Raw genomic sequence first — 142,646 nt, 5'->3', positions numbered from 1 at the left:
CATTGCAGGGACAAGTTTGAAGTCACACCGGAGAGCGTAGCCTACCTGGCTGGTGAGAGACATTTACCATTTGTTTTGATTGGCACTGTAAATGTTTTCATTTTTATTTTGTCAGTGGTGTCAGATTCACGATGTCTTGTACAGTGAAAAAGAAAGTATTTATGTGACCAGATGAAGCACTATCATTGCGTTGACCAGCTTTGTTCAACAGCAATGACTGTGCAGTGGGTAGGGTTTGTGTGTAGCCAGGTCAGAAATAAATGCCCAGCTGTCTTCGCTGTGTGGCCACGAATTCCACCATGCAAGTAAGCTTGCCAAAGCCGGCGTACCATGTGCTTCCTTAGTGCCTTTCTTGTTGGTTGGACAGACGATAAGTCCTTGCAGCAAGAGGAGAGGCGGGGGTCTAACCAGCCATAGAAGTTTCTTGAACATCTTCATTCAAACTAGCGCTCTCGAGCAGCTCCAGATCCAGGCCAACGTGCAGTACCAAGTAGCCCGGGTGTCGACTCTTCTACACTGCAAAATTCTCTCCCTCCTCTTCTAAGTGTTGCTGCCTTCCCTCCTGTCTTGTTCTCTGTTGCAGCGCTGGTGTCGGTGTCGGAGGAAGTTCGCAGCCGGTGCCACTTGAAGCACCGGGTGGCCACCCGGGTGGCCTCGGAGGCCCTGGCACGCACCCCGCCCAGCCCCGTGCCGGGCTCCCTTGCAGCGGCCACCGCCCACCCGTCCTCCGCGGCCAACATTGCCTCCTCACCCTCATCAGGGGTGGCACCCAGCCCACCCACTTCCCTCATGCCCGCTGGGTGAGCACCACTCTGCGTGGGCACGTTTTTTTTTATTGCCGACAGCGAGCTTGTAAACTTTGTGGTCGCTGCTGGCCAGACAAGTACGGTTTCGGCAGAGCAAAAAAAAAAAAAGTACTTTAGAGCTCTTTGTGCTATATGGTGTGCAGATGTGTCGGGTACTTTATGAGGCCTTCCAACTCAAGCCACAGTTTTCGCATGATGTCATTTGTCAAGGTTTCAGGGCCTCTTACAGGGGATGTCAGAAAACTACTGTATTTACTGGCGTAATTCTTGAACTTCTTTTTTTTTCCAGAAAAATGGGTGTAAAGTTAGGGGGCACGATAATTATGTGGGGAAAACAATTTTTCGAGTGGTAAAAATGAGCCTGAAGAAGACTTCAATAGGTATTTTACATAACCAAGACATTTCCAAGGAGGTCTTACGTTCAAAATAAAAAGTACACGGTTGACAGCGAAGCACAAAATTTTATTTGTTGCGGCCAGCCGCCACCCAATGTCACCATCCCGCATTTGGTGGTGGGGGGCCCAGGTGGGAGCAGCCCTAGCCCAAGTGAGTGCTGCTAAAATCGCTGGCAGTTGCCTCGTCGTCACCTCTGAATTCAATTCATATCTTCGGTGGCCTCGTCTTCATCCCACGCCAAGTGGTCTTCAGTTGCATCCAGGGCATTCGATATGCCCGTCTTGAAGCTTTTGACGACGGCGTCTGCGTCGATCATTCCCCACGCTTCCGATATGCAGCTGTACAGCAGCTCTACTGACGCTCTCTTTATCTTGCCGCTGGCGTCACAGCATGCTGGCCTTTGGCCATCCACTCTGCATACAGCCTTCGAACATTATCTTTGAACGGCTTGTTCAAAGACACATCCAAAGGCTGCAGCGTGGATGTTTGGAATGACGGCTAGCTCAGCGCACAGCTCCTTTAACTGTGCCCGTCCTGTTGGTCGCCTTCAGTTCCTTGTGCGGCCGTCTCTAGCAGCGCACGCTGAACTCGTTAACGCCGCAGTGCCTACTTGCAGCGCGGTTGCCGTGCTTTGTATCGCGTATTCAATAGCTTTCAGCTTGAAAGTGGCTGTATATCCGGCGTACCGCCCCATGGCGGAGCAGTACCAAAACCAGCAAGAAAAAAAGCGATGAAAAACTTCTTGAAAAGGGGGAAAGCTAGCTCTTGACAACTGATCAGACTGACTGCTGCTCCTCCTGCGAAGGGATGGCTGCGGGCTGCGCGAACGCCGCCTAGTGGCACGCACGTGAAACCGGCTTAACGACAGGGTGAGTAGCGTCTGAGAGAGGCACCTGGCACACCTGGATACACCGCGCTCTCCGCCTAACGGAGGGGTGGTGAGCGCGTGCATCATGCGGGTTTTGCGAGCAGACGAATTTCAACGTTGTAGTTTTGAGGGTGTGAGGATTATTATGCGAGGAAACAAAAAGTCCAAGTTTTGGCAGCTCACATTAGGGGTGTGAGCATTATGCGAGTAGTGTTTCTGCAGCGCCACGTGCTGTCGGTAGGTGGGAACAACTTGCTTTCAAGGCATATTGCTTCCGAAGACCAAGGGCAGGGAGTTGCTCAGTTTGGCCCTTCCTGTCGCCAGGCTTGGTCGCAGGGGGCTTCTTCTTGCCTGGAGGGTAGTTGGTCGCCATTTTCTACACAAGTGTCATGGCTAATATGTGGTTCAGGATTATGGCATGTACTGATGGGCCTTATGTTGCACATTGCAATGCATGGCCTCCCTCTGGCTGTCCATGGTTCACATCTAGAGCTTCTTGACCAATTGCTTGTGTTGACGAATGACTGTTCCTGCTGTTGGTGCAGTATTTCGACTAAGGAGGGGGTCACCAGCTTGGCAGGGGGCAGAGCTCCGGTGTTTTGCATGAAGAGTGCAAGTTGGCATGAAAGTGTCGTAAGTGTAGCGGAATACAGGCTCCAATAGGTGAAAATTTGCCTGGCTATTCAGCGGCTGGCAAATCCCAAGCTCCCTGCACAGCTTGTGCTGACAAATGGCATATTGTCATCCGCCACTTGCAGGGAAAGCAGCTGCTTTACGACAGTGCCTCAGGCCTTGCCCATTGCTCTCCTGGGCAGTGAGATGTGTGGGTTCAAATTTATAAGATGAGGCAATGTCAGGAGGGCATAACAGGTAGTTCAACGAGGGAATGGCTGACCGAAAGGGGAGCTGACAGAAACTTCAGCCAGTGCGGACAGGTCCAATGTTTTTTCACTCCCATCCATGATCCTCAGGTGGGTGCCCTATCTAGTAAGGGCTGCTTGAAGCTCTTATCGACTCGGTGGCCGTGGTGTTCGCTTTGGGTACCGCAAAGAGGTGTAAGCCAGTGCTGCAAAGAATGGCTCGCAGGAGTGCCAGACTTGGTGGGGGGCTGAGGGTCTCCCGTGGTGGTTGCTGCAGGGGCAGCAGCAGTGCCAACCAGCTGCACCCTCCGCTGGGCAGCAGCCAGCAGCAGGGGGGCCGGCGGCAGAAGTCCTGGGACCTGCTGGACCAGAACGCCCTGGCCCAGGCACGCCTCGCCAAGTCCGCCACCGCACCCCAGCAGCAGCAGCAGCAGCAGCACCAGGTGCGGCCCCATCTCCCTTCTCTCCCTCTGCTCCAGTTTCCGGTCAGGACGACCACGGAGGGGGCAGCGGTACATGACAGCGCTTTCCTCATCAACAGATGTCATCCGATTCTCAGGACATATACACATCACTGACCTTTACCAGCCACGGTGACTCAATGACTAAGGCATTGTGCTGCTGTGCCCAAGGATGTGGGTTTGATCCTGGCCATGATGGCCGCTTTCGAGATGGAGGCAGAAAGCAAAAGGTGTCGACATTGTGGCACACCCTGTTGAAGATCTACTTCATGTGGTCGAAATTAATTTAGAGCCCTCCACTACCCAGGCCCCCATAGCCACGGTGTAGCTTCGGTGAGTGAAACCCCACAAGCATCACATCACTGACCCTAGCATTTGAAGTGGCTGAGGCCATACAAGGGAGTTGGCTGAACGCACCAGCCAGTTCCTCACCCCTCGGTAAGCAGGCTGCCTGCAGCATTTCAGCTGCAAACAGGCTTTGTAGCTCGAAGCGGTGTGGGTAATGTGCGAGCACACATGCTGGTGACAATATCTCGGTGATCTAGATCGCTAACTTGTGCGCAGCAGGCTGAGACTCTGTGACGTGGTTGTCACGATCGTGGGGAGGAGGAGCCATCACTGAATAGTCTTGTGACATATGTCGCCCCATGTTCACAACAGCGACACTCCTCTCAGCCAATACGTTATTGATAACTGCCACCTGGTAAAAATTGTGAGACGAGTATTTTCCTCATTGCACCCAATACACTGAATGCAAAATGAGCGTGCAAATCATTTTCCCCTTAAACACTCAATCATCCTTTTGGTGTTTGCAGCTATTATTAAAAATTGGCCGCGTATGTGCTCCTTTCTTCACAAATGTCGACAAAAGACGATGGTCTTTGTCGACATTTGCCGAGTAAATGCCTCCCTTCGCTTTCCCACTCACCCCTCGTGCTGTTCCTCTTGCATCGCGCTCCTCCTCCCAAAGTAAACATGCTAAATGTTTGCCCAAGTCAATTTATATTTACCGTGTTCCACTGCTCCAGGCTGGGTGCCTCGATGCCAGTGCTGCCGTACGGCGGAGATGCGTGTGAATTGAACCGCCCTACTACAACGTTTATAGAACCAAGTTTCCCTACTCCGTGTGCGTTCCCAGGGGAACGTGAAACCTATCTAAGTGAAACCTTTCGTAAATGTTGCCGCTTGAATTCTTAAAGTGCCGCACAAGCCATAGTGGCGCGGGCGACAGCAAGCAACAGTGTGAGTTTTTTTTCTTGCAGTAGATGTAGTATTTCATTTCGCAAAAATCAAGTATCTATGAATTTTTTTATAAAGGAACCTTGTAAATATCCCTTGTGTATTTTGCTGCCATATATTTGAGTAATGTCTTGTTTTTGTTCAACGATGTTGACAAGTATGAACATATAAACCGGACTTAGACGCTTAGATTTCGCTGCGAGTATATAAGACTATTGCGCGGACTTTCTTTCACTTTGGCCAGGTGGCTGAATCGAGTCACAGACAGACAGACAGACAGACCAAAATTTCTGGGTTTAAGGTAGCCCAAGAAAGATTATCATATCTTTAATAGGCTGCATTACACAGCCTGGTGTTGTCTACTGTTCCATGCCTGCTTTCTTATCTGTCTGCATGCTAGCCAGTGAACAGTGATGCAGTGAGCTGTGAAGCATTACTTAGAATCCATCTTGGTAATAAAATAACAGCGGCCAGCAGTCACTCTCCCATCATTTCAGAGAGAGAAGCTTTTCAGCTCGGATACTTGGCATGCATTGCAACCTGCTTTGGCGGTGCACTTGCCAGGCACACACGCTCTTACTTCCTGGCTCCTCCCAGCTCAACCATGCAGCATGGAATATGTTTCGTCTGCCTCCTCTTGAGAAGTCTAAATTTGAAATGACCGTTTGGCCTGCTACCTGAGGTGTCAGAGAGAGGAGCTTTGTGGGGAGCTGAAGACCATGAGGGGGTCTCGCATTACAGAGAGTTGGGGGTGAATGTTGAGTGTTGCCCTGTCCCGTTTCTTCCTCCCCTGGTGCAGGGTGGGGGCAGTGGTGGGGCCACCCCAGCGGGGGGCGGCCCCCCGTCCTCCAAGGACCCCAAGTTCTGGCGCAGCCTGGACACGGCGGCGGGCGGGGAGGGCGGGCGTCCGCTGTTCCGCACGCAGCGCAGCAGCTCCATGCCCACACCCCGCTCCCAGAAGGGCCCCCCGGGCACAGCCCCCCCGGGGGCAGGCGAGGAGGGGGAGGACGAGGGGGCCCTGGCGGGGGGACCCCGCTCGTCGCGCGTCTCCGTCTCCAACGAGGACAACGTGCTGCTCGACCCGGACGTGCTCACCGACTTCCCCACCCAGGCCCTGGTGCTCACTGTGCTGGTGGGTGCCACCCCCTTCTCCCGCTCATCGTTCGCCATCCTCATTGTCATCCTCGTCATCCACACCAGAACCTTCTTCCCTGTCATCATCACTGTCATCCTCACCATTGTTCATCTTCCTGCTCCCCTTGCTCCTCGTCTTCCTCACCATCATCCATCCTCATGCTCCTCCACCTCCTTGTCATCTTCCTTCACCATCGTCTATCCTATGCTCCCCTTTCTCCTCATCTTCCTCACCAGCATCAGTCCTTATGCTCTCCCTCCTCCTCATCTTCCCCACCGTCATCCATCCTCATGCCTCTCATCACTGTCGTCCTCACCATCCCTCTGCCTCCTGCTCTTCCCAGGGATGTGCAGACATTTCAGCAGGTGGTCAGATTGCTTCCTGTTTTTACAGGCAAGCTGAAGCTGTCAGGGTGTGTGGAAAAGCCTCCCCCCGGTCTTCTTTTTCATGGCCGCGCATCTGCTTTAAAAGCCTTTCAACTGCAAATGTGTCTATATTGGATCAAAGTAGGTGTGAATTGAAGCACAGGCCACATATTGTCACAGTTGTTATAACAGCACAGATATAATCGTTTATTTACACAGACAAACAGAAGGAAGAGGCTTACCTAACTGCTCCCAGTCTCTTTGAGTTCCTCACTCCTGTTTTTTGCCCTGTTCGAACTGTGCCTCTTCTTTGTCTTCACCTGAGCTTCTCTTGTGCGAGAGCCCACCATTGGGGTTATGCGCGATTACAATAGCACTGTTCAGCTGCTTGCCCATGGTTGTGGCAGTAAATTTCAAGTTCATGTGACGCATGAGTCGTGGCAATATCCATATATAAAGAGCCAAGGCATTGTATCCTTCTCAAACGTTTGGCACTTTCGAGAACTCCGGCTGAGACTTTTCCAGCACCTCGCCAGGAGCACTTAGCAGTCGCTGCCTGCTTTAGGGCAGGGTCGTTGCTATTACCGGTTCTGAAAAATCTCGTCAACTTAGTGAAAAGAACGGAAGCTCCAACTAAGGTACCGAGACTACTTTCTCCGGCTCACTACTTTCCTCCAACACGGGACGATGCAATCAGATGGCCTTGTTATGCTTCATAATTGAAGAGCAGTTGTCTTGCAGCTTGCTTTCGCACAGGTGCTCGGTTGTATACTCGCTGCATAGGCTCGGTGGTGGCTGACATGCCACACTGCTGGGTGTGAGGTCGCAGTTTCGCTGGCTGCCTATTGTAGGGTCAAATGTGCAAACTCACACATTAAAAAAAAAAACAGTGGTGTTTGAATTAATCAGTAGCGTTTCCACAGTGGTGCATTTTATAGTCCAGGTGTAGTCTTGGGCAACTTGGGTGTGTACTATAGGGATCACACTTAAGAAAATTACGGGAGCACGTGGTGCAAGCTACTGCGAGTGCTTCCTAACAGCGGCGCTCTGCCGCACTAACGAAGCAGCCTGCATTGCTAGCATCCGTGAACCACAGTAATGAATACCGCACCTCTGAAGAAGTTCAGTGCTTTTTTCTTTTTTCTACAGAGGTGCAGCGATTTGGTAGTGGAATTCAAGAACATGTTACCGTCTTTTCCTCAAATGCATATTGCCATTCTGCTGCCTTGATGCTCGCAAGCATGAAATGCCATCGCAAATGCCAAAATACATCGCCAATTGGGCGCCTGTCTTTTTCAGGGACCCTCGCCATGTTGAGATCATACGGCCATTCTGTTGCTGGAGCGATTGCGTGCCCGTTTTACAGCAGCTTTGAAGCAGTGAAACTTCCGGAAAACAGTGGCAGTTTGTTGATAAAATCAAAACACACAGAAAAAAATAACAGCGCCCATCCCCACTATACTGTTGTAAAATGTTGAAAATTACCAATGTTTATTGCGTATTTACGCCCACAAAGATAGAACTTTGTTCGAAGATGATACCCGCACGTACGAATCATTGCTGTGGTCGCGCATGAAATATATTCAGAAGCTCGTGGGGATGGTTAATGCTTGCGAACGTCAAGGTGGCAGAATGCCGATGGGCATCTCGGGGAAAGACCGTGATGTGGTCTTGATTTCCAGTATCAAGTCGTTGTGTGCATGCAGAAAGAAAAAGCACGAAACTTGTTCAGTGGCGCAGTATTTATTATTGCGGTTCACGGCCAGTGGCAGCGTTGGCTGCTTCTTTAGCATTGGGAGCAGGCAAGTATCAGACGACGCGCTGCTGCATGGTGACGCTATGCACATGGTGAGCTCTGAACTCTCTCTCTCTCTCTCTCTCTCTCTCTCTCTCTCTCTCTCTCTCTCTCTCTCCCCCCCCCCCCCTTTCCCCCAACACGCATGTGCGCTGTTTCTGCTCTGTGTTGTCTGGAAGCTGTGACTGTAGCTCTCGCCACATGTGTGATCGCCATAGTACCTGTGTGTCGACTCGGTAATCTAGGGATCTGCAGGGTCCTCCCGCAGTTTGCCCTTTGAAAACGTCCCTGTCGCACCTCTCAGAACCGGCCTAGTGCCTTTTGCTATCACACAGCGCCGTGTCATAGGGGAAGCGAGCTTGCTAACACAGTGTATTATTTTCCTGTTGGTCTCGCTCTGAGCAACTTTGTGACAGAGCTTGGGCACGCTAAAGCCCCTCCATACTGCTCTCCTGTTGCCTTGGTTAATAGTGCCAACCAGCTCTTCGCCTTTTTTCTCCAAGCTATGGAAGTGGATGTGCCGGCATGTTCTGTTGCCAGCGTTTCCGCCACCGACTTCGCGATCGTACTATCGAGGCCCATTGGTACATGCGTTGGATGGAGCTGCATTGTTACTTTACTTCACAAGCTGTGTATAAGCCCCTCCCATAGAGCTTTTGTCCGCCGCATGGTGAACATGATCGAGGGGCTTCGTCCATTTCCTCGTTTTATACGAGCGACTGAAGCAGAAGTGCCGCCATGACACCTTTGTCGGCAAATGCTCAGCTGCCACTGCTTGCTACCGCAACCGCGTTATTGCGGCGCGCCGATACATGCATTGTTAGTTTGCAGTGCAGAAAGTTGCCGTTGACAGCCAGAGAGTGTTCGGAAAGCATTCATAAGCGGTGCTGTAATTACTGCGTGTGACTTCTCGCCCTACGCCAAACAATGGAGGCGGAAGGGAACAGGTTTTCCAAATCCGGTGGCCACAAAACTAGGCGGCGGTGCTATTAAAAGAATGGCGCTACTTAAAAAAGCGTCTGTGGCCATGATGGAGGGGATTTAAGGCATGCTAAAGTGTAGTACAGAAAGTTTTGAAAACTTTTTCCGTAACGGTCATCAGAGTGGGAGCAGTTGGACTGCTTTCATTCCTCCTTACTTCATTCCTCTTGCACCACACTTGAATACACTTAGGGGTGGTCCCACCCTAAATCACTGCCCCCTCTTCTCTTTCAGGCAACCCTGGTGCGGTTTGCGACGGACGAGAACGAGACCCGCATTCTCTACGAGTATCTGGCTGAGGCCTCCGTGGTGTTCCCCAAGGTGTTCCCCGTCATGTGAGTACGGCAGCGGCAGCTCTGACGGTTTCTGAAGAGCCATGACGTGAATGAGAGGGAAGAGAAAAATGGGGTCAGAAACTCGCCCACCAGCCCTCGTCACATTGCAAAATTTGATGAAGTGAGTGAAGCGTGGAACGAAGTGTGAACTCAGCCGAGACACTTAAAGGTATATTCATATACAGAGATACACAGAGATAAGAGATACACATTCTGGAAGCTCGATATGCAGATAATGAAATTCATTTGACTTTAAAATTGTGGACTGTTTGGAGATAACTCTGCAAAAGCAGCAAAAAGGTATCCCGGAGTAGATGTGCCGACATACCTTTTCCAATTACCTTGAGATGGAAGGTAGACATGTGGAGAAGCTGGGATTTTTTTTTTTTTGTCGTGAGGTTTTTTTTAATGTGAATCCATGAGTATTTGAATGCTTTCGCTACTCTCCAAAACTACCCAATTTGAGCTGAATTTTTGTTGTTCACGTGTGTGTAATATCCAGCTCACCTAATTTTTTATTTTGCCATCCCGGGCACAGCCTTGTATCATCAAACACTGACTCTCCACGTTCTGTTCCTTCCTGAATGCGCGTCTAAGTACAGTCCGGCTGTGCTACGATGTTCTAGTCAGCAGCTTTCAAAAAATACCAGACACAGATTGCCAGTCTGGCTTTAGCTTTAGCCGGCTACAGCAGCGAGGCGGGGGTATGTGTCTAAGTGCAGTAGGTGGAGCCCCTCCTCCCCCTCCTGTCTCCCCAACCGCCATGCAGTCACAGCCTGCTGGACGCCAAGATCACGACGGTGCTGTCGCAGAACCACGACCACATCATCCTGAGCGCCGTGCAGTGCATCATCCAGAACATGATCGCCTGCGAGGACTCCAGCCAGCAGCAGCTGCACTACCTGCAGAGTGCGTGTTGTTCCCGTTTCTCCTCTTCTCTCTCTCCTTTCCTGCCTGTTTCCTCGTTGTTGTTGACACTAGCCTCATTCACTCCCTTTTTCTCTCTCTATGAAACAGCGTGCGGCTTCGGGGGACTCTGGAGGTTTGCAGGACCTTTCTCCAAGGTTAGTGCAAGCGCATGCGTGTGCGTGTGTCTGCAGCCCTTTAATTTGCTATCCGAAACTCAAGCGCATAGTCGTTTCTCGTGTGACCCTTGCCGAGCAGCCGGGTTTTTGCGCCAGCTGTCTAGGCTTACTTAGCTTGGGGCGTTTGAACAGAGGCTGTCCTTAGTGGAATGGATGGAGGGTTTTTGTTTTTGCCCACTCTAAAAGCCAGCGGAAAGCCACTAAAAAGAAAAGGCAGCTTGAGAAGGTTCTGAGTGCCTTGTACAGCAGTGGCCAGAGCATAGATGAAGCAGTTTGCAATGTGCCTGACGCATCATAGAGCTGGGAGGATCACAAGCTGGCATTTCACGTACACGTGCTGTGCGTGCAGGGCTTGGGACCGGGCAGCTTACGTCAGAGCCTCATTGTATTTAGCTTGTACAGTAGTACTACCTGTTCATAAACTCTTAGTGTTCAGCTCAGACTGTCATTCGCAACACACAGTGTGCATGCTTCGAGCTTCGCGATGGCTGTGCCGCCTACGGGATGAGCGCTGGGTGGCTGATAGGGGATCATGCAATGTTTTGGTTCTCTTTCGCCTCTTTTTGCCTTTGCGTGCCCTAAACATAACTTTTTATGGTCACATTTGTAAGCAAATGGTACTTTTAGGGCGCTTCAAAAAAACACCTGCGGCTTGGTCGAGGGCTCGAATGCCAACAAAGGCTATCCGGGGACGCGGCTCTGTGCGCTTCCTGACCGCTCTTACAGGCGTTGTCGATGGCAGCAGCATATTGGCACTGTCACCTCCAAACATGTCAGGCAGAAGTGAATTGTATTGTCGCCTTGTTTAGACCTGATTCTCGCACAGTGAGAGGTTGGTTTCGTCTTGCTGCACGGACAATGAATGAGGCTTCGTTTCGAATATATACGTGGTAGAAAAATCTGTCTCGACGATGTGATTATCCCGATACGTGACAACCACTTGGGCCTTTTAAGGAAGTACTATAAGCCACGCGAATATGTTAAGCATAGTATGAGGCTCTGAGGTGTGAGATATGTGCACACTCACACATTATAGCAAGAACCAAGGAAAGTTAACGAAACCACAGGATATTAAATTAAAAGTGGGGAAGAAACAGAATAACTTGTACGAGAGTGAAAAAAAAAAAAGAAAAACAGTGCAGCTTTGGAAATGTTAAAGACGTTCACCTAAACTTAAGCAAGGTAGGGCTCATCAGACCCAACTAGATACGAAATGCAGAGCTATTGTGCAGCACCTGGGGATGGGGGGGAGGGGACGTGTAGCTATTGCTGTGTCCAAATGCAGAATGAAGTCAAGGAATGAACGTTTTAGTAATCACACGCAAGCTGTGCATTCACTTTTCTTTTGCTTTTAGAATTTAACGAACGGCTGATCACTCGGCAGATGCATTTTGAACGGCAGGGTAGGCAGTTCCCAAAGGATAAATAAAAGGTGTCGTTGGAAGAATGTGGCATCTGATAAGGACCTCTGATTTTAGTTTGTGCTAATTTCTGCAGCTTCCCTGTGTCATATGGTGATGTTTTGAAGAAGTTTTTAGTCATAGACACGGCTTACTCTATAAGCCCGTCGCCGCGCTGCTTGCGGCAAATATATGTAGCTGATGATGAATGTTTGCGAGCGGGTAACACCCCAGAGCAACACGACCCAGCATTAATTCTTTGTCGTGGGCTGATTTCCGGGTATAATTTTGTATTATCACCATCATTTTGTAGAATGTTCGTGAAATTTATGCCACATTGCTTGTCCAGAATAAGGATCAATATCTGAGGTGTGATACTGGCGAGCTTAATTAACTGGCGAGCTGTCAGGTATGAGGGCTCCGCTGATTATGTAAGCGCAAAAAAACGATTTACATCACAGTGTATAGCCGTAACATGACCGTTTGAGGAAACGCTGCTTACGGAGACACTGTTAGTAAATTTCAGGGCAGTGGATCTACAATCAGCTCCATGCATATGCCAGCTTTACGACGCAGCTCTGTGGCACAAACCTGCCACTGATACAAGCTGAATGTACCACACTAAGATCGCGTCAGAAATGTTTACACTCTTGTAAATTCACCAGATTTGCAAAGAGATTCAGTGCTCCATATAAATGTGTATTACAACGCATACAAACGGTAAATCTCAGTCGTGAACATGCCGTAAAAGCAGCGGTGGCGGTGGGAAGTGGTCCAGAGTGTCGCGCAGCTGCTTTCGAAACGGGCCACTAGGGGGATTTCAGTGGCGCCCCTGCTGGCAGCGCTCGAGGCATATTGAGATGGGCAGTGAGAGGGAACAGGTGAATATACAGTCGAACCTTGCAATAACAAAATCACAGGGGAAGCCAACGAATTCGCTTTTGCGGGAATTCCGTGAGGCTGAAACATATATACGGCAGGAAAATCGCTTGCAAACCAAAAATTTATTTCCGGAAGTGGGTTATATCACTTTGCGAGCCTTACCTTGCAGCAACTTCAGAGTTGCTAGTCGTCGTGCCACGTGTGCGCCTAAGAACGACGGGATCGTGCCAAATGCGTCCAAAACATCCCGTGGGTTTGCTTCTCTGCACGTTTTCCCCCATTGGTTCTCTGCACTGAGCATGTCCGACCATGTGAGTGAAGTCCAGCTTCTTCTGTTCGCGAACTTTGTTAGAGAGTGGCATCTCGTTGTTCCAACGCTCTTCACAAAACCAAGTGAACACCACTTTGTTGATGTGCGGAAAGGCGCAGCCATCACTGCTTTGTTTTGCACACGTGTGCCATTAAATAGTGGAGTCCTTGTTTTTCAAAATAGTAGAGCGAACTGCAGGTGGTTCCAAACTCGCCGGTGCTATCCTATCTTCCTCCACTGGGCCGCTGGCTTGGGCAATGATGGCTACCTTATCCTGTAGCGATAAAAAGTTCCACTTTTGGGCTGGCGGAGGCAGGCATATTGGGAGAGCAAACATGCCTATTGCCACACACGCAATGAACGCACAGGCGCTGTTCAGAGGTAGCTGGCTAGCGTAGCCGAAGCCGTGCCATGAGTCACCAAGTGTCGTCCCCTAAGGGTGTCGCTGTGAGGCTGCCTCCACGGTGCTCCATGGCCGCCTGCTACGCGGTCTTTTTCGTAAACAAATTTGGTGGCGACCATGCAAGTGCACTGTGGCGGAAGATTACGCACTTTGGGTCAGAAAAAAAATGCATTTGAGCACTTTTTGAACACTGTTAGCCTCAAATGGGTAGATAGAATGCCAACTGGACTTGCAGCGAATTTCATACCGTAAATGTGGGATTGCTTTCCAAAAACATTTCATTGCCGCGAGATATGAAGTACATGTGCTTGTTGACGTTCGCCGGGGATCCAAAAATATTTCGTTGCTGAGTTTTTCACTCGTGGGATTTCATTATCGCGGGGTTTGGTTGTACTCACCGAGTAGCCTGTCCACAGCAAACTTGCTAATACAGTCGAACAGGGATATATCGAACTCCAAGGGGATCGCGAAAGAATTCGATATATCGGTAATTCGATATATAAAATACGCCTATCCGAAGATTATCTGACAACTCCGCCCATCACTGAAAGTTTTCTGAAGTCGTGGAAAATGGTAGTTTACCGTTTTGACCCTCAAAGCACGGAAAAGCCGAACCGCAGCATGATGACCACCGCATTTTATTTATCATTGAAAAGTCGTTGAGCTTCGCTTGTTTTTTTCTCCTGCGTCGTAAAGTTCACCAAATTGTATTCAAGATTACAAACACGCACAAATGAGAAAATCAACGCTGTACACTGTGCCACAACAGAGGCGAATAACGCTGACGTAACCTCGGCTGCAGTAGGTGGTTGGGAACGTTGTTAGGCACTGAGTGCCGTTAACTTCAGTATCCGAACCAAACACCTCCCCCATCTGCAGGTGTGCAACGAAGTCGCTTTGCGCCGGACACGCTCCGGAAAAACCGGGGCGGGTTGTGCTGCATTCGCCTTTACGTCAACGTTGATGCGTGCATCGCCCTGAAAACTACTGCGAGGAATTCCGAACGCCTTTTGTACCAACATCTTTTCAGCAGCCAGCACCCGACGAATTCTCGCCTTCGTTACTCCGAAATGAATGCCTTGGACAAAACAAACATATAACGCCGCATCGGTCCCCCTGCACGAGCCACCAAACAGCTAAATCACAGAAAAAGAGTGCCTCCGGTCAATTTCTTTTGCTCCTTTATGTCCTTTCGCCCCAACCACTATCCGCGTTCTAGCTATCATGGAGCTGGCCGTCGGGCTACCGTGAAAACAGCTGTTGAAGGCCATCGAAGTGACATAATGCCGCGGGCGCCGCCTCTGTCTCCTCAAGCCAGGCAGCTCCTGCGATGAGTCAACATTATCATCAACTCCACTCCATCAGAGGAAGCAAACTTTCAGGGGCACCTTCGGCGCGGAATTCAATATATCGAATTTGCCCGTGATCAGGAGTTCGATACACGCGCACAATAGCCCTATACTTTTGCATGGGATTTTCAAGGGAATGTTTGCACTGTTTGATATAGACAATAATTCGATATATCCGTGTTCGATATATTCATGTTCAACTGTAACACAATTTTCCGCATGGAGGAAGATAGTTGCATTATCGTTTCGTACTGCCTGCTTTGTCACTTACATGGACTTTCAATAAGGAAAAAGAACATTCAAAGAAGCCTTGCATTGCCAAGGGCAATTAAATAGCTCTGATTTCCACTCATGGCTGTGTTCCAGTCTTAAGATTTCCCAAAAAATGGAGCAAATGCCAAACAGTAGCAATAATTTTTTGTGGCAGCTTTCAAACAAGGCAGAATAATAATCACAGCTGCTTGTTTGTGCGTTTGTTATTGGCATAGTGCAGGAATATATATATATATGATGCGACACATTCATTTAGGTGGACCCGGGTGTGGGACCAAATAATGTCACAGTGAAAGCTAACGTGTATTATAAAGCTTCACAGCTGCAATGGCGAAGAAAAGGGTAGCGAACCTGACGGACGAAATGATAGCGGCCACAATTAATACCGCGGCTGCGCAGCAGAATGGCAATCGTAGTGGCCACGCAATTTCTTCTCCAGCAACAGATGCCGCTACCTTAACCTGAGCCAAGCGCTTGTAATGTTATCTGGCCACCCCGGTAAGCGAAGTTCCCCCTCCTGTCTTGTTTCTTACTCCATGGCCTTTGGCCACTGACCACGGGCTGTTGGATGCTTCCCGGGCAAGGCGCGTTCTCTCTCTCTTGTTTGTTTTTGTCTTTGTTGTTGGTGTAGCCCCGTCCAGAGACATAGGAGAGACGGTCCCATTGTCCCCACTACCCGCTGCGGTGGGTCAGGGACTGTGGTGTTGCGTTGCTGAGAACAAGGACGTGGGTTCGCTCCCAGCCATGGTGGCTGCTTTTCTGATAGAGGTGAAAAGTGTTTGTCGACCTTTCAGCGCAGGTCAAGATCCTTAGGTGGTCACAATTAATCTGGAGCCCTCCACTACAGCACACCTCACATCCCAGGTGCAGCTTTGGCATGTTAAACCCCACAATCAATCAATCAATCGCTTCCTCTCCCTTACCTTGCACGCAGAGCCAGACGAACCTGGACAACGCGGAGCTGTTTGTGAACTGCCTGGAGGCCATGGTGGAGACGTGCCTGCCCGCAGACGAGGGGGAGCTGAGCCAGTACCCGAGCACGCTGTCGGTGGCCTCGGCCGTCAACCTCTCCTCCTCCATGAGCAGCCTGACGCTGGGCTCTCCGACGGACAAGGACGGGGGCGGGGGGGCCTGCTCGGACGGGGGCGGCGGAGGCGGAGGGGGACCCGCCCAGCCGCCCGACCGCGCCCGCTCGGCCTCCCAGCTGTCCAAGCAGCGCAGCTTCAAGTGCAAGGCCGGCGGAGGCAGCGGAGGGAGCGGAGGAGGAGGGGGAGGGCCTCCCAAGAGCGGACGCACCTCCCACTGAGCGGCTGCCGATGCCGCTTCCTCGACACTCCCCTGCGCCGCTTGACGCGGCGCGCGTGCTGGATCGACAACCCCCTCTCGACTGGCGGCGGCGGCCTCTTTTGAGGACGTACCGCTGTCGGTATATAAACAGCCACGACGACGTCGCCTTGAGGCACTTCGAAGGCCTTGTCCTTCAAGCCTTCGAGACCACCGGGGTGACGGAAGCATCCCCCACCAGGAATTCCAATCATAATCACACTCGGACGAAGCAGCGTGTGACCAAAGAGGGACATTGCTATGGTGGCAACCAGTGGAACTGCTTTCGGTTCCTCTTGAGTTCATGTCACTCCTCGATGCCGCATTTCACGCTTGTGACAGAGACGGGCAACCAAGATCAACGTTCAACTGTGGCTGTGGTTGGTCGAGCTCTAGTTTCCCCACTAGCAGCCTGGGACCACGGCAGACGTGATGCGAGATCCAAGTCTGGGCCACCCGTGTTTATGCCGTTCTGTCAGGGCGGTGCCATTTTTTTCTGATACACTCACACGTCCACCCCTCGTATCGATCAGGCAGCTTCTTTGCCTTACCCACTCGGAGCCGTCTAGGGATTGGCCACGCCTGGCTTGTGACTTGACCTGCAGGAGAGAGAGGTTTTACTCGTTCATTCTATTACCACGTCTCAGCACCTGGACCATTGTATGAATGGCCTCGAAAGGGGACGTTCCATCCAAACCAGTGTCGGAGAGAGTTAGTTTGAGATGCAGCTACTCTGACGCCAACAAGCGCTTCAATCCTAAACTGCAGAGACGTGTCATACCAGCGTCTGCTAGTGTCTAGTGGATTGCAGCACACTCCTTTTTAAAGTGGACAGAACCAAAGTATTTGTAGGCGAAGAAGCATCGGTGCGCATAATTACAGGGTCTAATTGCGGGACAATCGCTCACCTTTCTCTAATGCAAAACGGTTTGCAACAGGCCTGGAGGGAAATTGCAAACCTGCTTTCCACGTTTGGGAGTTTAGAAACAGAGGAAGGACACTTGTTCATCGTTCTGACGATGAACAATGCCTTTGCAGTGAATTGTGGGGCCCCGAAAGGCAGGGTGGCAGTGGCTGCTTATCTTGTGGGGCAGTTTCAGAGCAGTGTATCACTCATGCTGCCGGAATGCTTCAAGCGCTGCTGTCTCCAAGTGTTATAAGATGGCTTTATGACGGGCGCAGCTATGATAGGCTGTTCTCGGGATGTGATGCACCCTTCCAGATGCTTGCCTCCTTCGGCCAGATTGGTGCAAGCTTAGCAACACAGTCGCTCACCACGTTTTTTGAATGCAGCGCCCTCATTGTTGTAATCGTGCCCGTTCAGCTGACTGCTGGTTCAAACCCTTTGTTCACAAGCGACATTCTTTGGTCGTCGCGGTTGCTATAACCACCCCAGTATCTATTACTACCACCTCAGTATCAATCTCTGCCTGTACCAGTAGACGAAGGACAAGTACGTCTGAAATGGACGGGTGCTAAGACAGCGGGAAACTTTGAGGAGGTTGTGGGCACTGCAGACAGGTCACGCGTCTTACCGCAAGAACACAATTTAATGTTCATTTACCTGGGCTGTCTGCACTGTTGACCATTTTACTGCGACGGGAACCAACGATGTGGAACTTGCCAGAGATGAATCCGAGGATTCATCGGCTGCCGCAGTGACTTTCAATAGTTACTCGGCTTGGCTTGGCTTGACTGTAGTTGCCTGTCAACTGAGGCGAGAGACGTGAACATACCTTCAGTATTGCTTCATAACTTGGGTACTTTTTACACTTGGAAGGCAGGCGGTACGAGCTTGAACATTTTTTGGGCCTCGACAAGATGCCTATCAATATCCACCGTTGCTGTTCCTACTCCACTTTGAGAAGATAGTGAATGGATCGAAGCTGGTGTGCTGAAGGTGCTCGGGTGATGGTGAAGCCGTTTGTGTGGTGTTTGTGCGGCACGGGTGGCCTTGGCTTGTGATGTGGTTTCTTGGAGAGTGGTTTCTGGAAAGTGGGTGTAGGTCGGGGTGTCTCGCACCCTTTGTTTGCTGTTTGGACTTGGAGGATTTCCGCGCGGCCGATTCTCATGCGGTCTGGTGATCTACGCGAGTGTTGTGCAAGCACATCTACAGACACACACAAGTGGACGCAAACACAAAACACAAAGAGTACAAATAGGAAGGTGGTGTAAAAAGATGCTGTGATGTTTCATAGGTGGCATTTTCGCTTTGTTTCTACGTCAGCCGTGACAGCTTTAGTGGCGTGGATGTTTTAGAGGAGTGAGGAAGTCACAGCCAGCAGATGGCTTTTCTACGGCTCTCTGATGGCACGTTGATGTATGTTGTCGAGGGTCTGCTTCCTCCCCTACTAAGACAAATGTGATTGTTGTGCTTGTCGCGTTGTACGGGACGAGCTTTGCCGGTTTGGCCTCTTACTCGGTCGACCCTGTGTGACCCTTTGACGCACGGCGTGTGACTTTTGGGACGACGGAGACGTTGGCGGTAATTTGCATGCCGTCTGTTCAAAGCTGTGACGCGTTACATGCTACGAGACGTTTGCATCGGGAAAGGTTCGGTGCAGTGCGGGTGACATTTGCGTGCCGTCGGTGGCGGGAAGTGAACTCGTGTGGTTCTCTGGACTGCGACACCGACGTCCGATCTGGGCGCATTGGACGAGTGCAAGTTGTGCCATGTGCTTTGTACGCCGCTCACCTCGGTGTTCATTCCTTCCCCCCGTTTACTTTCGCCCGTTGTTGCTGTTGTTGTTGCCATTGTCATCATCGTCACCGCCGCGGAGTGCATCCTCATTCGACTATGCTTGATGGATGTGTACGAGAGAGAGAGAGTTCATCAAGAGAGAGTGTTCTAATTTATTGCGCGGTACTAGCTTTTACAACTTTCTACGGAAGGGGAGGGGGGATGGAAGAAGAAAAGAGGAGGCTCGTTCCTGTTGATGTGCGTGTATGTGCATGCCTGTGTACCGTGTTTTATAGCGGGCGTTGGGGCAAACGGCTGATTTCGTCCCACCCTTTGCGAGGTGTTGTGTTGTCTGCTAGCCTATTGCTTTACGCAGCCTTGCTTGAACGTGTGTAAGAAAAGAGTTGGGAGAAGGGCACCTCTGCATCTGTCTTTTCAGTTATTCTGATAAGTTATTCTGCTTGGCTTAACTTGCGTTGCATGTGGCGTGCTTTTTGAGTTGTCCAGCGTAAACTTCTAAATCAAGAATTGCTTTATTTTGCTACGTCATGTTTAGGGAACGGTGTGGTGAGGTCGCATTATTACAGCCGTCAATGAACGGTGTTACAACTTTCCAGTTGTTTCGAATTGAAAAAAAAAAAAAAAAAAAAAATGAAGACCCTCCCACTTTGCATTGCACGAAACGTTCCATCGTTTCCGCGATTGAGCTAGACTGCTGATGTACTGCGAAAGTTCAGACTTTTTTTTTTCCCCAAGATTTGTGCTACGATGGAGGAGTCTCTTTTATGGGCGTGCGTGCCACCAGATGATACCTCCGGTTCGTGTTCCTGTGATGCCCTGTGCGTGCACATACGTGCAGTCACGAGTGTCTATTTTTTCGCAACACTCCCTTTGACTGGGTGCTGGCTATAATTGCGACCCCCCTCCCTTCCTCCCCCCTACCACCCCCTCTCCTCCCCCTCCCTGGCCTAATACCAAAGCACCTCCCCCGTTGGGCCCGTCCCTTCACCCCCCTCTGGGGAACTGTGATGTACAAGTCGGCCCCCTACGCCACTTGCCGGCGGGGTGTGCCGCCTTGGCAGCTCATGATGGCGTATTGTTGAATGATGTGTATCAGAAGTAAAGTCATATCTCTATTCACCACTGCACTCCACTGAGTGTCGTCAGTCTTCCCATCTGGACCGCCGAGCGGACTTGACGTCACGGAGTGAGGAGGAACGAGGTGAAAAGCATATTCACCCTGGGAACAGATGGAAGTGAGAGCAGCGTTAACTGCATTGTGGCAGTAGGAGACGTAATTTTAGCGCTGAACGAGATGGGCCACGAAAAGGAATACAGTGGACAAATGCCAGGTACGAACGGGACGTATACTTCTATTTTGCGTCCCATCTTTCAGCGGTAATACGTCGTCGGCATCAAGAAAGCAAGTAGGCCAACTTTGAGTCTTTGATTCGGGGCACTAGAAGTACGTCACAGTCCCAAAAGCTTTTGGGCTTTTACATACAACGCCCCATGCTTGTTCTTTCTGGGAAGCATTTGTTTTGGGCGTTTTTTTAGAACTTTCTGCTTTTACCGCGAAGAGCAATGAGACCTGCAGGGGAAAAAAAGTGACGAAGTAAATTTGACACGATGATGTGCCTTCGATAGGCAGCAGAAGGTGGGACTTGCATTTAGTGAGCTGTGAATGCCTTAAGAAAGACTCACCTGGTACATTCCTATGGGACTACTTCATGACTAATTCATGACCCATGATCCACAGGCTTTAAAACCCATGGTGCACCTGTATGAAAGGTTTTACAAATGCATGTCAATGTTAGCATCGGCCTAAATTGATGTCACTTCTGTACTGAGACCAAAATTAAACTATCTCGTCGCTAGACAGCTAGCGTGATCTAGTGACGCTAGCTGTCACTAGCTAGTGACAGCTAGGGACGTCACCTAAACCAAAGTGTGTTTCTTGTTTCAGTGAAGAAGTGATATATGTCTAAAGGAAGCAAATTGGGCTGTTACGAACATCTCTATGAATGTGTACAACCTTTTGTATTTGTGCACGATTTTTTAAGCCTGCTGGTCATGAATTAGTAAGTCCCCTGAAAATGCAATCAGGTGAGATCCCCTTAAGCTATTTGCTACTCTTCAAAAAATTGTGGGGGAGGAATCTTGGTGTGGGCACCATATGGGATGTCTGCTCTGGTGCGGAAACCACACGGTTGGTAGCAGCTGCAGCGCTGCATGTGTTTTAGCTGATTTACTTCCAAAATTGCTTTTAGAGTCGACTGGCCTCAGATACTTCAGTGTGTAGTATTGCTGTAAGGTAGGTGCTCTTTGGGTAGGAGGCTCGTTCAAGAGTTTTGCGACAATGCAGAATAACTTCAAGAAATGTGCTTTTGCAGGTAAGCAGTGCCTTTGTTGCAGAGGAAACGACACTGAGGCTCGCTTGTGCGTTCATGTATTCTTGTGGAGCATTCTTTTGTTCGCCAAGTTTTGGCCAACCTCCTGCAAGGAGGTGTGCCATTAGTGGGATGTAAGCTGGGAAAGCAACGCTGCAGCAATTTGGTCTGGTGTACCACCCTAATGTGATGGTGTAGTACAAGGGAGACGGAGGTGCATGTTGAGTGTGAATGTAGCTGTGGTTCTCCAAGAGGCAGCATCATTTGTCCACTGGCACGACTTTTCCATACTAATGGAGCTGGGGTAGGTTCCACTATGTACCCTGCTGGCTGCACGGACGTCTGATGTTGCAGGAAGCACACAAAAGTACAGGAAACATCCACTGCCGGGCAAAGAAAAAATGACTGAGCGTCTCTTTCAGCAAGTAGCTGGGAAAAAAATGTCTGCCACACTTCTGCGCCTGTCCTAGTTTTTACTTAGTGTCCTTACGCTGTCGGTGTAAGCGAAATGCTGTCATAAATCTTCAATGACTACGATGTCCAAGTCTGTCATGTGCCTACAAGTAAGCTCGGACAGCAACTTGTACGTGCCAATGATGCGCTCAAACGCGAAAGATACCCCGGGGTGGTCTATAAAATTCCTTGCCAGACATGCAGACATCCAGACATGCAGCCTATACATTGGTGAAACTGGAAACTTCAATGACTAAAGGAGCACAAAAACGACGTTGCTAACGCCGCACCAAGCTTTTTTGCCTTGGCAGAACACCACAACGTAACCAGTCATGTCATCACTTGGGACTCGGCCAGAATTATTGCCACCGAGAAAATATTATCAACCCGCCTGCTCCGAGAATCCTTCCACATCCAGTCAACCTGGCCTGCACGACACGTGGGCCCATACCTACAACATACGCACGCGCTTTGCAAAGTTCCACGCATGTGTAAATACGGCCGAGCCGCTTTTGGTTTCATATGTAAACAAGGGACCCATACGGGCCCCAAAATGTCATTTGTTTTTATCTTTTTGGCGAGTGTCAGTTTGGTACTGGCAATGTTATTCCCTTGCCAGACGAGTTTTCGTCGAACTTTGGACTAAAGGGATCATAGCATAATTCACACAGTAATATCAGATGATATTTTTTTCCATGCCCTTATTCTTTTCTTAGTTTGCACAAGTTATTGCTAACCGCCTTTCACTTTCTTTTTGCCAGTTTATTTTGCTGCATGGTCGTCGCAGTTCGCAATCACAAATTATTGTGTGACGAGTTTTCAAATGTTTTTTTTTTTAAACTATAGACTCTATTCACTGTTCCAGGGCACCATAAAAAATCCCTCGTTCAAAAAACAAAAAAAAAGAAGGAAAAGCTCCCCAAGCTTGAATCTTGCTTTGCATAGCTAGCTCATTCTATGTTAGCTTTTTTGTGCAATACACGAGCTGTGCGGAGAGTCAGGTGCTGAAGTACTCGTCCATAAAACTGGCGTAGATTTTGAAAAATTTTCTTTTCTATTTTATGCTGCACGTATAAGCAACGCCTGAACCGTTGGGTACCACAACAGTAATGCATATAGCCTACAAAGACTCCTACCACATTCATGGTGTGACATTACTGAACAAAGAAGCGGGGTGGAACAATTAATGTGCCTTTATGTTTTAGTACACAGCACTTTGGCGCCCGGCCGTTGGTTTGACGGCGGCGGCGATGTCCGCGTAAACGAGCGAACGAACGAGACACCGAAGGCAGAAAGAAAACGACGGAGGAGCGCCTGGCGAAAGTGCGAGGGAAGGGGCGGCACGCACGTACTGCTCGGGCGTCACCTCTCTCGCTGCCTCCCCTTCACACTTTCGCCATGCGTCGCCGCGGCTGAGGGGCGCCCTCCCTCACACTTTCGCTAGACGCTACTCCTCCGCTCGTGACTCATCCGAACCATGTGACATTTGTGCGGGAGGTTCAAACACGATTTGCAACAACATGCTCGGCGGCGGCGGCGGCGCACTGCGAGATAACGGCAGAGTAGCGGGCCGCCGCCGTGTGTTCGCTGATCATGTACGCGATTACTTCTTTTTTTTTCGTCGTTCACTGGCCGCCTGTTAAACGCTGTAGCTTCCCGAGCGTAAACATTTCGAATCAATCGCGCCTTACCTGCAGTACTGCGCGGATTTTATTGACAAGTAAGAAATGGTCAGGGTCGGGGAAGTAGCCGCCTCGGAGTCTCTGACCAATGGATATGCTGCGTCACAGCTGGTCGTTCGCTTTCAGCCAATCAAGGCTCGCGCGAAACGGACACTGACGTGGATATGAAATGGACAAAGCTGCGCCCCTGCGTCTGACGAACTCATTTCTCATGCAGATCGCCGGCGAACAGCCGTTTTTACGACGCCGGAGGCTGAACGACCACCCCCGGGCGTCGACCGCCACTTCTTCGGCGGCATTTCGCCAATTTCGCTGTAACAAATTCAACTGAAACCGAAACCAAATTTTTTTGCTGAACTAGAACAATTTGGTTTTTGTAATATTTTTGCCATTTAAATGAGACTCTTGATAAAGCGAGTCACCGCTTGAAGGCTTCAGCGCGAGGGTACCGCGAAAAATAATTTCGGCCTTTCGTTACAATCCGCTCAGAGCCATATGGGAAGCTGTAGCCGTGTGCGCTTTTTGCTTTATTTCCTCTTTCCCCGTTTCATGCTTCCGTCGTCGTCGTCGTATCCCCGTTGTACGGTGTGACGGTGTCGTCTTCGTGTGTGTGTACTTGTGCCGAATGGCCGCGAAAAGTGGGCCAAGTTTATGTTGATGTTCAAACTTCGCGAAGCGTGCGAGCCCGAGTCTTCGGCAACCCGCGACTCCGATGGCGCCAGCTTTGACATAGCCGCGGGTGCGCGCGTGACTTCGGCGTAGCAGCCTGCGTGAATGTTACCGCTGCGATCTCGGGGCTCGGTCGGCTCTTTGGAGGTACCAATGCACCCGACCATGGTCCCGCCCGAGATGGACGAGAGCGATCTGACCGCCGACGAGCTGCCGCCCGAAGTTTCGTCGTCTTCCCCCGTGGCGGCCGAGCGTTCGCGCCGGTTCTTCGAGTACGCGTCCGTCGCGATTCTGTTCTTCATTAACCTTATCAACTACATGGACAGGTACACCGTGGCAGGTGAGCACATGGCAGTTTTCAATATGCTTTTTTTTTGGCTTCCCGCGTGCACAAGCGAAGAGACGAAAAAGACTGGTAAGGAAACGAATTAAGGGCACGTGCATGTATCTAGTTCCGCCTTGTGGTTTCGTCCATCGTGAGCAAGTTGCACGCGCCGAAGCTAGCGTTCAGGCTGAAAAGATCATTGCCGAAAAAAAAAAAAACGGTGAGAAAAAAAAAAAACTGATATCAATGAAGTTCGTCCTCTTGTTCAGTCAGGCTCTATGCAATCAGGAACTTAATGGACGACTCGCCAAAATTCGTGTGCCCGCTGCAAACTGGATCACATTCGTCGTTCACGCTAAAGCACTCGAAAAAAAAAAAAAAAATATTCCGAGGACAATTCGTCTTCCATTTCATAGTGCGCTGAGTTTTTCCCTCGGTTTGTCTCCTCTTAATTGGTTTAGGAAAGTGGCGAGGGACGTCCGACGTGGTCGGGTAGTAAACTTGTCTTCCACGTTTATTTACTCGCGCGTGTTCTTAGCTCAATGTCCGCTTGTTATCTTGTGTCGCGTTATCACCACGTGGTGCCAACTTCGAGGGCCGTAGCTGTGCCGTGCCTGTTTTGTAGCAACCGACCGTGCGATACATGCCGCGATAATAAAACGGATAACCTTCCGGTGACTGCGGTAAAAGTTTTTTTCTCAGCGCGTAATATAGTCACGGACACTGATCCGAAATAAATAAATACATAAATAAAAAAGAGTCACTCTACCGAGGATGGTTAGAGACCAGAGAGAAGTCACGCATCTTGCGTGCCTTTGTTTCGTGTTGAACATAATGGATCGGAAACAAGCGTTCCATTTCCACCTAGCTTTGGTGTGCCAGCTGCGAGTCAATTCGATCGTCGGCAGTAAATCACGCGGACATACTTACAAGGGAAGGGCCGGAAACGGGGTTGCATTGTTCTTGCATCGTGCCAGCATCGTATCGGACTGATTGTGCGCGATCCCTCCCGTTACTGTCATGTTTCACCTACTACAAAAAGTGTGGCCAATTTCTGTAGGGCATTACTGCTTTCAGTGTGCGCAGACTAAGCTATGTTGTGCTGATTGCACCAGAGGCTGAAAGTTATGCATCTGTTTCAGAGGTGTGACCATCTCGACCGTTAGCGTGATACAAGTTTGAGTGATAGAAAAGTGATAGAAGGCTAAGAATATTTTGCTTAAGCACTACTTTCTTTCTGTTCTTGATGGTGGTGATGTTTATTGATGGGTGGACCTAGCCTTGCGTGGTATGCCGGCAATTGCTCACCCGATCAGCACCTTTTACCGCTGTGCGCGGGAATGGTGTGTTATCGTGCTTCGTTTTAACCAAGTTCCATCCATTACTTGTACACCCTAACGCAACATTTTTTCCAGAGTTTCACGTGTGGGAAAGTGAATTTTAAGTGTATGTACTAAAGGCTGAATTTTTATTTCCTCGCAGGCCTTGCTTGCCAGCTGGCCCTGCAATTTATTGGCGTCAAAATTACTCTCGTGGGCGATTTCGCACGTAAAAAGAGGCCAGCCATTAACTTTTTCGAGGCCAGCATGTGCTTTTTGTTAAGCACGTACGCGTTAAAGTTTACCTGAAACAGGCATGCCAGGATAATTCATTTGGCATTGATTCTTGCTGGTTCTTGTGTGTGTGTTACCAAAATTACAGCCACGTATCGGGAGCCTTTGGCACCACATTCAGGACTTCATGATTTTCACAAAGTAGTAATCATCGATGTGTGGTTGCTTGTAAGCCTCTCTTAGCGCATAATTAACCATTCGCAAACGTTACTCTTTTTTTTTTTTTAATCGATGGAAACCGTCAGGGTTCTCACAGGTCCTTGAAAAAACCTTGAAAAACCTTCAAATTGAAAAGTGACTTTTCAAGGGCCTTCTTTGAAAGTGTGGATATTTTTTCCTTCTCCTTGAAAACCCTCGATTTCTTTGGGTAACAAAGAGGAGGCCTGATTACGTGACCGGGTTTTCGTGGCTTATTCCAGTGTGGCCCCGGACACTCCCCATCCAAAGCATGCTTTTATAATTTAAAACCAGCTTGGGGTGCAGTAGCGCAGCTTCATACAGCTTTTACAATTTAAATTGAGCTTCGGAGCACAGGCGTGCTGCTTTATACAATGGTTCGTAGGGAATGAAATCCCTGCATTGGGTGGCGCAGAAATTAGCATAGGTCCCCCCGCAATCTTCTATGCTGCTTTCTGCATTGCCTCATCCTGTTATTCATTTTGCATTTATTCCCCTCATGCTGGCCCGCCATAGGTATGCCCCGCTACGTTTCGAATATGAATGATGCTGACACTCCTGGGTGAAATAAAAATGAGCGCAGATAAGCAAAACTCTGAATGTGAGAACAGAGTGCTTGTAGCTCCTACACTTTACTAGCACACTTCCTTTTGATGGGTGTGATGGTGGTGGGCACATCCAGTAGAGTCATCAATCCTCCCCCCTTAATGAACACAGAAATTTGGGGTATGAGAATGGCAGGGGGTATTAAGTCATGTTCCCCGCTATCTGAGACTGCGTATTAAGAGCGTAAGATGGCATGGCTTTTGTGAAGCTCCATCAGTATTACTGTGGGTGGGGTAAACTTTTCCACCTCCAAATTGCGGAGTTGTTCCAGAGAGATTTTTCTTGAGGTCATTTTTTAAGATAGTAAAGAAGCAAACGTTTAGCGTGTGAAGACACTATACTCGGTTACAACTCGAGAACGGCACCACCTCATGTAGTGTATCACTCCGCCAAAGCGCCGGACCCGTGACGTCAGTGCGCGCGCGTTTTGAAAGGGGTTTGCTATGAATGCGTGATATCGTCTGCCTTGTCTCACGCAGTTTGTTTGTCGTCACTGGAGTCGTTTATAAGCACATGAAGGAAAAAAAATCATGGGAACGGCTCACGCCATGCTCAAAATATTCCCAGTAACGCCCTACTTGCGCCGCGCGGAGAAACATCCGGCTACGGTGATAAGGCACAGCGGCAACTTCCGGTGCCATTCTTAAGTTGTCACCGAGTATAGTAAAAAATTAGTACACGTGCTCCTCCCCTGCACCCTTGAAAATGCCTTGGCAGGGCCTTGAGAAAGTCTTGAATATCCTTGAATTCTTGTCCCTGAATCCTGTACGAACCTTGACCGGCCTTCCTGTTCACAGCAGAAAGGATGCTAGATCGAAGGCAGTTCCGCATGAAGCTGTCTTTCCTGTCTCCTCTGATAAATGCCTCGGCATGCGATGCTCATCTCGAGTGAAGCAACTCGACGGTGCGGGTATTTCCTGCGTGAGCTGCTCTGCAGGAAGATTGCAAGAGGCTTGGCAAGAATTGCTGACAGCACGCTTCAAGCGGGGAATTCGCCCCGTATGAGCTGCACCTGAGTTTGCTGAAGCAACGCTGGTTGGGCGTGACTGCTTGTTAATTAAAAAGGTCCTGCGTGTTCCCCGCCTGTCAATCTCTCGCATCAGCAGTCTTGCGTGAGGTTGTGCAGCCCCACATAGTTAGGTTGATATGATCCTGAAACTGTCACAGGCATATGGCACAAGAGCAGTGCAGCCTGGTTTCCTGCTGTTCTTTTTGTAACTGAGTTAATTTAACAAAATGGGGTATGAAAATCTAACGAATACAGTAGTAGTAGTTGCGTTATATTTTAGTAAACTGCTGACGAGGAAAAGAGTTATCATGATATCCCTTTGTGTTAAGCACTGTTCTAGCAAATAGTGGGCGAAGTAGTTTCAGCTCCCTTTCTGTAACTTTGTTATCAGGAGGTTTTAGTGTCATTACAACGCGGGAAACATGCAATATGTAGATTCCATTACAAACATATTTGCTAGTTCCTGTGTATTTTTGAAGTCTTTTTAAAATAGGCTAGTAGGTTCGACTTTAAAGGGACGCACTAACGGCAAGTGGCTGTTTCATCCTGGCGCACATTTTGTGCTGTTTGTTTAATGACAAAGTTGGCCCTAATGAAGTGGGAATTTCTTGCTTTCACTTTTTTTTTTCTTTTTTTTCTTTCAGAGTAACGTGTTTAAGGGGCCATGAAATTCATGCTTAGTTCATTTGAAAGATTGTCTTGTTATAATAACACTGACATCACTTTTAATGCTATCTTTACTCAAATAAGCTATATAATTAGGAAAGAAGAGAATGGCATGCGACTACTGTTCTCGGGAGCAAGTTAAGAACGACTATAGCTCATGTACGCTATCATAGTCCGCCTAAGTGACTTACCCGGAAGTCAACGGGCGCGCGCGTTTTGAAAGGCGATTGCTATGAATGCTGGACATCATCTGCCTTTTCCCATGTAGTTTGTCGTCGCTGCAGTCGTTTATAAGCATATTGCACCCCGCGGAGCAACATTTGGCTGCGGTGATGAGGCACAGCGGCAATTTCCATTGCCGTTCTTAAGTTGTTTCCGGGTGTAGCTCATTTCCCACACTAGAACCTATGATGTATTACGGGCAGCCGTGCAATTGGCTGAGGCCGGCACAGGCCAACGAAAGTTAGGTGGGGCTTATAAGCTTGCAAAATGAGCTATTTACGCTTAAATTTAATGCATATTCTTTTTATATTAGTGGGAATAGTGGGTGCACAATGGAAGTTACAAATACACACATAAACATAGAAGCAGCAGTGCATATTTCACGCACCGTGCTTGTTACAGTTGCACAGCAGTCTGCCACCTAGGGGTTGTCTCACACGACACTGGCCAGTTGCATAAGCGACATTGTCTTACATGACCAGGTTTGCCAAGCATACCCAATGTTTCAAGAAACGATTATTATCAACCGTAACAAAAATAAGCGAGGTGCAAAACCAGTAAAAAACAAAACGAGTGTGGACAGCGGGCCTGAGAGGTATTGTGGCGCCATCTAGAGGATGGACAGTAAATGAAGTAACAAAAGAAGTTTCGTTGTCTGCTGAAGCCCTAGTCAACATACTTAACATTCATTTCAAATACCTGGCCTGGATACGCCATCGCTCACATCACGAAACACGATTTCGAGGGAGAACTGAAATTTTGGCCTAAATTGTGCAATTTCTCACTGAATAAAGCATCGTCTGCTGCTGAAAATATGCTGGGGGCACTATAAAACACCTTAACCCTCACATAAAACAGGCTTGTATTTTGTTTTCGTGGCCCTTTTGAAGGCCAAGGCAGTAGTGCTCCCTATCAGTTGTTTGAACATTTTCACGCACATTGTTTGCAAATTTAATTGCGCATGTTTTAAAGTTTTGATTGTGCCCCCCTCCCCCTCCTCCCATCCTTTTCTTATCAGCAATGTCGCACAACGTAGGAGGAGAAATGACCAAGCTTAACAATCCTCGATTTGTACGTGTGAATAATTTTTCGATTTGTGAGAGATCTGTTCCCGAGTTGTGAAGACTTATAACCACCATGCATTATAGCTTCATTGATACCAGAACAAGAGTAATAATCTTGCATTAATTTTTCCTATTGTTTCCTGCTGGTCAAAAACTTTTTATCAGGTAAACCAACAATACCGGCAAACTTTTCAGTTAATTTGACACTGAAGAAAAAGAATGATTGCCTCATTAGTTTAAGGGGCCGTGAAAACAAAATACAACCCTTTTAAATTTGAAAGAACAAGCCTTTGGTAACTCACTAAGATCCATTCCAGCCATGAAAGATGCATTCTTGTACCAAAAATGAACAGAAAGAAATATTTAAAAATTTTCGTATTTTGTGCTACATGACATGAGTTGTGATGCAATAGACGGAAACACTGAAAACGTGGTTATTAGTTTTACCAATACCAATGGTTACCAGTTTTACCATGGTTACCAGTTTTCCATGGTTACCAATAGATGGAAGCACTAAAAACATGGTTATTAACTGCACACTAGCATTCAAGTGATACGATCAAATGTAACTAGAGGCCCACTACAATCACCCAGTTATGTTTCTTGGCAGTGGATTTGGTAGGCGACCACTAATTGCGCAAGCGAAATTCTGTGACAATGTCGAGAACTCGCTGGAAAGTCCTGGGGAATTGCCACTGCTTTATCTGTCTTCCTGAATATCGAGATTATTTGTTTGAAGCTTGTGGGAATGTTGGTACCATTGTTGTCAGTGTAAAGTAGTCTCTTTCGCAAACCAAACTGGTATTTAACTCCGTGGCCTGTTTTAGTTAGGGGGACGTCCTATGCTGAAGGGTTATCTTTTGATCCAGTGGACCAATTTTGATTTAATTTTCAGGGATGATTCACATCATTGCCATTCGAATGCGTACAAAATGTTGTTGTTGTAGTGTAGTTGTGGATGAAGCTGTACGCAGAACAATATGCAAATGAGAGTGACAGCTTAGGAAAACTGTTTAAAAAATACAAAATGTGTACCTAATTTATTTTTGTGTGCAGCCTCAGGACAGCCTATAAAACATGATAAGTGCAACTAATGACAAGTTTGCACCTTTTCTTGTGGATATATAATCCCTTGAAAATTCGCTTAGTTTTCTCAGTCTATTCTTAATTTGCCAAATAAATCAGTTTTTGCTTACCCCTAGGAAGGCAGAGATTGAAACGATAAGTCCTTATTTTGTTCTTTACAAAACTTGAGTGCAGAAAGCACTGTAAAAACAAGTTTTGGCCTTGCTATATAAAAACAACTGTTCTTCTAGAGGTTTCAAGCTGGCCAAAACATGCGAACTGTGAAGAAGCGATTCAGAGACTTGAAAGCGTGTCGTTTAATTCGTGAGGTGTTAATGATTGATTAACTGAAGGCCCCTGCGCCGTATCCTGCATCTTCTTTCGCACCTCTATGCGGCTCACTGGCGATTGCTTCCTGCCCAAGCCTGGTTTTTTCTGCTCGCATGTACCGTGTTTTCCGGTCTAGTCGCACTTTTGCACAAAACAGCACTTTTTCCGAAAAAAAAAAAAGCATAAACAAGTCGCACCGGTGTGTAAGACCCACTGGTGTACAAAACGCACTTGTTAATCAGGTAAACTCAGTTCGTTAGAAAGCTCAGCGAAAGTACATGGTTGCGGCGGCTGCCGCCTCTGAACGCATCCCCCGGTCAGCAGTGCTAGACATGTGCATATACCGTCCAAAGTCTAGACAACAAACTTCTCAAAAATGGCTTATTGATACACACAGATGGCGTTTAGGCAAAACCATCGAAGCCTACTTCCTCCGACTCGCCATCAAATAATTCATTCGTTCAGACCATACAGCTGTGTCTCTTAACGTGCGCTGACATCATGCAGCACACAGGCACCTTTTCGAGCATGGATCACATGCAGCTGCCACGTACCAAATTTATTTCATTCATAAGTCGCACCGGTGGATAAGCCGCACCAACGAAAATTTCAGAAAAAAAACTGTGACTTATACACCGGAAAATACGATAGGTCAAGTGCTCTTGAGAGATCCGTGCTGTAGGTGCCTGTGGTACAGGCTTCCTTGTCTGGAGCCCATCTTCCGAGACCAGCATCTCGAGCACTCTTTCAATGTGCCTGGGACTGTCACTGCTCAAGGTGGCTGCTATCTCCACAGTTGTAAAGGAAGCAAACTGATCTTCCTTTCGTTGAAAGAGCGTTGAACGACTCAGTTTGTGTTCTCCAGCCAACGTTTTCACTCTGCAGCACTCTCAACAGAGGGCTTAAGGGTGTTGGAAGCACGAGAAACAAACTGTCTGTTCTGACAAAGGCACTACAGAAGCCGTCCGTTTTTTCGGACTTTGAAAGTTCGGACTTGCTGGTCATTTTGGACTTTCCCGAGGAACCGCCCGTTCTTCCATAGGAGTCGCACTGCTCTTTTATTCGGACTATTTTTCGTTCCCCTCCAGGTCCGAGAAATCAGTTGGCTACAGTACCAGCTCCCTGTGGAGCCTTTTCCTCGCTCTGGGGATGTGCCTTCAAAGCCATGTGTGTGGTTTTCAGCAGCATGCACAGGCCACCTTTGCAGCAGAAAGATTAGTTTTCTTCTTTTCCGCACTGCAGACAATTACAAGGCTTCGCAGAAATGTTTAGTATCAGATGAGGAACCCCGACACAGCAGGAATCTGAAAATGCGTTCTCATGTGGGGAATTGCTTTTTGCCCCGCATCCCCTTCTGAGTAAGGCTAGAGCCCTAACACTATTCAAAAACTAGGTCAACTTCCCTTTTGGCAAGCTAACATCTACGATTTGCAGTGTACCAGTGTACAATTTACAAGTTGCCAGTCTGGGTAACGTTTCATCAACACTGATGGAGATAAGGATCTGCAAAAATGTACTGAATTTTGCTGCAAAACGAGACTTCTGTGGTGGCACAAGCCCTTCTCAACTGATAGAAAGAGTTCTAAATTCACTCTTTCAACTGCCATGCACCAACTATCCCGACGATAGATACATTTTACTGCAGTAGCCCTTCTCAAGTAGTGTTGGGTTGGTGCGCAACCAGGGGTGTGTTCTCTTTTTATGTTTCCTGCAACCCTTAGCGCGCTCTATGCAGCGCATCTTTGCATGCAGCAGCCATCTTTAACCACCCTTTGCTACCTGTCATCATCTTGGTTGTTTTTCTTTTTGTTCCGTTCCCCGCCATTTTGTCAGAACGGAAAGTACCGTATTTACTCGCGTAATGATTGCACTTTTTTTTTTTTTAAATTGATGCAAATTTAGGGGTGCGTTCAATTTACGCGGGGTAAATTTTTCGCCAAAAAACATTTGAGCACAGAAAAGGCAAGCAAGTTGCGGGTAAAATTTTTACGATACGTCTCATGACCATATTAAAAATATGAAATTAAAAGCCACAAAAACTCCGCACACCACCACCAGCCTCTTTGCAAAAGGACGCAAAATGCAGTGTTTGCTGTGAGGTGACTACAAGCCGACCAATAAGTGGCTGCCACTGTCACAGTGCGGGAAATCAAAACAGACGTGGTGCGGACGCAGCAAGCTCAGCACGTTTTTTTCTTTGTCTTGTGGGTACATTATGTGCATTTAGTGAGTTACTTCCTCATCAGTTACTTCCTTGTACTTGCCGATATATCGGCAAGTCTGTGGCAATAACGTAGCCATGTCCACGTGTGGGAGGAAAAGCAAGCACAAAAAGAACAGAACTCCTGCTGGCGCAGTTTCAGGCAGCGGGCGTGTGAGCACTGCAAAGGCGGGAAATTTGAATTGCATTGGACAAACCTCCGGTCCATTCATCAAGAGAGGAGTGAGACAGGGCGGCGAAGAGCGTGATGGGTGGTAGGAGGGAGCGGGTAACGCAACCCATTGCGGCGAATCATTGCTCTGCACTTCCAACAGCTTTCGCATTGAGTGGAACGGTTTTAATTTTTTCTCTTTATGTTTCTGTTGTTTTGTTTCTTTGAAGAACCAAGATCGAGTGTTGCAACCTCCCCAACTAATGTTTTTTCGAATCATACGCTTTTGAATTGTTTTATAGTTGTGCTCACATGAGTCTACATGTTTGTGCAGTATGTGAGCCCACAGCTGGGGTTGATGTGTGCTTTGATTGAAGTCTGACACCGTTCGCTGTGAGCTTCAAGCTTGCACTGAAACTATGCAGCCGAGTACGTGCAAGGTCATGCACAGGCACTTTCCCACCATTTTTTATTGCTGTACAGAGGAAGCTCACCGACAAAAACAAAATGGGAAATGAAGTGTTGTTTTATTGCTATATGTGTTCGGGGGGTTCATTTTCCAGTGACATGCTTTCCTTATATTGTCGTTTGCGATACAGATATTATGTGCGTGTGTATTACCACTAAAAAAATGATCACCTTGTTGAAGCAAAAAAAAAAATGAGGGAAAAATGGGGACAGAAATATCAAAGGAATTTCGTTAAAGGAGTAGTGACGCGAAATTTTTGTGTTGCATTTTTTTCGCGGCTATAGCTGCCTACGATTTCACTAATCGTAGAATGGCACATTAGATTGTTGAACGCAGCATTAATAATGACTTACAGCTCCATATGTTTGTGTCAATTTTGGTGAAGCGAAACAGCGAGGCAGCCGCCATGATAGGAACGCTCATTTGACGTGCCTGTTCTTGTTGCACCACAGCCGATGCCGTTAGGAGCGTGTGTGCGCACCAGGCCGCCTTGATCGGCCGTAGTTGCACAGGACGTTAGTCCCAAAAACTGTGACGTGACGCACATGGCGGAAAAGTGCGTGCCAACAGCGCCGCGGCGGCCATAATACGTCAAGGGAGCCCTGACGTTGGTTGTTTGGGTCGAAGCGCAGGTGACGTCATGAGCTTGCTCAATAGCACGGATGAGCTTTCTTGTGCGCGCAAGGATTAGAATATTGATTTAAAATATCTTCTGCACAACGGTTACGGTTTGAACTTCCGAGGGGGTGTTTTTATGTACAAAGGAAGCTTTTTGCGTAGTTATCAGAGCTTTGAAATTTCGTGTCAGTACTCCTTTAACACGGCCCCACAAGAATTTTAGAACAGGCCCCCAGGGGGGTTGCGGACCTGCACCGGCAGCGCAAACCACGTTTGTTTGCATCATTCGTGTACCTGTTAGTTTTTGGCGTGGACAGGAATGGCAAGCAATTTCAGGGTGGTTGAGCACAGTGAATCCCCTGGTGACCGTGTGCGCGTGGTGCAGGGGTGCTGGACGATGTGATCAAGCACTACGACCTGAAGAACTCGGAGGGTGGGCTGCTGCAGACGGTGTTTGTGGTGACCTACATGGTGGCGGCGCCCGTTTTCGGCTTCCTGGGCGACCGGTACAGCCGCAAGATCATCATGGCCGCCGGCATCGTCTTCTGGAGCGCCACCACCCTGCTTGGGTCCATCCCGCCGAAGGTACGCTGCGGGCGGGCCGTCGTGTCTCCCAAGTTGCTGGCATTCCGCTACAGCATCAGCGGCTTGCACAATCTTCATAACTTGACAGAGCGGCAATCCTAGATTTTTCCAACTGGAATGCTTGCGATGGGGCTAGAGCTTGCTTTTTTCCTCTTTTGGGATTTTCCTCTTCCAGTTATGGGCCGTTTAAAAAAGGTCTTTGGGACAAATTACGGTGTTGTTTCATTTGAAAGAACTAGGTAACTCGCTCAACTGAATTCCAGCCCCCCGGACAATGTTTTTTTAATTGAGAAGAGGACAAGAAATATTGGAACAAAATCAAAGCCCCCCCTTTTTTTAAGATAAGGATGGTTGAAATGCGAAGCTGTCACTCGTACAACCTAAAGCGAGGCTGCTTTGAGCGTGTTGGAAATTGGTGCAGTTGAATAGGTGTCGGTTTCATAACACGAGGGGCCCAGGTTCGATTCTCACCACGAGAAAGGTTTTATTTTCTTGAGGCGCTTGATGTGCTTTTGTGGGAACCCATTCCGTACGTTGGCTTTCGTGCACTGCCTTTTACTCGGACGATCGATGCCATGAGCGAGGCTAGAAAACTTCGGTTTAAAAATTTCAAATCTGGCACTGCACAAGGTCAGCAAAGCAGCAAATACTGAAGTCAGAGTAATGTGTGTTAGTTGCGCATAAACATTCATGTGACCTGTTTAAGCGGAACTAGAGACAGGACTGCAATAGCACAGACATGCTTCTTGGCACCGGCTTTCTTTGGCAATGGCTAGACGCACGAAAAATTTCTCCGTGATGTTACGAGGGCCCAGCGATAAAGTGGTTGGCAAGTTGCCACTGCATCATTTGTTTTCTTTAATATGGTGCCTAGTTGTAAGTGGGCTTTGAAACTGGCATCATTGCTATTGGGACAGACACGTCTTTATAGGGAAACAAGCTTGCATTTTGTCTTGGCCCCTTCCGTCATTTTGCAAACCTTGTGCCTGCAGATTTGTGAAAAGTTGCTCAAAACTATGCATTCTTTTATCCCTTGAGTGTTTAGAAGGAAAAGAACAAAAGAATGGCAGCATCTCCACTCCGTGGATGATGGCGAGGGTGCGGAGTACGGGTACTCTAAATGACATCCAAGTTGCGCCCCGAGTGACATCCGATTTGCGCCCTGACTGTCATTCGATTTGAGCCGCTAGTTGCACCTCGATTATTCCCGAAATGAAACCGCAACTCACGGCTCAAATAGGATTTCGCTTGATGGTGGCGTGCGCACGGATGGACGCGGACGGTCATTGGGAGGTCCTGTCAAGGTACTCCGCACCGTTACAGACGGGGGAGTAAGTCGTTTGACTCTCGGGTGCTAACTCACGGTCGTAGCCCAATGGGTTAAACGACGCACACTAGCTCTGTCTGGTCTACCAGACACAGGCTCCAATCCTGCCGGTGCCTGTGTGATTTTTTGCGATTGTAAATGCTATGTGCACGGACGCGGACGGACATTGTGCGGTCCTAAGGTACTCCGTACCTAAAAGCTGTTGGGACGGTTATTAAGGTTCCCGTAGATGGTTTTGCGTAATTATGGCGAAGCATGCTCCTCCACCTCACTTTCTTGTTTGCATGTGTGTAAGGGGGTGAGAACCAGTGGGGCCAAGCCACAGGTGAAGGGGAGGATTGTTGTTATTAGCTAAATAAAATGATTGCGCTAAAAAGGGACACGGACGGAGTGAGGACAGACACATACGGCGCATGTGTGTCGCCGTGTGTGTCTGTCCTCACTCCGTCCGTGTGTCGCCGTGTGTGTCTGTCCTCACTCCGTCCGTGTCCCTTTTTAGCGCAATCATTTTATTTAACATTGGAGTACCAACGTTGCCCAGGACGCTATCCTTGTTATTAGCCCTGACGACGTGTGGTGTGGCCACCCTGCAGGACTTCTGGCTGTTTGCCGTCCTGCGGGGCCTGGTGGGCATCGGGGAAGCGAGCTACTCCACGGTGGCCCCCACGGTCATCGGGGACCTCTTTGCGGGCCCCCGACGGAGCTCCATGCTGGCCTTCTTCTACTTCGCCATCCCCGTCGGAAGGTGGGTCTCTGCAGGGCCACCACTCGGGGCCCACCCCTGCAGCTTTGGCAACGGAGCGCCGGCTCATTTTTTCACACAGTAGTTTGTGTGCAGAAAGACTCACAAGTGTCAGGTCTTTGTCAGGTTCTTAGACAAAGCAAAGTAATCGAGAGAAACACCCTGGATAAGGCACTGCGTTTGTGTACCGGTCAACCCACGACAGACACACGGAACAAGGACACCCATAACGAAAAGAGGATAGGGTAACGATCCGATGAAGACTACAACAAAAGTTTAAACTACATGAAAGAACACAGTGCACGGCTTACAGTTTCACGAGTCCCGTCACATTTTCGGTCCGGTTAAGGCGTGGTGGCGTAGGTATGGGCCAGTCGTGGCATGGCTTCATTGGTGGGGGCCCGATAACTCATGGAGGTCCACTGTGGTGTACTGTGTTCTGGGCTCTCGCAGTCGCAGCAAACATGGCCCTCAGGGACTTGCGGTGATTCCTCCTGATGCTTGAGTTGATCACCTGCTGATGGTAGGTGCAGATGTTACCCGTCGATGACTGCTGCTACATGCTCGGCTCGGCTTGGCTACATGCTCCAAGCACTCAACGGCTATGTGTCCCCGCAGCATTCCACACTCGTCTTCTTCCTCTTCCCTGTGATCGCATCCCTCTGTCGTTGCTGGCATGTGGTCATTGGACGCTTGGCTTGTGAGTGTGGGATAGCTCCCACCGCAAGACTATGGTGATGATGGTGCCCTCGGGGTGTTTGGAGCATACCCCGTGGAGTGTGTCTTCGTTATCGTTTTTACTTAAAAGACCCAAATCAAGGCTTCTTGGGTAAGACTTGGCAATTTTGTTTCCTTGTGTTTTTCTATTTATGTCTTGTCTTTTGTTGTAATCTTTACCGGGTTGTCAAGCTACCCTCTTTTTATTGTAGGTGTCTGTTCCGTGGGTCTGTCATGGGTTGACTGGTATGTAAACACAGTGTCTTATCCAGGGTGTTTCTCTCAATTACTTTGCTTTGTCTAAGAACCTTACGTTTGATCTGAAGCATGCCTTAACGGTAGCTAAGTTTCGCACAGAAGTTTATGATTTGCAAGGCCAGAAGCGCACATCAGTACGTCCTTGCTGATAGTTTTTCTCAAATTTGAGAACTGCATGGCCAGGAAGCGTGGAAATGGGAAAGCTCAATGTGGGGTTACTATGTTGGGTCGATTCTCTTTGAGCCCCGCACTGACTGTGGCACTTTCATTACAAACGTGGATTAACAAAAACACCTGTGCGTCGTGATTTTGGCGCACGGTAAAGATTCCTGGGTGTTGAAAATTAGTCTGGAGCCACCATCCACCATCCACCATGGTGCACCCCATCGCCCACGTGCAGCGTCAGTGGGCTGTGCAGAGAATGGCTTTGCATTTGATACTGTCACGAAGCCAGAGACGACGCAGTTGTCTTCAAGGAAAACAGGTTTATTGGAGCGAACTTGCACTCCCCTAACAACTCAAAGAATACACAGGCGGCGAAGCAGCAGTCAACAAAGTGACGTGCGAAGGCGAGCGTCGACGATTCGAATGCCGCGGCGTCTGCTCTGCAGGCTTTTATCTTTCGGTGCGAGTGTTTCTGGAACCGTCGATTTACATCCAGAACATTGTATATCAGAGAAGATTAGTCTGGGCTAGTGACGTTAGGGCGGAACAGTCTGCTTATCTGAATGAGGTAGCTCGTGCGTCATAAAAATAAAGAATGGAAGACGCGCTTCGTTGGGGACACAGATAACAGACCAGGGCGTGGCCGGGCAGTAAAAACAAACAATAAATAAACAAACCCGTACATGGTTGCGGCAATACTCCGAGCAGTCATCTGTGGGAGGGTCTCTTCTTAGTGGTAGCAGCTCTAAATTGGGTTCCAGTGCACAGCGACGTCACTGCTGTCATCAGGTGCCTTGCCTACTGAAAAAGTGGACCAAAATGCAGTTGCAGCAAGCACAATTGCGGAAAGAGTGCAAGTTGGAAGCTCATGTGGTTTTCTAGTGTGGCTGGGCCGTTGCACCGATAGTGCTTTGGTGGCCATGCATCTTGGGGAGTCACCCCGCATCAGTTACGGTGTACATTTCACCTACTACCATATCACTCCCATTGTCCTCACTGTTTTTGTTCACGCGTGTGCAGTTTGCTTTCGTAAAGCACGTATTTATTCCTTCAAACGAAATTTTGCCATTTGTGGCCAGTGCCATTTGTTTCGGAATTCAGTATTGCCTGGACTTTGAGATACAAGGGTGTCCTTGTAACTTATCCTCAAATAATCCTCAAATATTGGCCTTAAAATTTGTACTCTGGAATTAAAATTTTGTATTCGAATTTACAATTTTGCGCCAAAAATTATATCATTAGATTGAAATGTTGTCTATCACTCTGTTATACTGAAACCCACAAAGAAAGGAGGACGTTTTTTTTGCGGGGTAGGGACACGGTTAAAGGTACTGAGTACGGAATGGTACAGACAAAAACAAGTTCGATCAGTGTTGATGTGTGTTTGGCACTGTGGGCCGTCGACCGTGTAGTGGAGCCAGCCAGCACCGAGCGACTTTTTTCCCACACTGCCTGGGTTCCTTCGACTCTACACGTGTCATTACTGGCCCTGAGACAGGGCACGTTGCGTTGCCTCTCTTCTGCCTGATCGTCCACCACTGCCGTACTTGCGTTTCTTCCTGTTTCTTTTGCTGCCTCCGTTCCTAATCACCATGTGAAAAAGGCACTGGCTTGCCAAGTAGCGTAAATTTCGCTGTGCCCCTGATTGAGACAAGCATGAGTGTTCTCAGGGGCTTTGTATAGTTACTCTAAAACAGGGCCTGCAAACATGCTTATTGGAATCTACCAGATTTAGGGGAAATCCCTAGGTGGAGTAAGTTTTTGTGAAAAAAAGTTTAACATCCATCTCAATGCAGTCGTGTGGCTACACCGGAAAGCTAACAGCTTTCTCAAAAACTTCACAGCTGAAGAAAAATTTGTCCTGGTCCAGGATTCGAACTCGGGACCACCGCCTAGGGCGGTCGCTCTACCAACTTAGCTAACCAGGACACACTGGAACCATGTGCTTTTTTTTTTGTGATATAATCTTTGCACAACGTTGCTTGAGTGGTGGTGGGTGAACGGAGGAGCTGGCCGGAGTGTGTGTGCATGCTCAGTGGACCCCCTTCTTCACGCTCCCCCCTCCCCCCTTGTGTGCAGTGGCATGGGCTACATCGTGGGTGCGTCGGTGGCACAGATGCTGGGAGCCTGGTACTGGGCGCTCAGGGTAAGCACGTCATGCCGCTGATTGGAATTGGCCGGGTGGCCGTTCCGAGTGGTTTGCAGCGGTATTATGCACCGTTGGCTGGCAGTGTGATGTTCTCTGACGTGATAGTGGTAAAATGTATTTATTGAAAAAAAAAAAAGGGAAAAGAGGGAATGCTGAGCCCAAGGATGCGGGTTTGAATCCCTGCTGCGGCGGCCCCTTTTCTGATGGAGGTGAAAAGCGAAAACGCCTGTGTGTCCGAGATTTTGGCGCACGTCAAAGATCCACAGGTGGTCAAAATTAATCCAGAGCCCTCCACTATGGCGCGCCTCATCACCTACGCTGCGTCGGCTCGTTAAACCTCATAATCAATCAGAAAAGAGGGATGGGAACATGCGACCTGTCATCTGTAGTCGTGGAAGTTTTCGTCGCTAGGTTTGAGACCCCATGTTCTCACGCGGGATTGGCCAAGAAGCTGAGTGAACTCTTTTGGGAAGTGGCCGGTCCTTGCAGGGATTGGCTGGCAAGCGAGGGGTGTTTAATTTGCATGCTTTATTTACCCGACCTTCTGCTGTTCAAGTGTAATTTTTTGCACAAGGCACATGTTGCACTGCTTTTCTTCCCTCTAATCGAACAAACACAGTAACTAAAATGTCCTAAAACAAAGAGGACTGACCTAACGAATTACAGGAATGGTTTAAATGATGGATGAAAAAACAAAACAACAACAACAAAAAAAACTGTTGCACATTCATCATAGAAATGCAAGAGTTCAGTTGGCAAGTCACAGTGACAGTCATGGGGCTTTCCACTAATGTGAGTGGCAGATTGAGGGAGTGTGTGCTCAAAAGTTGTAGAAGGCAGTGGGGTCATCCTCTTCCGCATCATTTCTCCTAACTGATGAACAGAAGGATCACTGTTTTGTCAGCATTGTCCATAAGACGGCTCTGTCATTGTGGCCATGACATCAGTAGGCAATGGACCAATGGCTCATGGGCTCAATGGCCGCTGTCTTCAACAATGCGGCATGCGCCAGAGTGTCGTTGCAAAGGTTTTATCACTTGCGAAACTCTGAAATCTGCAGCATCTCTGTAAGGCCAAAACCTCAATTTATGAACACATCTGTGTCCATGCTGAGGCGTTTTCAAAGTGTTTGCAGTGAAGCGGTGAAGGATGAGCTTGTTTTTTAATTTATTGTTTTCAGTTTTATCTACAATTTGAGCACGTTGCTGTTTGGACCTGTAGCCGTATGGCTTGTGTGATTTCTAAAGTTGAAGGAGGCTGTAAAGGCAGCAAGGTACTGATCTGCATGGGATCGGGGACATTGATCCTGTAACTTCAATTAGGGATAAAAGGCTGTCTTTTTCGAAACAACTAGGCAAGCACTTGCAAACTGCTCTGCTGAAACATTAATATTGCCAGGTGTCATTAAATTGATTATTTGTCTTTTTTTTTTATACTTTCGACAGCACGTCCACAGCTTGGATTGCAAAGCTCTGGCAACTTCACATTATTCGTTTTAAAACTACACTTGCTAGTTATGTTATGTATGGTGTGAAACGAAAGTTGGCACTTCCGAAATGTTGCCTTAGGGGTCATTAAACATGGTATAATGTGTTTGCAAATATGTGTACCAAAACACGAGTCCGCACAGTTTTTTTTTATAAAAAAAACCACATCATTGCTGTAGAAGCCCTCAAAAATTTCTATCTTTCATTGTGCTCTGAAAATGTGTTTGTAACATCACAGTTTAGCCCATTATATGGAATTTAAAAAAAACTTACATGATCCGAAAATATCGTATCGGTTGTCATCACACAATCAAGGATACGCTGTAGTGATTTGCTTGCCTGGGAGATGGCAGATTGGCTGAACAGTGTTTTAGTCAAAGGGCAGTGTTTCCACATAAAACTGCTTCCATATAAAACAATCCTAAAGGATGTTTTATATGGAAGCAGTGTATAATAATGGGGGAAATACCAGAACCGTAATGACGAGAGACTTTTGCAATCCCAGTTTCAAGCAGCGTATGCTTGTTCTCAATCGAGTTACGTTGAAGATGCAAAGCAGTGGGCGCCACTTGTACGAAAACTGAAACAAGGGGAAAATACAGCACTGCCATGGCACGGGCGGAGGCTTAAGGAGCACGTAACCATGAAGTTTGGATTTTAATGGTGCAAGGCCAAGGAAAGTCATTTCAGGAGAGTGAAATGAAGGTAAAAATAATTTGGTGCAGCACCGTAGGTTGCTTCCCATTCAGCATTAGCTTAAGCATGGCACAGGAGGAATTTTGTGTGTAGCATTTGCTTGAGCCAGGATGCTTTGTAGTGGGTGGCCTGCAGGATGTTTTGACCTATGTAACAACAAAAAAACACCGTGCAGAATGCTCGCTTTTGTGCTTGATAGTGAAGCGCTTGGTTGTTTCTATGGGCGACTTGGGGTGTCTTCTCGCTCGATTGCATGGCCAATACTGAACATGCAGTGACCGCCTATTGTCGACCATGACATCCGAGGGAAGGAGGTGGAAAGGTGATGTGTGGCTGCCGTTTCCCCCTCCTCATTTCCTCCTCCCCCCAATGCCCCTGACGACAGGTGACCCCCGTGCTGGGTGCGGTGGCGGTGCTGCTGGTGCTCTTCGTGCTGCGGGAGCCCCTGCGGGGTGCCAGCGATGGGGCCACTGCCATGGGCCCCTCCTCGATCAAGGAGGACCTGCGGGCACTCGTCACCAAGTGAGGGAGAGGGGAAATGGAGGAGTTCAGGAGGAGGGCTCTCTCTGCCTCCTAGTTTTGGTGCTGTGCTTTCTTGCCACCTTGCACGTGTCACGGCTTCACCGGTAGGGAAAGCAAGCTTGTACGGAGCCCTCGATTTTCGGTGTCCGACTCGCCACGGATAGTCCATGAGTAGTCTGGGGATGACAGCCCTGGCCATAGAAATGTATGTGTACGAGAAACGGATAGTGGGTTGTGTCTCGGACAGTCTGCGAGTGGGGGGGAGGGAGCCCGGGACTGAAAATCAAAGAGGCTGAAATTTAACTTTCAGGAGACTGATTTTCTGGGAGTGATAATTAAATTACTTTGTGTATGAAATTAGTACCTTGCCAGATTGAAGTTTGCAATGCGTAGCTCGTGTTCTGAAGTTGTTTGGCAGACTGTGCCCAATGTTTTAACCGGAAAAGTGCATTTGCTGTTGCCACCTCCCTCACATCATGCCCTCTGCTGATTTCGCTGACGAAGGCTACATCTGCGCAAATCTACAGGCTGAAATTTAGTGAACTGCTGGCATGTTTAACCTGTGCAGCCTATGAGCGAGCAAACAAAAAGGTCGGTACTAACCACGAGACTTGTGAGAATCCCAATTTGGAACACTGAGGTAGCCTGAAACACATATCAAATCAATGTGACGTCATTGGGGCGGTTAGTGTTCCGGCTGCTAGCGACTCACGGTGTTTCCTTTTCCACCGCACATTACTGATGAACCGAAATGCCAGACTTCAGTTAAATGGCCAAGTGTTGAATTAAGTCTGTTAAACTGCACAATGTAGCCTCAGATAAGTAATTTTTATAGCTGACTTCAATTCATATTGTGGTACGAAGCGAGTGCTCAATTTTCAGAAAATATTTACGCTACATACTCAGTCGAATAAACAGAATACGGTTTGTACACCCGCCCAATTTTTTTACCAATGGCACGGGAGCGTCGACCATTCGGTCGATCAGCGCTGTATGATGGAGTGATACGGCAAACTCGGCGAGGGTAGCCGCATGCGTACTAAGCAAAGGCCACTGCAGCCGTTGTCTGCTAGGCTGTTCCAAGAGCAGACGGCCGCCCTTGATTTTTGTTAATTTTCTTCAAGACGGCACGTGGCACCAACTGAAAACAGAGTAATCAGCGTTGCTGAACGAACTTTCCGCTGAATGAGCCTTGCGTTCGGCAACGCTGACTACTCTGTATCCCGTTGGCGCCACGTGCCTGGTCTTGAAGAAAGTTTCGAGTATGGCAGGCAGTGTGATAAGCGAACAAAAAAAATTGGGGCGGCTGTCTGCTCTTGGAACAGCAGAGCAGCTGACGGCAGCAGTGGCCTTTGCTTAGTGCGCATGTGGCTACTCTCGTGAGTTTGCCGTATCACTCCATTGCGTGGCGCTGATCGACCGAACGGTCGACGCTCCCATGATATCGGTGAAAAATTGGGCGGGTGTACCTGTGCGATACATAGCTACGCTTCTGCTGCCGGCATCAGATGCCCTGTTTTCAGATAAAAACCCGCACTTCTTCCGGAGGGGAAATGGAATTGTCCAGTAAAAGCACCTCCCGTCCGGAATGGGAGCATTTAGTCTGCTAGGACTAGCTCCACTCATCCGAAGCAGTTTGGGGACACTTTGGTTTGATAAGGATGGGCGCTGCGTGTTGGAAACACTTGAGGGGTTGAAAATTGATCTTGATTGATAGTTCCAATGCCAGGTTTCGTCATCTTCGAGACATACCCAATACAACACGAGGGAGGTTAGCGCTTCAAAAAACAAGGCACGACAGAAAAATGAACAGGACGGCCGCTACTCCAACTGAATTTATTACCGAGCCACATCTTAGCATATACCTATAGCACAAAAAACCCGAGCATTTGCAGCATGAAATGTTTAATGCATAACTCCCAAACAACAAAAAATATATATATTACTCCAGCTTGTAGCTTAGGTGATACTAGATAAGAATTCTAACTCGGCGGAAAAGAGAGCCACTGAAGCGTCAGTGACACAGTCATTGCCATATTTTTTGATATAAAAAGCTTCCAGTATTTTATGTGTGTTAGCATCATGGCTTCTGCCCAATCTTAATTTCACTTAGGCGTGGTACACAATTGTTACAGTTCCCGCAGTGTGCAGGCAAGTGTGCAGTCCCCCCATTTCTTACTGCCAATTCATGTTCCCGTGCTCGATCATTAATACGCAGCCCCGTCTGGCCGATATAGATAGGCCTTCCCGCACGAAAGTGGAATCTCATACACCACTCCGGTGCAGCATTTCACAAAGGGCCTGCCGTGCTTCTTATCGCATGCTCGCTTCTGCGTGGCAGAGATGCAAGGGCACAGGGCTGAGAGCTTCCTAGGTGCAGAAAAGAGCTAAGACATGTTAATTAAGCCGTTTGGTGGTTAGTCCAGGAAGTGACCGTTCAGAATCAGATTTCTGACGGAAATCTGTATTGCGGCAGTGTGAAAATAGGGCATGGGTGTCATTCTTGTTTGTACTGAGGCGTGTGTGCACTCGTAGTCCAAATTATCAGCATTGCAGAGGGGAGGTAGCTTTGTTAAAACAGTTGAGACATTCCGCTGCTGCTGCCATTTACAAGCCACGAAGGTCAGCCTTTGGCTGCAGCAGCTGCGTTTCCTTGTGGGCAGAGGATAGAATTGCAACTGTGCCTGAAATTTTGGAACGATTTGACGATTCTTCACGTGAAAATGGGGGAAGGGGGGGGCGGGGATAGTGATGATAATCTGATAATCTGAAGTGGGGATAATCTGAAGATGGTGATGATAATGTGAAAGGATGATAACCTGAATTTGAAGTCTTTCAATCTGGTTGCCCCTTTGCCGGACCACCCTCCCCCCCGATTTTCTAGTTTTATGACATGTGGTCGACCATACTGTGCGCAGTCTGCCAACAGAATGGTAAGCTAGATAAGGAAGTATGCTCTGATTTTGTTTTGTGGGGAACAGCGCCTGAAAGAGAAGATGCAGAGAGGAAGGGGACATTCCCTAACACGCCTTTTTCCCCCTTCTTCCCCTCTGCAGCCGGTCGTACATTTGGTCGACGCTGGGCTTCACGTGCGTGACCTTTGCGGCCGGTGCGCTGTCCTGGTGGGCCCCCAGCTACATGGTGCACGCCCTGACGGTCTACGGGGGGGACGCCTCCGAGGGCCGGTGAGGCTCGTCTGATCACATCTCGAGTGACGGCTGGCACGACTAGAGGTCGCTCAGAAGAGTCGCTCACTTAGCAAACCACTAAATTTAATTTCGCCAAGGTTCGGTCAGTCAGGTTTTCCGAAACCTGTTGTTGGCTCGGATTTTGTGAATGCACAGTTGCAAGAAATTTCACAGAAGTGGCAGTGGTAAGGTACTGATTTGCTGCCCATTGCGGTGGTCATTTAGAGCTATGCCTGGTTAGTCCTGTCGGGTGCAAAGCAGGAGGGACTCACTGTAAGGACAACGGTGCACTTGGTGATGGGCTTTGCTTTTTCTTTTGCTGCCACACTGGTGGTGTCCTCAACGAGGGGAGGGCAATTCACTGGTATGTGTCTGTGTTAGGATAGCTTGCTGTACATAGGTTAAGGATACTCGTGTGGTTTGAACTAACCCTGGTGCCCTTCATCACAGCCTTCCTTCAGGAGGACCCACCTGATTGCATTCCTACACAAAATTGCTAATTCATGATTTGCGGGTGCAAAGAGGCCCGTGGATCATGTTTTATTTGAAAAAATTAGGTGTTTAGCAGTGCCCCCAGCACTTGTCCAGCAGCAAGTGATGCTTTATTCGCTGAGAAACGAATCAATTTAGGTGAACATTTTCATTCTCCCACCAAATCGTGCGTTTCGTGACTTCTGCAGCGCCGTAACAGGGACAGTTCCTTGAGCGAATGGTACTGTGCTGTTTAGTCGGCGGTGGACTGCAGAGCCTCATTTTAATGTCAGTCCTCCTACATGGCACCACTGTTCTACACCGTACTGCTCTCCGCCTTTGCTTTGTTTCTGACCGTACTTGTACCTGGTTTGTTTTTGTTACGCTGGGTGGTAACAATTTCGTGAAACTCTGGGTATGCTCTGCGAACAGGGCCACGTTAGACAATGTCACTCGCGCCAATCGGCCAGTGTCGTGTGAGATAACCCCATAGTGCGGGACTGCTGTCCAGCTATAACAAGCATAGTGCGCCCAGTAACAACAGCAGCATGCACTGGTGGCTCTATGATTATGTGTATTTTCGCAACTTCCTGTGTTTACACCGCCATTCTTACTGCTATAAAACGAATATGCGTTGCATTTAAGCAGAAATAGCTTGTTCTGCAAGCTTAAAAGCCCTGCCTAAATTGCACTTGCTTTTGCCGGCCTCAGCCGATTGCATGGCTGTGCATATTACATCATATCTTCTAGTGCGGGAAATGAGCTAGTGGGTCACATCCCTTTTTCCTAATTATATATAGGTTATTTGAGCAAAGTTTGTGTTAAAAATGGTGGCAGTATGGTTCTAATGCGGTGATCTTTCAAATGAACCAAACATCTGTATTGTCTGCATGGCCCCTAAAAAACCACCCTGGTCCAATACGAAAATCTTTACAGGTCCATGAAAATGTTCCTAACTGCGTGGTTTGCTTATTTAATGCCCCTGTCACACAGCAGATCTAATTACATTTAGAGCAAATGTCATTTATTTCGCGCTACGCGAGAACACCAAATGACATTTGAGGCAAATGACATTTAGCGGCTAACTGAGGTCCTGGACCTCAGTTAGCGGCTGAATGAGCAGCGTCGACAGCAGTGGCGCGTCACTAGACCAGAAAATTCAGTAATAAACCAAAGAATACTGTTTCTAAAAACTGTCAGTAAACCTATATTTTCCTCTTCGTGTTATCGTTCAAATAAAGAAAGACAAACAAGTACTAACAAAAAAGACAGTCTCATCAAAAACATTCTGTGAAAACATTCTAGATGCGCTTGAAGTATAATTTTGGGGTTTTGCGAGCTCGCTAATAGTCACCGCTATCACAATCAAATGACATTTGTTTCACCGTGTAGACCTGCATGGCCAAACTGAATGTCATTAACAGCTGATGTCATTTTTTTTTTTTAATATTAGATTCGCCGTGTGACAGGGGTATAAGAAATATATCACTTCTGTACTGAAATAAAGCACTTGCTAGGCAGCGAGTGCCATCTGGTGCAAGCTGGCTAAACCAAAATGTATTTCTTGCTCATTTTGTTATTTGAGTTTAGCGTTCATACAGTATATTATTTCTAAGATCAGGAAAGTAGACTTTCAGGAGCATTTCATGGATCTATGAAAGCTACCCTGTTGGTGCACGATGGCTTTTAATTAAGCCCATAATCCCCATAGGAATGTGATCAAGCGAGTCCCCCCTTTTAAAGTGCAAATTGTAATGTCCTACGAGTAGGCTTCAATCCGTGTACGCTTTGTTTGACTCGGTGAAAGAGGCCGGCGGTGTGGTGTGCAGTGCTGCTCCAATTCCCATTCCTTGACTGGGCAGACGACCTGATACAGTCTTGCCGTGGTAGAGAGGACTTGTTGCTGCCCTGACCCCTGCTCGACCTGATGTTCCCTGACTCCGTGGGGGTATGCAGGGTGAACCGCATCTTTGGCATCATCACCACCGTGGCGGGCATAGTCGGGGTGGCCACGGGCAGCGGGCTGTCGGCGCACTTCCGGCCCTGGTCGGTGCGTGCGGACGCGCTCATCTGCAGCGCGGGCCTGCTGCTCAGCGTGCCCCTGCTCTTCCTCGGGGCCAGCCTGGCACACGTGGCGCCCATCGCGGCCTGGGTGAGTGCCCCAGGGGCGCAGAAATGGTGCTCGTTTGGCCGTTAAAGGGACCATGAAGACAAAATGCAACTTTTATTCAGCTTGAAAGAACTGGTCTTTGGCAACACACTGAACTCTACTCCAGCCACGAAAGATGGTTTTTCAACAGAAAAATTAACTGGAGAAATATTGAAGAACTTTCAAATTTCCCACTACAGTGACATGATATGGGCAGGAGTGAAGTAGCATGGACCGACACTGAAAACATGGTTATCAGTCTGGTTATCAGTCTGTCATGGTTATCAGTCTGGTTATCAGACATGGTTATCAGTCTGTCGGCTGCACTGTTCGCATTCCAGAGACGCGATTGAACGGAACTAGAGGCTCCCCCAACTACCATGGCCAGGTCATGTTTTCTTTGCAGTGGCTTACATAGGTAGGTGGCTGTATAGAGTTTCTTACAATATAACTAGAGGGGAAACTGGCTTTGCGATCGTACGCCTCAATGGGCGTGATGGGTAGTTCTGGATTCGGATTGGCGCTCGATGGCTTGTGGAACGTGGTATGGATTGCAGGCAGTTTCGTTTTCGTTTTGGATTTACATGAACGCATTTGCCCACGCGGGGTGTTGGGAGGAGCGATCAAAAATACGTTTCTCCTTGAACTGCATGCCTCGCGTGCACTGACGCCGCCCTGAGTAGAAATGATTTATAGCCCAGAGTGGCGAATCGGGTGGGTTATCAATTCATTACTGCACAGCCAGCACGACAACAGAAATGATGGCGCTCCGTGCGGCTTAGTTGTCTGCGAATTAGGAGTTGCGGCGCTGCCCATTCGGCAGAGCAATGTATTGTCAAAGCTGACAATGGTTGCGAATCGCTTGGAACAGCCACACCTTTCGTGCGAACGCCGGCTCCTACAACGTAGAACAGCAGCACCGGCGGCTCATAGGAACGCAGCTTGATGAATGTCACTATATAACTTCTCCAAAGTTAATCGGTTTCTTTTTTCTTATGAGCACAAAACTTTTCTTACTATTACAAACCACCAGCGCCGAAAATTTTACAAGTAGTTTTTAAAGAAGTCCGCGTCCTGCTGTAGTTGGCAGAAAATGGCAAACTTGCTCCACAAACCTCCTCGACTCCCCGTCTGCTTTTTATTTAAACGCGCCGTTTTATTTCGTACAAAACCGGTTTTTCATCATTAACTTTCTTGTTCGCCATGTAATTTGTAAACGGAGAACTGGGCAGTAAGAGCTCTTTTGTCAAAAAACACAATTTGCGCAGCCATAAGCCCGTTTTGATCCTACTCAATCCGGTTCCAGAACTACCCATCATTCCCATTGAAGTGTAAGCGCCGCTGCCATGTTCGCGTTGACACTAGCACCAGTTTCCCCTCTAGTTATTTGAATGAAACTCTATGGGTGGCTGCTAGTCGCACAAACGAGGTTCTGTGACATCATAGAAAAATTGCCAGAGAAGGGCTAGGGAGTCGCCACTGTCCCATCTGTTTTCTTTAATATCTCAGTCATTTGTTTGAAATTTGTGATAAAATTCATATCATTGTTAGGGAAAAGCAGTCTTTTTAAGGAACGTAACTTGTGTATTGTAGTCGTAGGCCCCTTAGTGCGGGATGCATTGCAGGGTCTTCATCTGTCTCCGGTGCTGTTCGCTCTCTGGGGTTCCTGCCAACCTGGAAAGCCAGGAATTATTAGGGAATTCAAAAATTCAGGGAAGACGAGGAAGAAACCTCGAGGAATGTATCGTCATAATGGGGAGAGTCAGTTGGGGTTTTATTCAAAGTGGGTGAAAGTTGCAATAATGCTGGCTCAGGTAATGGTGAACTCCACCAATGAGGCCGTTCAAAGCACACAGTGACAAACAGTGGGGCTCTTCAGTTATCATCCGTGGACTCGCCGCGTACTTTTGTGAGAAGCAGTTTTGCATTAGTTTTTCACTGAAATTTTTATGGTGCGGAGAATCCCTGGACCAATCATGGGGGCCGTCCGCGGTAAGTCCGAAACTGTAAATCAATGCATGTTGCCATATTTGGCAGGTGAACAAATTTGGTTTTGTTAATAACAGGACTACATGAGCTTTCAATGTAAAGTGCACGCAACGTGAGCTTATTATGAGGAATTTGGACCGAATGCGACGTGACTTACACAAAATAGTGAGGCAGTCAGGTGGAATTTTCCACGGCTCTCCGAGCTTGTCCAGACAAACATCTGCGGGTTAAGGTTCAAGTAAAATGTGCGAAAAGCTACAATATCGATATCCTCTCCCCTGAATACACTTCGCAGAGGATGCACGGAGGCCCTATGCTACTCAATTTGTCCACACACAATCAGGGTGCGCACAGGTCCTTGAAATCCTTGAAAACCCTTGAAATTGAAAGTTGCGTTTTCAAGGCCTTGAAAGTGCTGGAATTTCTTTGCCGTCCTGGAAAACCCTTGAATTCTGAGGGTTTTCACGGGGCTTGCTGTGCAGCTCCCATTTTATGGCGGTTGAGCGTGGATTCGGCGAAATTCGGTGCTTACCGCTTTCCGTGACTTCGGGATCGCGAAGTCAAACTGGCCAAACCAGTTAAACTTCCTGCGCGAAAAAAAAGGCAAGCGCGCGGTCGCAGCCTTTTTTTTTTTTTTTTTTTTTTTTTTGTCTTGCTTCGACTTCGGGGTTGGCCAGAAGCCAGAAGTTGCCACAATGGGGCTAAAGAGTCTCGATGTCCTCGCAAAAAAGAAAAGTTGCACCAGCATGGTTTTTTGTAACGAAAAGGCAGTTACACGAATCAAGCACGTATCATAACAGTTAAGTTTCTTTTGGCTTCGTCTTGAGCGGGATTTATTGGCAACCCATTAAAAAAGGCATTGTCTGTTGGCCACATTGTGCTGTGCCCACTCCGGCGACTCCGGTGCCTTTGTTTGCTGTCTTCTTCCCTCGTGTGCTTATGGTGTGCGTAGTGATCCAGTGATTCGTGCATTCAAATGGCATAGTTCAGAATAATGCCTGGGAAGTGTAAGTTCCAAAGCGCTTGGCACAGCAACGACGATTATAAGCTTTGGGTTGCGGCGGATACATCAGACCCTCACTGCGCAAAATGCACACGCTGCAGAAAGACGTTCGACATCGCTTCAATGGGCGAATCTGCTGTCAGAAGCCACGCAAAAAGTGCAAAGCACCGTGAAATCATGCAAATGGCTTTTAAGGGTTTAAGGAAGGTGTTGGACGTCTTGACCATGGCAGGAAGACTGAGGGACAGCCAACGAGAAGGTGTACTGGCAGAATACACTGAATTACTGCAAGAGTCTAAGCACGAGCTTCGTCTGTTTGAAAGGAGCGTAAGCAGGCTGGATGAGTTTTTTCGGGACCTCTTGGGCTTCAATGCCTCATACAAAGAGCTGTGGAAAGCAGTCAGGCTGTTGCTTGTTTTGAGCCATGGGCAAGACACTGTCGAACGGGGGTTCAGCATCGACCGCCAGATCTCCGTAGAGAATCTGAAAGGTTTGTCATACGTTTCACAGCGTATCATATGTGATGCAGTGGAGAGGGCAGGTGGGATTCTGAACGTTCCTATCTCAAAAGAACTCAGAGTAGCTGTGTCCGCAGCGAGGCAGCATTACAGTGCACACTTGGCATCGCAAAAGAAACAGTGCCAGGAAAACTCCCAGCAGACAAAAAGGCAGAGAATTATGGAAGAAGTTGAAGGCCAGCAGATGAAGAAAAAGAAGCTTGAGGCAGTTGTTGCCGATTTAACGGCATCTGCAGATGAATATGCAGAAAAGGCTGAAGTAACCGCTGACATCAAGAACGTGGTGAAATCAAACAGCCTGAGAAAGACCGCAAAAGCCAAGGCTGAAGAACTCAGCAGCATTAAAGGGACACTGAAGTGAATTTGTCAAGCTCCCGTTTTTGCTTGCACTGCATAGACTGGCTCAAATTAGCACACTTTTCATCGTTTATCCGGTTGACAAAACGGTAATTATTTTACAAAGCGCGAAAGAAGAAAAACTACCATGCGCGGTTTGCGGCGGCCGCACCAACTAAGGCTGTGACGTTGAGAGGAGGGGCGCCGTGATTGGACGATGCCCAAGGTTAGCAATCACACAAGTTTCGGTTTCGGTTTCGGTTCTGTAAAACATAACCAATGGCGTTGTTGGATGGGCATTCTCAATATCTCAGTAATCATCGTACCGCGCTTCTGCCATGTTGTCGGCTGTAAAATGCACAAGATAAGCCTCCCAGGACGGCTTGTAGTCGTAGCATTCACTAGCCGAGACCTACGCAGTGCATGAATGCCCTCCGGGTACCCGCAGACGCCCAAATGTCATGCGCTTTTCCCCCATATTTGGAGCTTGCCTCCCTCATGCCTGTATCGTAAAAAGCGTGTTCGCACCAGGCCAAGGGTCTGTTCATTCTGGCCTGTGCCCACTGCCTGCAAGCAGTCGGCGCTTATGGCAACAGCACGCCAACGAGAACTCGCTAGCGCGCCAGTGCCAGCCTGCGCGCGTTTTGTGAACTAGTTCGTGTAGCCATGAACGTTGCGGCCCAAAAAAAGGTGAACTCGATATAGAAAACATCGGCGGAAAACAAAAAAGTTAACTTACAAAAAAAAAAAAGCACGTACCCGCGGGGATTCGAACTCGTGACTTGCAAAATATTTGCGGCGACATAAACGGCGCCCCAGACCACTGAGCCACGGAGCGGGACGCAAAGACCTTGCTAATATAAGGTATATATTGTACAACCGGTTTACACTTTTATTTAGTTTTGGCATTTCAAGCAGCTTAGGTGACTATTTGTTGTACTGCGATCGTGCAGTAAGCGTCGCCCGAGTTTCCACAGTAGCTCACGTCTACCAATTGCATTTCGTAGACGGAAAAGCGTTCGCAGATGCGTAGTCGTGCTGCTGACCGCTGTGCTTGTTCGCCCAGCGCAAAAAAGTGCTTCCCGCGCCCTAGTTTTACGCTGTACGGTAAAAATATCAGTTGATTTTATTTCCTTAGTACCTATATTGACTTCGCTGACTCTTCTCCCGCCTTCAAGAGGCCTTATATTTTCCTACTGGCGTACCAGTCAGCGAAGCGTCGAGCGCTTGTGTGAAGCGACCTTGACTTGGAGCTAGATACAGTGTACAACAAACCAAGTAAAGAAAGGCACATTCTTCCATTCACAAACGTGTCCTGGCTTCGTTTCAACTAAGCGAACGAATTGCGACCAAGCAATTTTTTTTAACCTCCTTGATTGCGACGACTCGCTGGCGGCCGGCGGACGAAACGCTGGGCCGACTGACTCTGTCGGCCGGGGAGCCGTGCAGTAGCGCAGCCGTGGCGCAGCCAATTGCCAGCTCATCCCCTCCTGACGTCACACGAAAACGCCACAGAAAATGGGCGAGCGTAAAGAGAGGAGGACAGCATTTTCGAATTAGTTTTTCTACTAAATAAAATCGCGTAAACGCGCCTAGAGTGGTCGAAACATGGCCTGGGGACTCCGGGCTACAATTTGCGCTAGTAATCCCGCAATGTTTACATATCACTTCAGTGTCCCTTTAAGAAGTAGGGATGGGCGAATATAGATTTTGAGGTTCGAAGCGAATTCGAAGCGAATAGTGATTTGGTCGAATAATTTCGAATCGAATAGTTCGAATAGTACACATTGCAAATCACAAAGACAAATGAGCAACTTGTGACCTGACTAATGTACACAATTTTTTCTAATAATTAGAACTCACGAAGGCACAGCATTGTGTAAAACTATTACCAGTTGAACATTTATTGCAAAATCTTACACACAGCTTTCCTTTGCTGTATTCACAAGTTTTCATGTAGAAATGCCTGTTGCGCCACATGCTCTAGGTGCAGCAGTTTCCGCCGGCTGCTCATTCACAAGTTTAAGCGCCGCCTAGAAACTCCGCTAAAAAAAGAAGTATTGTAGCCACTAGTATCCTCGGCCGTAGCCAAGCAAAGCGCAAGTGTCTGGCCGCCATTTTGAATAGGCTTGCTTAGTGCGGCGTACTGCCGCGCTGTGCGAGCCTATTCAAAATGGCGGCATGCCTATTCAAAATGGCGGCCTGTACAAGTATGCTGGCTTGGTGCCGCTATGTTCGGAGTGGTGTCGTTTCAGTGCCGCCTTTTTTTTTTAACCTAAAGTGTGCTGGCGGCCGAGAGCTTCGTCGAACCTCTAGGCAAGGCAGCAACTCGGTAGTGCCGGCACTGATAATAGAAATGTCCGCGTCGGTGGGTCTTGAGCCAAGCCTGGGGTAACTCTCGGAAAGCTTGACCGAAAAGCTTGGCTTTTAGCTGCCTATTCGGGAGCATCGAATAATTCGAAAATATCGAATACCTGCATTCGGATCGAAGCGAATAACGAATAGAGAGCTATTCGATCGAATATTCGACAATACCGAATATTCGCCCATCCCTATTAAGAAGCAAATAGAAAACAAACTTAAAGACCTTCCCTGAGCTTAAGAACTTGAAATTGCAATCTAGTCAAATCGAGTTTAACGTGCAATAAGTTCAAGTGAAGTCACTTTTCTTTGTTCTGTTCAATAAAATGTAACGTGATTGATCTACCGTATTCCATTTTTTGAAAGGTCCTTGAAAAGTCCTTGAATTTTTTCCTTGAAAACCTGTACGAACCCTGACAACACACATTGAACCTAACTATGAAGCAAAAAACGGGGCTTGGTGTGCGCATTTTATTCAGCAATACAGCGATGCACTTCAAACAGGAACACTGTCACGGCATGCACTGTGGGAGGGAAGCTCAAGACTAAACAATCAAAAGACTGTGCCTCACAGTTGCGTTATCACAGTACCCACCTCCTGCAGTTGGCAAAGTTGAGCAGCAAGTCACTTTGTTCCGGCACTTCCCAAAAACCCTGTTACCCTCGCACGCTGTACATACTTGGTGCAGGGCTTGAATTCGTGCCAGTGAAAATTCCACGCGTAGTAAGCACAGCATCTTTGCAGACGCACAACACTGCATCCTGTCGTGAAGCACACGCACCCACAACTCTTGCACGCGTGCAAATACACACACGCGCACAGCTGCAGTGAGGGAGGACGGGGTTAATGCCAGCTGACTTTTAAGTGCAGAGCACTATACGGGCTCACCTTGTCATCGTAGCTCGCTTGCTGGACCCAAGTAGAGCCCCACAGCATTCTGTTGTCGCTGTGTCCCGCATAGGCTTCAAAAGCCAAGAGGTTTGTATAGTCATACGCGTTCGAAACTTGTAAACAGCTGGCGCTTGTCATACATCTCCCCGTTGTTTAGCGCAAAGAAAACTGCAGGTACATTTGAGGCAAAATATGCATAAAGAACTGGCAGCGCCCATGTTAATTTAGTCAGGAACGCTCATTGGGTTGGTTTTTACCATAGCAAGCAAAAAAAAAAAAAAAAAGAGAAAAAAGAAATGCCGGCACGTGCGGGAGGAAAAGCTAGCACAAAAAGAACAGACCTCCCGCTGGCGGAGTTTCAGGCAGGCGGTAGCACTGCGAAGGCGGGAAATTTGTGTAGGGCAAAGCTCCGTTGAATTCATCAGACGAATTAAATAGGGCGATGAAGGTCGCGATGGGTGGTAAGTGTGAGCGGATAACGGCGCCACAGCCCATTATGGCGAATCACTGCTCTGCACTTCCGACAGCTTTCACATTGAGTGGAACGGCTTTAATTTTTTTTATTCCCATTTTGTTTGACTGAAGATGTCTCGTCGAATGCTTCCTTGCGCCTGAATGTGACACAGAGGCTGTGCATGGCATTTTTTTGCCCTATTAGTGAGAACTTTCCGGGTGGCAAGTGATTGAGTCGTTAGTGAGAGGAGGTTACCCATGTCAAGTCAACAAAGCAGGCGTTGCCACTTACATGGCTTTGTATGCAAAATGGCAAAGTACTGTCACTGTCTTTCACTAGCTGAGCTCAAGGCTGCCAAATGCATCTCGTTCATGTACCCAGTCGGGGTGCATGGCTTTTAGTGTTGAACCTACTTATAAAAACTATAAGTGAACAGTCGAATGTAGTGAGCGAAATTCGATACTTGGTTGGTCTTGCTGAGTTTATGTGACAGTTTTTGCTGTTTATTACTTAACCAAAATCAGAAAATCCTATGCGGTATGGTTAGAGTGAGGAAATTTTGCTTACCATATGGCTAGGAATCCAAGCAAGCGTACAGAGTCCAAGCCTCTTGAGAAGCAGCTTCCAAGTGGAGCCATTGTAACGCCCACATTGTTACACAATCCGTTTGAAAGCTCGATGACCACTGAGCCTTTCTCGCGAAGGGAAACGGAGAAAACACCCTTCAGCACACAGGGTTCCAGATGAACTAAAGTCATTTGTATCACTCCGTTAATGCGTGCCTTATAGGGACCCGGGGGGGAGTTGGGTGGGTGGCACCACCACTTGGCACTTCCCTCGTTACTGAAATGAGCCGGCACATTGGACTAAGCATCCTTCCGTTGTTTGGGTCGTGTTTGCTTCGGTGCTTTTAATGTTTCGGGAGTGGCGTGAGTGAATATGTGCAGTGAAACGAAGTCTAGGCAGAATTGTTGGGTTCTTAGATGCACTAATGGCTACGTCAATGGATGCTTCTAAAGTTGGGTATGGGCGTCATTGATATGGGCGCTTTTTGCAGCACCATACGCCTGGTTCCACTCGTGGTGAGTATGAATAAAATTATTGGTACTAGTGTTCATTTCTACCAGTTTAAATTATTTCCACTGGTTTCAGTGACTATGGCTTCCACAGCAGCTTTAACAGTGGGATACTTCGATAGGTGTGCTTTGAAGAGAAAGGCACTTATGTTTAAGTTCGATTACCGTGTGGCCGTCCTTCTGTTTCTGTGAGTGACAGCATGGGAGACTGAGAGCTGAAGTGGAACTCCCATACTTGTGGTGGTCATTTTATCGAGAGTCAATGAAATTCGACCGCCCAACAGCCCAAGCTACAAACCCTCCCCTTCTCCTCCCCATTTTACCACCTGTTTGAAATAAAGACTGGCACCGGTAGACAGCTAAGGCGTTAGTAAATGTGGCAGAATGTTAACGTCAATCTGTGTTTTTTAATGCGTAAGCATTCCATGCCAAGTACTTAAACGCAAACCGTGTAATGCCTTGTCAATACATTTATCATTGTAAGAGTAAGTGTAAATCATTGAAAGAAAAAACACAAATGTATCCAAACGGAACAAAAGTCACCCAATTTGGATCGTGACAGCCAAATCTGGCAAACTCAATCTGTTGCGGGAAATGCTCGAAAATAAAAATATATTGAAAATGAATTAATAAATCGCAGTTCTGCGTGATCGTGCGCTTTCGCGCATGTCTAAAAACAACAAAAAAGAGAACTGAGAATTAACTGATCAACATGTATTCCGACTCCGTGCTCTCAAGTAATTAGCTGTCTGGATTTTGGCATTTAATGCCTTCGAGAAAACTGTTTGGGAAACGGAAAAACCACATGAAAATATTTACGGATTAATACACAATTCTCAAAATTTCGGCATTTTTTTTAAGCTGCGGCTTTGTTTGGTCCTACAACTTGTGACAGCGGTTTTAGTGCAGTGCGAGCGATGCAGTTTCTGTTTATTTTTAAGTGTAGCTGGCAGCTTGTGGTAAAACGCGGCTGCTGTATTCCGTTGTGAAACTGAAGGCAGGTTTTTGGCATCGTCCTGTCTTTTGTCATTTAGCCATGCAATAATTGTTTTTTGAAAAACCATTACACAACTAGCCAGCAGCCAATCAACCAAGTCTTATTACAGGCATAGAGGAATGTTTTTCTGTGTCCAGCAATGACTTTATACTGTTGTCCGGTATTTATTCTGGACACGATTCCGGATGGTTGTTTCTAGCGCCAGTAATGAGGTTACGTAGCACCGTCCCTCAGACTATTCTTGGGTGGGAGGGGGTAAAATTTAAAAGGTACCCCCAACTTTGTCTTTCGCTCGTGCACGACACCATTTCTTCATCAACTGGCAAAGGCCAGCGCCGCAGCATAATTGAATTGGCTGCCCACGCCGGCTTTGCAAAAGTATTTAGTCGCAATGTATTCCTTGGTGCGTTAAACTGCATGCAGGCAACAATACTGCATGCAAAATTTTCTCAAAGGAACAGACTTGCACTTCGAGCTCGACTTCCAGTGCGGTGCATTGAGTGTCGTCAGCAATTTGAAATTACTGAGTATGGGTGTAAATCACACACATGGCATGCCTCGTAAAAGTCACCTCTACTTTCAGGATTTACCAATCTGAAAAAGTCCTTGTGGTTATCTAGGCTTTGCAAGCTGCGGTGCAGCAGTATGACAGAAAGCCATGCACAATAACGCTGCGCTGACCGCCACCGGCATTCTACTGACGAGCGGTTCGCCATGGGCGGCGCTGTTTGCTGAAGCGAGGGTGGTGCCATACAACGGCTGCATGGTCTCTATAGCCCAGGCGTGGGAGCAGTAATCAGAGAGCAATCAACACAGACAACGAATAATGTTTCACTGAAACACAATTGGCCATTTTTTGAGCACTGCACCTTTTTCCTAATCACTGCGAGTGGAGCTGAGGAGTTTACTCTGTCTTTCCGGGGTGTCACTAGCGTGCCCCGGCTGTTATAACCAAACTGCAGTTAACAACCTCCGCAGTTTCCTGGTGTTTCTTGATCGTAATGGTGCTGTCTTCCCTTTTGCCCATGGTGATCAAGGTTAGTGGTGAGAGGGTTGCTGACCACCCTTTCCGCCTCCACTCCCTTTGTTCTCTGCAGGTGCTGATGTTCTTTGGCATGACGGCCATCTGCCTCAACTGGGCCATCGTGGCCGACATATTGCTGGTAAGTGTTCGGCACTGCTGACGGCGACTCCCGGCCGCCATGGCTGCTTTTCTAATGGAGGCGAAAAGCAAAAAAGCCTGTGTGTACGAGATCTCGTCAGCGCGTTAAACCCTACAATCAATCAATCAATCAATCAATCAATCAATCAATCAATCAATCAATCAATCAATCAATCAATCAATCAATCAATCAACTGCTGGTGGCAAATTTCAGCCTGAATGAAAAGTCCTCGAACGGTACAAAGGAAATGGACACAATGCTATGGGACACAGTGCCGTGTGTCAGCATTGTGTTCGTATTTTCCTTCTACCATCCGTGGTTTTTTTCGTTCAGGCTGATATTTGCCGTCAACATCAACCAACTCTCCCAATCCCAAGCAGTTCAACACTGCCGAATGATGACGTGACCTGTATTGCCCCTGTATAGGATGGCTGAGAGAGGACAAGCGCCGTGATAGGCCCCGCTCTGTGGGCATGGCATTGCACCTGTGCCGAGGTTGCCTCCTAGTGTGGACGTTTGCTGGAGTATGGCGGTCAGGACCATGTCATGCTGGAGGCGCACACAGGGGCTGTGTGTGTTTTGGGGGTTTGTCTGATCACAAAGGCATCTGGAAAGAAGGCTATACACGGCGTATAGAAGGCAGTCGACTTGTAACAAGGCCTATGCATGGGAACTTTTAAGCTCGCTGCTGATTTGGCAGCTGATGAGGCTTCAGGTGAAGCTCTTTAACGTAGGAAAAGTTGAGCCATTACAAGGGGATGTATGCACGTTTATTTCTTTTTGATTTAGACTTGCCCTTGCTCAGCTATCTTGGGTTCCAAATTGAGAGTTTTCTTTTGCGCGTGCGCTGTGGCTACTAGTGCCATTAGATAAAGCATCATCGTGAGTATGAGATCGCTGTTGGCTTATGCTGTGCTACTGCTTGAACAAGTAGCGCTTGAGAAAAACAAAATGCTAGCTGGTGTGCTGGCATAGCGGCTGGCAGCGATCGTGGGGGTGTTTACAAAGAAACTTGAGCCTGTGTGGGGAGGGTCGCACGCCACTCACGCCTACAACTCTTCCCTGTTTACAGATGAGGATGGGCCAGTGTAAGTAATAACGTGGCACACTCCCACGTGTCTTCTTCCAATATGTGGGTTGCCATTATTAGAACTCTGTGCCAATGGACTCAATAATTGATTCAGCTGTCTGAAGCTCCGTAGAAAAATTTCGTTGAGATTGGGTTCACACTTTTAGTAACGTAGCATGGTCGACCATTTTGAACATGTTTCAAGTGAAGAAGGAGGGGGGGGATGTTTTTGCAAATAGCTTTGAAGGGAGCCTGCTTCCCTGTATGGCACTATTTCCAGTGCAGGTGCTGAGGGCAGCCAACTGACAATGCCTAGAGCATTTCGCACTGACCCGATTTGTGATGCAGTCCCGGTCATCCACAGGCTCTTTAACAATCTGTAGGAAGTTGTCCGATGCTGTAGCACAAAGGCGGATTTTTATTCAGCTTCGACAAGCTTTCCACCCTGTTGTTTTTTTTTTTCACTCTGCAAAAAGGGGCAGAAACGTGCTTGCTTCTTGGGGCGAATTGCAAAGTTGGGGGATGGTGCCTTAGGGGTAGCCTACTGGGTTGTGACCATATGCGAAAAAATTATGTTGGGCAGGTTGGGCCACTTGCCATTGTAGTGCTGCCGTTTAAGAGGCACATCACTTGCCACAAAGGGGGGGGGGAGGGAAGCTGTTGGTTGGGTTGCTAAGAAAGCATGCTGCTAGTGGGTGCGTTAATAAATGTTTCCTCGCCTTGTGGAGAGAGAGAGAGAGTGCAAACATTGGAGAGCAGCAACTAAACCTCCCCACATTGGCACGCATGGGATTGTGGGAGTTATAGAGCACGATTTGGACAGACGCCAGTGGTTGCAGTGTGCTGCAGCCTCCTCTTGTATGCGGGTGTCCATTTAAGGGGGCAGACTGGTCTTAGGGCTATTTTTTTTATTTACCAACCAATTTTAATGAAACTGCACCGTGTTATGGAGTTTTTTGTGCTGATTTCAAATCTGCCATTAGATTTTTTGTAAGTTGATTATATTTTGAGTTAATTAATGATTAATTGCTATTATTTTGGGTCGCAGTTACAAAATAACCACTCCATACAGAGTGGCAATTACCACGTGGCTAGGCAGACAAATGACTAAAGAATACAACATAGGAAGAACTTTTTTGATTCAGCTATTTTTGGTCGTTTTACAACACAGGGAACTTCGCTTCTCCCGCGCTCTGCCAAAAATGGCTCGCAGGGGGTGCCAATTGAAAACAATAATAATTTTCCAAAGCCTCCATTTGAAAAATTTGTTTCCAACATTGAATTCTCCACACATTTCGGTATCAGAAGCAAAATGAATTAAAGTTGTACCTGCCCTGGGTGCCAAGATGTCTGGGGATGAAATGCTAGCTTTGCATTGCAAGAAAAGTGCCATTTCACCATCGAATTCTGTGCTAACTGAGCTGTAGAGTGCACTTTAAAATGCTATTATAATATAATAACAAAATATGGTGCCTTTTGATAAGGAAATTTACAGACTGATAGAAAAATAGCCGTGGAGGCCAAAAATGCGATTTTTGAGAAAACGCTTTTGACCGTTTTTCGGCCCCAAAGACGCAACTGCCCCCTTAAGCTGGCTCCTTTTTTTGAATGGGGCCATATGATGCCAAAAATACAACTATAATTAATTCAAAGGAACTACTTCTAGTTTTTTGTAACTTGCCGAGCTCCAAATTCTATTCCTGAAAGACGTTTTTGACTGGAAAAAGATGCGGAATATGAAGTATCACAATTTTGTGCTACACTTGTCAGCAGTGATGCAATGGCGGGGTACTGGGAAGAGAATTGCCAGTGTGCTAGTTTCAGGGCTAGAGTGTTTTAAGTGTTACAGTGAAATGGCAATAGAAAAACCAGTGCAGTCAGTCACAGACATGTTTGTTGGCAGTGGCTTTGCTCGGTAGCAGCCGATACCACAAACAAGTCCCCCTGCCGTCATGATGACCTGAAGACAAAGTGGCTGGTGACTTGCCACTGCTTCATTTGCTTTTCTCAATATCTAGCTTAGTTGCTCGAAGTTTGCATTGAAATTGTCCCCACTGTTACCGGGTCACCGTCGTCTTTTGAGTGAACCCAATTTCTAACCTGTCTTCATGGCCTCTTGAAGCAGAAAGGATGCTCGTTGCGCGAGGCCGCTTGTACCGCAGGGAAGCCGACTTTTCTTGGTCACGGGTTGGCTGTTTCAGTGCGAGGCGGTCCATTCTGCCTGCGGTGCAGGGTTGGGTAACTGTGGCGCTAGGAAGTGCACCTCTCCACGAAGGCTTGACAAGCAGCGGGGCGGGTGGTTTGTGGTGCAGACGGGAAGGTAGTAGTAGAAACGGCCGTCTGTGGGGGTGATGCGAGGCCTTCTGTGCCGTCTCCCCGTTGTTTGTTGCAGTACATCCTGGTGCCTTCGCGGCGGGCCACGGGAGCTGCCTTCCAGATCCTGACCTCCCACCTGCTGGGTGACGCCGCCAGCCCCTACATTGTGGGTCTGGTGAGTAGTGCACGATGGCTCGCTTTCTCAGCTACCCTGAAGGGCATGTCAGTGTTGAGTGGGCACTACCGTACGAGATTAGAATGCATGGGCTGTGTCCAGAGCTCTTTCAGATGATTCAACCTCGGTTTCTTTTTTTTTTTTTTTTTTTTTACTATAAAAGAGTGCTCAGATGTCTCGGAGATGAACGTAGAAGAACAAACTTAGAAGGCAGTCTTGTCATTTAAGCTTGACGGCTTGAAATGTGAAGGTGCAAGCTGGAGTAAAAAAAATTACACCATCTTCTTGTAGGGGAACCCTGAGTAGTATGCGAAGCACCCATGGGTTCGACTGAGGTTCCCATTAGTTTTCAGTTCGTCGTTTCTGTTGACGTTCAGCTTCGCGTGACTTCGCTGTATCAGCAGCTTCTTGACGTAGTTTGAATGAGTGAAGGACATAAGTCGCGTTCGTAGCACATGCTCCGGTCTCGGTTTGTAGCGCGGTGGGAAGAGCGCCACGTACCTCCCGTTGCGGCCAGAGAGTCGTGGGATCGAAACCGGGCGCCGCCTAACTACTTCTTTTTATAGTGTACTGCGCTGATGTCAGCCCGAACGCTGACGGGGCTGAAGAGACGCGCATGCGGAGTAGAGTGCGGATGGTGGACGACAAGGGAGGGAGGGACACAGCCCCGAGCATGAGATGCTCCGCATCTAAAATGTATTGAGGGCCAGTTCTTCTTTTGAAAGAATTGGTAAGATCATGGGATGTGATCGCAGGCACCTAAACCGTATACATGCGCACATACACAGGGACAGGGTGCTTATGTAAGTTCAGCCTGAAATCGCAAGTACAATGGTTCAAGCTTCCAGGAGCGAAGTGATCAATGGTCGTTCAGGGTGCCACCAGCCATGTCACCTCATTTTTAGATGTTGGTTAGCTTAAGATAAAGTATTCAACTTTTGAACTATTGATTCGGCTAGAACATTGTCTGCTATGAAATTGCAGGACATCCATAAATGTGCCCCACATCCTCTGACAATCCCCTGAATGATAGTGTGACACTAGGATGAAATGCTTAAAATTATGCATGGTGCAAAATTTGAAGTTGGCAGGCATGGGTGATTGTGATAACGTAGCCATTGTGGCAGTGACTGACCCCCAAGTAGAGCGTATCAGTGCCCAGGGGTCAACCCTGACCACTGTTCAACTCTTTTCATCCATCCGGGTGACAGTGTCCTTTGGCTATCTGTGACACTCATTTCTTGGGTACTGTGGCAGAGTGTCACGGGAACTATTGTATTTGTTCAAATCTAGGCTGGCCCTGTATCTAAGCCGCCTGCTGCAATTTGGAATACCAGAAATTGCAAGAAAAATTCAGTGCCATTGCACTCTGCAAAGGTGGATGACCAGCGAAGCTGTTGGGGTGTTATATTGGTCAGCCACAAACTTTAGCTCAAATTGCATTGTTGCGTGGGGAGGCGTTCAGGGGGATTGTAGCCACACCGAAGTCTTGCGTTTTGCACCTCGCAGTATTCGGGGTCCCAGCAGGCGCTAACGCTTGGCATCCGTGGCCCAATCATCATCAGTGGTCTCCTTCTGCCGCATTCACACCCTTTGCCGGCTATTTTTTCCTGATAGGTAGTCTTCCCTGTGCAACATTGTGTGTGGGAAAGTCATCTTACAGAGGCCAAGCTTACGTGGTCTCCAGGGTGTCGAACCGGAATTTTTTCGGGTTCGGTTCGGGTTCGGGTTCAAGCCTTTCTGGTTCGGTTCGGGTTCAGTTCCAGAGCACCATTCCGTTCCGGTTCGAACCGGTTCGAACCCGTTCGAACCGGTTCAAACGGGTTCGAAGAAAAAAAAAGTAGGCGTCTTTTTTATGTTAATTTTTTGTGCTCGTTTTTCGTTTCCTTATCAAATCGGCATAACAACAAATTCATAGTGAAGGTTTCTTTGTCCAAATATTTTGTCTTCGCCAAACTAAAGCGACCCTGCAACACTTTTTTCAACTTTTTTCTAAATCTTGAGTGCTTGCAGAAACTAGTCAACAAGCGCATTAGATTATGGGGTCGCAATGTGCCTCAGCCAAAAATGACTGCTCTCTCCTCGTCAGTTATCATAGAAACTTGCTCAAAATATTTTTCTCTCCTTCCCGGTCTTCGCGTTCTTCGACCGCTGAATGACGTCATTACAGCGGTGTAGCGGCTGTTTGCCGGCTTTCCTTAAGTTGCAGAATAGAACGCATTTGATAGCCACTTTAAAAAAAGCCACAGAAGCGAAGAGAAATGGAAGGTGTATCCGCAGCAACTAGCAAATCACGCACTGTTGCTCTGTGCTGGCAATAGCGATAGTTTTCGCAGTGCTTCCAGATGCGAAGAAGAGTGAAAGCGTTTATCGAGAGTGTGAGATTTATTTATTTATTTATTTATTTATTTATTTATTTATTTATTTGTTTATTTATTTCTTTATTTATTTATTTATTTATTTATTGTTGGGTTTAACGCGCCAACGCAACGCCGACGACGAGGCGCGCCATATTCGAGGGCTCCGGATTAATTTTGACCACCTGGGAATCTTTACGTGCGCCGAAATTTCGGATACACGGACGTTTTCGCTTTTCGCTTCCAACCGAAAAGCGGCCGCCGCGGCCGGGAATCTAAACCGCGTCTGTGTGCTCAGCAGCGCAACGCCTTAGCCACTGAGCCACCGCGGCTAGTGTTGAAGAGCTCCTTTAACTGTACTTGCAAAATGTTTTCTATGGTAGTGTGACGAGTATGTGGCGCCGACTGCCAAGCGTGGCAGGTGGAATTTAGAGAAATTTCCTTCTGCTCATCTTTCATCTCCTAACAGAACTGTTACAAAGAAACAATGGCTATAAAAACTCATTGGACGGCGTGTATAGGACGGCATTGGATAGGGAACCACCGGAGATAGGAACTTGGCGACCGGTGACAGCGTGTGGGCTCTAGGAAAGATGATAGTCAAGTGAAGTCACAAGCAGCAGTAATGATCACTTGTAGAGAGAGAGAGAGAAAATGAAGTTTAATTCAATCGAGGCAATGTTTAAGAGAGGCGTCCTCATTCGAGGGGGCCGAATCGACAGCCGTTTCCATCAAGAACAACTGATCTTCCAGGGCGCAGCTGGCCATGGCTGTCTCCCAATTCTCTATGGAAACGTGAAGGTTGGATGGATCTACGGCACACTAGTCGCAGCCGCCTACTATGTGTATGAGGTTCCCAGGCTCTCCACAGAATCAACGCAATGGAGAGAGTTGTGTCCCGTCAAAGAGGTGAAGTCTGGAGTTGTGTGGGAAGGTGTATGCCCACAGGGTGCGGAGTAATGTTTCCTGGTTAATCGGTAGCGATTTGTGCGGGGAGGAGTACGTTCTATGGAAGAGGCCAGAGTGCTGAGTAACTTCTTGGTCTGTGACTGCAGGATGCATGCACTCGGGCCGGGCTTCATCAGCACCGGCTAAGCGAGTCAAATCTCGAACCACGAGGTTGGTGATCTTGTTTGCCGTGGATGCCAGTATGAGCTGGCGCCCATACAATCGTGACTGGTCTCGTTGGTGGTCTCTGGTTGAACATCGGAAGTGTTGTAACATGCAATCGACCGTTGGCAAAGTTGGGCCACGCCTGCTAAGGGTCTGTTATGAGAGTTTTGACGCCGCTTTGGCTAAGCGCATGTACTATCGCCGCTTCCTCAGCTTAGAGGGGGCTGTGTTCGGCGGTTGAGATGCTACACCTGTGGGAGGCTGCAGAACGGTAACACAAAGAGAAGGTACTGAAGAATGCTATCGGGCGGCTCTTGCATCAAACCAGTTGATCGTCCCTCCCTTTTTTTCTTGCAGTTTAGTTTCTTTCCAACTGTCTCCCCTCATATATACACACGTTTTGAAAACTCTTTGATGAATATACAATATGCATTAGGCAATTAGTTATTAACTTTAGTCCGAGATGTCAATTTTAATATAGCAACAACATAATTTTATTTATTTGTAATATACTGCCAGCCACCTGTTGGCAGCCAAGGCAGGAGTGGTTACATATTGATACATTCAGCACTGTGGTGCAGCGGAGAACTCGCAATACGGGCATAAAGAAAGACCTTTTACAGCATTCAGGCGGTCTTCACATAACTTTTCGGCTACTTTGTGCGTGACAAAATTTCCTGATTTGTCGAGAAGGAGAACGCTGCAAAATTTCCAAATGCCAAGGACCCCAAAGATGTCATGTTTGGTCCGACCGTCGAATCCGCCTTAACTGACCCGCTAATTCTTTTAATCAAAATTAATCAACACGCCAGTCCCAATAATTCACATTAGCTCATTCACTCACCTAACTAATGTCAACTTCAACTTCAACTTTATTGAGCATTTCGTACATAGAAATGCGAGGGCAAACACAAAAAGCTGCAAAACTGCAGCTTGACGAGGTGTTTGCACCTTACAGTTGGCGTGGCAGAGCAGAAACAGGAGTTTAAAGCATACGAATAGGAAATAATCCTAAGAAAATAAATCTCCCCTTAACATGTCGATATTACATACAAACATAAAAGAAAGCATTAAAACGCACTATAGCTCACAGTTTGTAAAATATACTTATTAAATGAAATACATACACGCATATAGGCACTCATAGGTACATACATACATATAAAGGTTACAAACCAAAACAGGGTACACAGGTACATAAAAAGAGAAATATTGGATGTGTACGGAACCTGTGTAGAGACAAAAAAAGCAAAAGACAAAACTTGAAGAAAAAGTCATGTTACATACAGGTATGCATACACTCATCAAAATCTGCACTACAGAAGTATCCACAAAAATAAATACACACAATATTGGCAAAAATCAGTGTACGGTACTTTTTAGATGCTAAAGTTTGCAGGGAATGATGACAATGCCAATAAAACGCTTGAAAAATATTACAAGTAATTTTGGCTAAACCAAGGTTGCCACGAGAGACAACGCTTAATAGATTGTCAGTTAAAAATGTTCTATGTTCAGCAGTAAACGTTTCCTTAAGTCTCACTTAGAAATTGTATTTATAGCTATGCCACTCTAGGCTAGGTTATTTAAAAGCGGGCAGTTCGGGATTGCAACCATTCATTGTCCTAATTCGTTCTTGAAAACGGCACGAACCATGTACTCCTTCCCCTAATTTCGTACGGTACGTCCAACGGTTTTCTCAAACTACCTAGACTTAGATAGGCTGCACCGTTGTGTTGCAAGCTAATTTTATACTTTGTTAGAAGATTAAAGTTGTAGATACATTGGACAGGAAGCAAATTATACTGCAGAAATAGTTCGTTGGTGTGAGAGTCATATGGTACAGTTGCGATATGTCGAATGGCCTTTTTCTGAAATAAATGCAGCTTATTAATATTTTTTGCGGAACTGGTTAACCATACGAGGCTGCAGTAATTGATGTGAGCTGTGAATATAGCATGATAAAGAATAAGTTTAATATTTGATGTAACCACAGGCCGTAACCTACAAAGCACCCCACACGCTCGAGATAAATTAGTGCAGACGTGATAGACATGGGCATCTCATTTTAAATGTTCTTAAAAAACAATGCCTAAAGTTTTTATTTCACTAACTATACAAATCTTTTCAGATCCGACGTACAAACTGAGGTTTCTGTCAACAGATCTTTGAGCTGGTGAAAATAACACCGCTTTAGTTTTCTTAGTATTTATTTTTAACGAGTATGCTTTAGTCTATTTGTGAAGCTTTGCTAAATTTGCTAAATGCAAAAGCTGAGTAGTATCACACGATTGAAAGAAAATGTTGGTATCGTCTGCGTAAATAATAAAATGTGCAATGTCAGTAATTTCTACGATATCATTCATATAAATATTGATCAGGATTTGCCCTAGAAGACTGCCTTGCGGAACTCCAGCCCTTACTTCTTGTGAAGAAGAGTTGTGTTCCTTTATTGCTACGACCTGTCGCCGGTTACTTAAATAAGATTGCAAAAGAGTAAAGCCCCCGGAATCCGTAATGTTGTAATTTTTAAAGCAATGTTAAATGACTAATTCTATCAAATCCTTTGAAAAAGTCTATAAATATAAGTAAAGTTACCTTCTTTTCTTCAAATCCCTGGATTATTCATTCTTTTTGCGTTAGTAAAGCTAATTCATTGGCATATGTTTACGAAAACCGAACTGTTTTGATGATATAATAGAGTGTTTGTCACAGAAGGACACAAGGTGTTTCGCGATTACTTTTTCTAGCCTTTTAAAATAACTGGAAGTACAGAAACCGGTCTATAATTGGAAAAATTGATTTTGTCCCCGGATTTAAACAGTAGCGTGACCTTAGCTTGCTGCATCTTTTTTGTAAAAACACCAGTAGTAAGGCATAAATTACATATATGGCTAAGCGGCGATACAAGAAGGTCCAGTACAAGCTTAATAGGCCGAATCTTAAGCCTATCGATGTCTATGGCCTTGCTATTTTTTAGTGACAAGAAAATCGACCATATTTCCTGAGGCGTTACCGGAGAAAAAAAGGCTCTGTGGGGGTTAGAATCCTTTAGGAAGCTCATAGCGCTGTCATTGTGGGAGCATTGCATAAGATTCGTTAAATAGTGATTAAACTTGGTTGCCAGTTCTTGACCCTTGAGTGGTTTATTATCTACTGTCAATTCAAAGTCGTCGTACGGGGGGTAAGTGGGTGCAAAAGTTTATTCAATTCCCGCCACATGACATCCCGCCGGGAGGAAGCCTCAGAAAACACATGTTCGAAGTACATTTTTTTTAGTATAGCGTAAGAACTTTGTCACAAAGTTTCGGTACTTTTGAAAGGCTACAAAATCGTCCCTGTTCTTTGTTTTTACAAACTTATGGTACAATATATCTTTTTTACGGATCATCTTCAGACATTCGTCTGTAATCCATGGTTTCCTTATATTCTTATTTTTCTTGACCATCTTAAGAGGAAAATACTTTTTAAATGCATCTTTATATGATTCTAGAAAAGTATCGTAGGCATCATCTGCAGTGGTGCACAGGAGTAAAGGGTTCCACCAAATAGAGGGAACGAAAAGTAGTCAAAGTATTCTGATTAATATCGTGAAAAGCGAAAGATTCGGGGCATTGCTTACATCTTAGTATTTCTGTGTGCATTGAGAACATATATATAGGTAAATGGTCACCTATATGTACACGAGTCACACCGGACATGGTACTGCTACTTGTACCACTGGTTATAAATACATGAATAAGACTTTGGGAAAGACGGCCCATACGAGTCGGTTCTTTGATCACGTTCATGCAGCCGAAATAACCGAAAAGGAGCTCTAGATCACGCGAATGTGCGCTTGCCTGTAATATGTTAATGTTAAAGTCCCCACCAATAGTTATTTGTAAACCATAAGACGAAACAAAATTGAGGTCTTCTAAAAATGCGAAACAATTTTCGAGTTTTCCTTCAGGGGGGCGGTACACAACAACAAAAATAGCATTTTTACATTGCACCGTTAAAGCTTCACATCTGTCGTAACTGTAGAAAATTCGTTCATTGTACTAAAAGAAAGCTGTGTAGACACGAGCTGTAACACACCCCCACCTCGCCGTAGGACCTATTTAGAAAGAACGTGTTGAAGCCCGAAAGGCGCAGCACTTCTGTGTCACTCGTATACCAGGTTTCCGTTATCATGACAACGTCGAACTTGAAACTTTCAAAGCTGCGTTTTCTTTTCTTGTAGTTTCACATTCTTCTTTCATTTCCTCGTAGCTTTTGTTGAAGAATTGGCAGCCTTTTTGCATTTCCACATTTTCTTTCCTAGTGGTTTCATATTTTTTTAATTTCGTCGTAGCTTTTCTGCATTTCCCTTACTTCTTTTCGAAATTCACGCTTATGATCAGCGATCTCGCGTCTTAGGTCAGCAATGTCAGTTTTCATGACCAAAGCAATGCGGGATTATACACAAGAGCACACAATAGCAATGACACTGGGTGGTTGGCACCAGAGGCAACAGAAAAAGTCACTGAGTAAGTGAACAAAGATTACTGCAGAATATTCAAACCTGTGAAATAGGAAGGCGACTATCAGGCGACCGTTCTGTTCGCTGCCTCCGCTGCCAAGTGATGCTGAGGTGGACGGAGCGTTCTTTTAAAGGATCCACTTCGTCACGAAAGCCACACGTGGTCCAGGAAACAGGGGGTGTTGCGAGGCGATGTGGCGAGGGGGTGTGGCGAGTCTACCCGCTAACCCGCACTAATCGACTTCAATCCATTCACCTCTTAAGGTTAAGGTTAAGCAGATTCGAGATAACATAAAAATGCTATCAAATATACTTTAAAAGTGGAAATTAGGATTCCCCATTTTTTTTAAATATCATGTTCTCTTATAGCAGTAACCGAAAGACACAACGGCACTGTATACAAGAAAACGTTACGTTAATTTTCAGAACTGCGAGTGTTTGTGTCTCAGTGCTGTTTGTATATAACTGCCCATTCAAGCTATAAGTGGAAGATATGGATGTATTGTTGATGGTGTCCCTGAAGGCCTTCACAAGCGCACAGGGATGCATGCGAATTAACAAGAGATTAAAAACTTTACGCGATTTTAAACACCATGTAGAGAAACCATGAAGAATATTCCATGATATGTTGCCTCGTAATATGCGTTATAACTTAAGTTATTCTAAACGTAAAAGATCATTGGGAGAGATGGGCAGTGCCTAACGCAAACTCATAGTATATACGGACAACTTTACATTAAATTGAGGGAAATAATTAGAAGAGAACATGATGGGCCTTGGGAACTACAGATTACGCAAAATATTTCATGGTTCTGTCTGGGGAGTGGCAAAATATCTTCAGACGCAAGGTAGGGTAGCGAACTGGAAAACTAGAAATCACATTTTTGAAGCCCCGGAACCGGTTCGGAACGGTTCCTTCGATTCGTTCCGGTTCGGGTTCAGTTCCAAAATGGCGGAAAAAATACGGTTCCGGTTCAGTTCCGGTTCCGGGCAAAAATTCGGGTTCGGTTCCGGTTTTCGGTTCGGTTCCGGTTCCGGTTCGACACCCTGGTGGTCTCCCTGAAGTCGGATTCACTTCTAAACACAAGCACGTCGCTGGGTAGACATTTTTCTGAGGGCAGTACGGTATATCACCTCTTACGTCAAAATATAAAACGCCAGAGGCGAACAGGTGGCCGAAGTGATGAGGAAAGAAGCAAGCAGCTTTTCTCGGCCTACGCACATAGAAAAGCCAGGTAATTACCCTGTAACAGCTCTGTTGTAAAAATGTTCCGGATGTTCCGCTTCGAAGGCTTCACGCAAGCTTGAAAGGATTATTTAGAGCCACTTGATCAGCTACTGGACTGGCTTTGACATACAGTGTGATGTAGGCCGAGCGATAACTGCAAATTTAGTACTTCAGGTAGGACGTATGTGGTGCTGGAGTGGTCGCACAAGCGCCTCCCGTTGAGGCAGTTGCGCAGACGCAGAAACATTCTCCACGAAAAATCTCAGTTAGGAAAGCAAAAATAAAAAAATTATGCACATTTAAAACAAAATTTAAGGTTATATTGTCAGTTTGAATATTAGTTTATTTTTTTAGATAGTGCGTGCGGTGGCCGCAGGATCCAAAGGAGGGGGGGGGGGGTCAGGTGCGGGCCGTTTTTTGAGGTGGAGTTTCACAACTGCCTACATCAAAGAGCTCTGGTTGCAAGGACTCCAACAAGAATAATTGATGCATTTTGTAGTGCACAGCGACTCATTGTTGCCAAATCAACTTTGTGAATGCTGTGCCTATGCCTCTTGTAGTTTTCTTGCTTTCTGAAAAACGTTCACGTGCATTCACCTTCTAGTGCTTAGAGTTCCATGAAATGTCATTACGACTGCGTAGCCACATAAATATGCACCTTTGCACATCTGTCTCAATAAACGGAACTCCTGTTAGATGGAACTAATTTTTTCAGTCCCTTGAAGTTCGTTTATCGAGAGTCTACTGTATACTGAAGAACTCTGCCCTTAGACAGTGCTTGACAGTTGACCCCGCGTGGGCAGAAAGCACACATCAACTCTTCGCCCCCCCCCCCCCCCCCTTTTCGTCTATGGAAAAAAGGTGGTGTAAATTGCTCCGGTGTAAATTGCTCCTTCACTGTGACGCATTTAACAGCCTGGATGCACGTTGAGTATGTCAACGCATCAATTTATTGTGAAACGAAAAAGGGCAGCTCGAGCGTGAACTGCTACGACTGACTTGTGGATTGGAGCTTGTCATTGTAGACATTGTCATGGTAATGAATTGGCATTTACAGTTTGTTCCTTCGTAATACTAGCTTCATTGTGAAAGTTTTCTTTTCCACCCTGACTAGAATGGCAAAGAGCATTTTAATTTGCGGACGATTTAGTGTTAGTCCGTCATTTTGACTCGAAGCACTGCTGTTGGTGTTTTTACCGCCCTTGCATGAAATTTTTCTTTGTATGTGTGTGTCTGTGCACGTGCATGCTGGCTGGCTGTTGATGTGAGCAGAGGCTTTCAGTGGAAAAAAAAGTAAAAGCAGTTCTACTCAACATCAAAGCTGTCAGAAGTGCAGAGCAGTGATTCGCCATAGGCGCTGTGGCGCCATCCATTGTTGCTCTTTGCTACCACCCCTCACACTCTTCCACTCTTTGTCTCATTCTTCGCTTGATGAATTGAACGGAGGTTGGTTCAATGCAATTCAAATTTCCCGCCTTCGCAGTGCTCGCGCGCGTTCTCCTGGGACAGCTCGTGTCTTTACCTTTTGTTTCTTGTTCTGCCCGGAACAGCGCAAGCATGAGTTCTGTTCTTTTTGTGCCTCTGTTCATCTCGCTCGTGCCGGAGCACGCCTGTGCCATTTTGAATGCGTCATTTTTTTCTCCCGCAGCCACTTTTTTGTTTCGCTTACTATCATAAAAGTTCTTACTATCAGACCCAACAAGCGTTCCTAACTAACTGGACACGGGGATTGCCGGTTAATTACATATATTTTGCCTCAAATATACTATCGGCGTCAAATGAAACGTGAACACGAAAATATGAACCAGAACGTGCAAAACTGAAAAATGCTGTTCGTAGAGTTGACGCTATTGGTGTATTTAGAAATCCGCTTTTCCCAACTTTTTTTTCGTAACCAAGCCACGCACCATTTTGGCTCGCATGGAAAGAAATTGCGTTATTTGTGCGTTCAGGTTCATATTTTCATGTTTGCGTTTCATTTGATGCTGATAGTACCTGCAGTTCTCTTTGCCCTAAATAATGGGGACATGTATGACAAGTGCGAGCTGTTCAAGGAGTTTTGAACGGTTCTGCCCATGGAAACCTCTTGTTCAAGTACCCTCTCAACTGTTGGCTGGAAGGCTGAATCGAGGATCTGGGTGCGCGACGCCGCGTGACTCCTGTGGCTAGATACCGTGACCGCGAACGAGCTACGTCGACAAGCCGGTCCCGTAAAGTGCTCGGCGCTCGACACGTGCTATGCAGGTGTACGACGCGATCCTGGCTGGCCGGACGGACGCCCGGTCGCACTACTTCAGCCTGCAGTACGCGCTGTACCTGCCCGTCGCGGTGCTCGTGCTGGGCAGCCTCTTCTTCGTGGTCCTCTCCTGGTACATCGTGGCCGACCGCACCCACTGCGCGCTCCTCACACAGGGTGGGTGGCGCTGCTTTGTCCTCGTGCACAACCGCTACGTCAGTGCGGCAAAGTTCCTGTGGTGCAGAGTTCCGTACTAATTTATGTACTGGAAGGAAATGTGCTGGTGCGATTGCATGGGAGCCGCCACGTCAGCTGCAAGTGTTCGCCTCTTATTTGGCCTGGCTTGCAACACGCCTCCTTGTGGCTCCTGATTACGAAGGGAAAAAAAGGGGCAGCATTTTGTTTTCTTGTTTGTCAAAGCTTGAAAAAAAAAGATTTTGACAGTTTTTCACTGATCAAATAACTTTAACTAGTCTTTTAAAAACAGTAGTTATGGTTATTGCTGCCACAGGCAACTTTCCAGCTTGCTTGCGAGCCATGCCAGTATAAAAATAGAACACCTCTGCACAATACATGATGGCACGCTCAGTGAAGACCAGTTTTGCTGAGGCATGGCCGCCAGATGTCCCTGTAGTACAGTTGAACCTCGATATAACGAACCTCGATTTAACGAAATTCGCGATATAACGAATTTTTTCCAGTTTTCTACGAAAATTTTGCTAAATCCATGCATTTTTATCTCGATTTTACGAAGTAATTTTGTGCGGCGCTTTCGATTTAACGAAGTCACGGCGAGAAAGGAAGAACGAAATTCCGGTCGAGGCACGTTTTATTTTGCCTCTCAGAGCCTACATTGAAAACATTAAGTACTCACATTTACTCTTAAAAGGCTAAAATGAAAGAAAAGCGGTGAATTATGCGGTTGACAACAATTAAAAGCGATAAAAGAAGCTGCTCAAAAACCGCTAGCGGTCATGAACGGTTTAATAGTGCCGCCACCATTTTGACGTCTCCATCGTTGCCTACGCCAGCGCCCTCTATGCTTAGGCTGCCGAAGCCTACCTTCAAGTGTTTTTTTTTTTACGCGTCTTTGCTCACGGTGCTGCTGCCCTAGGTTGTGCTCGCTGATAACCACATTAATATTTTGTTCGTCCATCATTAGATGAGTCTTATAAGCAGCATGAGCACTCCAAGGGAAAGAAAAGTTCCGAACAAGAGCCTGTAGAAGTGTCAGTGAAACCGACGGTAGACCGACGGCCACCGAAGTGATGGATGCCATCGACGTTCTGCGGAGGCACGCAGGCGCACGCGAATGTTTAAGAGCAAGCCTTGTTAGGGCTGTCAGCATACGAGCGTCACGTAAAGCCCACCCTGGTCAAGAAACGCCAAGCACTGCTTACGGACTTCTTCACTACGGCTTGAACATCGAGTGCTGGTGGCAATAAATTGCTCTCCGAACGTGGTCAAAACGTGTTCATTAGACAGCTGCGATGCGGAGAAATCGGTTTCTTTAGGGCTCAGCGGGCATACAAGTAATTGCTTAATCAAATTTGGCCAGAAGATATTTAATGTAAGCTTTCCACTTTAGCGGGAGCACGTAAGCGCTGCTCCACAAAGTGAAGCGGTCCGTGTGTACTCCGCTCAATTCTCAATCATGGCTTTATCTCGAGTGTCGTGGTTGCATCACGCGCCCATACTGCAGAGCCTTTGTGCATGAAAAAAGTCTTTAGAAAGCTTTATAGCTTTCTTTATAGCTCTAAAGCTTTATAGCTTTAGAAAGCTTTATAGCACCCTTCCGCTGTTGGCCCGCCGCACCCCTCAACGCCGCGGCTAAGCCTACTACTGAACGGACGAAAAGAGGCGTAACTTTGAACCAGCACCTCGCCGGGGTGAAGTTCACGGGGCACGGACGCGGGTTCAATGGACTAACAGCGGCGTTTAGTAGTGACCAAAATGAAATAAAGAAAAAATGAAAACCTAGTCTGTATCATATTTAATGAGGCGTTGCGGAAAAAGCGCCGGTTTTACGACGACACGAACTACGGTCGGCTATCCGAATTCCATTGCCTAAGTGTTGAGGCTCTTAATTCACACAAGTTTCGCGGCCAGTTTTAGTACAAATTTCGCTTTAAGTGGAGAGGTAACTACATAGCAGTTGTTTCTGAGCGATGGGCAAGGTTTTGAAACCTCAATAACTGGTTAAATTAACTGTAAAATCGAAACCTCGATTTTACGAAATTCTCGATTTAACGAAATTTTCGCCCGCAAGTACGACTTCGTTATATCGAGGTTTAACTGTATATACTGTTAAACTTCGATATAACGAAGTCGTACTTGCGGGCGAAAATTTCGTTAAATCGAGAATTTCGTAAAATCGAGGTTTCGATTTTACAGTTAATTTAACCAGTTATTGAGGTTTCAAAACCTTGCGCATCGCTCAGAAACAACTGCTATGTAGTTACCTCTCCACTTAAAGCGAAATTTGTACTAAAACTGGCCGCGAAAATTGTGTGAGTTAAGCGCTTCAACACTTAGGCAACACAATTTGGATACCTGACAGTAGTTCGTGTCGACGTAAAACCGGTGCTTTTTCCGCAACACCTCATTAAATATGATAGAATACTAAGTTTCCACTTTTTCTTTTTTTCATTTCGGTCACTACTAAACGCCGCTGTTAGTCAATTGAACCCGCGTCCATGCCCCGTGAACTTCACCCCTGCGAGGTGCTGGTTCGAAGTTACGCCTCTTTTCGTCCGTTCAGTGGTAGGCTTAGGCGCGGCATTGAGGGGTGCGGCGGGCCAACAGTGGAAGAAGCTTTCAAAAGACTTTTTTCATGCACAAAGGCTCTGCAGTATGGGCGCGTGATGCAACCACGACACTAGAGATAAAGCCATCATTGAGAGTTGAGCGGAGTACACACGGATCGCTTCACTTTGTGGAGCAGCGCTTACGTGCTCCCGCTAAAGCGGAAAGCTTACATTAAATATTTTCTGGCAAAGTTTGATTAAGCAATTACTTTTATGCCCGCTGAGCCCTAAAGAAACCGATTTCTCCACATCGCAGCTGTCTAATGAACATGTTTTGACCACGTTCGGAGAGAAATTTATTGCCACCAGCACTTGATGTTCAGGGGTGATCCAGCTGCGCCATTTGCGCCATTTTGCTACAATTGTACTCTCCTGCGCCCTGCTGCGCCCAGTGGTGTTTTACTTGCGCCAAATGCTCCGAACCGCTTGAACCCGGTCTTTCGGCCGAGAGTTGTCCCCTCAAACCAGCTGAAGCGAGAGACAATCTTTCTCCCGCTGACCAGCATGATGGTTCCTAGGTTGGCAACTTGGAGGAAGCGGTGCGCTCGATTACTCGGTTGCCCCAGCCGAGCTCCGCTCATGGTGCAGCCGTAGTGCAGCAATAGTGCAGCCACGGTGCCGCTTCAGAGCAGAGAAGTGGTGATTCGGCAAGTCGGCATGCATACAGACCGATGGCGTGGACCGCAACGGAGTGGTTTCCCGCGCTGCTGCAAATAAGCATAATGGCATTACTTCATGTGTATCGCTTGTAGAAAACTAGCGATTGACGTTCGGCCACTCGTGACAAGATGCACAAACGAGAGTCTGTTCTTTTCTGCGCTCGCGGTGAATCGTTTTATTACAGTGCGGCCTTATAGTTAGGGCTAGTGCAGTGGAGTAGCGCTAGCCAAAACTGCATCAGCGTAAGTTTAAACAACTTGCCGTTTGGGATTTTCGCAGCGGGTTTCTCTCTTTTTTTTTCATAATTCGCGTGGCGGTATTGAAAATAAAGCCCTTCATATTGCTCTTATCCACCGCCTGAGTGGTCGGGAGTGTGGTGCTGGTGTTGGCAATGAAAAGCGGCTCGGGTGGAATTTGGAAGAAAAGGGGATCTCATGCCGTGGGTTGCTCAAAAGGGCTGAAGACATTATTTCATCAGGGTAGGCTTTATTAACAGAAGGCAACTCTGCCTTGAGCCACACCCTCTCCGAGCTGAATGAACTTAATAAGAAGGCAAGCAAGGAGCAATAGTATGGTGTGATGTGTGTAAAGTGCAATATTTTCTTTCTAAATATTGTCGAGCCGGACCCTCCGAGCTGGATGAACTGAACGAAACGGCAAGTAAGAAGCAACAAATCAGTGCAATATGTTTGAGATAGTGAAATCTTTTTATTGTAAATAAAATGGGCACCCTTTTGGTATCAGTAAGTTTTTGTAATGATTACTTGGTGTTTTTTTTTAAGTTAAAGAAACACTTGTCATCTGCTTCACTTGCAGCGGTGGCTAAAGGCTATGGGGGCACACATTTTTGGTGCATTAGTTACCAGCTTCAGAGTCTACAACTGTGGGGAAGTAATTAGTGTCGCCTGAATGGTTGCCAGCCTTCTTTGTCTCCAGATAAATGAAGCTGCAACATAAGTTTTGTGCTGCTCCCAAGCTGCTCCAAAATCAAGCTCTGATATAATAGTGTGCCAAAATAACATTTTTTCGGCTCCAAAAATTGCTCCAATAGTTCGAATGGCTGGATCACCCCTGGATGTTCAAGCCATAGTGAAGAAGTCCGTAAGCAGTGCTTGGCGTTTCTTGACCAGGGTGGGCTTTACGTGGCGCTCGTATGCTGACAGCGTTAACAAGGCTTGCTCTTAAACATTCGCGTGCGCCCGCGTGCCTCCGCAGAACGTCGATGGCACCCATCACTTCGGTGGCCTTCGGTTTCACCGACACTTCCTCAGGCTCTTGTTCGGAACACTTTTCTTTCTCTTGGAGTGCTCATGCTGCTTACAAGACTCATCTAATGATGGACGAACAAAATATAATGTGGTTATCAGCAAGCACAACCTAGAGCAACAGCACCGTGAGCAAGGACGCGTAGAAAAAAAAAAAAACACTTGAAGTAGGCTTCGGCAGCCTAAGCATAGAGGGCGCTGGCGTAGGCAACGATGGAGATGTCAAAATGGTGGCTGCACTATTAAACCATCCATGACCGCTAACGGTTATTGAGCAGCTTCTTTCATCGCTTTTAATTGTTGTCAACCGCATAATTCACCGCTTTTCTTTCATTTTAGCCTTTTAAGAGTTAATGTGAGTACTGAATGTTTTCAATGTAGGCTCTGAGAGGCAAATTAAATGTGCCTCGACCGGAATTTCGTTCTTCCTTTCTTGCCATGACTTCGTTAAATCGAAGGCGCCGCACGAAATTACTTCGTAAACTCAAGATAAAAATACATGGATTTAGCAAAATTTGGATAGAAAACTTGAAAAAATTCGTTATATCGCGAATTTTGTTAAATCGAGGTTCGTTATATCGAGGTTCAACTGTATATCGGTATAAAACGCATGTCCTGGGGTCGGGTGTAGGGCAGAAAAAACAAGCTCCAAACCGCATTTGTTTGAGGTGAAACGGGGTGATGCCTTAACGAATGCATGTCCCTTGTCCTAGTGCTTCTTCTCACGTCCCAAAGTTTTTGATTGCCTTTCTTTTCTTAATTGGGGGTCCCCCAACCTTCCCACCTTGTGTCCTTCTTGCACTGCCGCCACGCTGCTTTCTTGAGTAGCAGTTGAAATCTTCTTCCTTGGCAGTAAGCTGATCCTGAAATGCGTGGCATGGAATGTGTCTTAACCACGTCATTGTCGTGCTTGAGTTTCCTGATCAGTCTGGCTTTGTATCAAGAAGGATGCCACCTGCCGCCACAAGCCCATGGCCTTGCAAGACAGCAGTGGTTTTCTCTCTAGAGCATGCACTGAGGTGTCCCGGAGGGCACCTGCACAGCAGGCAGTCATTGGAAAGAAGGGAAAAATTGCCATTTTTGACTGAGCACACGCAGTTACTGCTGCAGCCTACAGCACCCACATAGATTACTGATTGGATGGTCCAGTTAGTGCACAATGTAATCAAAGGATGTGGCCAGAGGGCTTGAGAGAAGGTGCAGCGTTCACGGTTTATAGTTTGGGACACATTGTCAGAACTTACGTCGTTTGGCGGACATTGTATGTTTCAGCCACTACACCAATCCAAGATCCTGTAAAAAAAAAAATTGGTATTCCTCTTGTGGTAGTGCATGTTTCTACAGTTCACCTAAGGAGTCCTTTCAGCACCAACAAATTTTTTGCTAACACCAATGTGTTCATTTAGATTTGAACTGTTTTTTGATAAAACATAATCTCAGGTGCATGCCACCCTCAGCATGATAAGCTGCACTTAAAGCTTTCAAACCCTTTTTTTGTGGAGTAATGTGAGGACTTTTAAGTCCTCAAGCAGGTGTAGTGTGTTGACTGTGGCTAAGACGAAGGTGTCTTTCCATAGACAGCCGTGTTCACTGCTGCTGGCTAAGAGCAGATGTTAATTCTAGAAGCTCATATACTGCATTAGTTTATACCACAGCTCCGTACAGCAGACAGCATGTAACCTCGTATTTAGTAGAACAGGGAGTTTCTCAAATTTGTTTCTGTCCTTTGGTGGAAAGTTTTCTCCTTGTAGTGTATGAATTTGGCACAAGTTTACACACTCAAATTTAGCTTGGCTGTCTAATTTTTGTGCAGTTATTTTGTCGTAGCTGTTCGAACTGCATCGTCTTCATCTCGTGGAAATAGGAAATATTATCAATAAATATTCTCGTAGGGCTAAGTTTATTTAGCAAACAACTTGTGCGATTGCTGCGGTTTTCTTTTTCGCAACCTCCTTGGATATGACCTTTGCAACATGTTAGGTAAGGGAAAAAAAAATGAACAGGGAAAAAAAGTCTGACGCTTAATTAGAAACCCCTACAAGAAAGGGAAACGGTCTTTTTACATGGTGCAAACGTGAGTGCTGGCTCCCGCCTCGATCCTTTCAGAGATGCTCAAGGAGACGTCGGGCTCTGGCGGCTCCCTGGAGAGCGTTGCGACCTGCACTATGCCTCTGCTGGGAGAGAGCGTTGTGCGGAGGAAGGAGCGCCTTCGCTGACTCTCCTTCAGCCCACATCTTCCTTGTTTTTGACAATCTGTAGCCCAACCTGAACGCACCTTTCTTCCGGCACGTCCTTTTTGGCGTGCCCCGCTGAGGACCCGCTAGTTTTTACAGCAGGCAACAGCTTCATTTTATCACAAGAGGTGGAAAAGTCTAGTGACTGTAGAACACGAGTTTCACTTTGCGCACGAGTGATGTTAGGGCAGCTAGGTCCGCATATCGTTTTTTTTTTCTTCAAACGGACAGTGAAGACAACGTACAACTTTGGTTTTAGTTGAAAAGTTGGGACGCTCGTGACTCACCACAGTTTTATTCGATGTGGAATGTATTAAGTGTTTGAAGAGGCGGATTTTAAGCTACGGGCTAAGAGCACCGTAACGTGACGTGGCGGGTGCCCTGTGACGTTTGTCATAAGCAGCCGAAGGAGTTGTTGTAGAGGTTCGCCAAGCGTTTTAATGACTGGACCGTGAGTGCAGTCAGGTATCACCCCAACAGCGCACGGCACCGAGAACTCGTTTCAAAAGCCAATGCGGGACAAGAAGCCGGAGCGACTCTCTGCATTCCATTGCAAGCAGTGTGCAGGCCCTGTTTTAACTCCCCAAAGTCTCTTTCATAGCCTCACCAACACCTTGTAGTAGTACTTGCGTGCTAATTTTTACCTCACCTATACCGTTGTATAGTGTGTGGACCCCTGACAGCAAGGACTCTACTAAAACTCAACTGCCAAGGACGTGGAGCTATGCTGCAGTGGCTTGTGTTTCGTCACGGCGCCCCACTTGGCTTCCATTATTCCTATCTAGCTATTCTTGGCATGCACGCTGTTATCCCAACGGTCACAGTAAGACGGGTAAGCAGTCTGGGTGACTCCATCAGTCAGACATGTCACACAGTTGACGACAGCGCATATTTAAAGGGGGGCCTAACCCAGGTCAGACAGTGGTGCTCCTTTCGGGGATGTACAGTGAGGGCCTGGAAGGACTCCAAAAAGTGCTGGACTAACTGCCCGCGTTGAGCTTAGATGGGAAAGCCTCAGCAGTGCCCCAGGCTGCACTCGGTGCATCTCCGAAGACACCGCCTTCTTGAGAGGATGGAGAAATAAGCACCAGTCTCGTGAAGATGCGTAATAAGGCTCACAGCTGTCCCTACCCTGAAAAGGCAATCGTCCAAAAGTGCAACAAAATGTGCCACGAACACATTCGCAGGCACGATGTGCTATTCACTGTGTGGCCAAGACACCCAGTTAAATGGGGTGGCTGGTAGCAGAGGAAACGTGCTACAAGAATGCTGTTGGCATGCATATTACAGGTATTGTCTGCACGGAGGAATGCGCGGGAGGTTGTCCTTGATGTCAAGGTCGTAGGTACTCTCTGACGCTCACCTCACCAAGACCTCCTGGTACTTGGTGCCATCGATGATTCAACGAGTGGGGCCAGGCTCTGAACCTAGTCTTGAGCATCATGCCCTATTGAGAAGGATGAGCTTGAAAAACTCTCATCGACCTTTCGCCTCGTGTGATCTCTGGAAGGGGGCTTGGTTCATCAGAAGACCACACAGTTATGACGCACGTGACCGCTCCAAGGTCAAGACCCACCATGGTGGCTCAGTGGCTAAGGCGCTGCGCTGCTGAGCCGAAGGACACTGCTTTGATGCTGGCCATGCAGGCTGCTTTTCAGATGAAGGTGAGAAGTGAACACGACCGTGTGTCAAGGTTTCGCCACACTTTGTTGCAGATGCCCAGGCGGTTGAAAAAAATCCGGAGCCCTCCTCTAAGGAACACCCCAGAGAGCAGGCGTAGCTTCAGTTGGCGTTAAACACCGCAGTCAGTTGCTCCAGGGCTCAGGTAAGCCTTCGCTCCCCCAAACTTGCCACTGCTTACACCGCAACTGTTCTTCAAGCGCCTCTGCCCCGAAGAACAGCGTGGAAGATTGTGCCTGGCTTGAATTTGCATTGGCTTGCAAGCTTAGCACTGTGGGGACGAAAAAAACAAGTATGGACCCTCGGTGCCATCTTAGAAAACGGCAAGTGCGATTTGGTCGGCGTTCTTTCAACTTCAAGGGCAATTACATTGTTGCCAGAAACACTCGAGAGACGGCACTGCATCCCTGCTGGTTGTAGCAATAGCCTCCAACTCTGGTTGGTTTCCCCAGCCCCTTCGGACTGAAGCCGTTTGTTAATTGCTGTATTGCCACAAAGTGGCATCGTCTTTTTAGGGGCGAAACCCCTTTGGGGCTGGGGCTGTTGGCGTCTCCTCTCATCGTCGTCGTAATCGTCATCTCATGTAGACACGATACCAAAACACCGGGACACTTGTTTACGCCTCGTGCTTCAGAGCTTCGAGCTTCAAAGACAAGAGACTTCTACAGCAAAGCTGTATACCTCTACCTCCAACGATTTCATCTCCATTGGCAAAAATGCGAAAGCGCCAAGAATACACCTGTACGCCTCGAGCTTCGCGATCGCTGCGCCGCCTGCCGCCGCTGCGCCGCCTGCCGCCGCTTCTCCGTGGCGCTTATGGGATGTCCGCTGCACAGCTGATAGTGGCTCATGCAGTGTTTCGGTTCTCTTTCGCTTCTTTTTGCCTCTCCGCGCCATAAACATATTGTTATGGTGATGCCTGTAAGCAAATGGTATGTTTAGGGCACTTCAAAAAAGAGCTGCGTCCTGATTAGAGTGCTCGAACGCCAACAAGAGCTAACTCGGGACACGGTACTGTGCGCTTCTTCGCCGCTCTTACGGGCGTCAGCGACGGCAGCGGCATATCACCACTGTCACCTCCAAACATGTCAGGCGCAAGTGAATTCTATTGTCGCCTCGTTTAGACCTGATATTGGCACAGTGAGAGGTCGGTTTAGTTTTGCAGCGCGGACAACGAATTCGGCCTTGTTTTGAATGTATACGTCGTACAAAAATATCATTCGATGAGGTGATTACCTAATACCTGACAATAACTTGTGCCTTTTATAGGAATAGAGGCCACGCGAACATGTTAAGTATATTCCAAGTCTGTGGGTCATTAAACACATGCCCACTCCCGCCTGATAGCATGGACCAAAAAGAGTTAATGAAACCACGGAAAAATAAATGGTGTGCTAAGTCCGGAAGCAATGTAATAGCTCGTGCGGGAATGAAAAAACCCAGTGCAGCTTTGGAAATCCTAGAGGCGTTCGTCTAAGGCAAGATAGGACTTGCTAAACCAACTAGATGTGAAATGCACTGATATTTTCCAAGACAGGGAGGGGGAGGAGGGGGGGCGCTTAACTGTCGTGTACAAATGCGGAGCGAAATCAAGGAATGACCGTTTCAGTAATCATACACAAGCTGCGCATTCACCTTTATTTTGTTTCTCGACTTTAACGAACAGCTGATCTGCAGACACATATTTTGAACTAACGAAGTTCACAAGTGATAAAAGGTGTCGTTAGAAGAGTGTGGTATTTGATAAGGCCCTCTGATTTCACTTCTGTGCTAAATTCTGCAGGCTCCCTGTGTCATATGATGATGAATCGAAGAAGTGTTTAGTCACGGCCGCGGATATAAGCGGAGGATATATGTAACCGATGACTGTTTGGGAAAGCTCACCTCGCGACAAGACGACCCAGCCGTAAATTCTTTGTGCTGACTCCCGCATGTAATTTTGCATCATTAATCGTACTTAATGCGTAGAATGTCCGTGATATTTATGCCACATTGGTTTGTTCATCAATATCCGAGATATGAAGCGCAACTGGCGGGCTATCAGGTATGAGCGCTCCGCTCGATTACGAAAGCACACGAAGCCAATTTACATCGCAGTGTATAGCCGTAGCATGAGCATCTGAACGAACTCTGCTTACAAAGGTACCGTTAGTAAATTTCAGGGCAGTGGAATTGCAATCAGCTCCATGCACATATGCCAGTTTCGTGACGCCGACTTCTGACACACACCTGGCACTTATGCGGACCGCATGTACCACAGTAAGATCGTGTACCACAGTAATAAGCATTTACACTCTCGTAAATACGCCAAATTTGCGAACGGAGTAACTGCTCCACATTAATATGTAAATATCAATCGCGAACGTGCCTCAAAAGCAACGGCGACAGTGGTGAGTGGGCCGGCGACGACTCCCGCGGCGCCCCTACAGGCAGCGCTTGAGGCGTATACACTGCAGGCTTCACCCCTCACCAGGTTTCACGTTAGTGGAGATGGCCTTGGATTTTTTTGTTTTGTTTTGTTTGAAACATCGCAAGTTCCGGCTGCAAGCCCACAAAACGGCCCTCAATATTACGGTTAATTTTATCAGCATCAGCCTATTTAACAAATAATATCGCAAGTGAAGTGTGGTAAAGCAGGTGGTGAGCCACTACAGATTCTTTGTTCTTCCTCACTGAGCAACTTGTGCGAGTGAAGTTGGTGTTGTTAAAACTGGCGCGAGTGTTACTGTGACGAGGTAATCTTGGGATTGGAGCGCAGTTGTACGTTGTCTTCACGGTCCCTCTGTAGCCTCACCAGTGCCTTAATTTTCGTAATCACTTTGGAAAAGAACAATAGTTAGTGTCGCACAGGGTATCTTTTTCCGAACAAGTTTTTTCTCGTCGAGCTGCTATTTTTGTACCGGGAGTAGCACCTTGAAGATTGACGAACCTGTTAGCACCGCCCACATTGCCAATGCCCTCAATGCTCCAGTTGTTATAGTTGAGTACGTGTGTAACGACAGCAGTGTCATACTTGGTGACACGAGATATAAAAACATGTCGCAATGGCGGAGGAAAAGGCGTATAGCTTGCACAGAGAGCAGCCTCGACTGCCTGGTAGGTTGTGAATTTTACTGCACTCCCCCCATTTTTAGGCTGTGCTTTCAAGGACGGTGCCATCGGCTACTTATTTTTTGTGTGTTATGTGTCTCTCGCAAAGCATGAAATGGAGTGCCTCGCATATGTCTGCACCCTGCTCCCAAAATACCATAGCAGCGGGCATATTTAGCAGCGATAAAAAGTCTCAGGTTAACGGTTGTAACTGTCCGTTTCTGCACTACTGACGTGCACGTTGCCTTTGCTGGTAATCGCCAATGACTGCCCTGCTGTGCGGATTGCTTTCTGGATGCTCTGACCTTTGTGTTTTGCTTATTTTATTTACTCTGGCTGTTTTTCCCAGCTTTGTTTTGTCTTTCTCGAGCAGCAGCATCGGTTTTTGGCCGCTTGTTTTATTTCTTGACACTTTCATTTAAATTCACCTTCATAAAAGTTTCATTTGTACAAAAAGAAAATCGTGCTATTTCTTCAAAAAAAAAAAAAAAAATCTGCAGAAATTCAGAGAATTCTATAATAATGCGTAGCATTCTTATGCCGCTTGTCTAGATTATGAGTTCTTTACAGCCAAATTTTTCGATTTTTTTCTATATTCGGTCCGACCAGTCGTCTCCATTTACACTGTTACAACGATTAATGGTGAAACTTCCGCGAAATCTGCATTTTTATGGAAATGCAGGGCATTACATGGTCCTACATTCTTTGGCACTAATTTTGCTTTTGCTGCATGTTCCTGTAAGGTAAATTTCGGTGTTTAGAGCAATGCTGTTTAGTGCTCGCCTTATATTGAAAGCTCAGTATATATACATATATATATATATATATATATATATGTATATATCGCGATTTTTTGACTCTCCAAACTGTACCCACACCTTACAATCGTGACCGCCTTATAATTGAATAAGTATGGTAACTTTTGTCTGAGGTATACTGAGCTATGTGCTTTTTTCGGAGCTTGGGGCTAGTATAGATAAGGCACAAGTGTGCACTTGACAGTCGTGATGACTTTTAGTTCAGTCTGAAGGACGGTCATATTTGAATGGGATGCAAGGTGAAGGTATCAGGGAATTTTGCATGCTTGGAGCATAAGTCTGGGCACTGCTGAGGGAGGAATGCTAAACCGTGGGCATCAGTGGGGAACACAACTTGATGCAATTTTCAGTAAGGAGTACCTTTGACAGCTGTGTACACGACAATGGGTGCCTGCAAAGCACGGAAGGCGGTGTAAATTGCTCCGGAGCCCTTCACTGCGGTGCGTCTAACAGCCTGTATGCACTTTGAGCATATTGACGCATCAATTTATTGTGGAACGAAAAAGGGGCAGCTCGAGAGTAAACTGCTACGACTGACTTGTGGATTGGAGCTTGTCATTGTAGACATTGTCGTGGTAATAAATTTGAATTTATAGTTTTTTCCTTCGTAATTCTAGCTTCATTGTGAAAGTTTTCTTTTCCACCCGCACTAGAATGGCATAGAGCATTTTAATTTGCGGGATATTTAGTGTTAGTCCTTCATTTTGACTCGAAGCACTGCTGTTTCCTTCAGGGAATTGTTTGGTGTTTTCACCACCCTTGCATGAAATTTTCTTTTGCGGTTGTGTGCGTGCATGTGCATACGTGTGTGCGTGTGTGTGTGTGTCTGTCTGGCTGCCTGCATGCATGCTGGCTGCCTGGCTGTTGATGTGAGCAGAGGCTCTCAGTGAAAAAAAGTTGGAGAAATTCCACTCAACGTGAAAGCTTTGAGAAGTGCAGAGCATGTGATTTGCATAGAGCGGTTCTTCGCTCTTTGCTAGCACTTCTCCCCTCCCTATCTCACTCTTCTCTTGATGAATTGGACAGAGGTTTGCTCAGTGCCATTCAATTTTCCCGCATCCTTTCACTGCCCACATCCTTTCCTTTACCCTTCGTTTGTTGTTCTGCCTGGAACAGTACAATCAGGAGTTCTGTTATTTTTGTACTTGCTTTAACCTTGCACGTGCTGGAGCCTTTCTGTGTCGTTTCGAACGCGTTGTTTTTTGTTCTGCTGCCACTTTGTTTCGCTTATCATCGTAAAAACCCTCCGAATGAGCATTCCTAGCTAGTAAATGAACGTGGGAGCTGCCGGGTAATTACACAAATTTTGCATCAAATGTACCTGCAGTTTTCTTCGCACTAAATAGTGGGGACACGTATGACAAGTGCCAGCGCTTCCAGGAGTTCCGGACGGTTCTGCCCATGTAAACCTCTTGTTCAAGTACCCTCTTAACTGTTGGGCGGAAGGCTGAATCGAGGGACAGGCGGCTATCTTTTCAAAGCCTCTGTGTGGGTGCAGGACGCCACGTGACTGCGGTGGCTAGATGGCACGACCGTAAATGAGCTACGATTACAGGCGGGGCTTCTAAGTGCTGTGCACTTAAGTGCTCGTCTTAAGGGCACACCACCAGATCCTTGAAAGGCCGGCTGCCTGCCAGTGAGGCTAGTGAGATCCTTGTTGCTGTATCGTTTGTTCAGTGCTTGTTTGTCCAGCCATGTTGTACACCTCGGTATGAGGCGTACACCTCGTGTGCATTGAATTTAATGTAACCGTCTGAACTGCATCACGAGTTTCACATTTTTTTTTTTTTTTTCAAGTTGAGTTCAGTTTTAATAAGTGAAGTTTTGCTTGTGAGTGCGGAAAAATCATGATCAAATATTGCCTCCATTGATGTTGATCAGATCCACTTTGTCTTCAGATTAGAAGAAAGAATATGACAGTTGCACCTTTTGGTGCTTGCCTAGGGGGCAGAAACTTGGAGGCTCACTAAAAGGGTTCAACTTAAACTGAAGACGACTCGGCGAGCAATGAAATGAAAGATGAAAGGTGTAACATTAAGGGACAAGAAGAGAGTGGAGTGGGTCGGGGAACAAACGCGTATTAAGGACATATTAGCAGGAATTAAGAAGAAGTGGGCGTGGGCAGGGCCTGTAACACGAAGGCAAGATAACCGTTGGTCATTAAGGGCAACAGAGTGGATCCCTAGAGAAGGCAAGCGTTGCAGGGGGCGGCAGAAAGTTAGATGGGCAGACGAGATCAAGAAGTTTGCGGGGTAAATTGGTCGCAGTTGGCACAGGACAAGGATAATCGGAGATCTATGGGAGAGGCCCCTGCCCTGCAGTGGGTATAAATAGGCTGTTGATGATGATGATGACTTTGTCCTAATTAATCCGCAGGTGTTCTTCACACTTTCTCTCGTGCTTAGTGTTTTGGAAATTTGTTGCGCGGCATCCGGTTTGCTCCTCTGTCCGTGTGATGCTCCTTAGGGGCACGGCCAAGTTCCCCGGTTCTCACCATGGCTGCCTCCCCACTTCAGGCCATCAGGACATGCCCGGTGGCGAGTTGGCTGCCGACCAGTCCTTGCCAAGCGTGGTACAAGGCGACACTGTGCGCCTCATTCCGGACGAGGACTGATCCGCCAGGCTGAACGGCTTCCTAGAACGGGCCCAAGTTTCCCCGAGAAAGGAGCACGGACTCTCGTTGCCTCCAGCGCGAGTTGTGTGTGCCTCCCGCCGAGACGTGCACAATTTCTTTTTGGCTGCCTCAAATGCTGGGTTTTATCGCCTGACCACAAGTTCTCCTTCAACGGCAAGAGCGACTGGTGACAGGAATGGTGTCTGCTAGTGCTTGTAGCATTGGCGAGGGCAGTCATTGGCGTTACCTGCAAAGGACGAGCAAAGCAGTCGATAAGACGTATCGTGTACTTTTTTCTACAGACTGCGGAATGGCCTTCCCATTAATCAGCTGCTTGTGGCCAGCTTCAGGTGCTTTCTTACCAGAGGGGGCTCATGTTGCCGACAAATTTGTGTGATTTTTCGAAACGGTCCGTCTAGTCAAGCATTTGTGCACCGATGCGCTGTGTGATCCGTGTCAAGTTGTTACAATTTGCTGTTACCTGACTAGTTGAACACGAGGTATGCAAGAACAAGTTTGTCGAATTTGCCTCGCGATGGCTGGTGACCAATGCGCCTGGCCCACCTTCAGATTAGGACCAGACATTAGGTGCACTGTCTGTGTGGATTAAGTGTCTCAGTTTGGAAATTAACCGTTGATTGTTTTGTGCGAGACTGTACGTTGCATTCTGTACGAACAGTTTAGTGTTCTTGGGATCGCAACATTTGGTGTCCTCACTTTGAATCGCTCTGAGTGTATCGTGCAGAAAAATGTTCTTGCGAATGTGTTGGGATGCTTGCCTAATTGACATTTATGCGAATTGTGTAACCTCTTTTGTCAGGGATTCGGCTGGAGTGCAAATATTTCTGGATAGAGATTTAATAGCCAAACATGAAAGCGCCCTCAGTCCTAAGTTGTAAAAGTTGTGTGCATTGGATGCCTCTCTTTTGTCGCCTTATGTGAGATTGCGATTTCTGTTGACACGTTGAAGAATGTTCAATGCTGTTCTCTTAACATGTGGGTATTTACACACATGCACTCCTTATCTTCTTGGGAGGGAGTTATAATGACCTCATGATGTTAGAATGTCCTTATGATGTATTTATTGTGTACGAAGGACTATGACTGACACGTTTGATAGCTTTGTGTTGATGCATTGTTTTTGGAAATTCTACACTTAAGAATAAAATGGTTTTCATAAGTCACGCCCTGCATTTTGTCTTGTAGCGCCACCACCAACAGCACAGGAGCAGTGTTGTGCCAGCCTGCATACATAACCGGTGCCTCCAATCGAGGCTGTGGGGGGCGCTTGGGGACTGTAAAGCCCAGTCTTGGAACGATCATAAGTGGGGTTCTCAAATGTGAAAGCAACCTCTCTTGTAGTTGACACACAATCTCGTAAGTGATGCGCAACTTATCCTTTTCGCTGGGTTGCTTGTGCACACGTCGGAATAAATTATGGTTTGTGTGAGAGTTATCGTGTAAAACTCTGTTCATGCATCTAGTGACCCTTAAAGGGGCCATGCAGACAAAATACAAGTTTGATTCATTCGAAAGATTGCCTCGTTTGAATCATACTGACACCATTCCTTACAAAAACTTTGCTCAAATAAGCTACCGTATTTACTCACGTAACGATTGCACTTTTTTTTTCCAGCAAATTCAGGGGTGCGATCATTACACGAGGTAAATTTTTCGCGAAAGAAATTTGAGTGCAGAAAACGCAAGTTGCAGGTCAGAATGTTTATGATAGTTCTCATGAACATAATAAACATAAATAAAAGCATAATAAAAACTCCACTGACCACCGAATGACCACCGAGTGATGCAAAATGCAGTGTTTTCATTACGCAACGCGCCGGAACGAGTTTGCTGCGAGGTGAGAACAGGTCGGCCAATAAGTGGCTGCTGCTGTCACAGTGTGGGACATCAAGACACGGCTGCCGACATAGCATGCTGAGTGCGTTTTTTATATGTGTTGTGAGTACATTATGCGCATTTAGTAAGAGTTTCTTCCGCACCAATAATGAACTCATGCTTGCTGATATCGCTAATATCATCAAGTCCGCGGCAATAACGTAGCCATGTCCGCTTTGAAAGAGGAGGAAACTAAGGTAAGCACGACCATCGTCATCAAACTTGGCACACATACTACACATGGCTGCGACAAGTTCAGGGTGCGATCATAGCGTGGGAAATAAAAGTCGTATTTGGATAGCGAACTTTAAGGGTGCGATCATTACGAGAGTGTGATCATTATGCAAGTAAATACAGTATATAATTAGAAAAAAAGGGGATGGCCATGCGACTCACCAGCTCATTTCCCACAACAGAACCTATGATGTCATACGTGCCAGCTCTGCAATTGGCTGAGGCTGGCAAAAACGCACAAATTAGGCAGAGCTTATAAGCTGGCCGAAGGAGCTATTTGCGTTTAAATTTGAGGCGCATTCCTTTTATAGCAGTAAGAATGGGGGGATAAACAGTGGAAGTTACAAAAGCACACGTAAACATAGAAGTACCGATGCGTACTGCTGTTGGTACTGCGCGCACTATGCTTGTTTTAGCTGCACAGCACTGCGGCTCTTTGGGGTTGTCTTGGATGGCACTGGCCGATTGGTGCCAACAACGGTGTCTTATGGGACCATATTTGTCGAGCGAGCATCATGTTTCTTGAAACGATTATTTCCTCCCTGCACAAAATTAAGCCAGGTACAAATATGGTCAAAGATAAAGCAAAGGCAGAAAACGGCCCTTTGCAGTATGGTGGCGCCATCTAGGTTGACTAACGGTAAACAGGTCTCCGCTTCACACCAAGTTTAGCTGAAAGACCTGTTCTTATGATGTCATTGCAAACGGCTTTCAGACACACGTTTTGGCACAGCAATCAGAATTTTAGCTTAAATTCATTAATTTTGCAGTGAATAAAGCATCGTTTGCTTCCGGACAAGCGCTTGCGGCACTATAAAACAAAATCTTTCGAATAAAACGAACTTGTATTTTGTCTTTTAAAGAAAAGATAACCCTCCAATTTGTCAGTTTCTTGTACAGCCAGCGATAAGTTCAAATTCTCAAATAATAAATTCCTTAGCCAGCAGGAGTTCAGTTCTGCATCTTCTTTTCTTCCTTATTTGATAAGGAGGAGTGATGTGCGAGTTTGAAAAGTCTTTTTTGATATGCGCTGTCGCAAGGTGAAACGTGGGTTGTTTTTCCAGTGCCTTGATTGCTTTCTATGGGGATGGTATTTCATGGTGCAAAAAAGCACAGCATGTCCATAGACCAGCATGTATCATTAGAGCCTAATTTTTGTCAGGGCAGTAAAAAGGAAAAAAAGACGAATATGGGGACACCAAATTTTTATCTTGCGGTGGAAGAATACGTGAGTATCCCATTTCTTTGAGTTTTGAAAGCATGTGCGTGGGTGGATACCGTACGTATTTATACGAGTGTAAGGCAAGGTTTTTTTTTTTTTTTCAAAATTTCTAGCCTTAATGTCATACCCCTGTCTTATATTTGGAGCTCAGTATAAATGTATAGGTATGGCGATTTTCTTGACTCTCCAAACTGCATCCTCGCCTTATAATCGTGGCCGCCCTGTTATCGAATAAATAGGGTAGTTGGCATTGCTGCTAATGAGCGATCGTTGAATCGGCCATGAGCCCTTAAACGCTGCTGTCATCATTAGTAGACCTAGGTAAAGTGTTGGTTTGGCAAGTATTGTGGGAATTGACATGTTGACGTTTCGTGATCTAAATTCGGGAATTGGTAATGAGCCCCTCGTGGCAGCTATCATCATAATTAGCCACCTGTTTGAGTGGGCATGTGAAATTTTGGGTTGACATGTTCGCATCGCAGGCAAATGGGGAGCGGTGAATTGCCAGTGAGCTTCTCGCGCCACCTGTAATCGACATAGGCCAACCCATTGAGTGCGGTCTCTATGTAAGCCTGGTGGAGGAATATCGCACACACCTTTTGATGAGCTTTATTTATTTGCACATGCTGCAGTCCCTTATCAGGCCTACGGCAGGAGTGCAGGAACAGGCCAGTACAGAACACACATGGAGTAGTGGTTTATTGGGATGTGAAGTACCACAGCACTGCATTATACAATGAATAAAACACGAAGTGGCGGCAAGGATCGCAACCCTAACAATGCGGCAAAAAGAGAAGGAAAACGAAAAAAAAAAAAAGCCAAAAGGCATTTATGGCTGATGAGAGCTTTTCATTTGAGGCGTGAAAGCAGGCGTCTGCTTCTGTTGCAGCCAAGTGAATGAGGCCCTGATCGCTGTTTCAAGTGACCTTCAGGGCTTGGAGAGCATGTGCATGAATGGTGAATGCACCAGCTCTGATCCAAAACTTTTCCCTCGACAAGAAACTACTGCAATCGCGTCTCGTACCATAAGACATACACGTTTGTGATCTCTGCAGCTTTTTTTACCATCACTTTGGCGACGACCATTTACAAATGTCGTGCACATAGGCTTATTTACGCGCCGTTGCTATTTGTTGGTGTTATACCGGAAATCGGATGGCGTAGCGGCATAAACCTGGCCGATACCCTAGGGCAGCCTGATGTGAACAGAAGAAAAAAAAAAAAAAAAAAAGTGGAGGTGCGGGGTATCGATCCCCGTACCTCTCGCATGCTAAGCGAGCGCTCTACCATCTGAGCTACACCCCCAACGGTGCAATGAGCGAAAATCGCTTGTACTTATTACGCACTTCTCGCCATTTGACATAAAGCCGAGAGATTGGCTTTCACCCCACAACCACAACATCCCACACTCTCTGATAATGCAGGTAGTTGAATGAGTTCAATAATATCCCGAGGCGGACGCGCGATAGGCTCACAGACAATGGTAGCAGTGCTGCTTTATGTACCTTTATGGCCTTTTTTTGCCTTCAATGATACGTGGGAGGCAAGAGGCGTGTCCTGTAAATGCTACACTGCAGTGGTGCGAGTCTACGCGGGCAGCTAGCTTTTTGCGTGTGCAGGGTCGCATGGGCTCCCAAAGCCGGACACAGCGGTAAGGATCGAGAAGAACGTGGCACATAGCTTCATTACAAATTGCACTTAGCATTACTACAACTGCACCATGCGGCCCTCCTGGTCTTCCTGGCCCGTAGCTGGTGCGTTTCCCTTCCCTCTCCTCTGGCACTGGTGCGTTTGTGCCTGGCAAGCACATAGCGTACTCGACTATTGTCTTGATATTGTTGGAAGGCTCGAAATGAAATGCTAGCATATGTGCACGCAACCGTTCCTCAAACACAAAAGGGTGTGCTGGACGGCTTGTCGGTACCTGTAACTTCAAGAAAACGGCTCAGACGTTGGGACTAAAGATGTGACACACAATTCTGTGTTGTGCGTGCTATCTTGCTTAGTCCCGTCGTCTGCGCTGCGTTCTTAGAGTTCCTCAAACGGTTTCTTTTGGCTCTTCCATTCCTCCAGCTTTTCATCCTTCAATCGTGACACAGGGCTTGATATCAGTCATCCATTCTTTCGTCCGAAGCCGGGACAAAACACGTACCGTCCCACAAGCAGGCTGCTAGGACAGCGGGACCGCAGTCGCAAAACTGGGACATGTCCCGCCTAAACCGCGACGTTTGGCCACTTTACCGTTGCTCCATGGCCTCGGCACAATCTAAAAACGTTCGTCACAACGTCGCCACTCTTTCACCAATATCCGGATGGAACTTTTCGGTTGTGGTCGCCATCGCCCGGCTAGCTCAGTCGGTAGAGCATGAGACTCTTAATCTCAGGGTCGTGGGTTCGAGCCCCACGTTGGGCGGATTTTTTTTTTTTTTTTGTGCATGTGATGCTTGACTTTCTTGACGTAAAAGACGAAAAGTTTTACGTTTTCTTGTGAAGTGTCGCAAGCAAAGCGCAACAACAGCGGACACCTAATATCGATTTGACGTAAGAATGTGTGCACAGGTCACAATATCTATATCTCTTCATGAAATTTATTAATTTCATGAAGAGAAAATTATTAACAGAATGCCCTAACACGTGCTTCTTGTTCAAGCGAACTTTCCATGTATTTACGACATCAGCTGGTATCGCGCGGTCACTACCAAAGTCGTACCGTTCAAAAAATCATTTAACCTCAAGATTATGCGTCGATCAAATCCTTTGGATATGCCTCTTGAGTACAGTAGTTAATAATAGCAGCATTTACAAGAGAGAGAGAGAGAGAGAGAGAGAAAAAAAAAGACAGACCTCGAGCTTATACAATGCGTTTTGAATAGATTATTAATCAATAGGCGCCATTTTCAGGATCAACAGAGTCAAAACAAATGTACGTATGTGCGTGATACCGCGGCTATTCGATTTACAGCCCCAGACTGTACGCGGACTCCCTGAGAGCAGCCCGGCATTCGTGGCATGGGGAATCCTCGGACTACCCGCGGAATATTCGCGGTAAGCCCGAGACTGTAAATCGAATAGCTGTACTATGTACAGTCAAACATGGATGTAACGAAACTCTATGGAACGAATTCCTGGATTTAACGAAGCTTTTCAGTTCCCCATTGCCAGCCCCATTGAAGCCAATGTGTTTGCGACAACTAACGAAGGCGTTGCGATGGTTAAACTTTATATAACGAATTCGCTACGCTGATGAGTTGAATGTTTTTTTTTTTTTTTTGCACTGTTTTTGAAAATCGGAGGGATAAAGGCATTAGGCGTTAGGCCTGCCTACCGTCGCGTAGGCGCTCGTCTCCACTGCTGTGTGTGGTGTCGGTTCTACGGTGACGAATTCTGCTGCTCGAAAACGAAAAGTTTTGTCTTGTCAAGACAGGCTCGCAATTTTAGATGCCGTCTCCGCCGGCGAGAACCAAGAACGTCACCGCCCGGTATCCCAGTATCCCACTTAGCACCGTCTGACCGATTTTGAGTGCGGAAAAGAGCATCAAGTTCGCGAAAAGGCGTTCTTTCAGCAAAGTTTGGTTCTTGAAACGCGTTAACACACCGAAGAGTGTCGATCAACAGGCAAAAGTGATAAATTACCCTCTTGAATATGGGGGTGAGTGACTTTGCTTCTTTGGAGGGCCGTGTAATGCCTCAGCTCGTGGGAAAGTAGCAGGTGGAAATCACGATTCACGCCGTTTTTCAATGTGGAATAAATCTTCCAAGGGTGTGTTCATTGTCACTGATGTCTAGCATTTTGCTTTCGTTTCTTCTTCGTTCGCTCTAGCCTTGACTCGAAACGTGCATGTACCAAAAAATTGCAAAATTTTGTCAACTTCGTAATATCGATTAACTGTAGTGTCTCAAAGATGACTGCTGCCAACGCTAAAGAGAAATTACGTGGAGACGTCTCCGGATGCACAGGCATCCTAACAGACTCCTCTAGCGGCACTTCCATCCTACAACACACGACGGCGGATGTAAACACTGCCGCGAGCTCACAAGTGCATACGATTCATGACGAGCCGGGTGCAGGAGGGAAAAGAACAACAGTTTATTGCGCGTCGGTTATTTATACAGATAGCGGGAGAGGGGGCAAGCGCTCTCCAGATGCACATGCGTATCTATAACCGCTACAATCACTTTCCGCGCATGCAAGGTACATCACATACGATACATCTTTCTTCTTTCAAAACAAACAAAGAATGTAAACTAAAAAACAGCAGCAGCTTAGCTTAAGCAATCTGCTCAAAGTTTCTGTCGTATGCTAAGCGTCGCGGGGGCCCCCGTTGTCTCTGTGGTCTTAATACCGGTGCACCGGATATTCTATTTTCACTTGACACGACAACCGGGTCCTCTTGCGCCGTTACGCTTTCTTCGGATGGGGCATCGCTGTCGTCTTCAGTGTCGTCTGCTGGTTCGCGCCTGTATGCTTCTTTCGTCCGCATCAAGTGGCTTCGATTTCGACGCAGAAGCTTTCCTTCTTCCGTGATGATGTCGAAGGACCTTGGCTCCGCACGCCGTTGTAGCACTCGTGCTTTTGTATCCCAAAAATGCTTTTTCACGCGCACCACGTCCCCTTCGCTTAGCGGTCGTAGTGTTTGCCTGTTGTCGCTTGTCTGCCGATGCTTGGCGATGTTTACTGCGGGACCACCTTGGAAGTCTGGTAGAGTCGTTCGTAGCTTCCTTCCCTGCAGGATCTCGGCTGGTGACGCTCCTCCTTCCAGTGGGGTTGTCCTGTAAGCGAGCAAGCCAAGCCAGAAATCTTGCTTAGTTTCAGCAGTTTTCTTCAATATGCGTTTTACCACTTGCACCCCCTTTTCGGCCAGGCCATTCGATTGGGGGTATCGAGGACTAGATGTTGTGTGCCGGAAATCGTATTCTCGAGCAAAGGCTTGAAATTTGTGGCTCGAGAAGGGTGGGCCATTGTCCGAACATACCTCCATAGGTATGCCGTACCTTGCGAAAATGGCGCTGGTGACATCAATAACGGTGCTCGCCGATGCATCCTTGAGTAGTTCCACTTCTGGGAAGTTGGAGAGAGAATCATATATGCATAAATAAGGCTTGCCACCGTAATGAAAAATATCAATGCCTACTCGGCACCACGCTTGATCAGGCACTGTGCGCATTAGCAGCGGCTCACGTGGCTGACTGTACGCGTACTTTCTGCACACATCGCACTTTTGCACGAAAGTTTCAATGTCGCTATTCATTCCAGGCCAGAAAAGAGTTTCCCTCGCTCTTGCCTTGCATTTGTTTATACCCAAATGCCCCTGGTGAATTTTTTCTAGCATTTCCCGCTTCATGCTGGCGGGTATCACAATCTTGCAGCCCTTTAGAAGTATGCCTTGTACTTGCGAGAGCTCCGAGTTAACCGGTTTCAGCTGGCCTTCGACCTTTCCGCCTTCGGAGACCATTTTAAGGACCTTATTTAGGTATTCATCCTTTCTGGTTTCTGTCGCTAGACGTTTCAGGGTTTCTTGACTGACGCGAGACGAAAGCACACTCACGGCATGGACTTCAACGTCTTCGCTGTCGATGTAGTCTTTCCCGCCGTTGATGGAAGCCCGGGACAGCATATCGGCCAGGAAAAGGTGCTTCCCTGGAACAAATACCATCGTAGTGTCGTAACGCAGCAATCGCAAAAAGAACCTTTGCAGCCTTGGTGGCATATCACCAATTGGTTTCTGGGATATTGCAAGTAACGGCCGGTGGTCAGTCTCTACGATGATCTTACGACCATATGTGAAATGATTAAATCTTTCCAACCCATACACAATAGCCATCGCTTCCTTTTCTATTTGCGAATATCTCTGCTGGGTTTCAGTGAGCGCTTTAGACGCGTACGCAACCGGCTTCCAAGTGTTGTGATACTGTAGTAACGCAGCACCCAATCCGTTTTGTGAAGCATCACACGATATTTTTGTGTCCTTTATCGGATCGAAGAGTGCTAGTAGCGGCTGGTTGGTCATGCTGTCGCATAGCTGCTTCCATTCTTTGGCATGGTTCGCAGTCCACTCAAATTCAGTGTCCTGCTTCAGCAGATTTCGCAGTAACTGCGTTTTCTGCGCTAGAGCGGGCAAAAACTTGTTGAAGTAATTTACCACGCCAAGCATCCGCTGCACTGCATGCTTGTCTTTCGGCTCTGGCAGTTGAGTCATACATTGTATGAGGGAGGGGCTTGGCCTTACGCCTTCGCTGCTTATCACATCCCCTAAGAACTCAATCTTATCGACGCCGATCGTGCACTTCGCTTCATTGAAAGTTAGCCCGGCGCGTTCTGCCGCTTCTAGGGCGGACCCTAGTCGTTTATCGTGTTCTTTTCTCGATCTGCCCCAGATGAGTATGTCGTCGACATACGCTCTAACACCGGGCTGATCTTCGAAGATTTCGTTTAGAATCTTTTGAAACACCTCTGATGCCGAGGAAATGCCGAATGGTAACCGCAAAAAGCGGTACCGTCCGAACGGTGTTGCAAAGGTGCAAATTCTAGAAGTTTCTTCGTCCAGGGGTATTTGGTGGAAGCCAGCATTTGCATCGAGGCGTGTAAAAACGGTTGCGTCAGCTAGTTCGGCCTCGATGTCTTCGCGCGTAGGCATTTGGTAGTGCTCCCTTTTGATGCATTCATTTATTTTTCTTGGATCCATGCATATCCTAAGTTTCCCATCTTTCTTACGCACTGTGACAACAGGGCTTACCCAATCGGTGGGCTCCGTAACTTTGACGATGATGCCTCCCTGCTCCATGCGTTGCAGCTCCTCCCGCAGTGGCCTCTGCAGGGCTAGAGGAACACGTCTCGCGTTTTGGACGACCGGAACGGCACCATCCCGGAGAACCATGTGGTACGGACGCTGGACGCAGCCCGTACCACTGAAGAGATGACGAAATTTGTCCACCACATGCTCTGACGAGCCCTCCGTAATGCTGTGCACTTTCCGAGAGAAAAGCTTGAGGTGCTCGCATGCTTGCAGTCCGAGTATTGCTTGTCCTTTCCTAACGATGAAAAATTGCAGGATAGCGGTATGACTGTTGACTTCTACCTTTGCTGTTATGGTGCCAAAGTGTTCGATTTCGTTCCCGCCGAAGGACCGCAAGGTTGCACGACTGTGCGTTAGTGGTGGTTTTGGCTGCATTTTAGTGAAGATACCGAAGGGAAGGATGTTAGCTTGCGATCCTGTGTCGATTTTCAGTCGTACCGACGAGTTTCCAACTTTTGCTCGCTCAACCCAGTCGCGCTCGCCCACCTTGCTCTTGACAGCTACATCCAATATGTCAAATTCTTCTGTCCTAGTGAGCTCATTGACCCGATTATCGGATTTACAGCAGACAGCAAAGTGGTTTTTTCGCTGACATTTGCGACAGGTGCGCCCAAATGCCGGACAGTTTCGCGGTGCGTGCCGCCGGCCGCATCTTTGACAGCTGTAGTTTGGCTGTTCCAAATGAGGGACTGAGCTGGTCTTCCGGATCGGGTCAACTTGTTTGTGGTCTCGCTTCCATTCTTCTTTGTGTGCCGCTGTTGCTTCGGCTGCCTTGCAAATTTGTTCGGCTTTCGCAAGAGTCAGTTCGTTATCCCTTAACAACTTTTCCCTGACTTTTTCATCATTCGTACCAAACACAATCTGGTCTCTAATCATGGATTCAAGTAGCCCACCAAAGTTGCATAGCCGTGCTTGTGTCTTCAAGTCACGCAAAAAATGCTCGAACTCTTCACCCTGCTCCTGCACCCGCTTCCTGAATAAGTACCGTTCGTAAATTTCGTTGCTTTGGGTCTTGAAGTACTCGTCGAATTTTTTCAGCACCGTCGCGTAGTCGGTATCACACTCCCCTTTAGCAAAAGAGAAAGTGTTAAATACCTCAATCGCTTCGTCACCTGCGGCTGTCAGCAGTAGCGCTGTCTTCGTTGCCTCTGGCCGCGGTGTCGGGGCTGTCTCTGTGGCCGTCAAGAAGAGCTGGAACTTCTGTTTGAACAGCTGCCAGTTCTTTCCGACGTCCCCTTTGAGGCGTAGTGCATCCGGCGGCCGCAGTGAATCCATTCCGAGGTTTCTGTCGTCGGTTTCGGCGTTCCAAGATGTAGGCGTTAACGCGACCCACTTCTGACACCATGCATACGATTCATGACGAGCCGGGTGCAGGAGGGAAAAGAACAACAGTTTATTGCGCGTCGGTTATTTATACAGATAGCGGGAGAGGGGGCAAGCGCTCTCCAGATGCACATGCGTATCTATAACCGCTACAATCACTTTCCGCGCATGCAAGGTACATCACATACGATACAACAAGCTTGGTTCACATGCTATATATATGAGTGCCCCGGCCTTGTCTCTCGATAATGGGGTGTGGAGCACGCTGTGTAGCGCGCTGTGTAGCACGGTCTCCCATTGCTCAAGCTTACTATAGTTACTATGGTAAGGAGCAATGGGAGACCGTGCTACACCGCTAAACCCCTGACATTCAGCTGTGGGCCGTCCAAATGGCCGAAGACGCCGCCAAGAGCAAGGCATCTTGTCCGTCGTCTATGTCTTTAGGGCGCCACAGGCCTGAATAGGCCTCCCCTTTGGACCCAATAAATTTCCTCCTCCTCCTAACCTTCAACTAAATTCTAACATACATTCATAAATTACGACTTAAATTCATAAATTCCTCGAAAGAATTCAAGAACAGGTCCTAGGGCCTCCATAATTTGATACAGGATGTTTGGCATTGTCCCCCAAAAATGCTGTATTTGTGTTTAGAGTTGAAGCCGACTTTAAAGACATCAGTGTAAACTTGGTCTTTGTAAGCTGGGTTTCCCACATTGCTTGTTGCGCAGTGACGCATGATCATCGACGGAGTGAGTATGGTTCCAGCCCCCCTTTATACTCCTCTCCGTTGCCGCTGCTCGCCACGCGCGGCGCCTGTATCGCGCCCTGCCTAGGGTACGTGTGCATCGAGGCACCCTAACCCTGCCATTGAGCAATGCCGCGCACTTGGCGGCCACCTGTGAGGCGCACTTGAGTCTGCGGTGGACTGGCTTAGCTCTGCTAACATTAAACGTCATTGTCTCTACCCAACACTCGTGCGTGTCCTAACATAAAACGTCACTGTCTCTACCCAACACTCGTGTGTGTCCTTAGTCTGTGATGTAGAAAACGGGTATCCAATATAGAAAATCCCCAATGTAGCTAAATCCCAACATAACAAATTTCACCTGACCGCTACCTTCGCTGAACTTCCGTCTTCTCAATGTGGAATGGCTCTGTGCATTTTATTTCTCGAGGTTTTTTTTTTAATATTTCTTTGAAAGGACCTACGTTGCACGATCGGCGTAGTCACCACTCCCAGAAAATTCGAAGTTCCAGCTTGTGAACCGCGCTTACTTCCGGCTCACTAAACAGCCTTGCGTAACAAATAGGTTCTTTGGTTTTATGATTTTATCATTTTTTTTCCACTCTGGTGCAAAAATATGGTGCTGTATCAAAAATATGCAGTAATGGAGACGGGGAGGTTGATTTTTTCCTTCAGAAATTTTCCTTGTTTTGTTCTTCAAGAACATGATTTTCAGCACATTATTACATCTTGAGACAGGAGAAGCCTTGACAAAACTAGTCTGCATCAATGAACTTGCAATACCATGAAAACGAAATATTACAACTCCCACCATCACTGCAAGCGCTATGAACCTGTCGCCACCTTCAGAATGTTTTAAGACGGTTGTAAGGTTTTAATACTCAGGAGGGAGGGAGAGAGAGAAAAAAATAAACTTTATTACGAGCATCGTAATGTGGGGTGGCGTCCTCAGTCCAGGATTCCATTGGAGACCCCTGCTGCAACGGCCCTTTCCACCAGCCTAAGTTGGGCAGAAACTTGGAGGCTCACTAAGAGGGCTCAACTTAATTGAGACGACTCAGCGAGCAATGGAACGGAAGATGATAGGTGTAACGTAAAGGGACACTATGAGAGCCGAGTAGGTCAGAGAAGAAACGCGTGTTAAGGACATATTAGTAGAAATTAACAAGAAGAAGTGGGAGTGGACAGGGCATGTAATGCGAAGGCAAGATAACTGTTGGTCATTATGGTTAACACAGTGGATCCCTAGAGAAAGCAACCGTGGCAGGGGATGGCAGGAAGTTAGATAGGCAGATGAGATCAAGAAGTGTGCGGGGGTAAATTGGTAGCAGTTAGCACAGGGCCGGGATAATTGGAGAATAATGGGAGAGGCCTTTGCCCTGCAGTGGGCGTAGATAGGCTCAGGGATTTATACACCCCCCCCCCCCCCAACACCCCCCAGGAGGATTTCGACGCCCCCCCCCCCCCCAAATCGAAATTCTGAATAAACCACTGGATAGGCTGGTATGATGATGATAAAGCTCGGAGTCGAGACCGGAGCTGGAAAATTCCGAGACTAGCCAGCCTCGAAGCACCGAGTCCACGCTAACCAGTAGATGGAGCGATTGAGCGAGCCGCTGCTTCCTCTTCCTTCCCAGCGATCACGATGCGGCTGCGGCGAGTTGCTGCCTCTTCCCTTTGTGTGCCTTTGCGGCTTGTAGCTTGTACGGTGCGTGCCCATGCATGGCGAATGACCGGCGCTGGCTACGTTTCTCGATTCTCTAATTGAGAATGGAACTGGCGACGGTCTTCCTTACAGCACCTATTTGCTAATACAGTGGAACCCCGATAATACGACTTTCAAGGGACCGCGAAAAAGCATCGTATGACCGGGGTGTCGTACGACCGGGGCGCGGCTAAATTCTGGCCTAGTAGGTGGCCTCATTTGACAGGTGGCCTAAGAACTTATTTAAACTACTACATTTAGTACGTTCTCGCTTGATTTGCGAACGTTTATATGAAATCCCAAGTAAAAAAAAGAAACGCATATGTTGTGCATCTGTCGCCTCCACGGCGCCCGAGCTAGGCCGCGAGCCAAGCGCCGCGCGCTAGGCCACGCCCTTGCCGCACGGCTCTATTTATAACCCGTTAGCCCCGCGCCTTGCGCGAGCGAGATAAGGTCAACGTGGTCGAGCAAATTGAGAGGAGAAACAGCGAGTGTGAAACTGGCAAGGCCAAGCAAAACGAACGATATTACAAGACGTAGATGAAAAGAAAAAAAGATTTCTCGTAAAGGGTTGCGACACCCTTTGAACGATCCCGTGCCGTCGCTTTTGGGTCAAAGTGTCAAAAACACACAAGTGTTTGTTTCCCTCAAGACCCAGCAACGCGAATTAGATAAGATGATTCAAACATCGCGAGTAAAGCGCATTGAGGCGAAAATTGGAGCGCGTGCTAGCTACAGTGACTTACTGTTGCGGCCAAAGAGTGAGCACTCTAGCAATGAAAGAAGCGGAGTAAGAACGCCGCTTTGAAAGACACTGATAAGCAGAGAGCAGAGAGGGGAGTAGAAATGAATTGAGAGAGAGAGAGAGAGAGAGAGGAGAGAGAATAAACATTTAATAGAGCAAATGGTGGTGGTTGAGCCGTCACTCGGTGGGGTGGGTTCGCCTCAGTTCAGGTACCCTTGGGCTTTGGCTGCAGCCCTGGCACGGGTGACCAGAAAGATCAGGTCAGCGTGACGGGAGCTGGTCAGGAAGCCCTCCCACTGCTCTGGGGAAGGTCTGGGATTCGGGGTAAGCGATGGGGTGTTTTGACAGGCCCACACCATCTGGTAGCTAGTATTAAGAGGGGGACAGGATTGACAGGTGAGGGTGTGTTGGGTAGGGGAAATAGCGTGGAGGATGGGTGCGTTGTATTAGGTGTTTGTTTGTAATCGACGCCAGATGACTGCTTCCTCGTTGGTTAGTTGAGGGTGAGGTTGAGGCAAAGTGAGGCGAAGGTATGACATTTATTAAGATGGGGTAGGCCACATGGCCGTAGTTGGTGAAGGGGAAGAAGGGAGGATAGGGAGAGAAGGGAAAGGGCGCCATGAAAGGAAGAAACTTGGATCTAGCGGGCGAGGAAAGAGGTGTTCAGTCATCGCCCTGCGGTTGCGTCGTGGTGTTTTGGCATTCGTCGGCGTCTCGATGGGAGCTTCAAATTCACGGTCCGCCAGCCACCTGAACCCTGAACTACGACTTCTCGCGCTTGGCGTACTGCCTCCGCGTGGGGCCGTCGCAGGTTAACTCCCGCTCACGAGTACCCGCCTGCTTCCTTGCGTCTGTTCAGCATGTGGTCTGGCCCGCATGCGGACCTTTGCACATCAAGCAGCGTCAAACGGGGGTTAAGAATAAAGGTCAGGACGAGGCGGCGAAGCGGTGTAAAGTATGAAAAAAAAAACGCCGGTTTATCCGTGCCAGGGTCCGCCGTATGAAGCGGACAAGGTGCACCCGAGCGTCATATCATCGGGGTTTTTAATGCACTGTTTCAATGGGCAGTTTGCCGGGACCGCGGTGATCCGTCGTAAGAAGCGGGTCGTAGTAAGTCCGGGGGGCATACCAGCGGGGTTCCACTGTAGCGTCGGCGGGGCATGATTTAAGGCTGGTTGGAAGGTGACTCAAAATTAACTCTATGGTTCGGGCATGGGGAGTCAGATCTCTCCGCCACGTCTTCATATCGAAGGCATTCGCCGATGAAGACATAGCTTATAAGGAACAAACGATTTTGTATACGGTGGACTTCATGGTCTTGAATATAATTGCTGCTAAACGTTATGGGTTTGGTGCATTATTAGTAGTGTGCGTTAGGCGTAAGACTTCTTGCAGGAATTCGGCTGTGAAAGAGGTGCCTCTATCGGTCAACACGATGGCAGGCGCACCATGTCGGAGGACGATGTTGCTCAGGAAAAAATTAGCGACCTCTGCAGCGGTTCCACGGGGAAGGGCCTTTGTCTCGGCATAGCGCGTTAAGTAGTCCGTGGCCACGATGATGCACTTATTCCCCGAGGCTGACGTCGGGAAGGGGCCAAGTATATCCATTCCGATTTGCCAAAACGGCGCGTCAGGGGGGTCTAGCGGATGGAGTAGGCCTGCTGGTTTTACCGGAGGTGACTTCCGGCGCTGGCAATCACGGCATGTTCTTACGTACTGTTTGACCGATTCCAGCAGTTTTGGCCAGTAGTACTTTTTGCGAATTCGGGCAAACGTGCGGGTGACGCCTAAGTGCCCAGCCATAGGTTCGTCATGGTACGCTTGCAAAATTTCCCTACGTAGTGCTGATGGTACGACGAGCAGGAATTTCTCGTTACTGCCGTCGTAACTCCGCCTATAGAGCACGTTGTCACGTAGACAGTACGAAGCTATTCCCCTGCGGAAGGTGCGGGGCGGCACCACGGTGTCATCTCGCAGGTATTCGATAAGCGGTCGCAGCTCCGCGTCGGCCAGCTGGCAGTCAGTCATATCCGTGTTGTGGATGATCCCGATGAAGGGAAAGTCCTCATCCCCTTCGGACGAACCCGCGGAAGCTGGTGCCCGTGACAAACAGTCAGCATCGCTGTGCTTGCTTCCGGACTTGTATACGACCGTGACGTCGTACTCCTGCAGTCTTAAACTCCAACGAGCTAGTCGCCCCGATGGGTCCTTCAAGCTCGCGAGCCAGCAGAGGGCATGGTGGTCGCTCACTGCTTTGAATGGCCTGCCGTACAAATATGGACGAAATTTGCTGATTGCCCAGATGACGGCGAGGCATTCCTTCTCGGTCGCCGAATAATTTGTTTCCGCTTTGGAAAGGGCGCGACTCGCATAAGCTATAACTTTTTCTACGCCAGCTTGCCACTGGACAAGGATAGCACCGATTCCCACGTTGCTGGCATCTGTACGAATTTCCGTATCGGCGGCATCATCGAAGTGAGCTAGAACTGGCGCAGTTTGAAGGCGGCTACGCAGCGTGTCAAATGCCTCCTGCTGCTCTTTTCCCCAGAGAAATAGAACGTCATCTTTTGTAAGTCGCGTGAGGGGTTCCGCAATTCTTGAGAAGCCTTCCACAAAGCGCCTGTAGTAGGCACAAAGTCCCAAGAAGCGTCGCACGGCCTTCTTATCGGTAGGTCGAGGAAAAGAAGCGACGGCAGTCGTCTTCTCGGGGTCCGGCCGAACGCCGGCCGCACTTACAACATGGCCGAGAAATTTAAGCTCCTCGAAGCCCAGGTGACACTTCTCAGGCTTGATTGTTAAATCTGCAGAGCGGATGGCCTCTAGAACACGTCTCAGCCGTGACAGGTGTTCTTCAAACGAGCTAGAGAAGACAACGACGTCGTCGAGATATACCAGACACGTCTGCCATTTTAGCCCAGCGAGAACGGTATCCATCATGCGCTGGAACGTAGCCGGCGCAGAGCATAGGCCGAAAGGAAGCACCTTGAATTCGTAGAGGCCGTCCGGTGTCACGAATGCCGTCTTCTCACGGTCCCGTTCATCAACTTCAATTTGCCAATATCCAGATTTCAGGTCCAGGGAAGAGAAAAATTTGGCGTCGCGCAGGCGGTCTAATGTGTCATCAATTCTTGGGAGTGGATACACGTCGCGTTTTGTCACGCTGTTCAATCTGCGGTAATCGACACAGAAACGGAGCTTGTTGTCCTTTTTCCGGACGAGCACGACGGGTGAGGCCCATGCACTTTTAGACGGCTGAATAACGTCATCATTCAGCATCTCCTTCACTTGTTTTTGAATTGCTTCACGCTCCGTTGGGGACACCCTGTATGGATGCTGATGAACAGGCCGGGCGGATTCGTCCGTTATGATGCGGTGTTTCGCCACGCGAGTCTGGCGAACCTTAGACGTAGTGGCGAAGCAATCAGAAAAATCGCGCACCAGACTCATCAAAGCATCCTTTTGAGTGGCTGAGAGGTTTGGGTTAATTTCGACCGGTAGCATGACGTCAGCTGTCACTGAGTCCGGTGGCGCCGTTCCCAGTGTAGCTAGATGCGTGACGTCGGCGGCCTCTTCGATGAACGCGATAGTGGTGTTCTTCGCGAGATGTCGACGCTCATTACTGAAATTAGTGAGCAAAACCGACGCGCACCCATTTTTCAGTTCGACAAGTCCCCTCGCGATGCAGATACCCTTATCCAGGAGTAACCTCATGTTTCCTTCGGCTATTCCTTCACAGTCATGGAATGCGTCATTCTTTACCTTGACGAGCACGCTGGAGCGAGCGGGAAGCGTGACACTGTCGTCAGCGATGCGTAAAGCCGTGTCGCGTCGGTTTTCGATGCCACCTCCGATGGCTTGTTTTGTGGAGAAGCTTATCGTGAATTTCTCTAAGTCAATAACCGCGCCGTTTCCTCGTAAGAAGTCCATACCAAGAATTAAACTTTTTGAGCAATCGGGGAGCACGATGAAGGTGCCGATGTATGTGAATCCATGGATCGTGATTCGCGCCGTGCACCTACCCACAGGGGTGATCAAATGGCCTCCGGCAGTACGGATCTGCAAGCCAGCCCAGGGAGTGAGCACCTTCTTCAGTTCTGTGGCCAACGTCTGGCTCATAACGGAATGGTCCGCACCAGTGTCGGCCAACGCAGTAATCTCGCACCCGTCGATTTCTACAAATACGTCGCATGTCACATGTTCAGTGGCGCAGCTCCCGGTATGCGTTTGGCCAGCCGAATCTTGCAGTTGTCGTCGTCGTCGTCGCAATGGAGGATCTTGATTCATGTCGACGCCAGCGGCCTCACCTCCCGGGGTCGCTGACCTCAGTTTCCCCGTGTTCCAGGGCTGCGCGATGAACGGTCGGTGGAATTCGGGGCAAAGCGTGGGCTCAGGGATCGGCGTTGCATAGGGGATGGCGAACGGGACTCAGAGCGTCGTGGCGTGAAGGGTTCATGGCGTTCGGCGAGGTAGTTTTCTATCTCCGACGGGCGCTCACCATTTCTCGGACGCGGCGCATTCGGTGCGAATCCTCGCAACCCGGCACGACGGTAGGGACATGCACGGAAGACATGTCCTTCTTCTCCGCAGTGGAAACAAAGTGGCCTGTGGTCGGGAGTGCGCCAGAGGTCACTTTTGCGTGGGGGCATTTCCCGCGGGTACGGCAGGTAGCTACGAGGCCTGGGGTTGAATAGCGGCTTGGGCGCAATGCTGGCGACGGTCGGGGGTGCGCCGTAATAGGGTTGCCGTACGGCGGCTGCGTACGAACACCGCGGTTCTTCAGGCAGCGGTTCCTCCGCCGGCTCAGGAATCCGCACCGCTTGCTTCACTTCTTCCCTTATAATCTCGGCGATGGACACTGTAGGAGGTGAAGCTTGGTTGGCACGGAGCGCCTGGAGCTCTTCTCGCACGATTTTCCTCACCAGTTCGCGAAGGTCGTCGAAGTTGTTCCCCAGCCCTGTCATGCAGTTTGCGCTGGAGATGGTGGCATCAGCTCGGTAGTACTGCCGTGACCTTAGCTGAAGTGCCCGTTCTATTGCGGTGGCCTCCGCAATAAACTCGGAGGTCGTGCGCGGAGGGTTCCTCACGAGCCCGTCGAAAATCTCCTGCTTCACACCACGCATTAGGTGCCGCACCTTCTTGTCGTCCGCCATGGATGAGTCTGCGCGTCGAAACAAGCGCGCCATGTCTTCTGCGTACATGGCGACGGACTCGTTGGGGCGTTGGATCCTCGCGTGTAGTGCAGCCTCAGCTTTCTCTTTGCGGTCGATGCTAACGTAGGTCTTAAGTAGCCGCTGACGGAACTCCTGCCATGTAGACATGTCGGCTTCGTTGTTCTCGAACCACGTTCTGGCCGCTTCCTCCAGGGAGTAATAAACGTTGTGCAGCTTGCGCTGTTCGTTCCAGCCGTTGAAGTTGGCGGTACGCTCAAACTGTTCCAGCCAGTCCTCCGCATCTTCAAAGGCTTCCCCGTAGAAAGGCTTCGGTGTGCGAGGTTGCTGGAAGATGTACTGAAGAATCGCCTCATTGGGAGGTGTGAGTGTTGCGCTGGCATCCCGTCTACTCATCTTGGGTGTCCGACCGAGCAACGGCTCGCACTCCGCAGGTAGTCCTTGCAGGCGGCGACTGGCGCGCTCGTGAACAGGAGTGATCGGGATGTCTTGACGGGTGCTTGGCGCGTCCGTAAGACCAGGGATCATTTACCCCGCACCTCCACCACTTCTGTAACGATGGTTATGAATGAGGACTGGAAAAAAGGTTTATTTACAAGGCGAACTTGTGCCCAGAAATGATGCGCTGCTCGCAGACTCCGAGCTGGAACGTCGTCTACCTCCTCTTCTTTACCTCCAGTGCCACTCGTCGTCTTCTTCCTTGCCTTCCACTTGTTCGCTGATGCGTGACGTCAGTTTCCAGTCAATGCGTAATACTCAAACATGTTTCAATATGTAGGAACATTTTGCGAACACTCATATATTTGTTAATGGCATATTTTAAGGAAAAAAATGGCAGCATCAGTGGATGATGGCGAGGGTGCGGAGTACGGAAACTCGAAATGACATCCAAGTTGCGCCCCGAGTGACGTCCGCTTTGCGCCCCGACCGTCATTCAATTTGAGCCGTGAGTTGCACCTTGATTATTCCCTAAATGAAACTGCAACTCACGGCTCAAATCAAATTTCGCTTGACGGTGGTGTGCGCACGGATGGACGCGGACGGACATTGGGAGGACCTAAGGTACTCCGCACCTAAAATCGAGTTAAAGCCGGCGGGTATGAATGTAGGTGACCGGGTGGTCGATATCTTGGAATTTTGGGTAGCACTCGAACATCTCGACGGCAAACAGAAGCGCCATCTCTGTTCAGTGTTAAACATAAAGGCTGGATCGCCGACACGACGAAACTATCTTGCAGATGAAATTAAGCAGGCATGCCACACACAGTTACAGGAGGAACCAATAAACAGAATTTTCTATCTCCGAAATGGAGCGTTGCGCTCTCTCCTGTGAACAGGACGTGGATACCAGGCTACCGTGGCCTCCCACTGACTAGCACAAGCTCATGCTGTAAAGATCCCGCCGAACAGGGTGACGCGAATCATGACGTTCCCTTCCCCGGAATGACAACACCTTCGATAAGCCACCATACCTTCGAGACACAGGCCTCAATCCTGGGAAAATCTCCCTATCTCCCCCGGTGGCTCTGGGTGCCCGCCACCACGCTTTTCATGCCTTGCTCTCGCACCTTTAGAACTATCATTCGTTATGCCAATGGTTGAATTATCTCACAAGAAAACGGTTGTAACTAGCCGTGCAAGTTTATACAGTACTGCCATTGTCAGTTTTGAGGGTACACGTGAACCAGACTAAATCAGCGGATTTCAGTGTGGCTGAGCATTTCGCCTCAGGCTACAGTTCTTGTTTGCACCCATGAAAAAAAAGTTTTTTTGTGGCCAAGTTGGTTCGGCAAGCAAGGTTTTACTCGAAATTTCCAAGGCCACGGATATTTTTGGCAACAGACGGCACAAAATCGGCGGCAGTTTGTCTTAATTGCTGGACGCAGTCTCGGGACCATAGGCTACACGCATGGTATAGCTTCTTGCCTCAATGCTGGCAAACCGGGCCGACAGCGCCTCGCCAGCCAGTTGATCGAAGTTATGATTATGTACGCATCGGAATCCTTGTGTGTGCTCCGAGGTTTCGCCGCAAAGACTGGGCAGGCTACCACAGGCTGCTGTCGGAGTTGTCCGGTCGCATTCGACCTGGACGTAGAGATGTCTACGCCCTCATTCACACAGCCGTCACCTTTTCCGTCACGGCACCGTCACATCAAGAAACCGCGACGGAGATGTAAACGAGTATACCGTTCGTACTGGAGCTCTCCGTCAGATTACAGGGTCGTCTGCCTAGTGATCAGTTTAGCATACAATTAGGCGTTTTTAATCAGAAAAGCAGAGAAAATGATTTGTGCTCACTTTTCGCTAAATTTAGCCGCAAAAATTTGTTTTCTGATTAGCTGGTTTAGCGCGGGGCATGGTTCCGTCACGTCAAGCTCGGCCTCCCGCCGTCGCACCGTTTTCGGCGAGAAATCGGCCGAAGAACGGCGCCCATGACGGAAGATGGTGACGTGACGGTGATGTGACGGGGTGGAAAACGGCTCTGGGAATTAGGGCTACATCCGAGCGCCGGTGTTTACCGCAGGTACCTTCGTCAGGCAGTCGATGGGCCCCCGCAACTGACCCTCCTTTACAGCTAGAAAACCTGTTTGGAATCTGGCTGCGGGAAACATCTTGTCTAGGCGCACATAAATCCGCGAAAAAAACCTCACACGGCAACTTCGATGCGCATATGTAGATGACCTAAAAGCAGGAATAATGCCGTTGAAAAGCACACGCGCAGCAGCGTAAAGACAGTTTCTCTGAGCTGCTATGCCGGTGGTTGGCAGCGTAGCGCCTGCACACAGAAAATAGTTTAGTTTCTAACGGGAAAGCATTAGCTACGCTCATTGAGCGACTTTTCGTCGGCACTAGGCACCCGCAACTGCCGCGGCCCTCAGCCGTGCTAGTCAAGCGTCCCCGGAAAGACGTCCGCACCGCCGACCGGAAACGATGATTTACCAGATGCCAGCGCCAGCCCGAAGACACAGCGGGTATGCATTGGCTGCGAATTCGAGTGTGCGGTAGCCTGATGCCCCCATTAGCTGCGACTAGTCACGTGGCCGCGAACCCAAGCAAAGGAAAAACGAGCGCGGCGTTCAATTATACATTTGGCGGCGCGGGTATGTGCGGTCGTACGTTGGGTCTAACTTTCCGCTGCAATGTCTGATTGATTGTAGTGTTTAACGCGCAGAACCTACATAGGCTATATGAGGCGCGCCGTAGTGGAGGGCTCCGGATTTACTTTGACCACTTGTGGGCGTCCGCTACACACAAAACACAAGTTAGCCTGAATGGGAGTTTCTTGGCTGGAATACGTCTTTTAAACTCCTCACGACAGGCGGCCTGCTCCCACGTGTGGTAGTATGATGGTGGAAAAACTGCCAGTTTACACCGGGGGCCACAAGCCGTCGTAAATAAGCGCATTTACCACGGTTGTACCTCTTCACAAAACGCAGTATCTGGCTGTGATTACTGCGTTTGTCCTAATGGGAGTATTAAAAACTCCCACGCCACCTCCATTTCCTTCTCCTCCTCCTTCACCCCTCCCTCCTCTACGCGTCCTTACAAAATGGCTGCCAGTTGGTGTCGTGTGTCGTGTGAGCTCCAGCGTCCCCGAAAATTTATTGCCAGTGTGAACTTGCGGCCGGACGAACGGATGTGAAGTGCTTCCCAACAACCGAAGCTCGTTGCGAACATTGTGGAACCAGCCTGGACTGACGTGCGACGGACTGCAACGTCGCCTCCGTGTCACCGACCTTCGAGCCGACGGAATACGCCAGCGAGCCGACGCGAGGCCTAAATGCAGTGATCGCTGAGAGTGGCTCGTTAAAAACAACGCGGTTGTTCCTCTGCGAGGTGGTTGAAGGTAAGATTTTCACGTTTTTTATTGTACGCAACATTTTGGGAGACTTGTGCCCCTTCTAGCGTCAAATAAACTCAACGTGTTTCCCGCGCCACTGCACGGGCGATTCTCCGCCACTGGAGGTGAGCGTTGTGCGTGAAAGACGGCACCATACCCGGAACGTCATTGGGGAGGCCGAACGGTGTGAAAGCAATGCGTATTTGCGCGGGTCTCGAGCAGAACACTCACTCATTCACACTCGAAAGCAGAATGAAAACTGTCCGAACTCTGGACGGCTGTTAGGTGTTTTTGTTAGGCTGTGTCTGTGGCTTACTAGCAAGCGAGGGTGAAGTTGGCCGGTCAAACGTCTCAGGGCGGCCGCTTTTCTTAAAAAGTAGGTGTGGTGCCAGCCGCGCCTGCTACGAGGAGGGTGACTGCCGCGTGCCGCCGGCGATTAATTGCTTTCACTGGAAAGGGAGAAGGTCGGGGCCCCTTGGGAGCTCTTCGTACGCTAGGCGCGTGTAACTATAACCAGCAAACGCCATTCGAGGGAGCATTCTGTAGAGTCGACAGACGACTGCGTATTTTATTCATTTATTTTTTTTTTTGAAGGGGGGCACGCGCAGGCGTCACACCGACCGAAACTTTTCCTTAACTTTCGATGAGGGGAGAGAGCGGCAGTGCGGGGGGTAAAACCTGAAGCTCGTTCCCAGAACACTACACGCAAGGGAAAGAGGGAAAGGAAGCATTTTGAGAAGTTGGTCGCCACAAGGGTCGCGCACCTTTTTGAACAGCAGAACACTTCGTTTTGACGAACTAGTGAGCGCAGGTGTCTCGGACAGAAGTGCAATTTTGCGTAGCTTTAAACAAACATTCAGACATTACGGAAAGTTGAACACAAGAGTGGCAAGTTCAGCGTCTTTACAGTGCCGTTTCTTTTTTTTTTTTTTTTCAGGTCAGATGCCCAATATGCTTATGTATTTGTTACCGCAGATTTAAAGCGTTTTGCTATCCCTCTAATTAATGTGCTGCTGTGGCTTCCAGAAGAACTTGCCAGGGGGTGCGGCAACGTCAGCGTTTGGGAGGCAGGTGCAAGCAAACAGCGAACCGACGACATGCTGACCTCATTGTTTGCAAATGGCTTAAATTTTTTTCGTTGAGGAGTGTTGTAGTAGATAAAGTTCTTACCAAGATACCTTGTGTTCTCGATGTAGGTGTTTTGTTGATTCAGTGTTTTTATTGTCTTATTAACGTGTTCACACGTATATCGTATTCATGTAATTTTTATGCAATAAATTGACTGTGCAGAAAACAAACTTTTCACGTTTCGCCATTTAACGTCTGAAGCGGAAAAAGACTAGAAATTACGTGATCCCCAACAAAAAATAAAAATGCGGCCTGTGCCCTTATTAAGAACTCCCAAATGCAGTAATAAATTCCACTGCAGCGCATATATATGAAGCGCACAAAAACACACACAAAAAAAAACCTCGAATGCAGGTCAACACTGCTCCCAATGCGCCCCTGAAAACTCCCAGTTGGAGGAAAGAATACACTCCCAATGGTACCCCTGGAAACTCCCATTGTAGTGGCAGTAAAATGAAACTCCCATATGCTACTGAAAAAACTGCCGAAATAATGGGAGTAAGGCGAAACTCCCATTGGAAGGAGTTTTGAAAACTCCGAATTGGTACTGAGTTATGACACAAGCCATTTACTCCCATTCCGGCTTATTTGTGTTCTGTGTGTATAATGTCTGACGTGGCCAGCCCGCAACGACAGCTCAACGTAGGATGACGTCGAACTCGCCTGGCATGTACGATGGCGTAGCCAGTCGAGCTTCTGATGCCGCAACGCGATGTGCTGGACGCGGGTATGCGTCAGCGTGACGTTGTGCCTACAATTGGGATTTATGTCCAACATCGTGAACCGATGCCTGCCTAACGTACAATGAGCTTGGGGTTGCTTGGCGTGTCATTAGGTTTGACGCTAAGGCTATAAAGTGGCCCACAATCGGTTTGGACAAGGCTGGTACTCGTCGTAACGAAGACAAGAAGCAAAAACACGTAAAGAAAACTACATAGGCACCTAAGGAGCAATTATGGTGGGGTGAACCGGGTGATTACGCAAACCGTTGTGGATCCAATTGCCGATGATGTCCTTAGATTATTACCATCACCTCTCCTCTGCATCCTCTGCGCTCCGCAGCAGAGGATGCCGGCCCGAACCGGCCCCTGTCCGCGTTCGCATCGCCACGCAAGAAAGACAGTTAGCGAGAACGCAGTCTCGTTTCTTGTTTAATGCTATTTCTGTTTTCGCACGCTTAAATTATGTATTTAGTCCCCAGCGCATGCCTCTTACACACGCGTTTAAGTCGAAGGGGATGTTTGGCATGCATGCCAGTCTTGCACTCACGTGACTCAAGTTTAACCAATTTTCTTTTCAACGCATTTGGTTTACTTTATTGATGGGAAAACCACCCGAGATGGAAAAACACCCGTAAACGACCACGTTCTCTTCCCTCTGGTGCATTGGACACAGTGGCGGATCCAGAGGGGGGGCGGTAGGGGCGATCGCCCCCCCCCCCAAAGCCTGTGTCAACATTCCCCCCCCCCCCCCCCCCATCTCTCCCCCCTCCCTTCAGTGCCTGTGGCCACCTCCTTGGTCAGGTTGCCCCGACACGACTGCCCTAACCGCAGAGGAAGCCGAATGGCTAGAACGGCTGTTATGATCGGCCTTCACGGCTTGAGAGGTAGCTACACGGCAGGCATAACCGAAGTTAGTCTCCTAACCGTGGTTATCGCAAACCGAGCTAGGCAAGCACGGTTTACCCTCACAAACCGAGGAGCTGCAGGTGCACCAGCCGTGAACCGGCGCAAGTTAATCGACAGTTTCGCGGAGCGGCGGGGGGAGCAGCCGTGCTTGGGCTTTCTCTCTGCCCCCGCTTTCTTCGCGCATGCTGTCGTTCAGGAGATTGAAACAAAAAGAGCAGTGACTTCCCACATTTTTGTGTGTTTTTGTATTTATTCAGACGGTGCAATAAGCCGCGGCCGCCACTTCGTAGCCGGGTGCTACAGCCGCTCTGACCGCTCCGTTTTTTTTTTCTATCAAAATAAACAGAAGTGTAGTGGACGCGCACTTCACGGCTCACTGAAGGTGCCTTTCTCACGCTTGCTCGGGCGGTTCGCGTTACCTGACCCGCCGGATGTATGACACGTGAGATATCGTGTTCCACGCCTGCGCTGCCGCGCCATCGGGGACCGGGGAAGGGGAGGCGGGGGGGTCACCATTTCTCTTCGCTTAATAAAGACACTTGAGTTCCAGCAACCGATCGGTGTGTAGGCTTTTATTGTCATTCGTCAGCCGACGAGGCAAGAAGGTTCGGTGATTCAGTTGGTTCAGTACTGCGGCACAAGTCAAAGGAGATGTGACATGTAGTCGAAGGTGACGAAACACTCACGTGCTCACTACATGACCAGCACGTGATTTCGTCGGCCGAGTAGCATGAATCTGACGACTGGTACTGTAGTAGCCACTTGACCCATCCTGACGACTCGAGGTAAGCGTTGGCCACGCGCAAATATATAGCTTGCGTTTAGAACTTTAGATTTGATACCCGCACCTCTTAATTGTTTCGTTTTTGAGTACAAGAAGACTTGAAACGTGCCTATCATTGCTAGCTGCAGTATTCGAGATGCCAGTCACGCCAGTATTCAGCCAAGCATACCCTGGATGTTGTAGTTACTATAGTGACCCTTCTAACGCAGTTACGAGGAATGTACCAAAATCCTATAGAACCCGGTACGACGATATGCATCAGTGATTGAATTAAGTACTTTTTGCAGCAGTATAGGTTATTCATATGATAAAACTTCAAGGTACGTTTTTCTAAACATGCGTTTACAAAGAATACGAGCATGTGTTGTTTCATATTGATGAAATGAACACTGCCCACGATTTTATGCTGGGGAGTTTCAAAGGTAGTGAAGCAATGTCACATAGACTGAAATAATTTTGCTAAAGTACAAGTGATTTGATTATCGCAAGCCGATACAGCATCTCTTGCTCAAGCTTAGAACGACATCATGTCACTACGCGTTTTGTGATTCATTCTTTCGATTACACGATGAACAGTTCTTTTTAAAGTATTTCGCTGAATGTCCCCTATAAGGTTTACGTAAATATGCCGACGCACTGCGCCGTTTGCTAATTTTCGTCGTCTGTGATGCTTCTGCACGTTGAAGTTGCTATCGCTCTGTTTTACTTGTTAAAACGATGCCACGCACGATTAAAGATGAGCAAGTGGAGCAGTGCTTGCGCAATTTCCTGTGTGTATCCATTTATTGTTCGAAGAATTTTCTTTGCATGGGTAAGCTCCCCTGTTAGTAATTTGAGTGCTCATATACTCTTGTACAGATTCTAGGATGTGGCTTTAAGTCATGAGTTCTCGTTCTATCGTCAGGTCAGCAAATATTACTTTTTTGTATTCTGCATATTGATACGTGAAGCATCTTAAAACATGAAGCTCGCAATTGCGGCTTGTCATGTACACCGACAGCATTGGACTATCACATTTTCTTTCGTCTGTTTGCAACCCCAAAGCTATCTCTGAAGAATGAAGAGGGCAAGTTCGCAGAAGATCGACAAGTTCTTCCTTCCTGCTGCTAAGAAATCCCTACATATTGCAGTCGAAGGCACGGAACAGGCCACCTCATCAGCAGTTGTGCCAACGCTACGACTGGACGAGAAGTACGCTAACACCTGTATTCTTCCCCGGTCGGCAGCATGTAGCGAATCGCTACCTCTGCAAGGCGAATGTTCAACCCTTTCTTCTCCATGCGACCAGACTACCGAATTTGAAAGCGAAAGATTGGACGTGGTATCTCCGAGCATCTCCGCGGAATTCTCGAGTGACATAGGAAAGTTCATCGGTAGGAAAGTCGATGACTACACTAAACAGCTTTTGTTGGAAACGCATTGGTGCCCTCCGGATAACTACAGTTTTCCATTCTCACTTCACCGGAAAAACGGCAAAAATGAGAAGCGATACGTAAGTCGGTCGCATTTAAACAAGTTCAAGTGGCTTGTCCTGTCCGATTATAGCAGGGGCCTTTACTGCAAGTACTGCGTTTTGTTCGTAACAGGTGCGATGGGAGGCTACTAGAAAAATGTCACCCTCCAAAAACTGGTCACCAAGCCGCTCACATCCTTTGCGAAACTGCTGGGAAAGGACGGCGATCTTTCTGTACATGAAGCAAGCAAGTACCACAATGAAGCAATCCAGGCTGGGGAGGAATTTCTCGCACGTCTGAAGGCACCCGAAAAAGATGTAGCCAACCAAATCAGCAATCAGCGTCTACACCAAGTGAACGAGAACCGAAACCGCCTGGTCCCAATTATAACGTCTATCATCTTTCTAGGGCGTCAAAACATACCATTTCGTGGGCATCGAGACGACGGAAGACTTTTTGAGCGGTCAAATGAGGCCTCAATGACTTCAAATGAGGGCAATTTCCGCAAGCTTCTGCGCTTTCGAGTATCAAGCGGGGACACTGAACTTCAGAAGCACCTTGCCAGCACATCATTTCGAGCCACGTACATCAGCAAGACGACCCAGAACGAATTGATCAAGTGCTGTGGAGAAGAGGTTCTTGCTACCCTTATTCAGTGGGTGCACGAGTCGGGCGTCTACAGCATTATGTTCGACAAAACAACCGATGTATCTCACACGTCGCAGCTAAGTCTTGCTGTGCGCTATGTACACGAGAACGCTGTACGAGAGGACTTTTTCCAATTTATTGACCCTCGCAATGACAGCCATGCTGTCGACGCCAACATAACTGAGCCTATCCTGACAGGAAGAGTACTTGGTGAGCGGGTTGTGAAGATGCTGAAGGACCTACAATTCGACTTGGGCAGGTGCGTCGGCATAGCTACAGATGGATGCAGCCTCATGGTGTCAGAGCTGCGTGGCGCCGTGTCAGAAATTAAGCGGTGTGCCACAAAAGCAGTTCACTCTCCGTGTTTTAAGCACGCACTCAACTTGTCGATCTCGAAGTCATCGCGCGTTCAAGCCGTTAGGAAGGCGGTGGGGGTTATGAAGGAGGTAATTTCCTTCTTCACCGCCTCACCAAAACGAAACAGTGTATTAAAGAACACACTTGGCCACCAGCTGAAAAGCCTTTGCGAGACGAGATGGGTGGAGCGACATGACAGTGTCATCCAATTTCAGGACTCTCTTGTCTTCGTGGCGAAAGCTCTTGACGCCGTCGCCAACTGGAAGGAGCTTCAAAGCGCTGCAAAAGCAAGGACGCTCCGCGTCGCCGTTGGCGATGGTGAGTTCATAATGGCGATAGTTTGCCTCTCGGACCTTTTGACTCACACGCTTCCGTTGAGTCGTCTCTACCAGAAGGAGTGCGTTGATGTGCATACAGCAAGGAATACGCTGACAGACACTGTAGCTGCCCTCACTGCTCAAAGGCGTGACAGTGAAGAGGCGTTCACACCTCTCTACGAGAAAGCCGTCGCGCTCGCGGACGAACTTGAAACAGAGCTGCGGCTCCCTCGCATCACGAAGAGACAGTCCTACAGGTCTAACACTCCAGCGCTTGATCCAGAGAGCTTCTTCAGGACATCAGTGTATATTCCTCTACTGGATAATGTGTTGGCAGACCTGAAATGGAGATTCAATGATGATACTTTTGGAGTTTGTGAGCTCTTCCTATTTTTGCCGTCCCAGCTGCTGAATACCATAGCATCAGAAGACGAAGCAAAAGTAGTCAACCAGATTGCCCAGCGGTATGGATCGCTCATAATTAAGGCGCGGCCCAATAAGTGCTAGTGTTATTGCAGCAGAACTGCGGTTATGGCGGGAAAAGTGGAAGCGTGAAAGAGAATAAGGAGCCGACATCCCTGCGACTGCTGTTGAAGCATTCTCCATGTGCGACGTCAACATCTTTCCTTCGATCAAAGCACTACTACAAATACTGGCCACTCTCCCTGTCAGCGTCGCCAGCGCCGAAAGATCCTTCTCTACGCTCCGCCGCTTAAAGACATGGCTGCGATCACAGATGAGTGAGACACGCCTGACCGGCCTCGCCTTGCTACATACGCACAGAGACATCCCTGTTGACTGTGAAAAAGTTATTGATCGCTTCGCCAACGGAAATCGTGGACGACGGAGGTTGGAATTCGTGTTGTAGCATTGGATTGCTCACATTAGAACTTTCAGTAGAAGTTCCCAAATCTACCAACCAGACGTCGTAGTGCTCTAGCTGCACATATTTCTGTGGCATTGTTTCTGCAGTCTCGTACATGAACTCCCACTGTATCTGCAGTAATGCTTGGTTATCAATGGGACATTCACTTTTGAAGTGCATGTATGTGCTCATCATTATGACCCCGGAAATATCCAAGAAATAGTGTAATTCTGGTGACCACGTCGAAAGAGGGAAAATGATTGGATGTCAATCGGCTCATTTAATATGGTTCCGGTGCACCTGAAAGCGCCGTGCCGGTTCACTGTGATCCGGATAGTGTAAATACTTGTATAAAGACAGCGTTCTTTCTCACATCAACTTGTCCTGATGACTGCCCGGCACGACACCAACCCGTGTTCGCACCGGCCACGCAACCCGATTCCGAACAAAGGATTAGCACAGCAAAATGTGCCTACATTTGAAGTATGGTAGCCGGATATTTGTAGTATTTCTTGAAATTCATTAAGATTAGAAAATTGATTAGAACAAATGAGTAGACCACTGTGAGCAAAAATTAACAGTATTTATGCTCTGACGGGGTTCCTTTGATAATAGTAACTACTAAAAACTAAAGTCACCCTCCCCCTCTTCATTTGTACTTCAAGTGACCGCCCCCCCTAAAATGAGTGGCTGGATCCGCCCCTGATTGGACACTTCGTAAAGCCGCAGCCGCCGCCACCAGAAACACCAGCACCGTGCACACTCGCAAAAAGTACGTACGAGACGTCATAAATGAAGGCAACATGCTTTTGGACCCTAAAGAATTAGCTCTCATTCCAGCATGCCTCTTTCAGCGGCGGAAACTTGAACGCTTCTAGAAAGCCCAGTAGACACTACACAGACGGGATTGCAGGCACTCCGAAATGCTCACACTGCGGCCAATGCCCAGGAATGAATTCTCCCCCAGGATACGCCCAAACACAAAAAGTCCCAGGCCATCTCCACTAACGCGAAACCTGGGGAGGGGCGAAGCATGCAGTGTATAAGTGTATTCAAAGATTGCAAGTCTTTCTCTTGCCATACGGAGAAGCGCCGGTGGGAGGAGCACTCGTGCGTTTGCTAAGGCGGTGGCGCCCTCTATGGCGTTGAACCGGATTTAAGCAATTAGCATGCCCGATCTGCGCCAGTTTGGGGAAGTGGCAGGGGGTGAACGCGAGCGCAGTAGGGTGCCTCGATGCGCACCCGCAGCGGAGCGGGCGCGCATCGAGGCACCCTAGAGCGCAGTGCAATGCCCGGGCCTCACCCAGCGGGCTCGTCCTCGATGATCAACGAGGGTCCGGCAGCAGGTAAGTATGCCTTTTCTTGGTTCGACCGACCACCTGATCCCATCAGGCTTAGCGTCGACAGCCGGTAAGTACTTGTGTGTCACACAAATTATAGCCCATCTACAAACAGTTTCTGCTTGTGCTTGACGATTGCTGGTGCGGACCGGGAGCGTTCCACAAACCTTTAAATCGTGTATGTTTGTTTTGAACTGGTTTTATCCATTATACACGTCTCTTTTAGTACGGGTTACATTATGGCGCGAGGAACTGAAAAAACATTAGCAGTGGCTTAGCTCGGCTTAGCGTGAGCTAAGGTTTAGCTGGTTATTTTTGAATTTCCTGGTTGTCTAGGATTAGCTGATTATCATGCTTACTGCTGGTAAAATGATTTCCATTCCAATCCAATTCAATCCAGTCCAGTCCAGTCCGGTCCGGTCCGGTCCAGTCCAGTGCAGTCACCGCTCTTCGCGCACGCGAAGCACGGCTCGCCAGGAGCCACGCGAAACGGCTATCAGCGGCTCCGGCGCACCGTCAGACTTGGCTACTGCGCAACCGAGGCTCACAGCTGGGCGCGCGCCGGCGCCAATGCGTCTGCCGCGGCTATGACGTCGCCCCTCTGAAATGCGCAGACCGGCAAATGTGCAGACCCAATTCTCTACACACCCGTACTACAACAGGACTGGATTTCCAATCCAAATCCAATCCAATCGAATGATCCTCGCGCTTGCACAGCACGGCCCTTCAAGGTCCACGCGAAACTGCTCAACCTTGGTCAGTTTAGCTTACGCTACAAAACGAGTCTCCCGGTGTTTTCGTACCATGGCAAGAAACGACGACGACGACAGGAGACGCCGACAGCCCGAGCCCCAAGGGGGCTTCTCCCCTAAAAGCAGATGTGAGATGCTGTCCGACTAATTCCTGCCACAAGGAGCTTTTTTGACTGCGAGGCATGGCTGACACCCACTACAGAGCTTGAAGAGCTTTGTCGGACCACATTATTAACCACCATTAGAAACAAACCGGTGCTAGATAAGATTTTTAAATCTACCAAGCAGCTAAGCAGTCCCTCGGACAAAGGCGCAGAAATAAAAGACTGGATCTCTCCCTGTCTCTGTCTCCTCATTCTGCAGAGAGCGACGGCAGCGAGTGACCACGTGACCGCCATTTTTTTTTTGCCTTCCCCGATTGCCAGGAAATGGGGAAAACCCTTCCATAAACAGCCGCGTGGAAACAACGGCTGGCAGTAGTTGGAGATTGAAGGTGTTGGAATTCTGCGTGTCGCAAGTCACCCCCGTTGCTTTCATTTATGCCCTGAAATGTTCAACCGGAGCCTTTTGTCCTGCTGCCAATAAAATTTGCTGCACTTATCTCCGAGGTATCTATACTGTGCCGCCCTTTCGCTGTGAAAACAATCCGGGTAGGAGGATCACTGAAACATTACACCAAATTCAAAGAAATTTGCGCCTTTATCATGCATTTCGCTACCCCTGCTCATTAAATCAACGTATATAGGCGCACAACACGAGCATGGGTTTTAAATTATCATTTATTAAACTTCACCTTTGCAGAAATATATGTAGAAAGTGAGAAAATCGCAGAGCTGTACATTTAACGTGACTTTGACTTAGTTGGAGCGGAGCTTCAGGGCTCACACATGGAGCGGGTCGAACGTATTGTATATCACATATACTGCATAATGCAGCTAAAGTTTGTCTCTGACACTTTTCAATACAGACATTGAGCTTAGAAGAAGGACGTGCTGTTGTCAGTCGTTTCCTGCCGTTGTACGGTGTAATCGCCACTTTTCGCAACAACAATCGGCTCACTCGTATGGTTTGCAAGAATTCCGCGGGGTGGTGCAACGGCGCTGCGTCCGTTCCTTTCGGTGGCGGACTGTTCGAGTGATGTTACAAATGTTTGCTTCGTATCATCCTCATTTACGAGATACTGGCGTGAGGCCACCACGTCGCCGGTGATGGCGTCGTCTTGTTCGTGTGGTGCGTTTATCGAAGTTGCCTTGGCGGGCTTGCCTTGGCGAGCTCCAATTGACTCTACGTCGATGGCGGCGGTGGTAGAGTCTGTGGAGTCCTTATCGGTTTCTGCAATTGGCTCTACGCCCGTGGCGGCAGTGGTGGAGTTTGTGGAGCCCTTACGGGTATCTGTCGTGGGCTCGGAGATATCGTCCTCGGCGGACCCGGCTGCGTAGAACACGGAGGCGAACACCACTACGGCGATGGTGAAGAGCACGCACACGACGATCGAGCAGGCGGCCACCCGGAAGTTCTCGTCGTGCCACAGGGCTACCCACGGCGCCGAATTGTGCTCGGTGCGTACTGTATGGACGTCCACCGCCGGCCGAGGCTCAGGAACTGGCGCCTCAGGCGGTCCTTGGAGGTTGCTCTTCGTAAGCCGGCTGGGCTGTCTGGGCGGTTGGTTTGCGGTCGGTGCGGTCTCAGGCTCAGGAACTGTCGCCTCAGTTGATCCTTCGAGGTTACTCTTCGCAGGTGGGCTGGACGGGCTCTTTACGGGCTGTGCCGTCCCAGGCTGGGGAACTGGCGCCCCAGGTGAGGTTGAGGTTGATCTTTGAGGTTCTTTGAGGTTGATCTTGGGAGGTGGGCTGGGCGCCTTATTCCCCATTTTTGTTGTTGTTGTTGTTGCGCCTTTAGGTATGGCACATACCCAATCAGGGGATCGGCCAATCAACAGAGGATGGTTAAAATTAATGGAATTCTTGTCTAATCACGAGACGCTTAGGAAAGATAATTTAGACCGGCTGGAAAAAGTTTTGAGTAAAAAAAAAAAAAACCCTGAAAAATCAAAGCGAGGGAGACCAATCGCAATCATAAAGAGAATCGTTTTGAATTTTCAATGTAGCGCAGGAGGGCAGAGCATACATTCCGGCGGCAGAACCCCGTTTCGGATGCCCCGAACGATAGTATTGGCGGTGAGATGTTTGAGTGGCGCCCCCTGCCTCTGACGTCAGCTTAGGGATTCACGCCGCTGTCGTCTGCTACACTTGCGCCGCTGATACACTCGCTCCGCTGAGGTCCGCTTGTGACGGGCAGCAAAACCTAAGCTAAAAATCGCCCGCTTTAATCTTTTAGGGCATCGAATAGCGTATTTCCAGAAATTCAGTTATTTTTCCAGCTTCTGACAGCTCTTAATAACTTCAAGCTGTATACCGCAAAAGTTTGCAACGAATGAGGAGAGAGAGACCAACTTTCTTCAGAGCATCGGCCAGATAATCGTGTGTAACTCCTCCTTTCTAGCTTATTTGCCAGGTTCAGGGCTCAGAGCTCCTCGATAAGTATGCAAAATGCGTAGGCTCCCCTAAAGTATTTTCGATATGTTCATATAAATACTCAACAGTCTAATGGTACGCACCAAGCAGCGCGTCCTACACACGCGCATCGCAAAGCAGGAAACAAAGCGGTTGTCTTCCATTTCTTTCGTTGTTGTTGAGTTGTATCAGGTGAATGTTTTTTCCAAGACACTAAATTTTCTCCGCCGCCACGCACGTCTTATTATGAGGTTTGGGGATGCTTGAGAGGCGCAAATAGTTCGTGTGTATATGTTCTTCAGGCTGTGAGGCATACATTACAATCTTCAGAAATTGGCTTTCGGTATGGCTGCGTACAAGAAGGTGCATATTCGCAGCGTGAGTTTATTCACATGCAAATGCAATGAGAAGGTTTGTGCTACGCCACCACGAAACGGCGCAGACGACGTTGTCCAGAGTACTGGAAGCCGACTTTTCCGCCCCCAATTTCTATCGTAACTAACAAACTGAATCTCAACATGAACAGCTATGACATGATTACGGTGTTGAAGGCTTGATATACTCGCTGAGAAACGCAAGAAATGGTGTACGTGCCGGTTTACAGTATTATGAAGAATCATAACACATGAATACCTCCAAGCAGCTATTTATTTTTTTCCAACCCCTTCAGGCGCAAAGAACAAATCCTTGCCTACTCGGGATGACATTCGATGAATTGAAGAAAATTATTCTTACTCTCTGTCCTGGACTGAGGAACCCGCCGAGCTCGATTTTACTGCTAAAGTTTTAAGTGCGAATGCACTTCTTAAGCGAGCCTGAATCGTCCGCCGCCGTCGTCCGCATAGCAACAGCTGCAGGTGCGCGCGCTCCTCGTCTTCCTCCTCGTCTTCCCTAGCAACGGGGGGAGATGGGCGCGCGCTACTCTCCTCCTCTCTCCGCTCAGTGACTGCGGGTGTTGGGCGCCGCCTCTCCACTTCGGGCGGGAGAGCTCTCGCTCGCGTAGCGGGCGCTCCGCATTCCGATGCGTGAGGGCGCTCGTGTAGCCCTCGCCGTAACGGCGGGCGCTACTCTCCTCCTCCTCTCTCCGCTCAGTGACTGCGGGTGTTGGGCGTCTCCTCTCCACTCCAAGATCACGATATCCACCGTAATCGCGCAATCAACAACCGTGCATTCGCACTTACACACTCTCCCCCTCGGGGAAGTGCGAGGGAATTTTTTTTACTCCTCCCCTCCTCCTCGTACTCTTGAGTGCAGTGTTATTAATCTGGATATTGGGAAGGCATGACTGTCGGAAATGTACCGAAATGTCCATCAGGGGTCTGAAGAAACATATTCTTACTGTATTTTTACCGTACACGTTTCCCGTTTTGCTCTATAAGCCTCCATACTGGTCAAAAGTCTGCACCAGCACGCGCCTATACACACGTAGGTTATTTGGAACTCAACTTAAATTTTTTGCGCCCCATAGTGCATGTCGGCACACTTTCATGCTATGACAATGTAAAGTGATGTGATACAATACTTTCGAGAGTTCGGCAAGGTTGCAAAAACTGTTTTACCTTACATACGATTACCAGGAATCGTAGTGCCTTCTGCCAAAGCCGAGAGCCCCCAAGGCCTGGATTTTGTTTTGGTCTTGCATTTTCGCTGCTGTCGGTTTTTAGACTCAGGATGTTTCCTTGACCGAAAGATTTCTGAATACAGAAGCTGACGCCTAGCTCCGACTCTCCGCGCAGGACCGGCTTCACGGGAAAGGGGCCACGCCGGCAATGTTTCTTCCGAAGCGGTGCCGAAAACTATACTGTAAATCACCCCCTCAGCTAGTGTATGCGATTTTAAGTCTTGTCTTATAATAAAAAGTTGCGCATACGCAAAATCTGGTGCGGACAAACATCAAAAGTTACCCGAGTGCAAAGAAACAGCATATAGAGCGAGCCCGAGTGAAGCAGACGACAAATGCGAGAATCCCTAAGCCGACGTCATGAAGACGCCCTTCGCAGCGCCACCTGTGGTCGCGCTCACCGCCAATAGCCGGCACTGTTAGGGATATCCCCAAACTGTAAAGCGGCACCTCCAGGGACTGACGTCTCAGTCGGGAAAAACGTCGGCATGTCAAAAGGTAGTGTTCGACAGCATGGGCGTCTGGAAGGGGGGGCAAGGGGGGGGGGGCAGCTGCCCCCCCTTGGAAATTCTGATATTTTTATGCACTACAAAAAAGCTGCACAGCTTGGTTGACCCATAATTAAATAACTTTGCCCTGAAGGACGGAAGAGAGGAGAGAACGACACCGACGTTCTCTCCTTTGTCCCGTCTTTTAGCGCAAAGTTTTTAAAATTATGTACGTGAACCAACTAGCGCAACAATCCACTCAACTCAAATGATTAGCACACTCAGGTTTTGCGTATTTGAATGGAACGCCCTTCAGGACTGCGGACAACATTGCACCGTTAGGCACTGAATAACATTTTCGGTCATGTGACGGCAGTGAAACAGACTGTCTTTGCTGGCTATTGAAGATAGCGAACATTTCTGAAAGGTTTGGCGTTTTTTTTGTTTTTGTTTTTCTAAACTCTAGATCTATGCAGTCTTACCGCAAGAACTTCAGTTTTCGGACAAGCTTTCAGCTATCTTAACCGCTACACCTAGTAGGAAGAGTGTAACATCCTCCCGTGCCGTGCCATCACCTTGTACACCCCTTTCCTTCGAAATTGCGAAATGTCGGCACCACCCAAGCCCCGAAACAAAACCTATAAATCAGCCCCTCAAAACGCTTGTACGCCTGAACTGCATTGAAAGCCAGGGAGGCGAGTAATATCTTTATTGCTTGAGCCATTTCAACAGACTTCACACATGTCATCTCGCAATTTGCCCAGAAATACCCGAGGCGTCTGCAGCTGCTATTCAAGGAAGATTGACGGGGTGCAGTTCTTTGTATGTGAATGTATTGTACTGTGTGCTGCAGCAGTCGATAACCCTCACGCAGCGAGACTGGCCAGTCTTTTTTAGGGGCGCCACCTGCGCTCGAAGAAGGTAGACATGTGTTCCATAGGCTCCGTCTTCGACCTCTGGTAGTGCCGGACTTGTTGGTGCTATCTCCTTGAGTGTGTGCTCTAAAGTGTCGCGAAGTGACCAGCTTCCCATTCGTGCTCGTCTCCAGCGGATCTGACCACCGGGTGACGCATTCCTGGCCGATTGAACTGTGCCCGCCAGCTAAGCCTCTTGCACGGCAGCGAGGCGGCCGGCTGCGACCGCGCTCCTTCGCACGTGCTCGGACTCCTCGCGCTTGGTCCTCCAGCGTGCTCGCGCATGATGTCGGCGGCACCACCGTCTTCTTCAGAGCATCCACAACTTTCAAGATCGGCGCTTCATGCTCCTAGTGGCACCTTGCTGGCCCCCGCTCAACTGGTCCTCGCTTCTCCGCCGATGGCGCTCTCGCAAGCTACAGCCTCCACCCCTGCAACTAGTACCCCTGAAGACACGGACGGTCAAGTGATGGAACAAGGCGGCAGCCATTCTGATAATGACGGCCCCTGGAAGATCTGGACTCGAGTCAAGCCAAATCGGAAGACTGCAATAACTCGCCTAGACAGGGTAAGTAGGCCCCGAGCACTTTTCTTGTTGAGACCACTCACAAAAATCAGTGTGCGCGATATACCTAAAAATGCCCTCGCACATCTGTTAGGCACTCTTGCCCCCACCCCCGAAATGGCTGAACTCGCTACGCACCGCTACGACATCGCTGCAAACTGCATTCAGATTACCTTATATGACCAGGAGCACGCAAACCGCCTCCTTGCAACTACGAGTCTCTCCTTCCAGGCCAATAACCGTTTGGTCAACCTTCCCATAGAGGTCAGACACTCCCCAAACCGTGCCAACACTTCCCGTGGAGTAATCACAGTGGAACCTGAAGATTCAAATGAAACAATTTTGAATTGGATCCGCTGCGAGCAAGCGGATGTCTTGGCGGCGCAACGAATAGGCAAAACAAATCGAGCAGTCCTGACTTTCGACTCCCCTACGATACCACACGTGGTAAAATATTACATGGCTATAGTTAAAGTGTCGCCTTACCAGCCAAAGCGAATGGTCTGCTTCGCATGCCACAGCATCGGGCACATGGCGAAGTACTGCCCGCACCAACCGGTGTGCCGCAAATGTGGACGCGGTCATGCTGAAGCTGAGCCATGCGAGCGCACACTTTATTGTGTGGCTTGTAAAAAAGATGGTCATCTGGCGGTGGACCCCACGTGTCCTGCCCGCACTGCCTCCCCACCTCGTTCCTATTCCAAAGTGCAAGATGGAGTATCCTGGGCGGATCGTGTACGTCCTCACGGCACCTCGAGCACCAGCACTGCCGATGGAGTGCCTCCCCCAGCTAGCGCTACAGCTGGTCCCCCACCTTCACTTTCGCCAACAGGTGATTCGATTCTGCAAACCGTACTAACCCAGCTTGATAGCCTTCGTTCTGAACTCCATCTGCTTCGTGAAGAGAATGCGCAGCTCAAGGCTGAAATTGCAGCATACCGCCAAGGGTCCCATACCGTGCCCGTCCAAACAGCTCCCTCTAGCACAACAGCGCCAGCAACATCAGCTATCGGTACTCAACCCCCCACAACTGTATCCCCGACTACACATGCGAAGTCGGCCCTCCGTAACCCCCTGCCCCCGATGCCGAAGCAACGGAAGAGCCGTAGTACTAGCGTCAAGCGTACCGCTACCTCGCAACGGGGTACTGAAACGAACGATATTATGCAAGTGCTGAAATTCATTCGCGCAGACATACAGCAAGAACGTCGCGCTCGGTTGGCTGATATGGACAAGCTCCGGACCTTCACACAACAGTATGCTCAGCAAACTACGGCTATGATGAACTTCATCCAAACCCTTCCCGGTGTTCCAAATGAAGCGGACCCACCGCCAAGAAAGATTACTCCCCGCAGTACCCTTGGACAATGAAGCGGTCTCTCTGCGTGTTGCAGTGGAACTGTCGCAGTTTTAATCAATCGGCTCCCATTCTTTCAAGTCGAGTAGCGCAAATTCTGCCTGTTCTAATCCTTCTTCAAGAAACCAGATCCATGCCAAAAATTAGAGGCTACACAACTTATTCGGAACCGTCAATAACTCACCAAGGCAAAGTCTCATCTCCCACCCAACCATCAGTGGTGGAACAAGCGGCTGTCTTAGTGCGGTCAGACCTTGGTTGCTGCAAGGTGTCCGTCCCGGGCCAATGCTCCAAGGATCACGAAGTGGTCATAGTGCAAGTGCGCCTACCTGATGGGAAACCACTACTCGCGGCGTCTGTGTATTACCGCCCAGTCACCGGCTCTCAGAAATCTGTTAACTATAATTGGTTACGCCACCTTGTCTTGCAGTATCCCCACACCCCAATTGTCATCGGCGGGGACTTTAATGCGAAAAGCACTACGTGGGGATACGACTCTACGGATGGTCGCGGCTCGTGCCTTGAGACGGCGATTGACGATTGCGGTCTCTCTCTTCTTAATGACCCTACGTTAGCCACCCGTGTGGGTCTTCATCGACGGCAGAAAAACACTTCGCCTGACCTAACCATTGCCACTACAGGAGTGATTCGCACGTGGAGCCCCTATACCACCACTTGGGGTAGTGATCATTATCCTATTCTTCTCACTCTCCGAGGCAAGCGCTTCCGCACTCGACAATATCTTTCGCACATTGATTGGCAAACCTTTCGAACCGCCCTCCGTATCCCTCAGAATGCAACCTTACCGCAGTTCACTGCTGCCATACACTCTGCGAAAGCACACGCTACAGAGGAAATCTTATGTGACTCTGCAACACCCGCACTGGACGCTCATCTTACCAACCTGTGGAAGCGCGTGCAAACCCTCACTACTCGCTATCTAACCAACGGCAAACGTCACCGAGACCTGATTCGTATGCGTCGTCAGTACCAAATCATCCGACAATACCAGCGCTCCCTTTCCAACGAGCATTGGCATAGTCTCTGTGCTAAGCTCGGTAAAGAACGAGGCCTTTCCAGGCTGTGGAGCACGTTTCGGAGCTTGTCGGGCAAGCGCAAGGGAAAACCTACTCTATTCGCTTCCCTCACTCTCCGGGACCCACCAGCGGACGTAGAACATCGCCTGATAACGACTTTTTTCCCGCGTGCCTCACTCAGTCCGCACCCTCCGCTGCCGACCATAATGGTTTCAGACGTGGATAGAAATCTCGATGCCCCATTCACCATGGGGGAGTTACAAGCGGCTCTTCACCAGGGCAAACCACATTCTGCACCTGGTCATGATGGCGTGACATGGCAGCAGCTGCGTAACTTGGACGAGTCTGCACACTCAGTACTGCTAAACATAATTAACACTTACTGGGCCTCTGGTGACGTTCCGGACGAACTGAAACTGACACTGGTTCACCCGATACCGAAGCCAAACAAAGACCCTTCTGTGCTGACTAATCTCCGGCCTATTTCTCTTACACCCACCATCTGTAAACTTATTGAGCGCCTGATCAACAACCGCCTTCAGTATTATTTGGAATATGTACGCCCGTGGTTCCATCCGTCCCAGACTGGCTTCCGTCCTCACCTTGGTACTCACGATTGCCTTTGGCTACTGCGACGCGTTCTGAACCGTACGTCACGAGCTGGTAATCCAGATTATGTCCTCACTTTCGACGTGCGAAAAGCCTTTGACAATGTTAGTCAGGCAGCGATCCTTGAAGAGCTCGCTATAGCCTTTCCAAGCCAAAGGACCCAAAACTGGATCAGGAATTTTTTAGAAAATCGACCGATTCGGCTCCACAGCACGCATCCAGGATGGAGCCCCAGGACCTTTTATCTAGATAGGGGCGTTCCACAGGGCTCTGTCCTTGGACCCGTACTTTTCAATTTGGCCATGGCACGCGTCGCCCGCAACCTAGAACGGGACACTGCAGCTCGTTTTGCCATATATGCCGACGACCTCACAGTATGGGTTGAGGCCGCCGACTACGACTGCGCGGAGGACATGGCAACAGAATTGCAGGCGGCGGTGAACAGCCTTTCCACTACTCTTCCAACTCTCGGCCTTGAGTTAGCACCCGAGAAGACCGAATTTCTCCTGGTCCACGGTCTGCACCAGCCACCCACTAGTATGCATCATACAATTTACATCGGCGACACACCCATTTCCTCCCACTGTGGTCATATTCGCTTGCTCGGCATCCCCCTCGCCAGCCACAACAGCGCTCGACAGTGGATAAGTCAACTGCGGAAAAATTGGAAGCCAATGCTCCACTTAACCTCTCGTCTCTCAAACAAATTTGGCGGTGCTCACCAATCGGCGTGCCTCACGCTTTGTCGGGCGGTAGCGGTCGGTCGTCTCACTTATGGCGCTCCGGCCTACAGCCTATCCCCGACTCATAAGAAACATTTAGCGGTCCTTTATCGGACCATGCTCCGCACCATCACTGGACTTCCCAGGCATACCCGCATCGATGCTCTCGAACGGGCTGCTCCTATGCCTCCCATGGAAGAGCTTCTCGCGGAAACTCTCGGACAACATGACCTTAGGCGGACATTAACGCCACAGGGGGCAGCACTCTCCGCCTGGGACCTGCGAATTCTTCCGACGCTTGCTCGGCCTCACCACCGCCACCCCCTTGGTCACTCCCGCCTGTCACAGTGGCCCATCAGCGAACTGGTATCCCCCGTACCCGACCAGTTGCCCGTGAGAAAGCCCTTCAGCGTGTCCTTGCGGCAAAATTGCCAGATGAAGTGGACATTTACACGGACGCCAGCCTTTCGCCTTCCCATATGGGTCTGGCCTGGCGCTGCCCAGCTCGGCCGGACTTGGATGGCTCTGTCATTCGGCCAGGATACCACTCGTCTCCCTTGGAAGCAGAACTTCAGAGCATCCTCTGCGCATTGGATCACCTGACCTACAATATTGCAACGCCACCCCCTCCACATTTTCGGATCCTCACGGACTCCCATCAGGCACTTCAAGAACTCCGCAAGCCCTTCAGTGATCACCCAACTGTTCACGAAATCCAACACGTGATCGCCATTTTGGCTCGCAATGGGACCACTGCCCGATTGGCATGGGTGCCGGGTCACACGGACTCGGATGGGGGCAACCAGGCTGCACACGATGCAGCAAGGGAGTGTCTCACTAGTACCCCTCCCCTGGACGACGACGCGTCGCGCCCCTCTCCTCACCCTCGCCTACAACTTGACCGCGCACGCCATGCTCGGAAAGTACGCCTTGCGTCCGTTACTCCCGCTGGCTACCTGGCTCTGGCTCCTCCGATGCCTCGCTCTGCGGAAATCTTCATCAACAAAACTATTGCTAACGCAGCCCTCACACCCCACATCATGAGAAAATGGATTCACCCGGCAAAATATCCACCTCCTTACTGCCCCTACTGTCAAACGTTAGTGTTCGCCACCCTCAACCACTTAATCTGGCACTGCGCCGCATTTTCTTTGTACCGCCCAATACTCGTCAACGCTTTGCCACGTGATTCCTCTCAAGACGAGCCCCCCTTCGAAGACGGTAATTTTCTCTCAGCCCTCGGGGTGTTCGGCCTCGAGAGTGGTCTCTCGAGATTAGTGTAAACCGGGGCCTACCCCGGTCGTAAAAGTTGACTTGACTGCACTCACATGATCCCAGTAACCCTAGCCTGGCTCTGCTGACGGCAGTGATCTCTTCTAAATCGTTAATCGTTCAAGGACCCACCATTTGTGCTACTCGGCTACTCCTCCCTGCCTCTTACCCCTCCTCCCTTATTATGGCCGCATGGCCTTCCCTTCGAAATAAAGGATTACAACAACAACAACAAAGTGACAGTAACTTTTCGCATTTTTTGTTAACTTTATTGCTTTGTTCGGTAATAAAATCCAATGTATATCCTCCAAGTCTGGTTCCAATTCGCTGTTTGTACTTTTTGTAACCACAAATAGCGCCTTTTCGGTGCTATCCAACCGTACCCCCCCCCCCCCCCCGCTAATGGATGGATGCCCCCCCTTGCAAAAAGTTCTGCGGACGCCCTTGTTCGACAGACTCGTCTTCGTTGCAATAGCTGCACAAAACTGTTGGCGCCAGACGAGACCTGTGTAAATGCCTGTTTAACTTGGGTACTCGACCACGTAAGGCTGTAATAACCACCTCTAAGTTGCGTGAAGGGCACCATTAACGTTTCCATGAGAATTTAAGATGATTAAAATCTCTTAATGATAATAAAATCGATTCTTGCTGTACTTGGATAGATAGATAGATAGATAGAAACTTTATTGTTCATGGGATGGTGGGGCGAATCAGCCGCCTCGGTCCAGGCAGCCGCTGAGGGCCCTGATGATGTGGGCCGCCAGTTCCCGTTGCTGTTGGAGACTCGGAGTTTCAGCATCCTACGGTACCTAGCTGCTGTTATTAAAGGTGTCGGCTCTACGACGTCTACTACAGGCCCAGAGAGTGCTATCCTTGCTAGAGAGTCGGCAGTCTCGTTGAATGTGATCCCTGCATGACCAGGAACCCAAAGAAGGTTAATTTCAGTGAAGTGAGGTGGCAGGAGTGACCGAAACGTCCGCAGGAGGGGAGTGTTTTTAGGGGAAGAAAGGGCTAAGCATACAGAAAAAGAATCGGAAATTATCATTGGAGATGTAATTGAAACATCCAGCTTACGCAGCGCCATGACAATTGCCAGGAATTCCGCGAAGATTATGGGGATAAAATCACCCAGACGAACCGAAAAGGTCCAGTTAAGGGAAGGGGGAAATATTCCTATATCGGATTTTTCTTTTCGTTGAGAGGCATCTGTATACATTATAGCACCTAGTTGCAGGAGGCCAAATAATCTTCGAGAAGACGATTGAGCAGCCGGGCTGGTAAAAGTTTAGCATTTTTGGGGAAAATGTTCCGGAAATTGATAGAAAGAGGTAAACTCCTGTCAGTACATGGAATAACCTGATTTATTGCTACACCCAATGGAGAAAGGAAGCTCTGTACCAAAGTGTTTTGTGGACATAAGGACCTGGGCCATTGGTGCACCATAAACGCACCTGGTTCTGCAATAAAGATAAACTGCTCCCTGTTCACCTCAGAGCTATAAGCTCTCAGAAAAGTTTCAAGAGTCAGTATCCGGAACCTATTAAGCAGAGGAGGAACGCGTGCTTCCAAGTAGTAAACTACTGCATTTGCTGCATTCTTAGGCAACCCTAAACAGCAGCGAAGAGCCTGGCGCTCCAGAATAACCAGACGATGAAGCTTATACGCGGCGCACCCAGAGAATAACACGCACCCAAACTCTAAAATGGGGCGAACGTACATTCTATATATCATAAGAAGGGTCTCTCTGCGCATGCCCTTCTTTCTATGACTGAGACTTCTCAACATCCCAACAGCACGTGCACCTTTGGCCTCAATGAGGGCTATATGTGGGGTCCAGTCAAGTTCAGCGGTGTAAATAATCCCGAGGTACTTTAAAGAAGGAACCTGATGAATTATGCACTGTCGGTAACTGAGAGTAATGTTAACAGGACCTGAGATCGGAAAAACTAATAAGGAACATTTGTTGACATTCATAGAGAGACAAATACTACCCAACCAGGAGGCAATAATGTTCAGATAAGACTGCAATAATTCGTAAAGAGATTGAATGTCAGGTGCTGATGCAAAAAACGCAATATCGTCGGCATATACATATGTAGAGACACCAGAAACCACCGGAAACCACCGGATCTTGCTTTTCCTCCCCTTCGTGGTGACGGAACATAGCCGCAGGGATGAGCGCCGTGATTAACACGGGATCATTAAGCTTCTATCCGCAACGAAAATTTACCTGCCCCAAATTCTGTTTCAACTCGTCATATACACCACTAACGCCTTTTCTGACGTAATGTTAAAGGGGCACTGACACAAAATTTTGAAAGCGAGATAACTTCGGAGATAGATTGGTGGGAACACATATACATCATCTGCAAAATATCAGCGGCGAATACAGCCTAGAACATATTTAAAATCAATTTTAAAGTGTGCGAAACGCAACCGAGCAGCCAGCAGAGGACCACGCGCAATCGACATCCCGAGGATATTGTGTAAATAAACAACATCAAAACACGTCACGAGTTTGTGTTTGCCGCTTCCGCACTGCCGGCGTTTGTCACCGGCTCGCCGCTCCAATCGGAGGGCCGGAGGGCGGAGCTTCTGCTCTCGAGAACGAACGACCCGATCGTTGGCGGTGGAGGCGCCGTGATTTCGTCAGCTCATCGGGCAGCTGGCCGCGCCCAAAGTTCTACAGCGATTCCAGGCACTCTGTTTCCATTACTCTTTATTACCATTGGATGCGAAAACCGCCGGAGGCACGAAAAGCCCACTGAGCTAGCCGCACGGTCGCTGTGCAGGCGGCGGCCACGGCCGCGCAGTGGCCCAGGCCGGCGCAGGTAGCTCGAGTGATAGCTTGTTACCGCTGCACGAAATTGTCCCCCAAGTCCCGACCATGGTGGCTTACATGAGAAAGGAGTTAATGATGCGATGGCGGGTTGCATTAAAAATTGTAATCTGCACCGCTTACGAAAGCGGCATTCGAATATCCGCCGCAGTGCTAAGCCGAACACATCTGTAGGCGGACCTGTAGGCAGACCGGCCGGCTGCTCCCAGCGGGCGTCTTGCCACCCACCGTCTCGAGCGTCGCGCGTCGTTCTTTAGCCGCGGTAGCATTTGCACTCGCAGCGCCTGCGTCACATCACGGTCGCTTTTTAATTAAGCGCCTTACGAGATCAGTACGTGGGGGCATTCGCAGAAACTGTCGTCGATGCGGATTCGACAGTGCTACGGCTGCTCTGCTCTGTGATATCCCTCCGACGGTCACGTGGTCAGCTTTGTTCACACAAAATCCACAAAATCCATCGTTTCGCGGCACTCGCTGAAACCGAAACTGCGACTGGCCGCATTGAAAATGCCTCTAATTAAACAACCGCTGCACGCTGAAGCAAATGAGGTTTCTACAGGTTATAAGTAGGTCACTAGCTACTTATCGCAACAAAAAAAACAAGATGCAAAATTTTTGTGTCAGTGCCCCTTTAAACTCCACACGGGCGGAGAATTTTAATTAAAACCGTTTGAAACTCCTTTCACACGTTTCCGTAATGCGTAAGCTGAAGAAGCTCTGGGTTGCCGAGACAAAAAATTCCCCCGCATTTCCCCGAGGGGGAGAATGTGAAAGTGCGAATGCACGGTTGTCGGCCCGCTTGCGGCGCTTGCGCTCGGCCCCCGCAGCCCACCGCCTCGCCGCCTTCTCTTCCATCTCTTCCATCGGGTTTGTAGTATCACGTGTACACCACGCAGTTATCAAGCCGCTACAACGCCGCTGAGTCGCCAACGCACGCCGCTGACGACGTAGTTTGAGTGCGTTAAAGATATAAGGCGCGTTCTGACACCGATATCAGCGTCGCGTCCGTGGCTTATTCGGTAGAGCGTCGGGCTGCGGCCCGCAAAGTCCTCGGATCGAAACCTGGCGCCGGATGCTGTTTCTTTCTTAAATATAGAGGAGCACTGCGGACGCCGACGCCGCCGCCGGCGGTGGATGGTTTGGGGTCGCTTATAAAGAGCATTCGCTCTTAAAAGAGCAACTTCGAAGAGTGCCGGAGGTGGTCGACGCGAGGCGATGCGCCGTCGGCGAGCGAGTATTAGCAGTTGCACAACGGCTGATTTCGTGGTCGCGACGGCAGCAGGCTTTCGCTCTACTCAACGAGCACGCGAGACGCGAGTACGGCTTACGCACGACTGTAAAGGCCCAACCACATGCACACGTAAAACCGGCGTACTCGCGCAACGACGTACGCCTGCGGCGACATCTTTGCGCCGACCGACGACGTCGGAGAGGGCGAGTAACCACATATCGGCAATATCGGCGCAACGCGCGCGTAAACCAATAGTAGTATTAACTCTATGAAACCAATGCGCCGCGCAGTGTGGCTCGACTACTCCGGACTCAGCTTTGTGGCGACCAGCTCAACTCATATTAACTAACATAAAACAAATAATGCCTATTCTCACAAAAATACGTATGTTTAATACAGAAACAACTAAAACAGTTGTTGGGACATTAAAACGTTAAGGATTAGTATGCATACTTGGCAGGCACAAAACCCTCCGCTATGGCGTAAACTGCCTTGCTCGTTGATTCGCGTTTTTTTATCCGGTTGTTTGGTCCCCGTATTTTACAAATTACTTCGTTTTATCGCATAATTAATAGTGAAGTTAGCTTATTTATCAATTCCCTGTCTTGTTATGCGACCTGACCGCCGATAACATCACCGCCCGAGGTGTACGTCAACACCGTGCGCCCGAAAGTTTGCGTCGATATCTGGCGGGCTCTGACTTCGGCGTAACAAGCGCGTACCAATGCATTCGGCGTACGCCGGTTTACGTCGTTGCGCGAGCACGCCGGTTTTACGCGTGCATGTGCCCAACCACATGCACGCATCCACATTCACGGGGAACGCGGCGTTCCTCTTTCGAGGCAAGCGCGGCGCAAGACGAGTCACGTAGGCCGAGACGACCCAGCTGCGAATGCGCGGGAGGCTGCGGTGTTGGTCGGCTGCCGATCAGCTGAGTGGCCGCTCCCGTAGCGGCCGCCGCCGCTACTTGAGCAGAACGACTGAAAACGGGGCCTTGTGCACAGCGCCGACAGCGGGCCCCGGTGAATAACGTCATGCGCTTCAATGGGCAATTGATTGCGTTATTGCTGACAAACGTAGACAAGCCAAGCGACCTGACTTGCCCTTTCTGTCTTTCCCTTTTAATACATGAGGCAGCGAGGCTCATATTACGTTGAAGAAAACTGAAGTGACTGGCACAGCAGGCGACGAATGTGAATTGCTGTTGTCGTTGCTCCCTTATTTCATGTAATCAACAATTGAAGAAAATTATAAATTCGGCATAGCCAACCGGCAAACAGGCTAAAGATGTATACAAAAACACTCATTGACAATCCGTGTTGCCTCCTCGTCACACGCCACTTCATATTTTGACATCAGCAGTGGCACTTCTGAAGAACAATTTTGTCACCAGATATCTGTGCATGTTGTTAGTGCCCAAGCCTTTGGTGGGTCGACCACGAGGAATCTGCGGGCGTAGACAAACGTCTAGCACATAGCACGTACTCAAAGAGGTGAATAGAAAGGCCTATATAAAACGGCTAATCTACTCAATCGCTTCACTAAGTTAACACTTGAAGAAATAAATTAATAGGAAAGCACGAGAGTGGCAGGTGACAAGAAATATATGGCCTTACTCTTAAGCCAAAGTGTTGCATACCCACAGAGCGGAATGTTCTTCGAGTGTTGCATTGAAGAACGCTTTATAAGCGGCAATTTATTGAGAATCTGATGCACAGGTGGCGGCAAACGAGCAAGAACTGGGAATACCGGTACTGAATGACAAGGAAAGTCGTTTCCGCTGCTAAGGCGAGTAAACGAGACACTGAGGTGGTTAGAACGCCAAGTCTCGTTGGCGCGGTGTGTACGAGGGACGTGCTAGAAATGCCGCGTTGGCCGTTCGCAAGGGAAAGGGACAATGGGCTCACGCACTCTTAACGTTCTACCCATTGATCTTAACACAACTTTGTTACCCGTTGAGCCGATGATGATGATGATGATGCTTAGTGGCTTCGGCGAACAACTCGCACGGCAAGTAAAAGAATGTGTTACTTGTGCGCGATTCGTCACCCAGAACTGTGAGCCGTTGATCTCAACCTTAACGCCAAGTTTCGCTTGGGAACGAGTTGGGGTCGACTTGTGTTTTGTCAACAACTGTCACTACCTTGTCGTGGTCGACTACCTGTCACGGTATCCGGAAGTAGCCCTTCTTCCCTCAACAAAAACCGGTGCGGTTATAGAAATGCTAAAAAGCATTTTTGCACGTCATGGCATTCCGGAGACCGTGGTGACGGATAACGGGCCACAGTTTTCTTGTACTGAGTTTGAGGAATTTGCCCATGATTATGGCTTTGGTCACGTCACTGCAAGCTCTAGGTACCCTCAGGCTAATGGGGAAGTAGAACGCATGGTTAAAACGATTAAGCGCCTGATACTCGAATCCAAAGACCCATACTTGGCTCTACTTGCCTACAGGGTAACTCCAGGCGTCCTCGGCTCTAGCCTAGCGGAAATCCTCATGGGCCGGCGTCTTCGGACAAGAGTTCCAATGGCACCGCAGCTCCGTGATCCAGTGCTGACACCGCTGCTTACTCTTGCGACCAAAGACAGAGCCAACAAAAAGTTGCAAGCACAGTACTACAACAAACGCCACAGAGCCAGGGAGTTGGATAAACTAACACCAGGTGATTCTGTTTGGGCAACGGATATGAAAGCCAGAGGAACGGTGCTAGCGACAGCCGCTACTCCATGTTCCTACATAATACGAACCGAGGAACGGGTTACGCTGCGACGTAACAGACGAATGCTAAACCGCTTGCCACAACAGGGGAAGCGTGAAGGCAGCTACGAGTTTCCAAACGAAAGCGAGTCAGCCGAATTGGTTTCGACGGAAAGGGAGCCATGCACCGCCTCAACTTCAGCTTCAATGCCTTCAGATTCAGAGGCTGTGATTGCCACGTCAGTACCTACCGCTTCCCTGACTGTGACCAGGTCTCGTAGAGTGGTTAAGCGACTGGTTCGCTACGGTATTGGTGAATAAGCTTTTGTTCGGGGTTCGTTACCCCTAAGGGTTCTTGGTTTGGTTCATGTGTGAATGTTCTAAATTCTACGCGCAAAACCACTGTTATTTTGCAAAAGGGGGGATGTGCCGGAATGTGTATCCCGTCTGCTGAAAGTGCGCTCCTGCATGACGCGCCGATTCACCGTGCCTGGCCGATGTATGGAAACACGTGGTACTGACGTCGCAGTTGCTACTTAAACCTCTGCGAAATAAACGGCGGGGCTTTTCTTGCTTGCCTATCGCTTGGACTGCCGTCGCCTCCTTTCTTTCGCCGATCATCGACTGATAGCGGCGGGCGCCGCTACGACAGGGGGGCTCTCAATGTGAACCTATGCGTAAGGGACAATTTGTTTCTGCCATTAGTGTCAAGGGGTGCTGGGCTGACGCATTTGCACACCAACTTGTGTCTCGGTTTTTCTTCTATAAAGTGACGCATCATCAACTTCTGGTAATCGTTATTCAACAACGAATAGGTTTTCATTTACCTTTCTTCTCTGTCTCCATGGTGAAGTTAGTAAGAAGCCGCCATGGGGCTTTTCAATGGAGGTGTTCGACGCCGTTCACTTTCTTACCGCGATGTTCTCCCTGCAATGTCTGTTTACACTTTGCAGGAAGGCTTTGACCAGCTACCATCGCCTTCAAAACGCACAGATTTGTTTGCTTTTGGGTATTCGTAGTGTTGGCTTTGAACAGCCGGGCCTTCGACTACGGTAGAGGAGAGACCAGCTTCGCGTTTTTTCAAGCATTGCACCCCTCATGATAGCTGTGCCAATTTTTATGGAACGGGCACATATCAAACCAGCAAGCTACCAACACAGCAGTGTAGGCGTTACATAGACGGGGTTCCGGGCACTCCAAAATGCTCAGGATGCGTCTATAGATACGAAGCACCGTGAGATTCCCTCCAACCAATTCAGGCCACAAAGAGCCCTTCTAGTTGGGAGGTATACCTAACGCCCTCTAAAGGCATTGAAAAGCTTTAGTGGACCTCATTACTCAGCCATTACGGAACTGGATTGGTCTGTGTAAAGTTATCAAGAAGCCATGTAGCCATTTGTACACACGTAAAAATAAAGTTTTTACCTGTAATCCACTAAATCTCGCTCATTATATGCTCGTAGGCATACTACATGGACATAGATTTGCAATTATCAAATAATGAACTGTATAAGAATGAATTATTTTTCAAAATCGCCTGCGGTACATAGATGCAAACGTACACACACAAAGGGCAGGAAGCGAAACACGTGATAAAATCGCGGAGCTGTATATTGAACGGGCACTTGACGGTTTGTAGCAAATCCACGACGCCCATATGGAGCGAGTCGAACACATGCTGGACCACGGCTACTGCATATTGCTGCTCATGGTTACTAAGTGCGTGTATGACGCTTTCCAATATGGA

The 142,646-nt window shown here is 48.3% G+C and overlaps 3 protein-coding genes and 2 non-coding genes across 15 annotated transcripts in view; 3 read left to right on the top strand and 2 right to left on the bottom strand.

Moving 5' to 3' along the window:
• Positions 1-20,102, top strand: part of Nf1 (neurofibromin 1) — a 74,164-nt gene extending 54,062 nt beyond the window's left edge. For 6 of the 8 annotated variants that reach the window (XM_077679187.1, XM_077679188.1, XM_077679184.1 and 3 more), the window contains exons 40-47: positions 9-52; positions 584-800; positions 3,208-3,373; positions 5,430-5,762; positions 9,141-9,241; positions 10,011-10,150; positions 10,259-10,305; positions 15,878-20,101. In XM_077679187.1, coding sequence (XP_077535313.1) covers positions 9-52; positions 584-800; positions 3,208-3,373; positions 5,430-5,762; positions 9,141-9,241; positions 10,011-10,150; positions 10,259-10,305; positions 15,878-16,249 — 1,420 coding nt within the window. In that variant the 3' untranslated portion in view covers positions 16,250-20,101. Of the gene's footprint in view, positions 1-8; positions 53-583; positions 801-3,207; positions 3,374-5,429; positions 5,763-9,140; positions 9,242-10,010; positions 10,151-10,258; positions 10,306-15,877 lie in introns of all 8 variants that reach the window. The other 2 variants (XM_077679182.1, XM_077679181.1) reach the window with 1 other exon arrangement.
• A 3,917-nt stretch (positions 20,103-24,019) lies between these two features.
• Positions 24,020-91,271, top strand: Spin (lysolipid transporter protein spinster). Of its 3 annotated transcripts, XM_077679180.1 has the most exons (12): positions 24,020-24,480; positions 35,062-35,261; positions 37,182-37,333; positions 40,550-40,616; positions 43,188-43,324; positions 46,381-46,509; positions 48,940-49,135; positions 59,856-59,921; positions 63,383-63,481; positions 74,928-75,096; positions 83,601-83,710; positions 89,990-91,271. In XM_077679180.1, exons 1-11 carry the CDS (start codon positions 24,246-24,248, stop codon positions 83,663-83,665), a joined length of 1,515 nt encoding a protein of 504 aa, XP_077535306.1. In that variant the 5' UTR covers positions 24,020-24,245; the 3' UTR covers positions 83,666-83,710; positions 89,990-91,271. The 3 variants fall into 3 exon arrangements, with proteins under 3 accessions (XP_077535306.1, XP_077535305.1, XP_077535304.1); XM_077679179.1 differs by lacking the exon at positions 83,601-83,710; XM_077679178.1 differs by lacking the exons at positions 83,601-83,710; positions 89,990-91,271 and adding an exon at positions 81,758-82,613.
• Positions 91,272-94,671: 3,400 nt separating this feature from the next.
• Trnaa-agc (transfer RNA alanine (anticodon AGC)) lies at positions 94,672-94,744 on the bottom strand. Its single transcript has one exon. It is a non-coding gene; the product is annotated as a tRNA-Ala (tRNA).
• Positions 94,745-95,779: 1,035 nt separating this feature from the next.
• On the top strand, positions 95,780-95,852 carry Trnak-cuu (transfer RNA lysine (anticodon CUU)). Its single transcript has one exon. It is a non-coding gene; the product is annotated as a tRNA-Lys (tRNA).
• A 1,659-nt stretch (positions 95,853-97,511) lies between these two features.
• Positions 97,512-101,729, bottom strand: LOC144147109 (uncharacterized). Of its 2 annotated transcripts, none has more exons than XM_077679177.1 (3): positions 100,174-101,729; positions 98,986-99,077; positions 97,512-98,498 (listed from the first exon to the last, which is right to left on the bottom strand). In XM_077679177.1, exons 1-3 carry the CDS (start codon positions 101,506-101,508, stop codon positions 98,456-98,458), a joined length of 1,470 nt encoding a protein of 489 aa, XP_077535303.1. In that variant the 5' UTR covers positions 101,509-101,729; the 3' UTR covers positions 97,512-98,455. The 2 variants fall into 2 exon arrangements, with proteins under 2 accessions (XP_077535303.1, XP_077535301.1); XM_077679175.1 differs by having other exon boundaries at positions 97,512-98,209.
• Between the last annotated feature and the right edge of the window lie 40,917 nt (positions 101,730-142,646).

This window comes from Haemaphysalis longicornis, unplaced genomic scaffold (genome assembly GCF_048455015.1).
Source record: "Haemaphysalis longicornis isolate Haplotype H1 unplaced genomic scaffold, Haemaphysalis longicornis Haplotype H1 scaffold_7, whole genome shotgun sequence".
In the NCBI taxonomy this organism is placed as follows: Eukaryota; Metazoa; Arthropoda; class Arachnida; order Ixodida; family Ixodidae; genus Haemaphysalis; species Haemaphysalis longicornis.
This window is presented reverse-complemented; position numbering and strand designations above follow the sequence as displayed.

What these genes read in the sequence shown, in the direction of transcription:
- Spin (XM_077679178.1), top strand. Translation starts at nt 24,246, where the DNA reads ATGTTACCGCTGCGATCTCGGGGCTCGGTCGGCTCTTTGGAGGTACCA. An exon ending in CTGCGGGCACTCGTCACCAA is followed by an intron (nt 43,325 to 46,380) that starts GTGAGGGAGAGG and finishes TCCCCTCTGCAG; the next exon opens with CCGGTCGTACATTTGGTCGA. An exon ending in CTGCGCGCTCCTCACACAGG is followed by an intron (nt 75,097 to 81,757) that starts GTGGGTGGCGCT and finishes CGATCCTTTCAG; the next exon opens with AGATGCTCAAGGAGACGTCG.
- LOC144147109 (XM_077679175.1), bottom strand. Translation starts at nt 101,508, where the DNA reads ATGGATTCACTGCGGCCGCCGGATGCACTACGCCTCAAAGGGGACGTC. An exon ending in TTACGGAGCCCACCGATTGG is followed by an intron (nt 99,078 to 100,173) that starts GTAAGCCCTGTT and finishes TATTTGTTCCAG; the next exon opens with GGAAGCACCTTTTCCTGGCC. An exon ending in AAGACGTTGAAGTCCATGCC is followed by an intron (nt 98,210 to 98,985) that starts GTGAGTGTGCTT and finishes GCTCGCTTACAG; the next exon opens with GACAACCCCACTGGAAGGAG.